The sequence below is a fragment of the Rutidosis leptorrhynchoides genome, unplaced genomic scaffold (assembly GCF_046630445.1).
Source record: "Rutidosis leptorrhynchoides isolate AG116_Rl617_1_P2 unplaced genomic scaffold, CSIRO_AGI_Rlap_v1 contig83, whole genome shotgun sequence".
NCBI classification, from domain to species: Eukaryota; Viridiplantae; Streptophyta; class Magnoliopsida; order Asterales; family Asteraceae; genus Rutidosis; species Rutidosis leptorrhynchoides.
Window position 1 is genome coordinate 1 of NW_027266875.1, and position 103,419 is coordinate 103,419.

Genomic DNA, 103,419 nt, shown 5'->3' on the forward strand with positions numbered 1-103,419 from the left:
ATTATCTGTTAGTTTCAAACTCAAATATTCGCAAGAATTGTCTCCAATTTATAGTGAGTCACAATTCCAGCTATTTTTTTATTTTATTTTATGATATTTTGTTTTTGTTTTTTGTAAGAACCAAAATGAGGAATCCAATGGATTGGATATTTCCCGCAATTCCCGCCCACTACAATATCCAAGCTATTTTTTTCAAGTAAATATGAAAATATTACCCATTAACCGTTTCAAATAGACTCGTTTTGATTTTTTAGATTAATTTATTTTTTAGATTAATTTATTTTTGAATGTAACTAAACAATAATAATGTTTAGATATATTTATTTTTAATATATTTTATCTATCTCAAAATAATTACACATAAAATAAAAATAAAAATATCTTATATTTTGAGACGAAAATTATATTTAATAAGATGGAGGCAATACCTTCTTAAGTACGTAAGAATGTGTCCTAGGCTCCTTGCTCGACGCATTAACTTAGAAGTAAATTTGCAACTCAGTATTTATTTATCATGTGTGGTGGCTAGTGATTTAGTATCTGACTTTTGTTTTTTGATCGAAATACATAAACGACAATTTTTAAATATAAATTTTAAGAAATCGAATTTCTCAATTACAAATATTATTTTCGTCTCAAAATATATGATATTAAATATCATGTATTTTGAGATGGAGAGAGTATTCAAATAAACTGTACAATGCTCCATAATGTGAGTTTTAAAATCAAATCAAATAAAAGCTGAATTAATTTAAGGGAAATGCTTGTCTCTGCTTTAGTAGGAGATTCTACGATCGTCACAATTAGTGAAATAGAAATTGAGTGAGTTCCTTTCTCAATGGACGCATGAGTCAATCAAATAGACCAAATGCATTTAATTGTATTTTCTACCCTACCACATTACCAACACAATGGTGGAATTATCTACTCATCCCGTATCACAATTCATGATGTTTTTCATTTTAAATTTATCTAAATTTATATGTATTTAAATCATTAGATATATAGATTTGAATGTTCATACATTATGATACAAAAGTATTACTTGGTAAATTATAAGAAGATAAGACCTCTTGTTTTTTTCGACAGCTTAGATTCTAACAAACCTTTTACGGATACATGCATGCATTCTCGACAGATTTAACAGAATAAACAAATGAAAGCTTCAATCTTGTTGTTAGTTAGGACGTTTTACTCTTTCTCATTTGAGAATTTGCAAACACCGTTAATGGATAAGTTATTTAGTCTTTATTTATTTAAATGACTCTTCATATTTCAAGTATCCGTTTTGTTATATTCATAAAAAAAAAAAAGCATCCGTTTTGTTTTACGGTTCCGTTTTATGATCATTGGGAGAAAATATATTTAACTATGCAGCTCATGTTACTATAAGCGTTAGCAGGGAGTTGAGTCTCAGTTTGGATAAGGCAGGCTTTGGCTTGGTGGACCCACATATTATTTATTTGATTTATTTCCTTACTTGTTACATATAAAATAATAAGATTGTTATATAAAATAGTAAAATTTATTTTGGTTTATGTCTAGTTTTTCTTTTAGTATTGGTTTATGTCAATGCATCTTTTAGAAAATTTTCAATCATATATGCCTGTACTGGAAAATCATTCGGCCGGCCAGAGTCCGGCCGGGCAAACAACTTATTCGAACCATGAGTTTGGTCCACGGCAGTCAGTCGGTCAAGTCTGACTAATCGAGTAAGAGTCCAAAAAAACAATTTTTTCGGTTAATTTTTCGGACTTAGAGATATTCTCCATTAAAAAGACTACCATGTATAGAATATTACAAGGAATAAGATCCCTCAATCAAAAAGACTCCACCCTATATAATTTCTCTTAAGGGATACCCCTAAGTCTAAGTCTCTCATATTCACAAAAAACAACATCAAAGTGACCTTTGCTCACGCGTGCTCATACAAGCTTCTCGCACGAGAGAAGCTTACTACATCTATTCGGCAGCTACGCATCACTAGGCCCCGACGGTGTGGTGAGCCTTGTTGGTCCCGTTTAGACCATAGACACATAAACGTAGCTGTCACCCCAATTGTCCTATTCTATTTGCAGGTTCCGATCATGCCGACGACTCTACAGTGACCCTTTCGTCACGGTGATCTTTTTGGTCACAACATTGGCGCCGACCATGGGGACGCACAGAAAGTCGCTCCCTTTACCTTCTATTCTACCGGTAACATCGGAATCTGACTTTTTTATAATCAGGGTTTGCTCAAGATCTCATGTTTTGATCGGAGAAAATAGAACAAAACATTTTAAATCGCGAGCAAAAACAAATGTGACTTTGGAGATCTCCTCCGGACGCGATACTTGATGAAATCGAGCGTTTTTTAATTCTAAATTGAAGTTCAAGATGTCCTATTTCCAACCCAACAAAAATCGTCTTAATCAGATGAGTAGCGAGCAATTTACAAGCTTTTGAAAATCGGTCGACGGTACAGTCTGATGAGCGACGACGCGCGACAGGAAGCGTCTTTCGACAAGCTTTTTGGGATCGATACGACAATAAAAAAATCAAAATCAGATGTCGAATTAAAACTCTAGATGTCTACTTTCATCTGGTTTTGGAATTGCTCAATTCGGAGCAATAACGAAGGAGAAATCGGACTTTGATTGATGAAAGGTCCGAAACATGTGCATTAAGGAGAAGAGGCGATCCACCATAAAGTGTCCAGCAAGGCTAGTCTTCGGAGCAGCCGAACAAGACACAGCCAGCCCGCTTGAGTATTAAGTAAGTGCCTATGGGCCCTCAATATTCATTTTGTTATTCAAAAAAAATCTTTTCAGATGACTTTTCCCAAAGCGATTTGGACTTCAAAATATTTTCTTTTAAGTAAAAGGCTATTTGGACCCACAATCGGCGAGGGGAGCGAGGGACGCTGACGAGCGCCCCACAACTCCTCCCACCGGGAAAAGAAGAAACCTTAGTTGAGTCTCACATAAGTTTCCTTCGCTCTGGGACAATCGCTCGGTCAATTTATATCTCCGAACGACCCCTACTAAAGGAGGCGGATGCAAAACCTAAGTCATACATAAGCTTTGGTTCGGGTCGATATGTCCGGAAAAATTTTCGGAAAACCTCGACGTAGACGGATGCGCAAATTTTAAGTCGTACATAAGTTTCGATTTGGGTCGATATGTCCAGAAATATTTTTTCCGGAAAATCCCGGCCGATGCGGATGCGCAATCTTTATGTCGCACTGAAGTCTCCGGTTAGGGTCGATATGTCCGGAAAATATTTTTTTCCGGAAAACCTCTGTCGATGCGGATGCGTAAAAATAAAGACCTCTGCAAGGGCGTAGCCACTCAAGGAGACAAACAAAGACTTTTGCATGACCGTAGCCACTTAAGGGAGCAAATAACTAAAGACTTCTGCATGACCGTAGCCACCTAAGGAAGCAATATAAGTAACTAAAAATCTTGGCATCACAAGGCATCCCCTGACCAGGTTTAAAAGGTTGCTAAAGACCTTTCCGAGCAAAGGCAAAACTGGGATTCCTTCCGGCCGGAGACATCTCTAAAACTTTTCCCAAGTGAAAGGTTGTCTAAAGACCCCCTTTGTCGGGGGCACCCTTCTAAAAACTCTTCTCAAGCGAAGAGAAAATTCTAAGACCCCCTTTGTCGGGACACTTATAAAGTCATTCTCAAGTGCAAGGATATCTAAAAGACCCTCCTTTTAGAGGGAACTTATAATGTCTTTCCCAAGTGCAAAGACATCAAAAAATCCTTTTTGCCGGGGGCATCTACAACATCATTCCCAAGTGCAAGGACATCTAAAAACCCTCTTTATCGGGAAAATCTACAGTATCCTTCCCAAGTGCAAGGATCGCTTCCAACTCTTTCCCAAGTGAAAGGTTAAATCTAAAACCCCATTTTCAGGGAGCGTCTACGACATCCTTCCCAAGTGCAAGGATCGCTTCTAAACCCTTTTCCAAGCGAAAGGTTAAACCTAAGATCCCCTTTGTCTGAGTACTTATAAAGTCCTTCCCAAGTGCAAGGACATTTAAAAATCCTCTTTATCGGGGACATCTACAACATCATTCCCAAATGCAAGGATTGCTTCCAAACTCTTTTCCAAGTGAAAGGTTAAATCTAAAACCCTCTTTTCAGGGGGCATCTACAGCATCCTTCCCAAGTAAAAGATCGCTTCTAAGCTCTTCCCAAAACGAAAAACACATTCTACTACCCGATTTTGCGGGGCACTTAAAGTCCTTTCAAGCGTAAGGCTACTTCTTCTAAGAGTATTGTCACATGCCTAAAATATTTGGACAACCCTATTTATTAATGGATGCTCAAATAGGGGACAGTACGGAATAGAGAAGGAAAGAAGATTGAAGCATCAAAATCAAATTTTTATTGAAATTCAAAATTACAGGAAATCTACAAATCCTTTCGGCTTAAGCAGGAAAAACCCTAAAGTTACAAAAAAAGATACTTGCTAATCAGGATCATGTTAAGGTCAAAAAAGATGACATCAGCAAAGGAGTGGGTCAACCAGGACGACTGAGCAAGCAGTTGGAGACGACCGGCTTTCCTCGCAAGATCGGAGGCCTCCTTTTTGGCTTTCTCCAACGCGAGGGCGACGTCGACCATGAGGCGGTTCAGAAGCGCCACCATATCTTCAGCCTTACACTGCGCCTGTTGCATCTTGTTCGCCCGGTCAATGGCACAATGAGAATCCCCCGCAAGAAGATCATGAAAAGCGAAAAGATAGTTTTGGAAGACTTGCCAATTCGAGGGCTTTGGCCAATGTTTAAGACAGAGTTGACCAATCTAGCGGCCGAAGAGAGCTCGATCATATGGGGCAATAATCAGGCCTAATAAATCAAGACAGGCGTGCCATCCCAACTAAAAGGTTCGTCCTCCGCATCGTTAAAATCAACCAGCACCCTTTGCCCGCTTCGGATCTCGCAGGAGACCCACTTCAGCTAGCTCCTCCCAGTCTGAAGAGGATCTGCTAGTTATCGAACATTTCCCCTTCCCAGCAGCCGATGGCCCGCCTTGTGTCCCGGAAGGCCTCAAATTTGGCGAGGCACTTCCTCCTCCCTGAGGAAGGACCTTCTGCCGTTGGTTTTGTTTCATAAATCGACCTTTGTACTTGAACCAAAGAGTTCGGCCCACAGCAAGCCTAAAGGCTTCATTGGCCCACTCATTTAGTTACCCCACCAGAGAGGGGTCAACAATACCTCCGGAACATGGCCCAAACAACAATCTCTAGACGTTAATAACGACCTCTTCAGCCAAAAATTAAGTCCAACAATCCGTGCAGCCAAAACAGACATAAATTCCCCACGAGAAACATCTCAAAATTCAATCAGGTGGCTACGTACTACTTGGCTAAGGCCTTATGGTGAGCCTTGTTGGTCCCGTTTAGACCGTAGATGCTTATATACGTAGTTACCCTATAAAATCTCTAAACTTACGACTGGCCAAAGTGAAAATCCTCCGACCTCGATAAGGAGTTATAGTAGCCAAACGCCGAGTCGGGCGATGGACACGGCCCAAAGTCATCATGTAACGAGGTTTGCAGCCAAAATCAAGTTGGACACGTCCGAAACACACACTTAATCCCGTTAAAACAAACGCCTCGACTTTCCTTTAAAAGTTTACCTTGCTCCCATCAGGTAAAACCATAACGCGAGCAAGGGGGCAAATATAGTGGAAAAGCATTCTGCCAGCCTGAGTCGGCCAAGCCCGACTAACCGGGTAAGAGTCCCAAAAGGAAACAAGCTCCCTCGGCTAATTTCCTGGACTTAGAGATATTCTCCATTAAGAAGACTACCATGTATAGAAGATTACAAGGAATAAGATCCCTCAATCGAAGGGACTTCACCCTATATAATCTCTCTTAAGGGAAACCCCTAAGTCTAAGTCTCTCATATTCACAGAGAAACAACACCAAAGTGACCTTTGCTCATGCGTGTTCATACAAGCTTCTCCATGAGAGAAGCTTACTCACATCTATCCGGCAGCTACGCAGCACTCGGCCCCAACCATGTGGTGAGCCTTGTTGATCCCGTTTAGACCGTAGAGCATAACGTAGCTGTCACCCCCATTGTCCTATTCTATTTGCAGGTTCCGATCGTGCCGACGACTTTACAATGACTCTTCCATCATGATCTTTTTGATCACAACAATGCCATTTAATTTATTGTATTAACATAAAAATTTGTATAATCTCATGAATTCTTTAATTAATAAGGACGTACAAGGTATATGTGACTCACTGATTTAGGTAGACCTACTTATAGGCCCGTTTGGACTCTAAATTGAACCGAAACTGGTCCTGATCGAATCCGAATCGAACCGGTCAATTCTAGCCGGTTCAACGAATCAGCCCGGAACCTGGTGACACCGAGGGTTAGGCTCGGTTTGTTGATAATGAAACCGCCGAACCGACGGTTCATAATCGGGTCAGGCCGGTTCATGAACCGGATTTTCGATTGGTTCATAAAAATAAAAAATCATAAAAAAAATTTATCACTAATTTTATCAAATAATTATAATTTCTCATAAAATTTTCTTAAATTTTATTTAAATAATATTAAAAACGTTTAAACAATATCTTAAATCAAAAAATAATTAAAAAAAGTTAAGTTTGAACCTAACCGGCCATGAATCAATATTGAACCGATCTCAAACCAAACTTGACCGTAAGGGAATGGTTGATACATGGTTGAATTTTTTTACGAATCGGAACCGGCCCATAACCGTCTTAAAATCTTGTTCATCTAACCAACCCGAAACCTTCTAATCGATTCATAGTCGGGTCATCGAAAACGTGACCCTAAACCGCTGGTTCATCGAATCGAAACCTGCCCAAACCGGCCCGTGAGCAGACCTAAGTTTAGGTGTTTCCTCCTTATTCTTTTTTCGACAGCTTAGATTCTAATAAACCTTTTACGGATACATGCATGCATTCTCGACACATTTAACAGAATAAACAAATGAAAGCTTCAATCTTGTTGTTAGTCAGGACATTTTACTCTTTCTCATTTGAGAATTTTGCAAACACCGTTAATGGATAAGTTTATTTCATCTTTATTTGTTAAATGATTTCTTCATATTTCAAGTATCCGTTTTGTTATATTAAAAAAAAAAGTATCCGTTCTGTTTTACGGTTCCGTTTTATGATCATTCGGAGAGCATATATTTAAATTATGCAGCTCATGTTACTATAAGCGCGTTAGCAGGGAGTAGAGTCTCAGTTTGGATAAGGCAGGCTTTGGCTTGGTGGACCCAAATATGATTTATTTGATTTTCTTTCCTTATTTGTCATACTCCAAATAAAATAATAAGATTGTTATATAAAATAAAATAATAAAATTTATTTTGGTACATGTCAGTTTGAATACATATTTTAATTAATTTTTTCAACATACATGTCATTTTTAATTAATTGTATTAACATAAAAAATGTATACTCTCTTAAATCCTATAATTAATAAAGATGTATAAGGTAAATTAAAGTGTGGTTCAATTATTTAGATTTTTTTTTTTTAAAAGATTATAAATTAAGAACGAATTTTGAGTGGATAAATTATTATATTAATTAAGCATATAAAAGAAAAATGAGAAACGGCGTATAAGGACCATAAAAAAAAATAAGGATATAAAAGTAATTATTTCGGTCAATAAATAATTTCCATAATCTTCATAATTTTTATTGTTTTTTATTGCACGACAATGAGCATTATCCACGGACTTTGTTATGAAAACGCCCACCGTTTTCAGTAATTGCATGTGTCATCCTGGATTCATATAGCCATGCACATGCACTGAATGAATCTAATCTTTTTTCTCTTGGTCTGATTTTTCTGTTCTTCTACGTTTTCCTTTTCCAAGCTTTTCTTGGTGTGTATTTTTATTTTATTTGTAATGTCATTGATATTATATGATTCTTGGTGTTCAATTATGGAATAACGTGGATGTATCGATATAATGTTCATGCATGGACCACGTGAAGTGATATTGGTTTGGTGTGATGCATCATGCATGTAATATATATAGGACTAGTCGACTAGATATGAGTCTCTAAATGAATTTTATTAATATTCTTTTTCAGGTCATCTTTTATCCTCCATACAGAGTGAGCCTAAAGAAATTAATATAATGATAATGATCTTAATTTGGAGAAATTTAGACTCATTTGGTTCGCATATTAATTAAAAGAACATGATTTGAATGAATGTATTCACAGGGTTCAGATTCAGTTTAATTAGTCTAATTTTACGTTTGGTTTGGTTTAGACCGGATTGAGCATATGATAATTTTAACTTATTTTCTTCGGCATTTTGATTTTTAACTGAATCGGCATATATATATTATATATATACACATATATATGGGCCTTATTTATGCTAAAAGTTTTAAATAAATCAGAAAAGATGCAGAATTTCATTGAATAATAATGCTCTAGACAGGACTAAGACATTTAAAAAAAAGTTACATGTCCAATATTAGAACTAATTAACATAGACAACGGAAATACGTAGAACTAATCGAACGCATCTGCTCCTCGTTAAGCGAAGGAAATATAGGCACAAGGGGATAGGTTTCAATCACTCTTTTGCTGTTAGACTCAGATGGGAATAATAATTCAATTTAAAGCCTTTCTGTAGCGTCAACTGTCTGATATAACGGTCTAATGTTGATCCGATTATATGTGAACTGCACATCATAAATATTTCGGTCATGGTGTTGCCAATGAAAATCTTCAGCAAACTTCAAGTGGATCTCATCTGCTTCCACTCTGTGAATGTACGTAGCCCTACATGAGAGAACAAAATATTTATATATATAAATTAACCATTATCAATCATCAAAAACTTTAAAGCATGTCTATAAATGAATTAAAACAGACCTGATATTTATATATAAATTAACCGTAATAAATTAGTCATTCAATTCTAACAAGATTAAAAAAAAAAAGTGATGAAAAAGATACTTACGAAATCTGGTAAATCATCAATCCGATTTGAGATCCAATTTGAGAATCACAAGAAGATCTCCTGATTGAACACTCATTTCTTTGTATCTCTGCATCATCACGGGTTTATTTATTTCTAGTTAATTTTAACTCAAATTTGCATTGTTATAAATTGAAAAGAAAAGGCTAGAAGAACAAAATAAATGAAGACTATTCAGAACTCTTGTAAAGAAGTGTATATATTATTGATGAGAAGGGTATTTATATAGCTCAAATATATTTAGGTTTTTCAAAAAGACGGCATTGTAAGAAGCTTTGCAATTTTATACGAGAGCATTTATATTGTTAGATTTTAGGTTTTAAGGATCGGGTTTTAATACGGTGTCGTATTAACAATATGTAATTATCAAACTCAAATTAATGACAATTAAACCCATTTATTTTAAACAAAACTAATTAGTTCTTTGAACACCTACTGTCTAAGGAAGTGAATCAATGAAATACTTACGACGAAACTCTTCTTCTGGAAAGATACTTACAAAATCATCAATATGATTTTTAGCCTAGTTTGAGAATAACAAAACATTTGAAGAGCTCCTCTTTTTGATTGAACACTCATTTCTTTGCATCATTGCATCATCACGATTTTTTATTTATTTTCATTTAATTCTAACTCAAATTTTAATTCTAGCTCAAATTTGAGTTGTTATAAATCGGAGAGAAAAGTTAGAAGAACTAAATAAACGAAGACTATTCACAACTCTTGTAAAGAAGTGCTATATATCTCATTGACGAGAAGTTATATTACGTAGCTCAAATAAATTTAGGATTATTTTCAAAGAGCTAGGGGACGTCGTAAAGAATCTTTGCAACATTATACAAGATCATTTATATTGTTAGATTTTAGGGTTTGATCAGGATCGTGTTTTTGATACGAAGTCGCATTAACATCAGATAGTAATCAAACTCGAATTAATGACGATGAAACCAAATTATTTTAATCATAACTAATTAGTTCTTCTAACACATACTGTCTTAGGAAGTGGACCAATGAAATATCTCCAACAAATCGTGATGATACTCACAACTCGGGATCAAGTTAAGATCTAAACAATATTACAACTCGCCATTTTTATAAACAAAACTATAATTCGGGATGATACAAACATCACTAAAACTCGGGTACAACTCGGTATATGCTCTTAAAAACGCTACAACTCGGTAATTTCTTCAAGTCTACAACAAGTCTACAAGTCAGTAAATCTGCTTGTTTCTCCATTCATTCGGATTCCTCCCCCCACCCCCCACCCACAAATTGTAATTGCAATAGCATTGGAGTTAATTGGTTACCTAGTTTTATAATGCCTTAATTTGAGCAATTATTGTGCTGTCTATTCTTTCTTTTTTTACTCTATCCTAGCTTGCAAAGCTATATAATAAATTAAACTCGTTTCATCTTCTCATCGGTCAATTTATACCCGCCTTTCGGATTCAATATTAATCTTACATGCATTTCCCCATCAAGGACCTTGTTCGCGAATAAGCAAAATTGTCTTTTTTTTCTCGAAACTACAGATCCGAATCAATACAATAACTAGATTCTAGACCACTCTTGCTATAGATCGCTAAATGTATGTAAATCCTTACTAATTTTATGGATCCGGGATTTTTTAAAATTTCTCCAGAAAATAAATTAAATGCAAATTATTAGGTAAGCACATGTAAGCCGAACTCAAATCTGCCAATGTATTTAAAGAATATAGGCATAATATGCAACAATCAATCAAATCACAAAAATGTTTGCGTGCAACTAGCAAAAGCAATGTGAAAATTCTTCAAGGCAACTTAATAAATGAAACAAAAATGTGTGGTAAAATAAATGTCATGCACTACGATTTTCTTGCTAGAATCATAATTTGTGCTATTGCAACGTCGGTGAATTAAGTCAAACTAAATATTACTGTGCACATAATATAAAGTAAGATCAGATTATCAGTAATTATGAACAATTTGTAAGACCCAACTTCTCCCTTGCAGGTAGCCAGGAAGATCCCTTATAGTCTTCTCTACACAACACAAAGTACATTTTAGGTTTCTTCAACTAATTTCTTGATCGTTGAAGTTGAACCTATTAAAAACTAAGGGATCCATAATTTGACAACACAGTAAAAAAAAAAAAAAAGCACGCAAGGCGTACACGAGTATCCATAGAACAAAAATACATCATATATACCTGAAACAAATTCGTTGGGATTTTCATTGTTTATGTTACATTACATAGAAAAGTACACATGAATTTGGCTCAAACCCTCCATTTCAAATATATCAACTACTGGATTAAAATGCAAATTAATTACTAGCAAGACACAGATCGTTTTGACACACTGTTACGAAATTGTTACACATTATGCCACATGCGACCACGGATATTTCGTATAATATCTCTGATAATTCAATGCCCTCGAGCGTTGATATGTATAATATCTCATATGTTGCTTTGCTTTCTTCCTTCCTTGATTTTACTCTGATACACTGTGATAACTACTTAATGGAGTGTATATTTTTGCATTCAAATCACACTGCTTGAATAACTTATGAGCTTTCACAATTTCATGACGATAAACAATCAAGAAGCATTGATCTAAACATTTTTCTTTTTGATTGAAACAGTTGTGGATACACAATTTATATATATATATATATATATCACCCGTCTGTGTGGATTCCGGTATATGCCAAGTCAACAACAACGGTCTTTGACCCTTCAGCAGCAGCTTTTGAACGATGATGCTTCTTTATTTGTAGCTTTGGAAACACACATGCGTTCAGAAAAAGGCATGCAGTCTCAATTGCATCGGAGATCCCAAAGAAAAACACTGGAATAAGAAAGAATGCAAATTATAAGATTATTCTACCAAGAATGCAAAAGCAAAAATCCATGGTAGAGCAAATATTTTTCTATCAGCTGTTATTAATAATTATAATTAGTAAACTCAACCTAATCCAATATATTGTATCTAGCTCACTTGTTGAATTAATGTTGTTGTAATTGCCAGCTTTGTCAGATCCAAGTGTTATTAGATGCACTGGATTTCTTGTCGGGTGAGAGCTTCAACCTTAGTCACACCATGCCTCTCGATCGGTCTCCCCTCTCCTCCGCGCTGTTACAGATAATTAGGCGAAGGCTCGCGAAAAAGTCGCGAGCGTGTGTAATGTGTTGTGATTCAAATTGTCGATTATCATAACGTGTGTAATAGGTGCTCGAGCAATTATGAATAAAAAATATAAAGGTACACAATTTTTTTGGAAGAGAATATAATATTTGCATGGGATTGAAAAAATCTAAAACGGCTTTCATATTCCTACAATTGTACGCTGTATACACATGATATTCGTGATAAATGAGATGAACGTCGTGTTATTGTCGGATTTTTCAAATTTCGAACCGTTTGATCTAAGCTTAAAATAAACTTTGAAGACTGTTCAATACTTTAGGATAAATTTGCAGGAATGGTAGTGCCGCCGTCGATAGTCGCCGGATTCCGTTTTTTTATATGGACGAACTCGTTTCGACGAGATGAACGTCATGTCGTTGTTGGAAAACAAACTTTGAGGACCGTTCAGAATTTTAGGGAGATAGTTATGGGAATGGTAGTGTTGCCGTCGGTGGTAGCCGGATTTTGGGTTTTTTTACATGGCCAGAGTCTTCTCGATGTGATGAACATCGTGTCGTCGTCGAATTTTTCAAATTTCAAACCGTTTGGCGTAGATCTAAATTTAAAGGTGTGGTCTGATTAGAAGACAAAATTTGATGGCCGTTCGGAACTTTAGGAGAAAGTTGAGGGAAAATCTGATTTTAATTAAAAATCCGTTCAATTTAAAAAAAAAAAATCATAAAATATTCATATGAAGTCGGAAAAATATGAAACGACTCTCATGTGATCGTAAAAATGCGTATCTACATTTTTGTATTAGATATCGATATCGTAAATCGGCTTCAATCTGTAGATACGGGGCTTCAAAGTTTCGAATTTTTTTGGAGGAGAGAGTGAGTGATTGCCACGTGACAGCCTCTGATTCGGTTGGGCTGAGATGTAATGGTGTGGGTGAGAGAGGGTAAAAGATAATTTCGTATTTATTTTACGTTTTTGTCCCTAAACCATTCTCTCAGATATTGAAGGGCAAGGGTAAAAAGTTAATTTTGCATGTGCTTTTGGTTTTTTCGGCTGAAAATGGACGGTTTGATTCCTTTTTCGGTCAAATTCGGCCAAATCTAACAGACGAAATCATTGAATAGTGAGAGGAATAATCATATGAGTATGTTTGGATCATTTTTTTTGGCCATTTTTGTTGGTCTCCTACATTAATATATACTAATATATAAATAATTATTAGGTTAAGGCCCGCGATCGAGGTCGTGGGCTTGGACCAAGTAATTATACATTTTTAATTTTTAAATAACTTGAACTTTTATTGATGTTAAATGTTTGTATCTTTTTTTTTCGTTCTTATTTAAATGTTTGTATATTTAGAGCATTTTAAGTTGCTTACTGTTGAATTCCAAGTTTAAGAATTATTTTATACGTAATTATGTGGCAACCGTGAACTCAGTATGTTAACAATACTTACTTATTGATCAATTCTCCATTCATATATTTGTAATATATAGTGTTTTCAAGAAATGCTATCTCACCAAGTCCATAACAAATGAACACATAAGCGTCCAACAATTGTAGGAGGATGCGGATTCTGAGAACTTTTGACCGAAATGACATATTATATACATTTGGAGATCTCTATATATTCAGAATAAATTTTGTGATTACAACGGAAGATCAAAGTTCGTGAGACCTAAAGAAACAATAACCAACAACCAAAAAGAAATTGAAAGCATAATCTGAGGCATTAATTGAAGCCAATTTATTACCGTCTCTCTTAACCAACTTAAAATGACAAATTTTAAATTGGGTGTCGGCCTTATGCTTTATTGCTGCAAGCCTGCAATGATATTTCCCCATGGTGAAAAGCTTCCATGTGAGGAACAAAGATATTAATGATAGTTTGGCAATCTCCCTCAATTTCCACGCATTTGAGGCCCAAAGTAATAGCCATTTCAATACTTTTAAATGCTGCAATAGCTTCAGCCATGGCTGCATTTTCTGTTCTTCCAATGAGTCCCAAAGCTACGCCAATGCATATCGATTAGAATCCATACTAGAAAAATAACTTGCAATCATAATTTATCTTTAGAAAACCATTAGCTGGTGGACGCGATGACTGCGAGATCTCAGGTCTAATAGGGGTAATAATGTTAGAGCTAACCTGATCCATTTCTTCAAAACTCAGAAGCCACATCCAAAATCCTACAACAGCCTGTGTCGGAATCCCACATTTTACACGAAATACGTCGTCGCTCCCATTGTTCCAAATCCATCAAGCTGCAGCTACAATCAGTTTTAACTCAGGCATCGATAAATTTTGAAAAAAACATTGAGCCTCTGACTTGGTGCAGAATTATGAAACTGTAGAATGCTAGAATTTCCTAATCCCTTCCAGAATGTATTCGCCCATACACTCCCAAAAAAGGTGCATCAATGACTCACCATAAATCAAAACAAACTTCACAACGCATCGGTATTTGTATCCCCTGTCGGCCAAGCGGAAAATTTGAGTTTTGGAATCAAATCTAAGGACCAAAGTTTTTGTCAATGCTGAAATGAATTCGAGACAGTAGAAAAAGATACATAATTAGCATATGTAAACTGTCTTTTGCAACAACATAGTTAGTTTTAACAATATAAGCTCCATTAGATGACTTATCCCACAACCATTGATCTCTACAAAGAATTGACACGAGAAGAATTGAGAGAATATCCATAAACACGGACTCAGGAAATGCAGCGCGCAACAAATTAGCATTCCACAGTGAAGCATATGATCGATAAGTGAAGAAACAATAGCTTTAGGCCAAATAGGATGATTATTAAAGGATATTCTATTACCTGGCATCGATGGGGCCATTTATCCTCAAAAATCTTTATCTCGAGTCCATCTCCTATCCTCCATCTTCCTCCCACAATAAGGATGTCCCTTGCTTCATTGATGCCTTTCCACACAGCCAAAAGTTTGCAAATATAGCTGTAAAAAACAACCATATCAAAAGCACATTAAGTAAAAAGGAAAGAAAAATCTTTTTTTATCTACGATGAAGGAAGAAATTCTTCCCTAAAGCTCTAGATGATAAACTACAGTATAAGTGACTGATCTGTATCCAACCAATCAATTCGATTTTTAAGCAGCATAACAGGAAAAGAAGTTCCAAACTAAGCTCCGGCAAAAATAGAGATTTTGATTTTTTTGACCAAACTGTACAGGAACTCCAAATTAATTTAATTATTTAACCTACAAAACTAAAAAAAAAAAATCCGATTTCTAAATGATGAAATAACCATTTACACAATTTTGTATTAAATTGGATGAAATTCTTTCATTATCCATTTTCATCCTGGCCAATCCGTCAAAATGATAGTGAAAATAAACATCATTGTCGTATTGATTTTACTAATTCCTTTTTGAATCTCTGAAAGTTCATGAATTCGCCATATAATGCACAATTAAACAGACACAAATATTTATGTTTCAACACAAGAACAAAACACTTCATAGCCAAACAGTTAAAACAAAACAGATGGATGTTATACACAAGGAAGTTCATAGTGCATTTTGAAATCAAAATTCACAGCTCAACAAATACTAATTTGTTACTCTCCTCATTGTAAGCAACTACTACCCGACCTTTTTGGTCCGCGGACGTAAGTGTTGTTTACAACATTGAACCGCGATATATTATTTTTAATAAATAAAACAACATATTTAGTTTTGCACTGAATCTCTCCCATTATTCTCTATTATTCTAGTTTTTGTTTAATCTATCTCGTGCCAACAATCAACAACGTTTATATGCTCCAACAGTTCGATCTAATCTAAGTGAGAACTGTTCTATCCACCTTATCGCGTTTCTACAAGTCTGTGCAAAAATCTATTTGTTTCAGGATTGTTTAACGCATCCGTCAAATTGTAACAATTGGTCGAGTTTTCTACTCGTTGAGGTGTTACATCCCGTAGATCAAACCAGCACGCTTAACTAATTATTATTTGTTTGATATATCTATAAGTCTCCAAACCTCGACACCAGACTCGAGAGACTTATTCGTTACGTTAGTAGATCAGGTCAGTTTAACTCTAATAGTTAAGACTGATTCAATCATCCAAAGTCTCTAGCACAAACATACTTAACTTAGAGAGACTTCCATCACAAACAGTTCATAGCACGAACAATCCATTAGATCTCTAGATCATCAGATCTACAAGATCACATCATTCAACTGTTACTGACGTATTTGATTCAATAATCATATAATTGAGTCAGATTTGTAGATTCTGGTTCAGTAGCAACTCAACCGAATCAGATCAGGGAGGCACTAACTCAGTATCCAAATTGACTAGGTTGGTTCGACTTGAAGGACACTAACTCAGGATCTGATAGATCGAGTTAGTACGACACTTAGAGCGCTAAGTCACGATCATCATCGTCATTCGGAAGAAGGACTTAGGCATCATCAACTTACTCAACTAAAGTACATCAGCAGGAGCTTAGGAGTCCACTGTAAGTCTAGGTTCAGGTCCAGCAGAACTAACACTACACTATCAACCGCACTTAGTTTATCAGTAGGAAATAAGTTGTTTGTTAGTACTGGTCTAGTTGTTTCTGACCAAGTACTTGTTTATTTTTCACGGTTTATTGTACTCTGATTTGTTAATTGATTATTAATCATAAATTGTGTTAGGTTTCATAGTACTATTGTTTTTACAGTTATAATACTTGGATTGTTTCTCTAGTAGTTTAACTGTTTTAATTGTAATGTTTGTTTATCCGCTGCTGTTAGTATCTAGTTTAAGAATAGAATTTATATTAGTTTTAAGTTTATTTTTAGGTAGATCATTTGTACATCTGATTGAATCACTTTGATAAAACCGAGATATATACAAGTGATTGTTAGATTAGGTTTGAGTTGTAACTAATTAAGTTACTTCTTGAGTAACTTAATTGAAAAAATTTAGGGCTATTAAATTTCATAATATAAAATAATTAATTAGGAAATTGAGTTTTCAATCCAATCGAAAAAGATAAATTAAGAGAAATGAAAAAAGTTCTTACAAAATCTGGTAAATCATCAATTGATTTGAGATCCTAGTTTGAAAAATACAGAAGATTGTTGATTGAACGCTCATTTATCTGCATTTGTATGCATTATCACGATTTTTTATTTGTTTTCATTCAATTCTAACTCAAACTAAACTGAAAATAAAAAGCTAGAAGAACTTAAAAAATGTAAAAAAGTACTATATATCATCAACGAAGAGCGTACTTAAATATCTTAAATAAATTTAAGATTTTCAAAAAGACGGTATTGTAAAAAAACTTTGCAATTTTTTACACGAACATTTATATTGTTAGATTTTAGGGTTTCAAGGATTGTAAACTAATGCGGCGTCGCATTAACAATATATAGTTATCAAACTCAACTAATGACAATTAAACCCATTTACTTCAAATTTAAACGGAAAGCTCCGCATAGTCGACCATCCCTGAAACACAATTGAGCTCTTACTCTACAGTTTGGCATGAAATTTACCATTTAGTTCCCAAGAAAATTACATTATAAAATAGACCAATTCCATCCTTTCCCATTCATTATATTTAGAGGTTCCGAGAATTGTAGTGGCAACTTCTCCCACAAGAAGCTATGAAACAACCTTAGTTTCATTGTCCGGCCATTAGCATTATACATGGTTGAGTTACGCGATGTCGGGTGTTTAAACGGGTGAAAGTATTTTGTCATCATGTTTTTTGTTCTGTAATACTATGATATTTTACTACCCAACCAAGCACTGTTTTCTTTTTAATAAAAGTAAATAACAATTATGCAAAGTACGTGAATTTGTCAATCTCTGCTGCTTTATTCAGTCATTTGGTCAAACACTTTAAATTCTACTCTGAAAGAACTTTCATTTAAACATTCAATCAAATACTTAAAATTTCTTATCTGATTCGGTCTTCTAGTAGGCATTTTAACAAATAATTCTGGTAATCTCATATTTGCTATTATGCGGTTTCATTCCAAAAGGAAATCTTTGTTTTAATGTAGCAAGTCCTTCATCCATAACTATTATCAAGCTATATCTAGATTTTCTTATCAGCAATTATATATTGTAGAAAAACAATTCTTGATTAGATGAAGGAGGGGGATCGGTAAATCTATTTTTTTGATAAATGATAAAATTTAATAGCCTGGTGGAATACAATTAATTTGTGGAGGAGTTTGCAAAAGTCAGCTAACTCCGATCCGCCGGATAGAACAAGACAATCGTCGAGATTCTATATGATTGGAAACTCAAATTACCTGATTGCGTCTACTAAGGAACTTCAGATTGGGACATGTAAAGCTTTACTTGAATTGCGATGAGTAACAAATGTGAAGCTTTAAACTAGCCAACAACTCGGGAAGGAAGATTTAAACAACACTACAACTCGTGAAGGAAGCTTTAAACAATCCAATTCTCGGGAAACCTACAACTCGGGATTGAAGATCTAAACAAGACTACATTTCGAGATTGTATAAACAAAACTACAACTCGAGATGATACAAACAGATTACAACTCGGTTAGAACTCGGTAAATGCTCTTAACAAGACTACAACTCGGTAAGCTCTTCAAGCCTACAACAAATCTACAAGTCGGTAACTCTGCTTTTTTCTTCATTCATTTGCTCTCTCTCTCTCTCTCAACAACTCTGCTTTCTATCTCAGATTTTCGTTAACTTCGTTACGGCTTTGTTGTGGTCTTCTTATCCAAAGTTTTATCTATTTGAAGCCATTGTCATCAATACCATCACATTCTCACGCGGGTTCATTGGATATGCTTCCAATGGTTTTCAGATCGATAAACTTGTCGTATGTTGGTATAATGACAAGGACATGTCTATTTTCTAGGTGTGACGAAAATTTTATAAAAGAGCTGAGTATACAAGTCTCAGCTGTGTAATTTGATTGGTCTAGCTTATTAACTTTAAATCAAAATCTTTCAGATCACAGATATATGGCCACTTATTCCTTTCCACAGAAAAAATGGTACGTAAAACATTCGACAACAATAAAAGCAATATCTCCTCAGACAAAACTAGGGCGACGTAGAAATCGGAGATTGGCTCCGGTGAGCATGCAAATTTAGCAGAATGGAGATGTCTAACACTTGTGTTATATAAAATAATTGATATTTGTCGTCTCTTCCTTTATATTTTTAGAGTACGTTATTACACCAATAATCTTGTTAATGACTTCCAAAAAAATTTAAAGATCTTTCAAGTTATTACATAATTTGATAGAAGAAAAAAAAAATACATAAACGAATTACATTTGTTGAGTTAGCAGCTTGTCACGACACAAAGACACATGATTAATACGCAACCACTCGTTTATACACCCTTCATGGAACATATGACCACAAGGCATTCTTTTGGCGAAATCTTCAATCGAGTAATCTCTATGGCAAATAGAACATTTTCTCATTAGATCATGATGATCCTCAATTTCCACTTTCTCTTATTTCTGGATGAACGATACTTTTGCCATTTTAGTCCCAATTGAATCCTTCACTCAGTTTCTTCATATGCTTCTTTCATAAAATCCCCAAATGATTCATGATTTGTAGTAATGTTATCTTTCCTTAACTCATGGCTGATGTTCATGGCCCATTCAGAGTGCGCCAAGCTCTTTCTCCTCTCTCATTTTAACTAGTGATTCGAATTCTGTCTTTGGATATGCCACCACCTCTTCGATATTCATGTGCATTGCTCGGCGGCCACTTTCCTTCTTTTACAAGTTACAAGCTATATGTCTAGTATCTTCTTCACCAAGTCATCTTTGTTTTGCAATTCCGTCCGAGGTTTCTGTTGCAATGGTACATCTTGAACCCTCTAATTAAGCTTTTGATGATTAGGAAAGAATGGAAGGTTCATTTCGATGATCATCCCCGACACGAGATCAAAGAAGTGGGATTTCCTGATTAAAGTTTGTCACCATCAAGTTTAAAATTCATGTGTGTCTGATGAATGTCACTTATTTTTGTTTGTTTTGACAGATAATTGGTTAACGATTTAATTACATAGCAACTATCATAAAAATTTACAGAAAGTCGATTGTTAAACTTATGCAACAAGTTTAACTCGTACTCTCATGTAAAATATTTAGGATCTAATGAACTGTTATTTGTAAAAACATGGCAAGCTCAGAGTAACACGAAAAAAAAATCTGAGTTTATGACCATCGTGTGCTTGAAATAGAAGAAAACAGTCGAAATAGGTGACAGAAAAACTTTTACTAATTTGTTTGTTTCCCCAAAAAAACACCTTTCGCCTTGCTAATGAAGTGTACATGACTAGTAGATGTTACTAGATTAATAAGTAGTACAACCAAGGTTGTTAAAGTTGTGAATTGGGAGAGAAACGGAAGTTTCTAAGTCTCCACCAAAGCATTTCTTGTCAATCTTCGGAAAAAACGAATCTGGCTTAAAACGTTTTAAAGTCTTAAGACATAGAAACGGTAAAAACGGCGCTTCAAAACGTTTTTTTTTTTGAAAAAATAAATTTAAAAAGATGTTTTTTTTAAAAGAAAAATTGCACCAACCCATTAATTAGAGAACCAATAGGTACTAATTCTACATCAAAACACTATTAGTTTGTTGTGATCTAATTAAAGGTAAGATTTAATTAAATTATTGATGCTTAAATCGAATCAATTGAGTTTATGCCTTCGTGAAAAAGTAAAAAAAAAATCTTATCAAAGTATGATCTGACAAACAGAATTGTTTGCAGTGTTGTTAGTTTGTAATTTCTATTAATTTATCAAAACAAATTCTATAATTGGTTGTATTTTTCTTTCTTTATGAAAGTATTATAATATATTCCGTCATTATTTTCCGTATTACGTTTCGTATTTACGTTTTGAAAAAATACAAATCGTCTCGAGTCTGTTTTACGTCTTTAACAACCTTGAGTACATGTATAACATATATATATATATATATATATATATTATACTCAAAAAAAACATCAAGGTGTTGAGATAAAAATAAAAAATTGTACATGTTCTTACTTATCTATTTTTTGCAAGGATAGCTTCGGTTAGAATACTGTAGGAATCCTCTTCGATCAATACCCACCCATCTTCAATATAAACCTTGAATAATAAACAAACAACCACAAAATCCATGATTTTATTAGTCAAGGAAAGGGGAAAAAGTTAGCTATTATTATTAGGCTTTCTAGAATAAATTAAAAGACAAGAGACTATTGAATATAAAATATGTAATTAATTGTAACACCCGTACTCCATATTGGATGTGAATAGTATAATACGATAGCGAGTAGATAAAGTGAGTAGTATGATTTGGTAAAATAGGTTATAAATATTTGAGTCAATGAAAACATCTCATCAATTCACTCTCTTACGACTACAGGTATAACACACAAGTGTAAAACTATAAAGTTGTCAAAAGAAATATTTATGATTTCCTACAAATAACTACTCCTTTAAGTCAATTATACAGTCCTCTATCAGCAAATGGTTTTCACTTTGCAAGACACACCACATTTTCCTACAAAATTGTGAAAACTTACAATCAATAGCCAACAATTTCAAAGACTACGTAGACAATCACCAAACCCCTATCCTATCCTACATCTCTTAAATGAGATTCAATAATTCACGGAGGAGAGACTCATTATATACACAACCACAATATATCCTCCGTAACCCAAAAACCATTTCGAGTACTCAACCATTTTCCATTCAATCTATACTTAGCAGTTCATACAGCTCAATTCACAGTCCCAATTACAATAAATTTCAGTCCAAAGTTTGTCCGTAACAAGCCTACGGAAGATTTTAACTGTCAAAAATTTATAAATTGTAAACAACTTACTGTCTAAAATTTCGAGTTGCCCAGAATAGACCCAAATCGGGATATGTTGTAGAAGGAGAGACGAGGAGTTTAGAACCGGTTCAATTTCTTCAATCCGACGACGATAACCCACTGAGTCACGACCGAGTCACCGTCGACCCGTGACTCAGTCGACCGATTCTTGGCCGAGTTGAACTCCCATGTGCTTCCTTGTTCGAAGGAGAACACAGCTGAGCATAGGCCGCCGTGAGAATCGGTGACCGGGAACTTTCGAGGTAAAAATTCGACCCTTTAAACCTGTTAAATCATAGGGATTTTCATATCAAAACCATCCTTAGGAGGAGTAGAATAACTTACTAAAAGATGGAGGAGAAATAACGACTTTGATTTTTTTTTTGAACGAACCTTAAAATCGAAATTAAAGACAAACCGTTACGAATTAGACAAAACTAATCTGATTTTTGGAATCCCCACGTCAAGAGCTTTGATTTGAATAGTGGATTGTTGAGTTTGGTGTCGTCGTCACCGGCGACCGCCGTCGTAGAGAGAGAGGGAGAGAGGAAGTTAATCGTAGAAATGAAGAAGAAGAAGAAGAAGAAGAAGTAATGATGGTTTTAAATATCAAATGACCATTTTTCTCTCAAGTCTTTAACATAATTACAAAAATATCTTCTATCTCTGAAATAGTTAAAGGGTAATATTGTCTTTTCCATATACCAAACCTGTTTAAAGATAGTCCGAACCTAGTTTTATCTTCCGAACCTAATAAAATCATTTTTACTGATCCCAAACCTACCAAATTTTTACAGTAGGTTAAAAATCTTGTTTTGAACATAATAAATGAAAATTGAAATTTAAAGATAACAAATCTAATTTATTTTGATTTTTTTGATAAATTAGAGTTAAATGATATATTGTTAATGTAATTAATTGTTTTAAAAATTATTTGGAGTAGTAAATCAATTTAAAATAAATTATGGAAAAATTAAAGTATATCATTTTAAATGATTAGGAATATTGTGCAAATTTGTTAAATATTTTTATGGTATAAAAGTATTTAATTCAATAATTAGATTAAGAAAAAATTGATTTTATAATATAATTAAAGAAATGTTTTAAAAGTAATTTAGAGTTATTGCAACGAGAGTGACGTGTATGGTTTAATTCGTAGTAAACACTAATATGAGTTAAAGATCAAGTCAAATTAAAGTAGAACAACAAGACATTTCAATTATCCTAAAATTAGAAAATAATGCTTTTTATATATCGTCTAGTAGGTAACGAAACTATGGGCGACATTGAAGAAGTAGCTAATATCAATTAGCAAGTATCGGTCTTCATTACTGTGAGTAGACTTTTAATTATAGAAGGCGCTTATATTTTTATTATGTACTTCATTCATATTATTTGCATATAATATATATAATAGCTATCTAGGATTGGTTGTATTATATAAATATATATATATATATATATACGAATTGGGTAATAAATTGATATTTATATATATATGTATATATTTTGGGAAAAATATTATGAACTATATGATAAATAATCATATATATAATTTGGGAGAAAAATATCCGAAAATAATTCTAAATAAATTAAGCGGATAAATATCCGTAAATATTTATAATAAATTACTATTACATGTAACCACATGTGGGAAACTCGGATAAATACATAAATCGATTCTTGAGTTCGACGTAACTCACGATAGGAATCCACGTTGGTTCTACGGAATGCCTAGAAGGGTTGTCAGGACACGGCACTGGGCTACGGAAGGTCTAGGGGCCGTAGTTCAGAAGCTCAACCAGAGCCTGGTTGAGGAGTAGTAAGGTAGTTGTTCTAGCTAAGGACACTAGACTTTATCGGTAACCGATAAAGGTTCGATGAGTGGGATAAAGTAGTTACCATATAATAGAAATTTATGATTGTTTGAATTGAATGAAAGTTGATTTTGACTTTTAAATACATAAAAATTATTTGAGAATAAAATCATCGACTCGCCTAGTCGACCAGGTAAGATTTTGGTAAATGCATTACATGATAATATTTTCAAATATTACCGTGGGTAGAATCTAGAAGACATATATAAGGGAGGGAAAAACCCTCCTATAATTAACGGCCTACTCACGGGATTTTATATCTCATAAATGTTGAATAAAATTTTTACAGGTAACGAAAAGTTGGGAAATTCCAGTGAGGACCGGTAGCATAAGATCTCATTCGGAGACCGAGGTAGAATACTCCACAACCTCGAGCAGAGCATGATAATCATCTTTATTAAATAACTCATCTGGGCGGCACTTGTGCCGAAGTGTGTCTTAAACTTAACCTGTCTTTTATTATTGTTATAAACTTATATGTAACTAAAATACTTATTATGTTTTAATATTTTATGGAGGATATAAAACTCGAATAAAGATTTAATTGCTAAATTGATAAGTATTAATAAGGAAATCCCTGACGCCCCTCGAGTGATCTCCCGTCCTTAGAGGGAAATCACGAGGGGGGTGTCACACTAATTAAGAGATTGATTAGACATTGTATCGCGATAAAAAAAAAAGAAAAAAAATTAGTTACAAAATCTAGTAAATCATCGATCCGATTTGAGATCCTAGTTTGAGAATCACCAGACGATTTGCAAACCTTTTCTTCTTGATTGAACACTCATTTTTGTGCATATCTGCATCATCACGGAACATCAAGGATTTATTTGTTTCCAGTTAATTTTATTTCAAATTTGCATTGTTATCAACTGAAAGGAAAAAGCTAGAATAACTAAACAAATTAATGGAGACTATTCAGAACTCTTCTAAAGAAGTGTATATATCATTGACGAGAAACGTACTTATATAGCTCAAATAAATTTAAGATTTTTAAAGAGACGGTATCGTAAAGAAGCTTTGCAATTTTATACGAGAGCATTTATATTGTTAGATTTTAGGTTTTAAGGATCGGGTTTAATACGGCGTTGGTTAATATGTAGTTATCAAACTCAAATTAATGACAATAAACCTATTTATTTTGACCAAAACTAATTAGTTCTTTTTAACACCTACTGTCTTAAGAAGTGAATCAATGAAATATCCACAACAAAAACAAATATAAAGAGAAAGCTCAACGTAATCATTCCATGAAATACGATTGAGCTTCAGATTGTACCATGTAAAGTTTTATTTGAATTACGATGAGTTAGAAACATGAAGTTCTAAACAAGCCTACAACTCGAGAAGGAAGTTGTTAACAAGCCTACAACACGAAAAGATCTTAACAAGCCTACAATTCGGGAGGACAGATCTAAACAAGACTAAAACTCGGATCTAAACATGACTACAACTCGGGATATACTCTTAATAATACTACAACTCGGTAAGCTCTTCAAGTCTACAACTCATAAAATCTGATTACTTCTTCACAAACGGTAAGAAAGTCGTTTGAAAGTCCCATGAAAGAGACGAGCAAACATCCTCCCTCCTTGACCAGCGTATTTTCCAGCCAGCAAAATAGAATGCATGGACCAATAAGAAACGAGACAATATTGGAACTCCGAGGCCCGTCAGTTTTCTATCTTAAAGCAGTCTATCAGAGGAACGTATCTCCCTATCAGATCAAAGACGTTGTATAACACAATCATAAGTCCAACCTCTTATGCTCTGCAAATAAAATACAGTATGTTGGATGTGAGAGTGAAAGAATAACAATTTATTTTATATATATACTCACCCCTATGTGTGGATTCCGGTATATGCCAAGTCCGCTGCAACAGTCTTTGACCCTTCTGCAGCAGCCTTTGAACGATAATGTTTCACTATTTGTAGCTTTGTCAACAGTCTTTCTCAGTCAGTTGAAGTGCTCCATCAGTATTAGATATGTGGGATATACCCATATATCTAATAATCACATATCTAATAATCAGAGTATCACCACCTTCCCATACAAAACTGAATATAAACCTATATATATCAATTGAATCTCATTATCAGTTCATAATAAAAAACTAATCACTATTTTTTTAAAAAAAAATCTATTACATGTAATTAATTTTATTTCTCTTATGAAATATTATGAAAAGATATTTGCATATACCTCAAACACACCTCTATGCTTTGGTATTCGATTTTCCGTCAAACAACTTCTTTTCAATTTTCAATAAATGGGTCTCCACTGCAAAATATCATGTAGTGACTCATCCTAATCATTTATTGAAAGTTCATATTCAAAGTCATTTGAAGGTTTAAACTTTAGATTAATTATTTTTAATGATCTCAAAATATGTTAATAGATATGTTAATGATTCATGAATAAAGATTTTTCTATCAACTGTTAGTAATAACTAGTTAGTGTAAAATGAGAAGGGTTTGACTATTGGAAGCTCGTTGGATGCAAGTTACAGGAGAAATCTCCATTATAATGAATGTAACAGTTTTTGTAATTCTGGGCTATAATTTTTATTTTTAATTCATGTTTTACCTTAACATCTGAAAAATAATATGTACTTTTACATTAATTAAACAGATAAAAGTTGAAATTACTTGTAATTGCCAGCTTTGTCTGATCCAAGTGTAATTAGATGCACTGTATTTCTTGTTTGGTGGGAGCTTCAACCTCAGTCGCGCCATGCCTCTCGATCTAGCTAGCTTTGTCTCCCCTCTCCTCGGTTGTTCATATATCTGCCTCTGGAACTGGATTTACATATATATAATATATAATGATCATAGACTCAATCAATCTTCACCTAACTATTACCTAACTAGAGTACATAGTGTCTAACTTGTGAGAACTGCGAATTACTGTTTTATGAAATCGTAATGTCCAATAACTTGAAAGAACATGTACAGTAACTTTCTGAAATTATTACCATCTGTAATAATCAAACAAAAGTTGAAGAACACTACGTACTATTTTGTGAACCTGAGTGGGGTAAGATATCAATTATTGAAGTAGGAGATGTCAAATTAATAAAAAGGTGATGTAAGCCCATATAGAATACATCTCATCATTTTAGTCAGAGGTAAATTTTGAAACTTCAAAGATTAAAACTTGGGAATGAAGTTATTGTAACGTAAAAATAAATAAATAAATTATTAGGAAACATATATAGGCCAAACAATCTAAATACACCATATTGGAACATCTCCTTGTGCGGTGAGGCTAGTAGATATTTCGGGGAGGTTGGTGAGACTAATAGATACTACTCCGTTTCTAGTTAAGTGTCGTTTTTCCTATACAAATTGCATAGAAAAACGACACTTAATTAAAGACGGAAGGAGTATTTGTTTGAAAGTGGTAAAAAAGTTTGTGTTAATTTATTATAACTATGGAGAATTTATATAATGTACAATTTCTATATTTTTCGTTTTATTGTCCTTGTTGAAAATATTCCATTGAATTCAATAATCTTATACTCTCTCGGAGTTTCACCTCATGTGTCACGTAATAAAATTTGATTTGGTTCCACGTCAAGTATCGGTTTATGAAATCGGGACATATATAAGCTATTTTTTCTAGTCTTATCCTTATATAAATTTCAATAATTTATTTTTGAATTATAAATAATTGGTAGACACAATTTTTCCAATCATTTATTTTTTATAAAGATTCGCAGCTTTCATTACCGACACTTGATATGGACCGGAGAGAGTATATACGAAGAACAAGATTCAAGTGTTATATACTTATATAGATTTTATTGAGGAATCACATGTAATTATTATTTGTAAATATTTTTTGTATCCAGATAGTGTTTCGATTGCAATGAATCAACCTTTCCTAATCTCTTCCATGGAACTTTTAGCATTTTTGGAAAAAGAAGTTATTAGACTATGGTTTCTAAAAGGTTGAATGTCACACTCAAATAGTCACATTTAACAGAAATTGCATCACCGTGCTCTGTTTCTGGAAAAATTGGATTCGCCTTTTTCAGATGGTCCTAAGCCATATGTAATATGTATGTTTTCTTATACTTGTATCATTTAAAAAAAAAAAAAAAATCCTCCTGGAAATCACATATTTACGGTTCCGTTTTACGATCATACGGAGTGAAAACTTAGAGGGGAAACATGAAAACGCCGACCGTTTTGTGTCATCCTGGATTCATATATAGCCATGCATCTAATCCGTGATGCAGTCGCACCTATTTATAACTAAGTGCTCGATAATTTGACAACACGGTATAATTAAGATGAAAGCAAGCAAGACACAACATATACACGAGTGTCCATAAAACAAAACATACTTGAAACAAATTCCTTAGAATTTTTCATTTTTGATGTTACATTACATAGAAAAGTACACATGAATTTGGCTCAAGCCCCCCACTCCAACTATATGAACTACTAGCAGGACAGGAATCGTTTCGAGACACTGTTACAAAATTGTTACACATTACGCCACCATACGACCACAAAAATTTTGTATAATATCTCTCATAATTCAATGCCCTCATCGATATGTATAACATCTCATCTCATCTGTTGGTTTTGCTTCCTCCTTTGATTTTACTTCTTCCGATGCCTACCGCGATTGACTTTAACAACTCTCCGGGTGGATTTGTCACCGCCACCGGTTGAGCCCAATGAAAAGCTCCCAGTTCCACCCGCATTGAAATCGAGACTACTAGAAGCCTGCAATGGAGATGGGTTTGGGTTCTGATTTTGCTGGCTCCCAAACTGAAACGGATTCGCAAACGGAGCAGCCGGATTTGTGCCTGGAGAGCCGAAGATGAAGTTTGGTGATGGAGTGGAGACTGGCTGTTGACCGAATTCAGGCGGCGGCATTCTGGATGTGGGATTACCCTGGACTGTATCCTCGGCCATGCTATCCTCCATTTGATTATTATTATTATTCGCCGTGGGGGCTGAAGAAGAGAACAGGAACGGAGAGCTATTATTACCGAACACAGGATGTGACGACGAAGAAGCTGCGAAAGTGAACCCAGTGGACGGCGATGGAGAACTGAAAGGGGATGGTTTAGGTGCTTGCAAGCTGGAACTCATGGGACTTGGAACTGTCGAAGGAGCACTAGAAGAGTTTAATCCAAATGCAGTATTGAAACCGAACAAGTTGGTCGAACTGAAAGGATTGGACGATGATAAACCAAACGATGGAGCTGATGTACATGATCCAAGGCCAACACCATTTGCATTTTGAATAGTATCACTCGGAGCAGATTTAGCAGCAAATGGGAAAATACTTGCTGTGCTTGAGATTATAGCTGAAGATGTACTATCACTAGTATTGTCTGAAATTGCTGCCGGCGCAGATCTATTCCAGAAAGTACTTCCTGTAGTTGGCTTAGACAAGAATGTAGCATCAAAAGGACTACTGCTAGTGCTTGTAATTGCTGAAGAAGTAGCACCAAGAAGCTACTTCCTGTACCAGCAGCAGAGCCAAAAGGACTGCCGACTAAAGGATTGCTCATTAGATTGCCAAAGCTTGTCGGCTCCTTGGGCATGGTTTCTGTTGAAACTGTAGCACTACTGAAAGCTAATGGAGCTGAGGGCTTGGTTTCTGTTAAAATTGTGGCACTACTGAAAGCTGATGGAGCTGAGGGCTTGGTTTCTGTTAAAACTGAAGCACTACTGAATGCTAATGGAGTCGAGGGAACCACAGAGGGCCCAAACTTGAAAAGTGGGGAACCACTAACAGAAGGGAATGCAGTTGAGCTAGAAGAAAAGCTGCCATTTACGACATCAGTGCTGACTGGAGGTTGACCAGCAGAAAATGGAGGAATTGAAGAAATGGACCCATTATTTATGCTAGAATTGTTGGAAAATATCCCAGCAGCTGTAAATGATGGAGAAACACCAGAGAGAGGAAGTGTGCTTTCTGATGTCCTAAACAAGAGTGCTTCTTTTGGAATGTTCTTATTCTCCATCTTATCAGATTCAGTTGCTCCGGGTATAGAATCAGTTGCTCCAGTAGAAACAGAAGCAAAGCTGTCAAAAGAAAGTAGATCAGAATAACAGCTTAGGGTTCCTAGCAACACGACGATAAATACGTCTACATTCACTTCAAAAAAAATAAAAATAAAGATCACGCTATCATTCATGTGCTAAAAAAGATTACATACCCGCTTGAGCTGTCAGGTCTCGAGGATGTAACAGCCAATTGAGGAACTACATCAGGAGCTTTAGAGCTGGGGGTAAAAGAAAGAATGGCAGAACTTTGTTCTTTTGGTACGGTATCTTTGTCCCCATTGGCAAAGTTATCAGGAGGCGCATTTGGCTCTTTCACTGAAATGAACCCATCAGAATTCGGAGCCGACTCAGTGACAACCGAGGTAGGATGGATTGTGGCACTAGAGATTGGTTCAGCTGAGAAGGCAAAGCTGACACGCTTTCCAGCAGTAGCAGTCTCCTCTGCAGGATTGTGAACAGCTTTTTGCTTCAAAACAGTAATCGGCATGGTCTCTACTGGTGGGGGAACAAGAGGCTTCTCCGTCAATATGGCTTCACTGGTAATTGCCTTCTTCTCCATTCCCGCAGTTGTGACCCCATTGGAGTGATCATCATCATCCAAAACTAGACGACCCTAAAAAGATCATAAAATCTAAACAGAATAAGAACATATATGTTTGAATAAACTTCAGAACTACAGAGAGATAAAACATGAATATACCTCTTGTGCATTCATCTTGAAAGCATTCTTTTGTGGATGATCACGAGAAACCGGTTTTACGACCCCAGACTCTGCATTTCTGGCAGCAGGCAGAATATCCTTATTTATATCTGTAGTATTCACACCATTAGCAAGGGAGATTGTCTTGCCATGAAGATCTTGATAATTTCTTGGGCCATTATCATCCAAGTTGCTCTTTTCCAAGATGACATCTCGAGTGTCAGACAATGAATTGCTAAGCACACCATCCTTCTTGCCATCATTGAAGGCATTCTTCATAGCATATGCAGAATCTATGTTCTCCAGACTTTTAAGAGGAGGTCCACGAAGCATGGAGGAAGACAACTTATGAGGTGACTTCTCCTTTGGTGAAACCAACTTATCCAGCTGCTCCAATATTCTTGTGGCCATTTCACTGCTTTGTGAGGGAACACGGTTGAAGCTTGTACCAGAACTGTACACACAATTTTCTATATTCGATCTAGAAAGACTATGCTTGGACTCATCCAACGAAACTGGCTTCAGCACAGAAGAAGAGGGGCCAATTTTTCTAGGTAGAGGAAATCCAGAATCTGGTGCACATAAGTTTTTGGCTGGTAGAAGATTAGATTTTTGACGAATTCGGCGCATAGGTCCAGCCGATCCAATATCATTTTCTAAAAATGAATTTCGACGTTTTAAAGCCTGCAATAGAGAGAACAAGGTACAATAAGCAAATATCTTTTCATAGACTACAAAACATGAAGTATAAGATTATTTCGAGCTGGTGTACCCCTCGTTGAGACCCAGAAAGTATCTTCTGCTCCCATACACTTTGAGATGATGATGACGATGGTATGTCTGAACGATCAGCAACATGCCTTGCACTCTGCAAAGTTAACATGAGACAGAAAATTGCTTACAATAAAGCAAACACCATTAACATTGGATAAAGAAACGTCAAAGCAGCAAATAAAATATTTGCGAGTTACTAAACCTTGACGGAAGCAGTTGACTGAACTCTTGCATATGGTGTCCGTGACATACTATAGATTGCCGATCTTCCTCGAGATCTCGGAGTCACAAAACCATTTTCAGCAGTAGCAGGATATCCAGAGGACCTAGGGACAAGCGCCATTATGGGGGATTTTGAAACACTAGGCTGACTACTTAAAAACACAGGTGAATCTTCCCTTGATGCTTGGGAACGTAAACCAAGCATTGATGGAGAAACCTTAGTGCCCATGTAAGCTTTTGCGAGCTCTGCAGGTGACGCAATATCCTCATCAAGAACCTGGAAGCACATAGCCACTAGGAGTGAGAAAAAGGGCATGTATAATAGATTGAGTAAGCATACCAAAAGTGTAGGAAGTATGCAAAACAGAGTATGAAAAATACGAGTATGCCTACTTGCATGTTTGTTGCAGGGTGCGAAGCAAAGCCACTTCCAGCACTATTATTTCTGGCAGCAGTTTTTGGGATTTCCTCCATTCGATCAGAAGGAATAGGGATAAGTTCTGGTCTCTTCTCTTCATTCCCCATTGGTAAATCAACAGTTTTTGAATGCAATAGGGAAGTCAGGCGTTCAATCTCAGATCTGAGGATAAAAAGTATTATATTCACTGTCATTACTTTGAAGGGAACAAAAAACCACCAAATTCAGAAGTCCTGCTTCTATAGCTCTGACATGTCAAGACAAATAGAAATGTTACAGTTTCTGCAGGAACACACCATAAAAATTCTACAAAATTACGATAGTTCATAACCTATGTGAACTTCTACCATGGGAAAAGTCTAAAGAAGTAGCTGTTTTGGACTAACGCCAGTCACGAAAAAATAATAAATAAATAAATACCACGCAAACAAGAACAGCTGGAAGAATTAGTCCAATAACAAGACAGTGAAAGGGCCCCCATGAATTTTCTTTTTTTACGTGCATGAATCTTGCAACTGCAATACTTGCCTGGTAAATGTCTTCTGCCGTAAAATTTTCTCAAGATCGGTAAGTTCTCCATGGTGAGAGCTGGTGGTTGGTCTGTCAGGTCCACTGGTCGGTCCTCCATGCAAGTCACTAGGATCCTTCTTTCCCATAGTTACATAACACAAAATACCAGTCAAGCTTTCAACAGAGGGAAAAGGAAAAGATAATGGATGGTACAATAACAGAGCATTGATGACATGATAATCAATACAACATAGATTCAAGAAGCAAGGAAAAAGAAAAAAATGACACGGAGCCTTGGAGGACTTCTTAAGACAGAAATGATGCATAAGCACTAAACTTACCGAGTGAAGAACAGGTTGATGTACATCATCTCTTGCATCATGGTCCCGCTCTGGTCAAAACAAGAAATCAATTACAATTATGAAGGCAGTGACAATAATATATCTCATAGATAGTGAAATTAAAAAAAAAAAAAAAAACTATCTGTGTAACAATTGATGCCACAAATCATTTAGTAGCAGTACATCATTCACATAAGAAGCTTCATATTATAAGCATCATCCAACTAAAACTATCTGGTACCATGCTTTCCTAAGACCAATGGCTAACTTAAAGCAAATAGTTGATAGCAAATTATCGATCAATACAACCAAATTATCTTCAAACGGTGACTATTCATTTAATTCATACAGAAGTTGCAACGAAGCGCCACAAATTTCTCCCAATTACTGATCAATTATTAAGTAGAGGCGTTACAGGGGGCTTAAACCCCTAACAAGTATTTGACAAAAAAACAACGGCTGCAAACAAACACGAGCAATTCTCCATGAAGAAAACGAACAAATACAAGGAAAAGAAGAACGAAGATGAATCCTAACCTGGCTCAACCAACGGCGTAATGGGAGCGGGGAGACGTTTTCGAACCGAATCGAAGAACCAGTGAGCACTGGAAGTAATGAGCCTCTGAGTCGGATCGACGATTCTGGAGAACCAACTACGACTTACGTTATTGGGTAGAGAGTTTCTTATCGCCGTCGGAGGCCGATCATAAGGTGTCGATTGGTGAGACCTTCGATTCGTTTTCTTCCTAAACTTCCCGAAACCTCCACTTTCAGATTCGTATGCATTTCCGCGGCTACTCGATGGCTGTTCACGCGCCGTCGCCATTCAAGAATTGGGTTTTTTTTTCAGGTTGAGTAGAGGGAGACGATGAAAAGAGGAACAAAATTAGGGTTTTTTTTTCTATTGATACACAGAAATTAAATGAGGAATTTTTTTATTTTGAAAAAAAAAAATATATATATATATATATAAATCGCAACTCGAGATAGATCAGCGCCGTTATTTGATTGAAAATGACGCAGCCGTCAATTGGATTGACTTTATGTTGACTTCAAAACATATGAGTCCTTGTACTTTTTTTTACGTCATTTAAGTCCCTGTTTGTTTAGTTTAGGAAACATTGGGTCCCTATGGAAACGAAAAGCAAAACAATGTCAGCAATAACAAACAGCAATTAGAAGGGCCGTTCATGGAACTGAAGTGGCTCTTCGTCTCACTAGATTCTCCCTCCAAGCACCCAAGTGTGTAAGTGTTCCCAAAATGGATTGTATGATCGTATTAATTGATCAAAATGGATTGATCAGTATTCCCTCCCTCCGTCTCTCAACGTCTGAAAAATTTAACATATTTTGATCTAGATAAAATCGTCTATTTTGAAACAAAATGAGAAGTATAAAAAAACATGTATTGCAAGACGGAGGGAGTAATTTGTATTACCTCATAATCTGATCTTAAGAATCGTCCTCCTGCAAACTTTCAGTAAAGCAACAAATGTGTCAGACCTAATTGAGGTCACATTGTTTTGTTTTTGTAAGTTTCAGAAAGTTTTTGTAACACCATCAATCCATCATCATGCATGCTGGTGGAAAAATCCGGTCATTTTGGTTGTTCAGGTTAGTTTTTGAAGATTTGCATAAAACTGGAATATATCCATGGGATTACTTTTTATCAGCTAGGTAACAACAAGTTCAACCTTATGAAGGAATACGTCAAGACACTTCAAAAAAACAACTCAGTCGAGATCCAGCTCGAAGAAAATGGATCCAAAGCAGGAATGAAGAAACTTCTTCCCTAAGTTACCGTTTCTTTCACAAACAGATTAAAGAGACTTAACTCAGACAAGTCAGAGTTTTGAGTTTCCCGAAGGTATTTGATAGTTTCACTATTACTTGTTACTCAAGTCAGTGTAGAATGATGGTTGTCTGTAATGGACCTGAGAACTTGCTTACAAATGTAAACTTATTTGGGCAGTAGTTTTTATAGTTTTACCATGTGGGCAGAATAAGTGAATTCTAGTTTCTCATTCGATTTCTCGTCATCAAGAATCTATATTGGTTCCCAGAACAAGTAATTCGATTATAGTTTACAGGGATATGAACGAGGCTGTAATTTTCAAGAGATTAAGATTTGAATGAATTCAACAAAAAAATTCAACTGCTGCTGTTTCTTTTACTATTCATTCATTCATCTATACAAAGTTATATAAGTAAATAATTTCCGAAACGTTGAGATTCACTCGCTCACTCACCACAGCTAAGGGGGCGAATTAATTAAAGTTTCAATGCTTCTCTAAAGCTCATGCTGAAACTATGTTCTAACCCTTTGATAGCAGCACCACCAACTATAGTTCCTTTCTGCATCATCGCCACAAACTCGTTGTAGTCTATTCGCCCATCCTGCCAAATTCACATATAGTAGCACGCAATTTAGTATATAAAACACAGCAATTCTTCTTCTAATAACTAAATCTCTGAGTGTGAGTGAAAGTTATAACTTACATTATCTTGATCAACTTCTTGAATCATCTCTTCAAGACGGATGTCTTCAATGCCAAACTCTTCACAAGCTTGTTGAAGCTCGTCGGGTGTAATATATCCACTTCCGTCCTTATCAAAGTAGGAAAATGCTGCAAACAGATGGTCTTCCCTCTCGATTTTGTTTAAATGCAGTGTTGCAGCTACAAACTCACCATAATCAATTGTTCCACTATTATCTACATCAGCCTGCAATTTCACAGTAATACTATGAATAACCATATATAAGCATCCACATGCATATATATATCATCGACGGATCCAACTTCATTACTTACAGCTTGCATTAGATCATAAATTTCAGACTCTTTCAGATTAGCTCCAACTCTTTTCAAACCAGCCTTAAGTTCTTCAAAAGTTATTTGACCACTGTTATCAGCATCGATCATCTTGAACATCTCTTTCAGGCCAGCTATTTCTTCTTCAGATAAACTCTCTGCAATCACCTGAAATAGAAAATAAAATTATTTACGGCAAAAATAATGTATGTTTATTTAGAGATCTGTCTTTTGATTTCAGGGACTTACTCTAATAGCCATTTTCTTTAGCTTGTTCATGGCTGAAAATTGCTTCAATCGACTCAATACTGCAGAATCAAGAGGCTTGTCAGGAGCGACACCATCTTCTTGTACCCATGGGTGGCCTAACAGGAATTTGAAGCACAAGTTAATTTACAGATGGGAAAAAATTTAATAATCACAAATCAAATATGAAAAAATCAAAATAATTGAAGTTTGCAAAGACTCACATAAGACTTCATGAGCTGTCGGCCTTCTTCTGGGATCCCGAACAAGCATCTTCCTCACCAGATCTTTTGCACTTCCGGAGATATTGGGCCAGGGATCTGATGAAAAGTCAAGATCACCATGGAGAACCTGTTCAAATATGCCTTGCTCCGATTCTTGATGATCATGGCAAAGGAAAAGGTGGTATTAAATATCTTTACATTGTGAATATCTGCAAGTGTTGAACCTTAGCAATTAGGGAACAAAATACTGACCAGCCCAAAAAGGAGGCACTCCACTTAAAAGAATGTAAAGGATGACTCCTGCACTCCACACATCTGCCTCCGGACCATAATGCTTTCGGAGAATTTCTGGAGCAACATAGTAAGGGCTGCCGACAACATCAGTAAATTTTTCACCTGGAAGAGGAAAGGATAAATCAAACACAAATAATCCATAGTTTCAGAAGCATCTTCAAGTCATACAAATATTGAGATTGCCAAATTGTGAAAGTCGTAAGAAGAACTAAGATTCTCTTTTCATACTACTTATGGATGATCAGCACTATGGAAGAATCTCCCAAATCCTAATACTTTTAAGTAAGAAACTTAAGAATTTTAGCTCATTTATTATCATGATAATTTCAGGAGAATAAACCCAGGACTTTCTTATTTCTAGAGGCTGGAAAGCGAAGCCATCAGTAGCATACTGGAAAATGGATAACAACCAGTTTTTCTAATGAAAGATATCACAATGTAATACAAATGCAGATGCTGAATCGACAAACAAACAAAAAGTTTACTAAGGTCATGATTGGTCCATGCAAAATATGACTTGATTGTGCTAATGAGAATGCACATTTATGTTCCAAAAAGATATAACAACAAGCAATCATATACCTGGTTTAAAGAATACTGATAATCCAAAGTCAATTGTCTTAAGAAGAGAATCCTCTCGCTCATCAACAAAAAGAAAATTTTCTGGTTTAAGGTCTCGATGCATCACTCCTAGAGAATGGCAAGCTTCCACAACACCAACTATAGTCCTTGTAAGCTCAGCCGCCTTTCTTTCAGTAAAATGCCCTCGTTGAATAATCCTATCGAAAAGCTCTCCACCAGCACACAACTCCATAACTACATGGACTGCCATTGGATCCTCATAAGCACCTTTGATCGAAATAACATTCGGATGCCCAGCCAAGTGGTGCATAATCTGAATCTCTCTCCTCACATCCTCAACATCATCATCAGTGAGCAATTTCCTCTTGGCAATAGATTTGCAAGCGTATTTGTTTCCAGTCGCCTTCTCGATGCATAGAAATGTTGTCCCGAATTGCCCTTGTCCTAATTTCTTACCCAAAACGTAAAATTCCTTGAAATTCTCAGTTTTTCTTTGTAAGACATCAGCTTTAAGCCCTGCACTAGGTACCCTCTTCATGTAAATATGCTTCTTGGCTTTATCTGAAGGCCTTTCCGGTTTAACTTCCGGTTTAGTCTCCGGTTTAGCTTCTTCTGCTCTAGTTTCCAGCTTAGGCATTGTTATCTGTTCCGGTGGTTTGTTCTGAACAACCGGAACCGGAGATTCGGGCTCATTATTAGATGCTACCTCACTTGCATTATCCCCATTGCCATTGGAAACTGAGCCCTCATCGGGTAATCTAGACCTCCACACAACAGCAGAAACAGATTGAAAGATTCCATTTTTAGCAATGCTTGGTCCTACACAAGTATTCCCCATATCGAAACTGAATCACTCGAAACCAAATTCCTTCAACATCAAACTCTAAACCCCAATAATTGGTGTAGTCAACAGATCTAATCTTCAGGACTTTGACAAAAAAAAAGTATACTAAAACCACAATAGTTCACTTAATAGCTATCGCATATCTACACAACAAGCATCAAAAACCATCTATTACCCCGCACAAACTACAACTAACACTAAGATGTACTAATAAGTAAACAATCAAGTAACAATGAAATCAAAGCAACCAATTCAGAGTTGAACACTTACAGGTGTCAACTAGTGTAAAGTGGAAGATAAAAAACTCAAATTTATGAAGACCCAATTGAAAAGAGAAGATCTTGGCAAAAACCAGAGATGGGTATTGGTGAAGTAGGTCGGCTGAGAGTTGAATATTGTGCGAGAGAGAGAGAGATAGAAAGGGAAGTGGTGAAAGTATGGGAATTTTATACTACAAATTTAATAATGAGACAAAGGTACCTTTGTGTTGTCCTGTGTTTTTGGACAATGGTCCTTTTTAGGATACACAGAGAGATGTGAGAAAGGAAACTGGAAAACGCGTTTGTTTGGTGAGAATGGATTTGGCCGGAGTTAATCTCGGTTTGATTGATTGGTCTTGTTTTTAGTAAGCTTTGGTCCACTCTTTTTCTTTTTAACTTCACCAACAAGGTCCAAACCCCATAAGTGTTAGTATTAGGTTGGGAATTCGGATTAGTTTTCGATCCAATCGATGTTTGGTAGTCTGTGAAAGGTAAAAAGTGTGTGATAGAAATTGATTAGGTCAACCGAATGAGTCTATTTTGATTCAGTTTAACCGGTTTTTATTGATTATTGTATGTTTTTGAATTTTTTTTGACCAAAAATCACGGTCCGATTGAAACCTCCAAAACAAATAAGGAAAATAGGAGACGTAGCTATTTAAATTCTCTCTTGGAGAGGGGGTTTTAAGAGTGTCTCTAAAAAATATGTTGTATATATACCCAGTGAACAAAGAAATATATGTAGGAGAGATAATTAGGATTTTTAGATATGATAATTGCATCGGAATAATTAAGGATTCTTTATGCATCAATCTTTTAAGGTATAATTCTAATTACTAATCTTATTTTGGAGGTCCATGAAGTCCATCTATAAGCATCATTTATTTTCGAGATTATGTTGCTGCCTTTGGCTCGTCCGGACGAGCTTGTCCGGCCTGCTTCGGTCAGCGGATTTTTCCGACTACAGTTTCCTTCTAAAAAATAAGTTCAGTTATAAACGAACCGATCATTGATCAAAAAAATTTAGTTTGATTTCGATCCATCTGATTCAAATGTGAGCTTGTAAAACGAAGTCGGCTTGGTCAAAAGATTTTGATTTTCTTTGTCGGAGATTAAACATCACTCTAAACTTATGTGGTCAGCTTAAAAAAAATACAAGGCCTATAATCTGAAGGCCCAAAATGTTTAAAAGCCAACACAAACTGAGGCCCATTTACCTTTATTTGAGGCCCATATTTGAATACCAGATTAAGCGTAGATATTCATGAGGGTCCAAGTTGTAATCCGTTTCGACTTTCAGGAATCAACAACAAAAACAGCCTTAAAATCCCTTCCTTCAGGAACTTGGATTCAGCGTTCTTATGTTCTAGAATGGTTTTTATCTCTAGCAACATCCGGATAAGTGCTGACAGAACTTGATCCCAGAGCGTAAGATCGGTGGGAACTTTGCTCCGACGTTCTCGCTTTTGGTTATTGATAAATTTATATAAACAATTTGATCCTTATTAAAATATGTTTATTGTGTTATGCAGTCCTCCATGTTTTATTATTTTTTACTTCAAAGTTTTATAATGTTGTTTTAATCTAATAATAGGAACTTTCGTTCTTTTACGTTTTTATCATTCTACGTTTCATCTACATCTCTCGTCCGTTTGTAGATAGGAATTTGATGTAGATAGGAATTTGATTTTGACTAGTTCGAAAACAATCCTCTTTATGTTTAAAAACAAGAAAGAATTACCTAAAAAATTCCTACAAACCTAGTGATAGTAAGCTTGTGGTCAACAATGTTAATCCTTCTAGAGAAGGTATGTGATTTTTGGATACAGAGTAGTGACCTGAGAATTTCTCAGGTTCTAAACTCGATTAAACATTATATTTCATTTCCACGGAGATTAAAATACATACTCTTTCCGTTCCTAATTAATCGTGAGTTTTTCTATGTAAATTGTATAGGAAAATCGACAATTAGTTAGAGACAGAGGTAGTAGTAAACATTAAAGTATAATCTTGGAGTTAGATGATTGGCTCATAATTCCCAGCAAATCAACAAAGAAATCTGAACAGGCTTGCATTAATTATTAGTAAATGATACAGTATGAGAACAAAGGGGGAAAAAAAAAAAAGGAATTTTCATTATTTATTAGATATAACCCACATGTTTCTTTCTGTTTACAAATTTATCCTTATTTTTTTTATTGAGTGGGAGGGAATCCCCCCACTTGTAGAAGTGACACAGACATCTCTTTCTTTCTCCTCCACTGTTTGTTCTAATATGACCACAAAAAAATTAATACTCCCACCAACCAGAAATTGACAGCTCATCTCCACCCAAATTCATACACACATACATAGTTACTAGTAAAAGATCTTCAATGGCTTCCTATATTACAATATTAATGGCATCACACAGATTTTTTTTTAATTCACTAAAAATTCCCATCTTCTTCCCAGCAAGCAAGAAAGGGAATAATGAATTTAAAAAGAAAAGAAAACAAATCACAGTTCATAAAAAGGGCTTTTGTACAATGCTGACCTGCATCAATGAAAGAATGAGGATTAAATTGTTAACTCTGTGAAAGGATGAGGATGAATTGTGAACTAAGTATATAATCTATCTCAAGTGTGAGAATATATTCTTCACTTGAAAGCAAAGCTAAATAAAAACTAAAACAAAAGATGAGTTTTCTTTTCTTTTTCGTGTTCATGAAAGCAACATTACCCAATTCATAGCTTTTTTTGTGTGTATGTGTGATCATATTGTAGGAAAGCTTTAGTGAGCTTATTCAAGTAATCAGACCCATTACGATAACAGCTAGTGTTCAATAATCATGCATATAACTGTTTTTAATACCTTTAAAGCAAATCTGTAATTGAAAAAAAGAAGTTGGAATCATACCTTTCTTCTTGTTTGAAGTTTTGTTTTTAATAAGCACGAGACAAATTTCAATGGCATGTTGTGAAAAGAGAATCTCGTCCAAATGTACTAAGCATCCTACATGCCACTTCAAGCAATTTACCTGTCATACACATTTTAATTATTGAATTATTAGCCTTAAATTACCATTTTTAACAAAACAGAGAAAAAAAACATCAAGTACACTACACACATTTAAATCTATGAAACTAATCAGTAAGCCTCAAGTCAAAACTTATTGCACTATTACAGATGCTATACAAAGATGACATGGCTCAATTGGTAAAAAAAAAACAGAAATTTGCATGTTATAGAAGGCAGTCCATCTATGTATTAGAAGGTCCCATATGTATATATAAAAACTATGTTAAACAAAGCGTGACAGAAAACAACAAGAAGATCAATTATGTAATGTTGATCAATAATGAAGACAAGACGTAGTAGTAGGAGAGAGCTAGTCAAGATTCCACAACACCATTTTATTCTCATTAATTATACAAATCTGCTACTAACTAATTCGTATCTAATTCTTCCTCTCCGGACACAACATAACAACAGCCATTTGGTAGCTATACAATACAATTCCTCCTTGCCGACAATTTATCAGCCTGGGAATATCCAAGAAAGTTCCTTTCTTTACACTATTCTCTGGAATCTCATCACACCTTAAAAACCATTGCATTCAAGCACTACACTCTTTAGTTTCCTTCATCATCTATACGATTAATTTCACGTCTAGTTTACAACCTTAAAGAATAAATTAAGCATTGTTTCCCAGTAATTCAAACAGTTTGTGTACATATTGGCAAACAAGAACATGCTTTATCAATGGGCCGTTATACTGATATAGGTTTACGAAAATTATGGTAAAGTGCTAGTTGAAAAAAAATCAAATACATATGCACAGAGGGTTGTTGGATGAGTAGTTCAAAATTCGTTTTAGTTTCAGAATCACCTAACACAAAACAGTATCTTTCACAGTTTCTTCTTAACTTGCCTAAACAGCTACCCTGATAATCATAAAACTCAAATAATCAGTAATATGACTTAAAATAGATAATCATATGATAAGATGTAAGTAAGGTATTATGTCATATCATAATCATATACAGACCCTGATAATTCTTACTAGAGGAAAGCATGCGTGGATTGTGAATATAATTAGCCTTTGACCAACTGAATGGATGGGAAGTTAAAATCAACTACTATTGACAATGTAGCAATCAAAAAATAATAAATATTCCCTTAGCTTTGAAATGATCTAAAGTTGGTACGATCTCCAATCATAAGTTAGAATGGAGCATCCAACAACAACCATATATAAGGTTTTAGTTCGGTAAAGTTGTGATTGGCAGAAGAAATTACGGCATTATGGCTCAAAAAAACAAGTTATCGTCGTGTTAGAGTTTTGCAATTATCTAAAGCATTTCCTTAAACCATGCTGTTAAGCTATAAGGAATACTCTTCCTACTCGTAAAACCAAAATGCTCATGCTACATTGTCAAAAATACAATAGTAAAGAAGAGAGGATTGGTGAAAATCACTGGTAAGGAGAGCAAATGCAATTAAATAACCGTCATTGAACCAAACTTGTTCTTAAAATCAACCGTTTTTTGGACTAAACAGTGGGGCTGAAAGATGGAAAAGGGTTTGCAAATTCAAAACTTATATCCCAAGGCATCAACTTTAAAGCTTTGATCAGCATAATCTCCTCACTTAAGAGATAAAAAGTAAGCAAAGTTTGATTGGTCAAGGTAGAAACCCTACCCTACATGAAATCATCCCAACCAAACAATCAAAGAAAAGCAAACATACTAAAAGACAATTTTACCCTATAATCCCCACCGACACTTTTGTCCCTCTCACGTTCCCCTCCCGAACCCCACCACCGTGCCAGTTCACCGGTAGCGCATTCATTTCCGATTAGACCAAATTAGCAATCATCAGACCGAAAGGTCACATTTTTTAACCCGGAATATTAATGAATTGAAGACTAATCATTGTAATTAAAACTTACCTCGTCTGGGTTTGACGGCGGCAACTTTAATCGCTTTCTTCTCCGTCGTAGTTTCCGATTTCTGGGTCTCTTCTGCCGGGAACAAGACTCCATCAATCCCCTGAACCGAAATTCGTCCATCGGTGTAAATATCGGGATCGAACAGATAAGCCGACCCGTCTCCTTGGCCGAATTTAACCGACCCATCAGCCTCCTCCGCCACCACCTTGTGCGGCACGCGGAGAGTATCGTATCGGAGTTTTCCGAACCGTCGAACGGAATTATACATACTCTCCTCTGTCTGATACTCTGGTATTATATGATAATACATTATCTGCTCTGGTGCGCCAGGTTCACTCAACTGATCGGTCGTCAATTTCGCCATAGCTTCATCATTTGGCGCCAAAACCGTCAAAACGTAACCTTCCGATACGAGCCTCCCCATTTCGGTGGCTAACGAAGTTAGATTCACTAAAATATCGGCCATTTCGTTGTACCCTCCGTAATGTAGCAGAGTGTGAATGAAATCCTTCACCTGACTGTGCCCGTCGAAATGGTGGCGGGGCCCACCGGGTCCCGGCGCCGGAGCTGGAGCTAGGTCTGGACCTGGAGCCATAGCGTAGTATATCGGTAAAGCCGGCGGCGAGCCGGGTTTTGCTGCCGGAGCTGGTTTCTTCAATCTATTCGTTCTCGGGTCAACCTCAGGAGCTCCCTCCGGTTTAATTGCAGATATCGCTCTCAAACTCCGGCGATTGTTAAAATCTTGCTGTACGGATCGAGGGATCAACAGCCGTTCGATCCCATGAATGACTCCATCTGGACGGTCGATAGCGTTCAAGTTCACGACTTTAGCCATACCCACCAGTTTCCCATCTTGACCCGACGCCGACAACTCGACCTTGTCGCGACTCAGAGTGTGATGATGAGTCGACTCAGTCGGCAACTCAGGCCACTCGTTGAATCCGATTCGTTTCGGCACAATGTGGTGGAGGAGAAGAGTTTGTAGACTCTTCAAATTACCTGGTTCGAGCAGGAATCGCTTGAATTCCGGGTCGAGATCGCGTTCGAGAGCTTCATTTTTGGGAGCGAATATTGTGATGTTATGCTCACCAACTGCTTGTTCAAGTGTCTGTAAGAGAAGCGCCTTCTCTACAAGCTCAGCTAGTTCCGTGTAATGAGAGTCGAGTAAAGCAACCAGGACCGAATTGGAATTGATTTGACCTGAACCCGAATGAGAGTTAACTTTACTCTGTTGTTGTTTTCGTGAGGCACCGACATTCAATACAAACAGAACATTACAAAGGAAGAAGAAGAAGAATTTGGCTATAGAAGCCATTGAAGAGAGAAATTAACTCAATTGTGGATCCGAATCGGGTTGCTTGTAATGTATATAGAGAGAGAGAGATAAAGAGTGAAGCTTTATTAGCTTCAAAGCTCAGATTATATTCTCTTTCTCTCCAAATTTGTATACGTATATGAAGTTGTTGTAAATGGAAAGTACTACGATGCAAGGACTGCTCTGAAAGAGAGAGAGAGAGAGAGAGAGAGAGAGAGAGATTGTTTGTCTGTCTGTGTGGTTGTGTTTTTGGTGGGAGAATAAAAATGGCGTCGGTTGTGGTGAAAAAGAAAGGTCAACGGTCAACCACATGAGGAGATTGCCAGCATTCTCTTGTTAAAATTATCGTTTACTTGTTTGGAAAGTAATACGATTTCATTAATTCAAAACAGTAATAACGAATTCATTTAAATGGATGGATAGTAGATTTTTCATAATCGTAAAAATTCAAATCGAAATTAATGTATTGTATCGGATTGAAATATAAAAATTTTGACAGAAGATTAACAAAAGATTGTATTGTTTACGTTTTGGTTGAGTAAGTTTCATTTTAGCTAAAGTTTAGGTGTTACATATTACACGCATATTCGTTTTGTGTCTAAAACACGTTTTATGATTTCCGTCTTGCTCTACACATCAATAAAAAATGTGACTATTATTAAAATGACAAATAATTAGAGATGGTAAATGAACAAACACGAACAAATACGAACCGAATAAAAATAAACTGTACGAATGTTCATTTATGTTCATATTTTAGTTCTATTTTTCGTTCATGTTCATTTATATTCGCATTAAATAATATTTTGAATTAATTGAGTTATGTTACAATTTTCTTAACTTACCTATCATAAATAAAGTTTATTTAAAAATAAACCACTCATATTTGACAAAATAAATAAAAAATTAACTTAAAAAATCATCACAAACTTGTGATCAAATGAATTTAAAAATTTGAGCTAAAATGAATTATCATGTTCGTTTATGTTTGTTCATTCGTTCGCTTATGATTGTGTTTAAAAGTGAACGCATACGAACAAACTTTTTTGCGAACGAACACGAGTGTTCAAATGAACATGAACAAATTACCACCCTTACAAATAACACATTTATTTTAGATATCTAAAATAAGACGGAATATAATTCAGATACACTACTAACATACCAAAAATTCTTGTCAATGATAGATGGCTTATTTGCTTTTGCACCTTTATCTCAATTTCAGTATAAGAGAAAAATTACTGTACTTCACAAAAAGAGTATAAGAGAAAATTACCCTTAAAAATATATTTACAATCATAATGTTAAGCAACATATTTACTTATTTAATTTCATCTACTATAGTACTTTACAAAGTTATTCTAATTATGCTTCAAAAAACATTTCCATATATGGATCATCAATTGTATAATTTTACTTAATTCCTCATTCACTAATTAGCCAATTCTCTGACGCTTTATTTATTCCGCATAACGTAACATTAAAGTTGTTAAACCACACGATAAGGATTAAAAATGTGACAAAATTAATTATCTTTTGCCAGATGAGAATATGTTTGGTTTCAATTGGTCAGCTCTAGGTAGATGTGTAAGAAGCAGATTTATGTCATAATTGGTACTCAGAATGAGCAGATTTCTGTCAGATATGTTCTTGGTTCCACCTGGTAAATGTATGTTCTGCCAAACAAGATATCTGACTCCAACAGCAATTAACAAGTGGTGGAACAAACAAAGAGACTGAAATCAAAATAATTCGCCAAATGATTGGATTTCAACAAAATTTACAGACTACAATGGGATCAATGAATGTAAGGTGATTTTCCAATTAAGTATTAACTCAAAACTGATCACTGATGAAGCATTTTTCAATAATCAACAATGGAATGCATCTTGAACAAATATAAAAGAGGTCAGGAAAAGCTCCAAGTCTACATCGATTCCCCATCTTTGTTCGTAGTAATTTCTCCAAATAAAATGATACCAACACTGATGGTTGATCCACCTGACACGAGAAGGCAGAGGAAAGTAAAGCAAAATTTGACAAATCGATCTTCTCTAAATCCCATATCATCAAAAACTCTACGAATTCTTCTTCTTTTCAGCTCATTATGTGAAAACACTTTCGAAAAATCTTCATTTGGGTGAATTTAGTAGAAGTTTGATGATAACAACCTAGTAAATCTTCATTCTCTCCTAAAATATTTATTTCAATTATAACTACAACGAAATCACGGAAACAGCCTTTTGCAATTGTAAGAGGAAGGATGCGTACTAAGACATCCTCCCCCATACCCCCCCAAAGCGGGGAGCCTTAGCGCACCGGGGTTTGCCCTTATAACTACAGCAAAATGAAGAAAATAATGTCTGTACGGGCATACCATTTCTGAGAACTTTCTGGTGGTAACCTGTGTCCAGTATCATTTAATCTCGCAACCAGGCCAATCTCTCACACATTGTCTTCTAAGTTCTAAAAAGATGAAAACTGAATTATTGTTATCTACCTGCAAAGCCATTTAAAAGACTCGTAACTACAACAAAACCTCAGGAACATATAAAATTTAGAGCATAAGAAAATCTATTGCCGTTTAAGAGAACTAGAGGGAATACCAGACAAGCCTTTATGTTGCTGCAAACGATTTATAACCTTCATTCTCAAGAAGTTTGGCAAGAGAGATATCTCCAGTCTTCACAATTCTCCCACCATCCTGAATCATCACAAATATAAGAAGCAGCTCCCAGCTCAAAATAAAAGGAAAAGCATTGCAATCCTTTCATAACAAAAGACCACTCACCATGATATGGATATACATTGGTTGAATAGTATCAAAAATCCGCTGATAATGAGTTATCATCAAAACAGATTTCTTCGGAGTCAAAAGTCCAGTGACGGCCTTCCCAACATCTCTGAGTGCATCAACATCTAAACCAGAATCTATTTCGTCCAGTATAGCCAAGTCAGCTCCAAGAACCTACCATGCACAATGGACACAGCATGTTTAAAGCGGTAACATAGGAAACAGCGATAAATCCACATGAAGAAATAATGAAATATTTATGAGCTTTGCCATTTTAATAAGAAAGAATAAAGTTAACTAAAATAGTACAAGGTCCCAGTTCAAATGTAAAAATGTCGGCAATCAAACTACTTGACTGCCTTTCACATCTTCAGGTTATATTAGATAGATGGAAACATCTATTGAACAGAAAAGTTCAACAATTTACCGCAAGCTGTAGAATCTCATTGCGCTTCCTTTCACCACCACTGAATCCTTCATTAACATTTCTACCAAGAAAATCAGACTTCATGTTCACGAGATCAAGTTTGGAAGACAGGAACTGAATGAACTGCAAGAACAATACATTTAGAGTTATATAGTGCAGAGTCATAAGGCATGTGGATGAAGCAAAAACAATAGACTATTCCGTCAGATTGTCTGTAAATTCATTCAGCAAGCTACAAGGGTCGAATAAGAACCCCACAGCAAAAGGATTATGAATATTATGTTAAACCAGGTAAAGTATGCTAAAAAGGCAGAGCATTATAGTTAAAATACCTCAAGGGGACCAAGTTCTGGCTCGCCAAGTTTTTTCCTACGTTCATTGTAAGCCATGAGCAGGAAGTCGACAATGTTTACACCGGGGATCTCAACTGGGATTGGAAACTCATAAAAATACCAGCAAGTGATCTTTCCTCTGGCTCCATTTCTAGCAGGTTCTCCCCTTTGAATGTAATACTACCTCCGGTTACTTCGTAGTCTGGGTGGCCAGTGATAACCTGCCACGTATAAAACTTTGTGGTCAGATTCAGAGGAGGAATGGCGCTAGACACCTACCGTTACACTTGTAGAATAGTTTTTGATGTAAAAATCACAACCGCAGCAAAAAAGCTATGGCAGACGGAAAAAACATTACAACTATGAAATAGCTCTTCACAGAATTGGTAAAAAAAGGGAATAGAAGAGAAAGAACAATGAAATTACTCCTCAATTTAAGAGATTAAACTCATGGCTGAAACATATATTTCACTACATTCTCTATCACAGGAGCCTAAATATCTAAGCAAGTGAAAAGGAAGGCTAAAGTAGTTCGTTATTCATGAGAAGAAGCATAATGATACAATTGGAACATTGCCGTGGAATTGACTATTGAATGAAATTTCCATGGAACTTACAAAACAAAATGAGAGTATGACTAGGAACCAACCTTAGACAGAGTACTTTTCCCCGAACCATTCTTTCCCATAATAGCATGTACCTAAACCCAAAACAAAGAATTCAAAGCATTATTTGCATGCATAAATGATCAAATACGGAACATTAAAGAAGAAATTAGCAAATTGAATGGTTTACAGACAACTTGGTCACGGATACATTAGAATCTCATCATTGATTCTCAGTGAAAAGCTAACTCAATATTTTGCTCAACTAAAATTCAAAATACAAAAAGCTGCTTCTTTTAATATAACAGATACCAAAATCTAATAAGCTGCACAAAGTAAGCGAGTCAACGGGTAGTCAAAATTGAAAGAATGAAAAAAACATTATTGTGACCTCTCCTTCATTGATGACGAGGTTAACGCCTTTAAGAATCTCCTGATTGTTCTCTACAATCACAGCCTTCAACTCCTTGATTTCCAGTAGAGGCTGCTTGGGCTTTGACTCGCCGGAGCTTTCAGTTACCGTTGATTGACTACTTAAACCGATGGAAGCTGATACAGTGGTGCCTAATGGACGGCGGAGGCCTGAACGGAGACAAAGAGGAGGACGGGATACGAATCGGGCAGCTGATGAAGTAAAAGCAACTGAATTTGATGACGAGATGGTAAAATTGAGAGGAGCGTAGGGTGCTGGCGGAGGTGGTGACAGCAAAGAAGGATGAGCGCCACCGCCAGCGGAGGTGATGAAGTGGAGATGTCCGGGTCCGGCCATTGGAGATGACTGGATTTTCTGAGTCGATTGAAAAATAAAAATGAAAAATGTGATTTATGAACTTTGGTTATCTAAAAGCCTCATTTCCTCGATCAGGGTGTGGCCGGATGATAAGGTGTCGTATTAGGAATTTATAAAGGAAAAAAAAAAGCCTCTTTTCATTTTTAATTACATATTTAGTCCTCAATGTTTCCTCTCTTTTACATGTTAGCGCCAATCCTATTTTTTTGGGACTATGAAGTCCTTATGATTCCTTTTAGCAAAATTTAATTGAGGAAACAAAACTTGCATCATGTAACAAGCATTCTATAAAGAATCAACATAGTACATTGAGCTTGCGCCGGTAACTATATTGATCCCACATCATTCCGTAGCTTTACATTTTGTTAAACGCAACATGTAACAAAAGAATTGAACACCAATTATATAGCATCGTTCATTCTATATGCGAATTGGATGGGAGAGAGTAATCAGTTGAGATTGCTTGAAATCGTGGTGTTTCGTATGTGATATGCTTTTGTTCTTGAGGCAGACAATAGTGGCCACTCTGTGGCAGCAATCTTCCAAGTCTTTGTTCTTGAGGCAGACAATAGTGGCCACTCTGTGGCCGCAATCTTCCAAGTCTTCTTCGAACGCCTGCATAACGAAACATGCATTGTTTATTGAAGAACGCTAAAAAATTGGTTGATCCTAAACTAATTCTTAGAATCTCATTGTAATTCATGTGTGAGCTCCAGAAAAATCTACAATGGAGATTAATTCTGCATTCTAAGCTAAGAAAAACAAAACCCTAATCCTAATGGCATCAAAAGCAGCCTAATGTACTCGAAGAAAATAAAATTATCACATAAATCCACTTTTTTTGGCAGAGTTCCACTAAGAACTTGACTTAGAAAGCCACATTTCGTTAATATGACAGAACGGATTCATACCTGTGAAAAAAATAGCAATGACGACAGCAACCAAAAGAATGAGTATGAAGTACGGTCTTCTATCAACACTGTCTGAGGTTGACCTGTTCAAGAAGTGACCAATTCAAAGAGTATGAATCAAAATCAAATCGACCTATATGTTAGGAACTTAGGAGTATTTTTGTAATTTTACCTAGCCACCACAGTGGTTGCCGATGAATAAGTTTGAAGTCCAAATCCAAAGGGGAAGAGTGGATCATAATTAGGATCACCAACATTCATAGGAAGTTGGTCAACTCTTCTAAACCACGTCCTAGAAAGCTTCCCACTGAATCCATAATCCCCGAAAAGGACATCAGTCACACCCTTCCCTTCCGTACCAGGCAACCACGCCGCCACAAGAGCGTCGATAGACGACATGTACGGTTCGATTACCAGCGGTCTTCCAGAAATGACAACAACCACACACTTCAAATCCTTACATACATTTCTTATTGTGGCCGGGCCTGGATCCATTATGGTAAGGTTTGTACTGTCACCTTCAGTTTCTGCATAAGCAGGCTCGCCAACGACGACAATGGCGTAGTCGAAGTTATTGGACTTCACAAAAGCTGCATCAGGGTTATCGTGGAAAATGACCTCTGTGCTAGGATCGACTGTAGAATGTATGGCCGAAAGGATGGTAGTTCCTGAAAATGAAACAAAGAATATCATCAAGCTTATACATATTTTGTCGAGGAAATACTTACTTGACACGCAAGCTAGCAAAATATTATGTATATGTAGACGGATCTAGTATAGAGCTAATGGGGGCATATGCCTCCATTGAAAAAATATTTATAGATAATTTTTCTATAGAGATTCAAGGGGATGCGCTCGGTGTAGTGGCAACATTTGTTGTTTGTAATACTAGATGTTATGGTTTCAACCCCCAAATGCTGTATTTGGAACTACTTTTTTCATTTATTTGAGTTTAGGTACCCAAACTTGCACTAACTTTTAAAAAAGCCCCCACTAAAATTTTATTCTGCATCCGTCCCTGCGTATATGATCATACCTCTGGTAGAATTGTTGCCACTAAATCCTTGCCAATTAATTGTCCACCCACCACATTGATAACCCAAATTATCAGCATGACTACCTGCTACCAGGATCTTGCCAGCTTTCTTCGGAAGGGGCAATATTGGAACACTTTCATCCTTTCCATTTTTCAGCAACACGAGTGATTTTCTCACAGCTTCCCTTGCCAAATCCCTGTGTGCCTGTAAGTAGCAATAATTTAGATTCCAGTTTTGAAATTGGTAAGAACGCCTGGCTAAGGAATTTAAAACTAAGAAACAAAACGAAATATACTAGGAACCACCCTACCTGGCTTCCAAGTTCATTCACTAGGCTGAGATCAGCTATAGGATTCTCAAAAATACCCATGGTAAACTTTACGAGCAGGATCCTCTGAACAGCATCATCAATACGATCCATTGGAATAAATTTATTCTTGACAAGGTACGAGAGATCATTGATGAACTCATTATAGTGAAATGGAACCATAACCTGAAATAAAACAAGAAATAAAGACATAGAATAAGAATATGAGAAAATCATTACATAATTCGTCCAGAGTTGTCCTAGATACCATATCATCACAATTCACAATTCATAAAGCAAGAACCTAACCATATCTATACCAGCTCGAATTGCAGCTTCAACAGAGTACGTGTAGTTTGAATGTGGTGGTGAGGTAATTCTATCAAGCCCTTCCCAATCTGTAATGACAAAACCCTGAAATGAAACCAAAAGTCCTCGATATAGTTAGCATTTAAGAAGCTTTCGTATATGAAAGGGCTAAAAAAACACTCCAAAATTACAGAAACCAGGTAGCAATTTAAACCTTGAATTTAAGGGTCTTCTTGAGGTAACCAGTGATGAGCTCACGGTTTGCATGCATTTTTACCCCATTCCAGCTCGAGTATGAAATCATGACTGTTGAAACGCCTTTGAGGATAGAATCGTTGTAGGCAGGCATATGAATGTTAAGTAATCCATTCATGTTGATTACAGTGTTGTTCTCATTAATACCATTTGTTGTCCCGCCATCTCCAACAAAGTGTTTTGAACAAGCTGCAACCTTCTCCCTACCAGAAATTCAGAACATAAACAATGAAACAATGAAATGCAATAGTGAATAAAATCAAGCCAAAAAGCAGAAACAGGACCCATTTTGGATGTTATAAAACGATTTTGGGCTTTTGGTAAAGCACGGACAAATTTATAGAATACCGTATATAAGTATCCTAGGATTTCTCAGGAGCTGGATTTTACAAAAGCCTCTCTTTTACATAATATCATGGTCCTTGGAATTAATTTTAGTAGGAAGCTAGTTTCTTGAATAGACAATGTGAGCAGATTATGACATAAACTATCTACAAATTTTTTAAGAAGTTTGATGATTACTCACTTTCCTCCGACATAAGGAACTCCTTTCTGATAACCAGGAGGAAGATCTCCTTGTAAACCAAATATAATATCCGTCATTTCTTGCACAATCCTGTGATCTTCACTGTAGCTTTCATAACATCGTCCCCATCTCGGATCTCGACAAACCTATTAAAAAGAAATTATATATAATTTCTGAGTGACATCATATCTGAGACATAAAACATAATAAAAGAGACGATGCAGCATATGATTTACCGCTATGCATGGAGCAAAGGTATAAGGAATTCCTGTAGCTCTAACTTCAAGTGCAGTTGCAACCCCTATCCTCTTCACTAGATCAGGATCTCTGTATAAAACAATTTAAATCAATGAACTGACGAGTGAAATATGGACGAAAAAGTAATCCCTTGAAATTCTAGAGAAACTTGCCTAGTGGCTCCAAGCCCAATATTATGGGGGAAAATGGTAGCATTAACAACATTGTTGTGTCCATGAACAGCATCAATGCCATAGATCATGGGAATTCCCAAACGAGTAGATAGGGATGCATTCTGCATAATGTTGATCATATTAATCCAATCTTGAGCACTAGCTTGTGGAAGTGGTTTGCTATCTCCACCACTGAGTACACTCCCTGCTCAAAAGACAACATCTCCGACCAACTGAGTATTTTTTACAGTTCATACTATTGGTTTCACCGTCAAGACTCGAAATGGTCATTGCAATTTTTTTCTTTTTCACACTGATGAAAAAACAATTCTTTCTTAAATCCTATAATTAAATATTGCATTGGGTGTTAATAATTGAGATTACTGCTCCTTGGCTTCTGTCATGAAACTACAGTCTACAGTAATTATTAATTAAATCTCTTGCTCGTCTGTCCACGGACAGAGTTCTGGGAAAGAAGCTGAAAAACACCCTTTGAGTTAGTTTCTAAATTCTAATCTACCTATCTACCTCATTAAAGAAAAACAATTTAGCTACAACAAAGAAGAACAATTCAATCAACACATAAAAAAGTTCATAAGAATCTGACATAATACATACCAATGAAATAATTCTTCATTGTATCAAAAGTAGCAACTTCACGATCAATCTGAACCATTTGACCAATCTTCTCTTCCAATGTCATTCTACTCATCAAATCTTTGATTCGAACCGAAATCGGTTGTTTTGGGTCTTTGTATTTCATATCTACTGCTTTTACAATGTACATAGCAGCAAATAAAACCAACAAAATCCCAGCTAAACCCTTACCCATCTTCACTCTCCTGTAAAAAACAAAACATATTTCAATCAATTAGTACACATTTGAGTTTTAGTCAACGCCAACAAAATAAAAAAAGGAAGCTTTCATTATTTTCTTCCATTTGTGTTGATGTTGGGACAGAAAAGGAAAGAACCCAAGATTAGAAAAGACACCATGAAATGAAAGCTTCCCATCAACCAAAAATGACAAATTTACCATAAACAAAGCATTACGAGCTTACATTGTAGAAAAGGAGAGAACTTTGTTATGAATAAATGAAAAAGATTGTTTTTTTATAGAGAGTGAGATTTACTGAGACTGATACGAAAATGGTGATGTCATGGATTTTCTTGGGAAGAGAGAGAGAGACTAGTTGGTTAATTTATATTCATACTTGGTAGCGTGGCGTGTGTCTCGATCTGTCAGCTGTTTTCTTTAATATCGAGAAGGTGGATCGTAATACAATACGACAGATCGACAATACCAACTCAGAAATACGTATAAAATTAAAAAAATTGATTTTTTTTATACGTTAGTAATTTAGGGTGCGTTTTTTCCGTCTTCCTTCGATTCCATCGTATTTCATTGTGATTTTAAATGATTAAATATAATTTTATTGATTGGATGAATTAATGGATAGTTGAGATATGAATAAATATATTAATAGATAATAAATGATTGATATGTATAATTAAATATAAAATATAATATATTTAATTATGATTAATTGATATAAATTAAATTATATTTTAAATCAAAAAGAGTTAAAGTGAATCGAGACAAGACGGATTAAGATGAAACGAAAAATAAACCAAATCTTAATTCTTTTAAAAAACAAATATGTTTTCAGAAATGAGCAGGCAGGGTAGTGGCAATTTAAAATTTGATTTAGCACATAAATTAAATTATTATCTTCATTTAGATTCGGCCATCATAAAACTAGTCAGAAAGAAATAGGATTGGAGGAGTCAGACTCCCCAAAAGGCAAAAAGTACTGAAAAGGGTTCACCTAGATATGGCCACGGTCCCAGTTCCAATTTCTGAACTTTAGAATCGAGTCGGGTCAAACCAGTTAATGCATTTCAGTTTTAAAATTGAATTGGAATTGAAAATTTTATGGTTCCATTTCAGTTCTCGTTTTTTCAAAAGGTCGAATTGAAACAAAATTGAATCGGAATCATCTAAAACCTAATCGAAACCGTTCACTTTAAAGGAAAATTACAGTTCCAATTTAGTTCCATATATTGAAGGATCGTAAATCGCCCATTCTGAATCGGGCCAAACCGGACCGTGATCATGTCAGTCTTCAAGCAGTACTATACTAGGAAATAGAGCTACTCGGCTCAAAAAACCACGACCGAGCCGAATGTTCGGCATTTTTGAAGAACCGGAATTGTAGGCGAGCTTTTGGGTTTTCCAAGCAAATACCAAACCCAAGAATAGTGGACGGCATGTGGCCCATTTAAATTGAGAAAATTCAACTTTTGGTCCCTCACATTTCAACATAACATTTTTGTAGTCCTTCACGTTTTTTCATTAGTCTAATAAATCTTCACGTTTTTATATATCCGCCAAAATGGTCCATCTACCGTTAACTTCTCCCATATGGCACCGCGTGGCGCCAACTCATGCATAGTAAGCTAAAAGAGTCATAGAATTTCGACATGTGGCAGCTGACGCATCAAAAAATTGGCAAGTCAACCACATTTAATCTATGTCACAAAATCAAACCGGTTCGGTCCGAATCAATGTCAAACCGATTAGATCTGTTTCAAGCCAATCAGATTTTTTTAAAAAAATAAAAAAATTATAGTCATTTTTTATAAATTATAAATATTTATTAAATTTATCTTTTAAATTATCATTATTAAATTAATTTAGCATATTTTATAAATTTAGTCCCGTTCAATTTTGTTTTAATTTTTTTATAAATTATAAATCTTATTAAATTTATTTTTTAAATTTTTATTATTATAAATTAATTAACTATACTTTATAAATAATTGTTTATGAATTTTTTATAAATTAATTAAAATTTTAAAAATAATTAAAAAATAATGAACATTTTTTAAAATTATTAATATAAAGAGTGCAATTTTCAAAATAATCATTTTTATAATTTTAATTTTAATTACTTTAAAAATATTTTTTATTAAAATTTAAAACGTTTGGATTTATTTACGTTTTTATTGTAAATTTAGACTAATTGGTCATGTAAAAACAGACTTTTTCACCTATCAAGTTACGTCTTTGACAATTTTGCTCGTGAAGTATAAAAAAGGAGCTCAAGACCTGATGGAGAGTCAAAAGGTAAAATAGTAAATGTATATTTCGTTTCCAATAAAAACGCGTCAGATGGAATAATATTTCTCTCATTTAAGAGAATAATTTTAAAATAATATTTTTTATATTTTTAATTACTTGAAAATTAAATTTTATTAAAATTTAAATTATGAATATAAAGATTGTAAAACTAATTAATTTAAAATTAATTTTAATTAAAATTTAAAACTGTAAAATTAATTTTATGTAATAATGTTTAAATAAACATGAATTATTTTTAAAAAAATTATTATTTAATAAATTTTTATAAAACATTAAAAAATTATAAAATATTAAAATGGATTGGACCGGTTCGATCTTAAATCGGTCCGACCCTGTCTGATTTTGTGATCTGGATTAAGTGTGGTTGTGTCAATTTTTTTATCCGTCAGCTGTCACATGTCGATATTCTATGGCTCTATTAGCTGATTAGGCATGAGTTGGCACCACGCAATGCCACGTAGGTGCCACATGGGAAAAGTTGACGGTAGAGAGACCATTTTGGAGGATATATAAAAATATGAAGGTTTATTAGACTAACGAAAAAACGTGAGAGACTAAAAAATATTATGGTTGAAACGTGAGGATCAAAAATTGGATTTTCTTCATTTAATTTTGGGCCGGACCAAGACCCAATGGATTAGAATTAGATAGCATCCCAAATTTGGTCGTTGTGCATATTGATTCTTACTTAATTTTTGAAATTAGGAAATTGACTTTTTTTTTTCTTTTAGCTTTCACCGTTATCTCACAATGACCCACTATTCATCATTTCAACTGTCACCGTATGCAGAAAAAATAGGGAATTAGAAAATTAATTCTTGTTTTAAATGTTGTTTTGTTGGGTTTTCTGATCATTATTTATTCTGTACACACAGAAGAACTCCAATGTGACAGCTTTGAGGAAAACTCAAGCTTTTTCCAAAAGAATTTGCGGCAAAAACAAAGATGTCAATTAAGTTATACCTTATTCATTTCTATTGGAAACACGATTTCTTCATCATCAAATTAACTAAAAATAAATATAATTATTGCAAAATATACAATCCAAAATGTATATATATAAGTGCCACTATCCCTATAACCTTCATTATCAGATTAAGATATTAATTAATAATTTGTTCATAAAAATAAGAATGGGTTTGAACACTGAATCTACAGGTTCGGTTCAATATGAAGATTTCCGGCCGAATTCTGAATATAAAGAAGAATCCGATGCTAATATTCTGTTTGTTCATCTCCCCGGTAAGTCTAGATAACATATGCTTAATTTTCCTATCCAATTAAGATGGTTTGATTGGTCGTTAAACTGTCGATTGGAAGAAAATTAGGCCGGATTAATTCAAAATTCGATCAATTCTAATTTAATATCGATCTTTTGGCAGGTTTTCAGAAAGAGCAAATCAAAGTTACATACGTGCACGCTACGCGCACCGTCAACGTTCATGCCGAGCAAGCAATTGTCGGCACCGGAAAATGGAGACGCTGTAACGAAGCGTTTCCAGTTCCACAAAATTGCAAAGTGTTAGAAATCCGTGGCAAGTTTCAGAGTGGAATCCTAACGATTACAATGCCAAAAGAGATTGTGACACAAGTGGTTAGTCCTCCGTTTCCTAAGGAGCCTGCCAAACTAATTCCTCCACCACAACAACAAGCTGCTTTTCCACCAAAAGAAGATATGAGACTGCCTTCTCGACAAAAAGACGAAAAAACCGAGCCAAAAGCACAATTGGTTCAAGAAATTGCTTCTCCAAAAGCCAATCCTAGCTTTCCTAACAAGCCTACGAATCCTTTGAGCTCCCCTGGAGAAAAAGAAAAGTTCAAAAGTGAAAATAGTACTATTCCAAAGGTTACTTCACCTGCAAGCAAGTTCAATCAATTTGAAGAAACAGCTGAAAAATTACGTGCTTCTGAAGTAAGTGCTTTTGAAAAAGCTAAAACAGAGGGAAAGCCTAAATTTGACCAGGAAAAGATCAATTATAAGCCTGAAGAAGGAAATCTCGGAAGGAGAGATACGAAAAAAGCCGAGACGAGTTCAGATGCATACAGGGCAAGAATTGACAAGGATGGTGGATCGGAAATCAAGCAAAAGCGAGTTGATAAGGAAGAGGAAGAGAAGAAAATGAAAGGAAAAAGCATTGTTTCAATGGTAGATGCTGCTAAGAAAGCTATTCAAGACTTTGCATTGGATATGAATGAAGAGAAAAAAGCTATGGTTAATATGGGTGTGGCTGTTCTTGTGCTTGCAGCTTTTGGAGCTTACCTTGCTTTTAGCTTTGGATCCTCCTCTAATGGAAAAGCCAAGGAGTAAATTTATTTACTTATTTGAACTATATTTTTCATGAATAACTCGATACATAATGTATATATACGTGATCTTACTTAGAATCAAAACATACGTATCATGTAATTAAATTCGATAAAAATGTAATTCTGACTTAAATAACAAGAAATTATATACTTTAATTATTTCAGAATACTATAGTATTAGAATTTAGAAGATCGTTGTCCGCGGAACTCGGAAAATCAGATTAAAATTGTCATCGATCTGAAAAATGCGAGTTTTCTCATCACGAAATGCTGTTGAGTGTTGAGTATTGATCAACAAGTAAAGTCTGTTTTGAGAATAAGCTTGAGAATGATTAGAAGGAAAGAGCATATATAAAAATTTAACGAGAAGGTAGAAAATAAGTGATGTTTGGCGTCTCTTAATAGATTGTTGATGTTGGACAAAACTAAGAAGTTTGTCACTCACGTTTTACAAGACACAATTTATATCCTTCGCGATTTTTCGTTTGCCTCATATATAAAAACCTAACGTTTATCCGATTGTAGCCATATATATATGTCGCTCTGCTAGTCACACTTTCTAGCCACTCACATATAGTGATATGTGTCATCTGACTCGTCAAAATCTTTCACGTCAATAACCCTTTTAGACTAAATCGAAAAGCCTTAAAAAAATTTGGTTTTTTTTTCCTCTTAATCAATTGGAGTGCTTGGTCGCTAACCTCTGACTCCAATGTAATTCAAGTCACTTCAAGGATATACTGAAATCTTGACTTGTGTAATAAGGTGCTTGTAAAATGCCTTGTGTAGGGTACAAGGCAAGCGAGATCACCTTCTATTCGCTCATTAATAATTTTGAAGAAAGAATTCTTAGTAGGACACACTTTGATAAAACTAAACAAAACCATAACCTGCAAATTAGAATAGCCTCTTTCTCAAGACATTCAATCTAGAAATTAAAATTGTTAAATGCATATGTGGATATCTAGCTAGCTAGCTACATATATATAAGCAAATTATACATATTAACATTTTGTTCTGTCAACCTAATAATATCAAATTAGTTAAATTTATACACTATGGCCACGTTTTCTCGTCGGCTTCCTTTTGGTGTGGAGAGCTTCAAACCCAAATCGGATTGGACGAGGCAGCCTGAAGCTGATATTCTAACCCTATATATTCCTGGTATATGTGTTAATTACAATATTATTAATTAGTAGATTTTCCATGTATCAATTTAGGGTAACATTAATTTGTTCTGATTTTGCATTGTATGTAGGGTTCGAAGAAAACCAAGTAAAATGGAGCATCGAGAAGCCTCGTATCATCCGTGTCTCCGGCGACCGGCCTCCGTTTCGTATGAACATAAGGAGGCAATTCAATGAGGCCTATGTCCTTCCCGAGAATGTAAGAACAGATGGAATTGTAGCTGATTTTGATGATGGAATTCTCAAATTTATGTTGCCAAAAGAGAATATCGTTACCAAAAAAATTATTGCTTCAACATCAAATGAGGATAGTACTACTAATTATAAGAAGGAAGCTACATTAAGTGAGTTGACAAAGCTCATCTCCGAATTGAAAGAAACAACACCAAAGCCGAATTCTGAATCTATCAAAGACGATGATCATGATCATCGTCATGAACAAGTTAAGCAAGAAGAGAAAATCGAAGAAAATACGAAAAAAATTAATCAAGAGATCATTGAGAAATTTGAAATGAAGGAATCAAAAAAGGATGATCATGATTATGGACAAGTTAAGCAAGAAGATGAAATCGAAGAAAATACGATCAATGAAGAGATCATTGAGAGAGTTGAAATGAAGGAATCAAAGAAGGAAAAAGAAGAAGAAAAGAGAGATGAAAAAGATAATGAAGCGCCCAATAGTAACGATGAAGCTGCGCCTGAGAGCCGAGGAAATGTGGTTAAAAAAGCAGGCCTAGGATTTGTAATTATAGCTGTTGGAGCTTATATTTCCTACAGAGTGGTTTCTGGTAAACGGTCAAAATCCCGTCCTAATGTAAATTGATTAGTACATGATTAATTAATCGAATCTGGAGAATGTCTTGAATGCCGATATTTTTTCACGGAATTATATATACTTTATCATTGAATAATTGTAAATAATCCGGTAAATATTTATTAGTCGGCCTTGCTATAGCAGTGCCAGAGCTCGATAAAAGCCAGACTAGTTCAAATGGACACGGAGCAAGAATTGACAAGGATGGTGGATCGGAAATCAAGCAAACGCGAGCCGATAAGGAAGAGGAAGAGAAGAAAAGGAAAGGAAAAACAGTAGTTCTTTGGTAGATTCTGCTAAGAAAGCTATTCAAGAATTTGCATTGGATATGCATGAAGAGAAGAAAGCAATGGCTAATTTGGGTGTGGCTGTTCTTGTGCTTGCAGCTTTTGGAGCTTACCTTGCTTTTAGCTTTGGATCCTCCTCCAATGGAAAATCCAAGGAGTAATTAAATTTATTAACTAATTTCAACTATATTTTTCATTAATAACTCGATACATAATCTATATACGTGATCTTACTTTGAATCAAACCATACGTATCATGTAATTTAATTTAGTTAAGAATGTTCTGACTTATTAATAAGAATTTATATATATAACTTAATTATTTCAGAAACTCACTATTAGTATTAGAATTTAGAAGATCATGCAATGATAGTACGCGGAACTAAGAAAATCAGATTAAAGCGAGTTTTCTCCTCATGAAATGCTGTAGACTGATCAACAAGTAAAGTCTGCGGAAATCATGTTGAGAGTGCCGTGCCGATCATCTTATCTTCCTCTGGTACCAACCTTGGGCTGTTTGGGCGAAACTGTTAAAATGGCGGGGTATAGCTTTCAGTGTTCTATGTAATTATGCAGACTTTATCAGTCAATGGGCATCTATTGGTTCTGGTAAATTTCAAAAGATGTTCCTATGTATTCTTTTTGGTGTGGCTGCCTGGACCATTTGGTTGGAAAGGAACCATTAATCGGTACATAATGAGAAAAATCCGAGGTAGAGCGACTTCCATATCTTTATTATTCATCGAGCTGTTTCCTGGTTTAAAACTGTTGAGCAATCCTTCAGTTATTCTGCAAGCGACGACGACATTCAAAGCGACTCTGTGGGCATTCGCTTTTGGTCATCCCATATCCATTAGAGGGCTCTATTATTCAGAAGCATATTTGTTCTCTTATAACCTCTTGCTTGGTACGTCTTCTTTGTGCTGGGTAAATTTGATGCTGGTCTCTTCCTTTTCATCATAAAAGTTTTTCTATGGATTTTGGATTGTTGTATGCTTAGCTTTATGGGTGATTTGGTGTTTTGCCGATTACTACACACTCTGAATTTTGATCGTCGGGGTGGATGGACTTGAGCTGATGGATGCCGATTAATTGCAAAGTTTATCATGAATCGAATAACCAGGCCGTTTATCTCTCCTAGCTGGTTGATTCTTCCGTTGTTTAGTCGGCTGTTTCCTCTTCAAGCTCTAGGATTCTTTTTCTTTGCAAGGTAAGCCTGGATTGCATATACTAGCTGATTTTAAAAGCGGATATTGTAATAGCTAGCTGCTTATTTCTTTTCTTTTGACATTGAACGCTATTTGTAATAGAGGCTTGCCTCAATCGGTAGAATGCTTTAAGAGGATGCTTTCCCTTCTCACACACGGTTCATGGTTCATCATTCCAACTTTCATCCGACGGATCAGGGTTAGCCGACTTTAGCACTCTCGACCACCTAATGAAAGATTTTCTACTTAATTTTAATAAAAGATAACCTTTTATCACACACACACACAAAAAAAAAAGGTCTGTTTTGAGAATAAGTTTGAGAAAGATTAGAAGGAAAAAGTAGTGATAGATCGAGAGAGCATATACACTAATTTAAAGGGAAGGTAGAAATTTAAGTGTTTAACGTCACTAATGAATGTCCTTTAAAATTTTACACTATAGATGTCAATGTCAACATTTTAAATCACATAAGGTCCAAGAGATAACAGCAAACATGATTAACAAGAAGTCTCTCTGGTCATTTCGGTAGTGATTTGATGTCACTGGATCATAAAATCCACAAGTATGTGGCTCACGACAAAGAATCCGACACCAAAGGGACCAAGAATGTTGATAGTGCATGAGAATATGATCAAAAAATTCCTCAACAATATCACAGAAAGGACAGTTAATCATATATGAGGATAAAATATTGAGCTGTACTAACCTGTCACGAGTTGAGAGCCGTACGTTTTTTTACTGCTTGCCAAAGAAAAATGTGGACTTTCGGAGGCACTTCAGCGTTCCATACTAACCCAATAACCTGAATTGGGTTTGACAGATTTTCTACCGCTAAAAAGTTAGATCCTTGCCTTAGTTGAGTACTGGCCATTATTACCTCGCCATTTAAATTGATCCGGAGCAATGGGAGATAAATGTGCTTCATCAAGTAAATTAATCAACTCCACATAAGAAGAAATTCCATTGCCTTCAAGATGACGTGACAATTGCAAGTCGATCCCAATTTCATACATATTCATGTCATATCCCATATCCATCACATAGGCTTGCGGTTTATGAGACAATATAAATAGATTATCAAACCGATTCCGCAAACAACAGTTTCCAATCCCCAGGTGTCATGCCAAAATAATGTTTTATCACCCTTTGCCATAACAATGTCAAGATGAATAAACAACAATGCATTATCCTCAGTTAAGGATGAGAAAATACCTCAGCATAAAGACGAGAATTTTCACAAGTCTTCTTCAAGTAGATTCAGATATCCTATAATTCAGCACCTTTTTCCATGCCGCTATTATTAAATTCCCTAGCTATTTACCAAATGCTAAACAAATAATAATCTAGAAAACAATATTGATAAAAAGAAAACCCAAAATAAAATAAACATGCACTTGTAATTTAGGCGATAGTGTTCTTTTGGGTCTCATTAGGAATACATTTTCCTAACGCACTCTCATTAGAAAAGGGTAGTATTCTTGCGAAATTGATTTTTAGTTGGATCAACAATTTACCAGAAATCATTAGACACAATTTATGTTCTTATTATTTTTTAGTAAATTGTCAACCGATCAAAAATCATTTCAATACCATAAAAGAATTGATCATTGAATCAAAATCTTATTAAACAAAAGAAGAAGCGATTAGTTCTCGCAATTTAACAATGAAGAACAATTATATTTAGTAGTGTAGAAAAAATGGTTTGTAGTGAAAATGTTCTGGCGCATACTCTTTCTTATATAGAATTTGGATAGTGCATATGTATGTTTGTACCTAACGGCTAACCCTAATTTTACACGGGAGAAAAGAAAAAGAATTGTACCCTCTTATTTAAGTAAAATTCAATTTAAGGTATTAGTATTAATAGCTAATGTCGAAAACTATAATTATTAGCTATCAATATAACGTATATAATCAATTTTATCGGCTATAGGTCAATAGATCCTTATAATTCTAATTTCCAATTGAATATGTGCCTTCCAAAACATGTACGCTCTCATTAGAAAATAATTTTCCGTCCTTTTCTTCGTTAAGAATATTATGCTCCTTGTAAATTTAATTTTTCCCCATAAAAATACATACGTTTTAAAAATATAAGCTCCAACGCAAACCAAGCTTAAACGTACGTGTAAAGAATAGTTAGTCAAAAAATAAACCATCGATTCGAAAATCGAAATTATTTACATTAAAAAATTTAAGAAAATAATATCATTTTATTCTTTTGGTTAATTCTTTACTAATTTTTTGGCTCTTTAGAAAAGCATATTCTTACAGAAGGCTAAACTTGATATATGCTTTTGATGTACATCAAAAGAAATTAAGCAATGCATCCAAAATAGGATATAATGCCTAAAAAAAAGGATATATAAATATACTGCCAAGCCCTAAATTAACAAATATATACATATAGATTTAGTAAATCAATCTTTTATGTATACATCTCCATGAATATGAATAATATTATTTCAGAAAGTAAATCCTGTAGTGAATTCAACCCCAAACCTATAACAAAGACAGTCAATGGTGCAACCACCTATAGAGATCCATCTTCCTGGTTTGTCACTATCCCTCCTTTCAATATTAATTAGGAGCTTTTATGACCTACAGATTGGTTTCTTCTACAAGGCCTAGAAATACAACTATGCAAATAACATGATTCGAATATTTAGTGGAAGCAGTTTATTTAATTTGAGTCATTGTTCATAACTCAAATAGACGGCTTCCACTAAACTATCGAAGCGCCCAATAGTATCCATGAAGCTGCTGAGAGCCGATGGAATTTTGTTAAAAAACCAGGCCTAGGATTTGTAATTATAGCTGTTGGAGCTTATATTTCCTACAGAGTGGTTTCAGGTAAACGATTAAAGCACATACGTCCTAACCAAGCTTCACGTACCTGCAAAGAATAGTTCGTCAGTAGAGAAACCATCTATTGGAAAGTCGAAACTATGTACTATCTCCGTCCCTAATTTATTTTCACGTTTCCTATGCATTTTATATAATAAAAGTGAAACTTAAATAGGAACGGAGATAGGACATTTAAAAATTAAGAAAAGTATATGATTTTATATATTCTTTTTATTCTTTTCTTTTCCCTCTGATAGAAGTCAATGGTAAATAAAGATAAAAACTTAGAGAAAAAGCTTAACTATTACAATGATTTAGGATTAGAGCAGGAACATTGTTTCACAAGATTGTGATATCTGAATTCGCCAGAGCAGGAGTGATCATTAGACAGCACGCAGTTGGTCAGTGTCTCAATGGTTGCCTAGGATTACCATGAGAAGCCAACAAGAGCACCACAAACAAATTTGATATCAGTAGTAAGAACACTAAGGACAACCGACCTTGGAAGACATTAGCATCAGGGATAAAGAACAGAGAACGAACATCAAATATCACCACCATATCGACTTCAGGGACTTAAAGCAGAGCGACATTTAGCAATCAGCAAACTCAAGATTTCCAGACCCAAAATAACAGCAAAAGTAGAGACAACAAACCGTGCACTAATGTGAAAAAGGAAAAACGCAGTACTACATCTTGATGTTTTAAATTCCAAGTTAATCGCAGTCGTAGTAGGGGCCGTGGAGACTAGAAGCTGCTTGATATTTTCCAGCTGTTTTTCAGGGTTCGAAATTACCATCTTTTCTCAGGAAAGAGCAGCGCAGGCTTCAGCTTCAAACATTCCAGCCAATCCGTCAAGCAGGTTTTATGCACTGATTTTGCTTGTGCACCAAGATAAATTTTTTGAGCACAGACCTTTTCCTCTTTGAAATTATAATGCAGACTTATCAAAATTCATGACAACATAACACGTCCAGCAACATGTCAAAACCATTGGATGATCCGTCAATTGCTTTGTATTTGTTAAAAGTTTTAACGTTTCTGTCATAAACTTTAACAAACCATCAATTGCATTTTTTTCAAACTCTGGCTCCAATGTTTCCGATGGAGACAAAGATTTCCGTCAATTGCGTTATATATTCCATTAACCTCGTCGTTTTCGACTAGGCAATGGATGACTCCGTCAATTGCATTGATTTATATTTTGAGTTCAACGTTTCCATCAAGGTCAGAATGATTCCATCGATTATTTTTCGACAATTTCCATTTGATCAAAAATTTCACAGGAGTGCCAAGAGTTCACAGAAAACAAGCACAATCATAATACCACAAACATCTATATTGCCACCAAAAAACTTCGGCTATCGCCTCAAACGCACTTACATAAGACATCGAACATCCTATACTGACCACAAGCACCAAATCTAACAAGAGCCCATCACTGAGTATTCATTCAATCAGACTAACCTTTCCCTAGTTATATTAGGTGTCAAACAGCCTACACTATTCCCAATTACGAATACCATCAAGATCCTATCGTATTTCCCATTTCCACAGACAAACCTATCCCGAAAATATATCGCAGATTCTACCCATCAACCCATCAAGCTCTTGCCATATAAACCAGAGAAAAACACAAATGATAAACATGCTAGACAATACTCAAAATGTTCTTATGAAATTGATTTTTAGGCAATTCAATAATTTACCAGAAAATCATTAAACACAATTTATGTTATTATGATTTTCTAGTATATCATCAACCAAACAAAAATCATCTTCAACGATGATAAAATCTTATAACAAAAAGAAAAAGTGATTCGTTCTCGCAACTTAACAATGAAGAACAACTAGTAGTAGTGTAGAAAAAAATGCTTTGCGGTGAAAATGTTATGGCTCGTACACTTTCGTATATAGTACTTGTATAAAAAACGCATATATTTGTTTGTACCTAACGGCTAGCCCTATTTTTACACGTGAGAAAAGGAAAGAGTTGTACTCTTTTATTTAAGTAAAATTCAATTTAAGATTATCCAATTGAATATGCTCCATCAAAAACATGTACACTCTCATTAGAATATGATTTTCCCTCCTTTTCTTCTTTAGGAATATTATGCTCCTTGTAAAATTTATAAAACTACATACATTTTATAAATATAAGCTCCACCAAGGTAAGGCAACAAATTTATTTTGGTAAATGAACGCAAATGAAGCTTAACGTACGTGTAAAGAATAGTTGGTCAAAAAAGAAACCATTGTTCGAAAGTCGAAACTATTTACATTAAAAAATATAAGAAAAGAATATCATTTTATTCTTTTGATTCTTTACTAATTTTTTGGTTCTTTAGAAAAGTATATTCTTACAGAAGGCTAAACTTGATATGGTTTTGATGTACATCAAAAGAAATTAAAGCAAGGCATCCAAAATAGGATATATAAATATATTGGCAAGCCCTAAATTAATAAATATATAGATTTAGTAAATCCATTTTTTTATTTTTTTTGATAAAAGTAAATCCATTTTTTATGTATACATCTCCATGACTATGAATAATATTATCCCAGAAAGTAAATCCTGCAGTGAATTCAACCCCAAACCTGTAACAAAGACAGTCAATGGTGTAACCACCATAGAGATCCGTCTTCCTGGTTTGTCACTATCCCTCCTTTCAATATAATGAGGAGTAATTAAATTAAACAGAAGATGTGATTAACCTAAAGAACAATATTAATTCGTTTCGTTTACTTCTTTTTAGGGTTCAAAGAAGGTGAAGTAGTGAGCATTTACGACGAAACCCACAAGTGTATCCGAGTTTTGGGCAGGAAATGTTTCAGCCAAACAATTCCTCTTGAAAAAGATGACTACGAAGCCAGATTTGACGACGAAACTTTGACAATCACTATTCCCAAGAAGAAGAACATTGCATCTTCTATCCTTCATAAAGCTAAGGACGTCAAGGCAGGCGGACTACTTCTAGTTACCGTGGTTGCGGGCGCAATCGTGGCTGCCGGAGCTTTCATGACCTACAGATTGATTTCTTCCACAAGGCCTAGAAATACAACTATGCAAATAACATGATTTACATAGTTTAGTCGAAACAGTCTATTTCAGTCCTTGTTCATACTGGGTGGAAAAATGTATATATGGTCGATTAATTATTATAGTATATGATTTCAAACCTGTAGTTTAAAACTGTCGACAAGTTATTAATATGAATTTTTACCAAAATCCTAAGTTGAGTCAATTCATGAAAAAATTAAGTGCATGGAGATTGTAAAAGCCAATTTCTATTCTAAAGTCTGCAAATTGTAAAAGCTTTAGCTAAAGGGATTTCAAGTTCTGTAGTTTACAACATCGATTTCTAGTTTACAGTCTGGAAATTGTAAAACATTCAGTCTGAAGATTGATTTCTTCTACAAGGCTTCCTTTTCCTTTTCGCCTGGGTGCTTCAAGTAGTAGCCCTTGCAACAAAGTTTACCATTAATGAGTCCATTTATTAACATGAAATTAACGCTAAACATAACCATTAGGAAAAGAAAGAAAGACAAAACACAGCTAGTCCTGTAATTTAGGAAAAAATTGAATAAGGACAATTTTGAAATTTCGTTAAAGATCAAACAACTAAAAACCACGGGAGCAACTCAAGCATGAATCAGGCAACGGTGTTACCTTCAGCGAAACTTTTGGAACGGGGCTGTGGTTCACCATATACGGGGATCCTCATTGGAAACAGGCGACGCAGAGTAGTACAATTGTATCGGATATAGGTCATTTGGTCCATATAATTCTAATTTCCAATTGAATATGTGCCTACCTAAACATGTATACTCCCATTAGAATATAATTTTCCGTCCTTTTCTTCATTAAGAATATTATGCTCCTTATAAAATTAATTTTGTGCTATAAAACTACATTCATTTTAAAAATATAAGCTCCAGAAAGGCGAACCAACAAATTAATTTATTTGGCACATGAACGCAAACCAAGCTTCACGTACCTGTAAAGAATAGTTCGTCAACAGAGAAACCATCTATTCGGAAGTCGAAACTATATATTATCTCCGTCTCTAATTAATTGTCACATTTCCTATCCATTTTACATAATATATAAAAGTGACATTTAAATATGAACGGAGGTAGTACATTTAAAAAATAAGAAAGCATATGATTTTATTCTTTTTGTTCTTTACTTTTCCCTCTGTCTCTTTTTGATAGCAGTCGATGGAAAATAATGATAAAAACTTAGAGAAAAAGCTTAACTATTAAAATAATTTAGTATTAGAGCAGGAACATTGTTTTGCAAGATTGGGATATCTGAGTTCGCCAGAGCAGGAGTGATAATTAGACAGCGCGCAATTCGTCAATGTCTCAATGGTTGTCTAGGATTACCATGAGAAGCCAACAAGAGCGCCACAAACAAATTTTACTCTATAGATGTCAATGTCAACATTTTACATCACATAAGGTCCAAGAGTTAACACCAAACATGATTAACAAGAAGTCTCTCTGTGTGCATTTTCGGTAGTGATTTGATGTCACTGGATCATAAAATTAATCCGCAAAAGTATGTGGCACACGACAAAGAATCCGACACCAAAGGGACCAAGAGTGTCGATAGTGCTTGAGAATATGATCAAAAGATTCCTCGACAATATCACAGAAAGGACAGTTAATCATATATGAGGATAAAATATTGAGCTGTACTAACCTGTCAGAGTTGAGAGCCGTACGTTTTTTTACTGCTTGCCAAAGAAAAACGTGGACTTTCGGAGGCACTTTAGCGTTCCATACTAACCCAATAACCTGAATTGGGTTTGACAGATTTTCTACCGCTAAAAAGTTAGATCCTTGCCTTAGTTGATTACTGGCCATTATTACCTCGCCATTTAAATTGATCCGGAGCAATGGGAGATAAATGTGCTTCATCAAGTAAATTAATCAACTCCACATAAGAAGAAATTCCATTGCCTTCAAGATGACGTGACAATTGCAAGTCGATCCCAATTTCATACATATTCATGTCATGTCCCATATCCATCACATAGGCTTGCGGTTTATGAGACAATATAAATAGATTCTCAAACCGATTCCGCAAACAACAGTTTCCAATCCCCAGGTGTCATGCCAAAATAATGTTTTATCGCCCTTTGCCATAACAATGTCAAGATGAATAAACAACAATGCATAATCCTCACTTAAGGATGAGAAGATACCTGTGCATAAACACGAGAATTTTCACAAGTCTTCAAGTAGATTCAGATATCCTATAATTCAGCACCTTATTCCATGCCGCTATTATTAAATTCCCTAGCTATTTGCCAAATGCTAAACAATTAATAATCTAGAAAACAATATTGATAAAAAGAAAACCCAAAATAAAATAAACATGCGCTTGTAATTTAGGTGATAGTGTTCTTTTGGGTCTCAGTAGGAATACATTATCCTAACGCACTCTCATTAGAAAAGGGTAGTATTTTTGTGAAAGTGATTTTTAATCGGATCAACAATTTACCAAAAAATCATTAGACACAATTTATATTTTTATTATTTTTTAGTAAATTGTCAACCGATCAAAAATCATTTCAATACCATAAAAAAATTGATCACTGGATCAAAATCTTATAAACAAAAGAAGAAGCAATTAGTTCTCGCAATTTAACAATGAAGAACAATTATATTTAGTAGTGTAGAAAAAATGGTTTGTAGTGAAAATATTATGGCTCATACCCTTTCTTATATAGAATTTGAATAGTGCATATGTATGTTTGTATCTAACGACTAATCCTAATTTTACACGTGAAAAAAGGATAAAAATTGTACTCAAGTGCATATATATGTTTGTATCTAACTGCTAAACCTAATTTTACACGTGAGAAAAAGAAAAGAATAGTACCCTACATTAGTTCTCGCAATTTAACAATGAAGAACAATTATATTTAGTAGTGTATCCAAAATAGGATATATTGCCTAAAAAATGGATATATAAATATACTGCCAAGCCCTACATTAACAAAAAAATAGATAGATTTAGTAAATCAATCTTTTATGTATACATCTCCATGAATATGGATAATATTATTTCAGAAATTAAATCCTGCAGTGAATTCAACCCCACCTATAACAAAGACTGTCAATGGTGCAACCACCATAGAGATCCATCATCCTGGTTTGTCACTATCCCTCCTATCAATATTAATTAGGAGTAATTAAATTAAACAAAAGATGTAACCTAAGGAAGAATATTAATTCGTTTCGTTTACATTTTTAGGTTCAAAGAAGGTGAAGTAGTGAGCATTTACGAAACCCACAAATGTATCCGAGTTTTGGGTAGGAAATATTGTTTCTGCCAAACAATTCCTCATGAAAAAGATGACTAGGAAGCCAGATTGGACGACGAAACTTTGACAACACTATTCCCAAGAAGAAGAACAATATTGCATTTTCTATCCTTCATAAAGCTAAGGACGTCAAGGGCAGCGGACTACTTCTGTTACACCCCAACTTTGATAGATCGATCGTTTAATGATGCATTTGCATCACAGACGTTCATACTTCTTACATATGATATGGGAAATTTTGTTTGAAAGCTACATTGGAAAATTTGTGGTCAATCACATATATAATATATTTCCTGCATATGGACGTATTTGACTATTAAAATAACTATAGGTTGAATATAATTAATCAAAACTTTGAGGGTTCAATTAGGTAAAGTGGATAAAGGTTAGGGAGTATTCTACAAAGTGTATAAAATGTGTACCAATGCATGTCTAATGTTTGTATGTTCTGACATCTGGAATTAAAAAAAAGTAATTAATTAATTTTTTTTGTTTGCTTTTTGGTCGACGGAAAGAAAACAAGGGGTGTAAAACAGAGAGAGGAAACAAATTAAGTCTCTGAAAATCAAAGATGAGAAAAGCTGTCTATTATATTATTTGGGATTAAATGGACCATCAAACACGTTTGTTTTTTTTTTGAGGAGAGTCAAAGAATATTAACAAGAAAAAATATTTTATAAGTTGAACATATATTTTTAATCTTTAATTTAGAATTAAATTATTGTTTAATCAATTTTCTGACTTAATTTTCTGACATTATTTTGATCTCAATTAATTTTTATTAAGCTGTGAATGGAAATGGCGGTAGTTTTCCAGTTAATAGATGTTGATTACCATCTTGATTTAGATTGAGATTATACTCACTGTTGATTGTGAATGTGGTGTATTGATGTTTGAAATAACATAATTATGTAAGTAATTTTGAAGGATTCCACAATAATAAGTTAAAATTGACAATATGATATAAAACTTTGAAAATGGAAAATGTGATTTGGTCAAATAATGCTCACGCCTGATCTCTTTAATTTTAAGAATTAAATGTTTAAAAATATTTTAATAAAAATATAATTTGAGATTGTTTTAAGATTGTCCTGGTTTGTCTTAATTTTAGAATTGAAGATCCTTTAGTAATTTGGAATTTACTGGGAAATAAAGAGTAAATTGAGTGTTTTGAGTTATGGATTTTTAGACCCGAGTATCTTCAAATTTTAGCTTATAATGATGACCGACATGCTCATATATATATGCATGGTATATATAGGAAAAATATTCATCACGTTAGTGGTTTATGAAAATTGATAAATTTTAATTATCGAGTAGCTTACGAAATTGTGTAGGAGCATGCTATCATCATTATGTCTTGAAATATGAATTGCATCGTAAATGAGGTAAGTATCCGATACACGATATATTAATATAATGATTTTTTAATAAATCGTGGTTGATATATATATATTAAATATATTTGATAAATATGTTGAGAAATTTGATTATAGAAATTAATCATTGCGTATTGATTTAATTGTCGAAACAATTTAAATTAATTAATGAAAATCGATTTTTAAAAAGTTTGAAAAATGACCAAGAATTAATTCGTGAAAATAAATTCCAGTTTATTGATTTAAATGATATTCATATAAATTTTTGAAAATTGATTTTGATTATGATTTTGAGTTCGGATTTTGAGACGATTTATTGAACGGAAATAGAAATACTTCATACTGGCACACGTGTAGGTTACGGCCGTAGACCGAGATTATAAAAAAACTATCTAGTTTTGGGTTCTTGTCAATTCTAGAGTGACATTGGAAACGAGGGCGGCCCACGGTGAGGCCGAGGTTGGCTTTGTGCTAACCAAAGCCAAAAGACGTGGAGACGGGTCGTTACCGTTTTCGTTATGATGACGAGCCCGCGGTGAGGCCAATGGTTACGCACCTAAGCCAAAAGACGCAGTGGCGTATCGTTACTTGTATCTAAAAATGATCTAGGTACCACGTGTCAACCGACCGACTGGGTGTCGGAACTTCAGTGGATTAATAAACCACTTCAATTTTTACTCAATCTTGATTTGATAAAATCACTTCATCACTTTAGCCGATTTGGATTTTAAATCGATAAAGACTTTGTTTTAAAGCGGATTTGGATTTGTGAATTTTAACCCATGATGAGATTTGATCAAGAATATAAATATATTCAATTTGTGTTCCGAATAAATAAAGTTTTCAAAATATTTTAATGCGTTTTGAAACTTCTATGGGTATATTAATTATTAGCCTACTATTGCATTATTTATTTTGTATTTGGTATATATTGAGTGCGTTGTCACTCATCCAAATACTATATTATTTTTCTTTGTAGTTCATAGATTAAGCGGTTTAAGGAAGCACGTGAGGATTCCAAGATTGTCTTTCTTAAAGTGATGTATGTTCTTTTTATTCTTCTTCAATTAGCATTTATTCCGATAGAATTACATATAAATGTAAATTATTGATAATAATTTAATACTTATTAATTGAGATACCGTATTAGATTGGTCTTAATTTTGGATCGAAAAGATTAAAACGCCGATCATGATTAGGGTGGTTTTCGCATCGTGACAATTTCTAGTTACGGTGGTTGCTGGCGCAATCGTGGCTGCTGGAGCTTTTATGACCTACAAATTGGTTTCTTAAGCCTAGAAATATAACATGCAAATTAATGATTTCGTAAAAACAGCTTATTTAATTTGAGTCATTGTTCATAACTCAAATATACTGCTTCCACTAAACTATCGAAGCACTCAATAGTATCGATGAAGCTGCTGAAATCTGATAGAATTTTTTTAAAAAAGCAGGTCTAAGATTTCTAATTATAGCTATTGGAGCTTATATTTCTTACAGAGTGGTTTAGGTAAACTATCAAAGCACACACGTCCTAATGTAAATTGATTAGTACATTCAAAGTACGTAATTGAAAGAGATTTATCCGGATAATGTCTTGAATGTGATATTTCACGGAATTATATACTTTATCATTGAATAATTGTAAATAATCCGGTAAATATTTGACTTGTTAATCGGCCTTTGCTACCAGTGCCAGAGCTCATCCATGAATTTTTGTAAAAGAATGATCATGTCTCTCAAAAAACGGGAAGGTTATGCAAATAATTTTTTATCGCATACGAAACATAAAAAGGTAAAAGACAAACTCCGGTGCGTTAAAACTTTTCGTTTTAGGGGATATGGAGAGGATACCTGTAATGCCCGTAATTCGATAGAGATACGAATCGTAGAATGCGTGTAGTATTTGGATACGTTTCGTAATATTAGATAATTCACGTAACGTGTTAGAATAAATTAATTCAATAAACCGATGTCGCTGAAAGCTAAAATACACAATAACACAAATAAATTTCATATACATATATAAAGATAAATTAATGTGATTAGAATTTAGATTTCATATAAGATCTTTCATAATTTAAATTAATTTATGGATTAACCCACCATTTTCATTGACCAAAATTGTCGGCAGCTATTTCATTCCACCACCCTCAAACATTTCATCTCAGCCAATCATTCCACCACCTTGTCACATTCACACAGTTTTCAACCCTACCCCTCATCTTTATTGACAGTTTCCTACAATGTCAAAATACATATCTCTCACACAATACCAAATTCAACCGTGAACATGAAAACGTAAAATCAAAAATCACAATCGTCAAAAAGCCTATTGAGACAAGAGTTGAAGCCTCCTCATAGACCTCTTAAATATGTCAACAATTCAGTTGAGAAAAATCACTATAAATGGTTAACTATTATTCAGATTTCAGAAACACAAATATCAGTAATACAATTCGTTACCTAGTCCAGTTCAATACATATCACTAGATCAAATCATACAAATCAGAGTACAAAAGTTTAAACAAAAAATAATACATCTAATGCCTCACCGGAAAATTCCTTCTATCACCATATAACCCAATATGGCGAATTCCTAAACCAATCGAACCAACCTCTGGCGAGCCCGATTTGACAATATCAACGAGGAGAAGAGGAGAAAGTTGACGAAAGCCAACCACTGCGAGACCCAAATTCTGGCAACCCTCTGCCTCTGTAAAACTCAGACACCGACGAGCTGTTCTAAGCCGACCCAAACCATGACAACGCACGAGAGGAGGAGTGGAGCCTTGTTCGACGTTTTTGGAACCGAAAGCCACCATCGCCGCCACTGACTGAAACTTCAAGGTGAGTTTCCCGCCGACCTACCTATCCAATCCAATCGATTGTAACGTCAAAACACGTAGAATTAACCCATGAACAACATACTAAAAAATCAAAACGAAAGAACGGTTTTTAAATGTTTGAAATCGAACCCTAAATTTGAAATTAAGAGAAAACGACAGAGATTCAGGAGAAACTAACCTTAGATTCATGATCTACGCGTTGAGACCTTTCGAACAAGGTCGAAATCATCGAAGAGATTATGGTTGAACCGAACCGGTTCAGCCTATTTATATGTGGTTTTCTATTAAATGACTATTTTATCCTTGACACAATTTAAAATTTACGAAATAACAGTCTCACCGACTGAGCCGAGTAGCTCGGCCCACTGCTTGTGTTTTGGGCCTTTTAAGCCCAATGGACTCTGACTAATGTTCACTCAGCCCAGTAGAATCTGCCAACCCTAAAGTCGAACCTGATCTTCACCCAAACCTAAATCGAACCAAGTTAAACCAAACCCCTAAATAATTTGACCCGAACTAATATTATATTATATTATACCAAACCAAATTATTTAAAATTAGATTAGTTTAAGATATAATTTATTTTTAATAAATAGACAACCATAAGAAATCATACATGTTATTTATAGGCGATATACGTAATTATGTATGTTATTAATATTCGTCATTTCGATCAAGTTGATAGTTTTGCAGCAATATTAGAACAAGGAAGAATCGGAGACTTCTTGAAGTGAGTTATTTTCTCACTATCAAAATACTTTAATATTTATGAAGAGTACTATGCCATACAAACCCCTATCAATTATTTCAATATTTAAGAACTATAAATAGTATGGCATAATTATATATGTAAATAGAAAAATATATAGAATTTTGAAAACTGGAGAGAACCTTCAAAAATCCCTCAAAGCAAAGTTTTTGCTTTTATAATAGTATAATAATAATGAACCCAATAGCAATCGTTTTATGAATAGTAATAGAGTACCAGGTCCTAATGACCCGATTGTTGAAAGTCTGATCAGATGATATGACTTCTCTAGTAGTCGCTTACCTATTAGTGGAGTTCCGCGCATGGTATGACTTTTCACAGAAAGGATTTGATAGCTTAAAGTAAAAGTTTAACGGATATTTTTTTATTTCTAAAATACTCATAATAGTACAAGTTATAGAAAAATTTCTCAAGGATTTCTGTTTACTTTCAGAAATATCTTAAAACCTCAAAAACCTCACTAAGCATTATAACTTACAGTTTTCCCAAAACATATTTCTTTCTCTCCAAGTTGAAGTGGTGATCTCGACAAGAGGGACTTAGCGGTACTACTTCCATTGTACGATATCGAATAAGGTAGGATTCGCGATATTTAGGACTCCTTCTTGTCATTCTATAATTATTATGATGTATTTGAACTCAGATAATATTTTCTCTAAGACTTACAATATATATAATTATGTGTGTTCAACTTGGTTTGAATAAATATTGATATTATGTTAATAATGTCGCTTAAATGAATAAGATAAAGTTAAAGACATAGAAGTTGGCACCATCCTCGATCCACAAAAGGAGGATCGAGCGCGAACGCCCCAATAATTTAGTACGCAGCCATCCCCTTATTATTGCAAAGAGGATGTCGTAATACGAAAATTTGGCTATATACCAAATGCTAAAATAAATAACAATGTAGAAACAAATATCTATAAGAAACCAAATAAAATAAACACGCACTTGCAATTTAAATGCTCCTTTTATCCCCTTCAAGGAACCAGATAGTCAACCTGGAGATACAATTTCCTAACGCACACTCATTAGAATATGATAGTATTTGTCGAATCTGACCTTTTTTTCCAACAAGATTAATCTAGATTCCGTGAATTCTTACTCTCAATATGGTTAAAGATTTATCAGAAAATAAGAACATATGATACAAAATATTTTACTCGTGTTAGTTTTCAGAAGCAGTGAATCAATTAAAACTCGTCTTTATCGATCTCGATCATCAAATGTAAGAGATTTTTTCGATATCTGTTTTATGATGTCTAAATTTTCTATGAAATTGAATTTTGATGATCTATTAAATTGACGATTTATCAAAAAAGTAAAAAAAAATATATATAAAGTCTCTTACTCTTAGTTGGATCAATTCATCTCACTTCATCATTGGAGAAGGATTTTGAGTAGGCAGTAGCATCTTATAAAAGATACTAATATATATGTATTTATGAACTTGATTTTTAATCGAATTAAATCGTTAACCGATCAAAACTCATCTCCAAATAAAATGATATAGAAACAAAAATATTTTGTAGTGAAAATGTTATGGCTCATACCTTCTCTTATATAGAACTTAAATAATACATATATTTATTTGTATACTTAATGGCTAACCCTAATTTTAGGCGTGAGAAAAGGAAAAGAATTTTACTCTCTTATTTAAGCAAAATTCAATTTGAGGTAATCCAATCATTAGGATATGATTTCCGTCCTTTTCTTCATTAGGAATATTATACTCCGTTGAATAAATAAAAAAAGAATATTATACTCCTTGTAAAATTAATTTTGGGCTATAAAACTGCATCATTTTAAAAATATAAGCTCCACAAAGGTAACTTCAAAAAAAAAAGCTCCACGAAGGTAAGCCAACAAGTTTATTTTGGTACATGAACCCAAAAACAAGCATAATTACGTACGTGTAAAGAATAATTCGTCAACAAAGAAACCCAAATACACTAAAATTTAAGAAAAGCATATCATTTTGTTCTTTACAGAAATACTAGACTTTAGAAAAGCATAATCTTACAGAAAGGCTAAACTTGATATTATTTTGATGTACATCAAAAGAAATTAAAGCAAGGCATCCAAAATAGGATATATATATATATATATACCTAAATTAATAATAAAAAAATGATTTAATAAATCAATCTTTTATGTATACATCGCCATGAATATGAATAATATTATTCCATGAAGTAAATCATATTGTAGTGAATTCAACCCCAAATTAAAAAAGTCAGTCAATGGTGTACAACCACCATAGAGATCCATCTCCCCGGTATGTCACCATCCATCCTTGCAATATTAATTAGGAGTAATTAAATTAAAAGAAAAAGATGTAATTAACCTAAAGAACAATATTAATTCGTTTCGTTTACTTTTTTTTAGGGTTCTAAGAAGGTGAAGTAGTGAGCATTTACGACGAAACCTACAAAGTGTATCCGAGTTTTGGGTAGATGTTTCAGCCAAACAATTCCTCTTGAAAAAGATGACTACGAAGCCAGATTTGACGACGAAACTTTGACAATCATTATTCCCAAGAAGAAGAACATTGCATCTTCTATCCTTCATAAAGCTAAGGACGTCAAGTGCGGCGGACTACTTTTAGTTACGGTGGTTGCCGGCGCAATCGTGACTGCCGGAGCTTTTATGACCTACAGATTGATTTCTTCCACAAGGCCTAGAAATACAACTATGCAAATAGCATGATTCAAATAGTTTATTTGAAACAGTCTATTTCAGTCATTGTTCATAATGGGTGGAAAAATGTATGCTCGATTAATTATTCTAATACTCCTCTCTATTTCAAAATACATGAAAAACTGTTTTTCATATGTATTTTCATAGAAAAAACGTCATGAATTTTGAGAGCGGAACGAATATACGATTTCAATCCTGTAGTTTAAAACTGTCGACTAGTTATTAATATGGATTTTTACCAAAATCCCAAGTCGAATCAATTCATGAGAAAATTAAGTGCATGGAGATTGTAAAAGCCAAATTCTATTCTACAGTCTGCAAATTGTAAAAGCTTTAGCTTAAGAGATTTCAAGTTCTGTAGTTTACAACATCAATTTCTAGTTTACAGTCTGGAAATGGTAAAGCAATCAGTCTGAAGATTGATTTCTTCTACATGGCTTCCTTTTCCTTTTCGCCCGGGTGCTTCCAGTAGTACCCCCTGCAACAAAGTTTACCATCAATGAGTCCATTTATCGAACAAGAAATTAACGCTAAACATATCCATTAACGAATAGGAAAAGAAAGAAAGAAAGACAGAACTAGTGATGGACACCGGTCGGTCGGTTGGTTTTTTACCAAAAAAACCGAACCGGACCTTTTCCGGTTTTAAAAAAACAAACCGAACCGGAAACCGGTCGGTGAAAATACAAACCGAAAACCGGCAGAAATTTTCCGGTCGATTTCCGGTTCGGTAGTTCGGTGTGTTTTTTTTTCCTTTTAAATTATAAAAAAAACAGTTTATTTATAAGTAAAAAGAAATTATATATATAAAAAAAGTTTACTGCTTATTTAAAAAAAAAAAAGACTATTTATAACCCAAAAAAAATTACTGTTTTTTTCGGTCGGTTTTTGACCGGCCATTTACCGGTCAAATACCGACCGAAAAACTCCAAAAAATGCAAACCGGACCAGAAACCGACAAACCGACCGTTTCATCCGGTTTTTTGGTTTCGGTTCGGTCGGCCGGTTTTTGCCCAACCCTAGACAGAACACAGTTAGTCCTGTAATTTAGGAAAGAATAGAATAAGGACCATTTTTGGAATTTCGCTAAAGAACAGGGACTAGTTAATGTTATCCCAACCAGAAAATAGAAAGATCAAACAACTAACCATGGAAGCAACTCAAGCATGAATCAGACAATGGGTTTACCTTCAGCGGGACTTTTGGAACGGGGTTGTGGTTCACCATTTATGGGATCCTCATCGGAAAGAGGCGACGCAGAGTAGTTCCGGTTCATCATCCTGGAATAGCTTCCAAGATGCTTGTCTGGCTGCTCAGGAGGATCAGGAATAGGGCTGACTGGCAGGTAGATTAGTTCTTCCTGCGACATGTCTGAGTCGCTAAAAGTGTCTTTGTCCACTGTCAATATGTCGACAAAATCGTCTTCATTGATGGATGAGTCTTTCCCCTGCAAACAAAGAAATTTCTCAAAATAAGAAAAAACATCCATATGAAATCATGCCCATCATAACTGAAATAAAAAAGACACAGAAATGCTAAATACCAGGGAAAATCACATTATCTAACAGACTCATGTGATGTATATGAGAACTTTTACCCAAATAAGGTCAATATAGATGAATGATAAAGACTTAAAACTGAGAAATTTCTCAAAATAAGAAAATCATCCATATATAAAAATGCTACATCCCATGGAAGAGCACATTTATTTTAGATATAATAACTTTTACCGAAATAAGGTCATAAAGATGAATGATATCTGATATATGACTAGTATGAGGCATCGTAAATATGAAAATGTGAGAGAATATTCAGCAAAGTCTGATACTTTTACCATTTCATTATCAGGCACAAGATCAAATTCATCCTCCCGTTCAACATACTCCTCATTCTCTTCAAGCTCTTTGAAATCAGGAGCGAACGCACTCCAATTTTCAGTATAATCTTTGGCCCAGATATAAACAAGACCAGTAAGAGAGACAGAGACAACAACAGGACGAATCGGATGCCAAGCCAAATCAATCAAGGCTTCCTTTGGACCTTCTAGAATCTTAACAAGATGTCCGAACCGATCCCATACATATACCTTGTGCTCTCCTTTGCTGGCCGAACCAGCAATCACCCACTCGCCATCTCCACTAAAGCAAGGAGCTTTCCAGTGCATCTTGGTGATGGAATCTTGAAACTCACGGCAAAGTGTTAAACACTTTGATCCAATAGTCTTCAACTTTTCTGCGCCAGCTAATGCGTCATCCATGCTCTTGCTTATGTCATCAAGGCCTTTGACTGCTTCTTTGCGAGGTAGGAGATTTTCGTATACCCTGATCACTCTGTCATTTGAGTTTGTGAGAAGATACTGTCCATTCCTACTGAATACAATGTTCTTTATCACTGCGCCTCCGGAGATCGGAACCAAAGCACGTATTTCGATGCTCTTGTGATCGATTACGAGAATCTCCCCTTTAGAGTTCCCGGCATACACCAAGTCACCGTACTTGTTAAAGCATGCTGCCGTCGGAGTGAAAGAAGTATTCTTTTGATCTGATGACTTGTTCCGAGATGGAGGAGGAGCTGCACCATTTCCATTGGCAGTATCGGGAACGGTGAGCGGTAGGAACGAAGAGGTTCCGGTGTTCAAGTCGATGACCATGGGAGGGGACGAGAGAGGGCAGGCAAGACAGACAGATGGGGTAGAGGGACCGGGATTTAGACGAGCTTGTAGTGGGGTTTGCTGAAGAGGTATGCTTGTGATCTTTGTACCACTGAGGACGTCCCAAAGAATTAAGGACTTGTTTGCAGCAGAGACGAGAATCCGGAGACCATTCTTTGACCAGCAGATGCTTGTTATAGCAGCAACACAGTCTTTATCTCGAAGCTCTTTGGCGATTCCTCTTACTTCAAAGTCCCAGATAACGCAACTTCCGTCAGAGCATCCGGCTGACAAAAAAAGCAAAGTAGAATCAAATAAACATGGACTTAGGCACAAAAATTAAAAAAGATTCATGATTGCTAATAATTCACACAGAAGGAACAAATGAAAATAATTCAACTTCATTTTAGGGCTCAGAGAAATCTGTTGCAAACTGCAGATGAAACACAGAAAACATTTAACGATGCAGGTACTTTCCAATAGAAGTATCATTGAATTAAGCACATCTAATTGAAGAATATTACAGTTCTAAGAAGAGAAATATAAAGTATTCCACGTGTCATATACTGCATGAAAAGAAATCAGTTATCATTCTTCGTGTCTAGTTGTGTCTCTTCAAAATAATGACTGACGATGCCATGCTAGTTTAATAGTTTAGCATTAGTTCATTAACATTTCACAAACTAAACTAGCCTTTCATCACTTTTTCGGGATACGCAAAACTTAACCCTACACTGTAGAAAGCGAAATTAAATTTCACCAGTATAATTGACAACCCAATTTGGTGTAGCACACTTAGCAAAACATGCACCGAAAAGCCGAAACAACTATTCACAAAAGAAAACAGGTCAAAGTGCCATCAAGCAAAGTTTGCCACTATAATACCTTACATTACGCATCAAATCTGAAAGCAAACATGCACACTGCAACTTTTGCTAACATAGTTTTGGTTAGCCTAAACCCAAGCAATAATAAAAACTGCTCATAGCATATATCTGCAGCAAAATATAGATCGATGGGCAACATTCACTCGATGCTGATCTAATACCACTAGACGATCATTAGACAAGAATGAATTGAAAAAAAAAGGCTGCCCTTTTTCTGTGACAAGCCAGAAAAGTCTCCGAATTCACAAAAACGAATAGTCTCCGTAGCACTCATTAGACCATAAAATCCACACACAGTCAAGCACAGACGGATACATAGCCAAAAATCCAACGTAAGGGGGAAAAGAACTCTAAAACTTTCACGAAAGCGCATTTCAAAGTCATATACATATAACTATCACAACCAAGGAATTTGAATTTCGTAATGAAAGGGAAAAAATCATAAATTTTGAAAACAGGGCGGAGGGAAGTGAAAAAATTACCGGCGAGAAGGGTACCACGGCGATTGAAAGCGACACATTTCATAATCCCATGTTCCAAATACTCCTCTATCACTTCTGGGAAGTCTCCTTGCAATGGATCTTTTCATGATTTTTCAAAGAAAAAAGTCAGTACTTAAAACAACCCAGAACCAAATTTTGTACAAGGAGAGAGAGAGAGAGACGGACCGATGATGTTGATTGGGGCGTCCATGGCGATGAGAGCGCTAAGCTTTTCTGTCGTCAGGCGAATTTTGGTTTGTTCTGAGCGGGAGGCGGGAGCGGCAAAAACTCAAAGAGACAGCCGACAAGAACACTATCAAGTGAGTTTTCACATAAAACAATGTTTAGTACACTTTTACAATAGATATATACTCCCTTCATCTTAAAATAAATACAAAATTTTATATATAAATTGTATTGAAAATTTAGACTACTTTTTTTTTTTTTTTAAATTATATTTTTTTATATTCCCGTTCTAAAATTATTTATACCTATATTATCCTTCCCTAATACTACCTCCATTTTATAATGGTGGTTCATTTTCTTTTTCTTTTTTTTCATTTAAAATGCAATATATCCAAACATAAATATATTTTATGTATAAATTCATCATAAAATGAAAATACACAACTACTCAATTATGGAAAAGAAGGAGTAAAACGACAATACACTTTTATGAGTAAAAATGCCTATGCATTGCTTAAAAAAAACGAGTGTATATGTATTTTTCGACGTTTGGATTTGCTTTAAAGATATCCAAATATCGCGTTAATAATTTGTTTGAAGACATGTTGTCGATCAATTGTCATGTTCCACATTACAAAATAAAATTAGATTCAAATTGAAAAGGATAGTCTCTGTCATGACTATAATGTTACCCTAAAAAATGACTATAATGTTAAGTTTTAAATCATAAACCATTTTAACATTTTTTTTTTCTTTATAAAAATGAAGTTTCCATGAATACATAAAAATTGTAGTCAGCCAGTTTATTTTTTATTTTTGAAGAAAATAATCAGCTAATATGACTCGTTAACTTAAGATTAATAAGATTATCAAAAACAAGTAACAAAACAAAAAAGATTATCAAAAAAAAAGATAATTATAAAAACTTGACTCAAATAACTTTGTTTTTATTCTATGTGAAATTCCACGTGTCGTTCAGTTTCGTGTGTTTTTTAAGTACTATACACTAATCTGGTCTATCCTTGCGACTTAGCTAAGCTTTATCAATGGCTGCTAATGCAATTCACGTAGCAGCAGCTACTTCCTTCTTCAACATCCCTTCTTCTTCTTCTTCATCATCATCATCATCATCATCATCGTCTGCTACTTTTCTTTCAACCATACCCACAAACCCTAGAAAAAATATCTTATTAACCCATTATTCCAATCAATTCCAGCTAATTTCCTTCTCTAAGCAACATCAAACAGTTCCCTTTACTAATAATTACACAAGAAGAAAGAGAAGAACACCACATTCAAATGCTGTCAAGGTTTTCTCAAATCTAAAGACAGAGCCTCCTTACAATGTATTGATCACTGGGTCTACCAAAGGTTTCATCTTTTCTATCCACTCATTTGCTATTTTGTTGAAGTTTGCAATTTTAGGTTCATTTAAAAGCTGGAAAATTGTTGTTAGGTACAATAGATTAGGTAAGATTTTCCTAGCTCGAACTCAAGTTTTGGGAACAAATTTAGCAACCTAAATGTGATACGCAATGATAGAATAGAAATCGTTATTATACTTTACTTCCTCGTTCTGATTGTTAGTCTGGAGAATCAAATTGCCCCGTGCTACATATACTCAAATAGTGCTTTGGATGAACCGGAACTTTTCTTGTTAAATAATTTAATCACTGTTTTGTTCAATTCAGGAATAGGGTATGCACTTGCTCGAGAATTTCTAAAGGCTGGAGACAACGTGTTAATCTGTTCAAGATCAGGTAATGCCTTGTGTATTCTTTTTTGGCATGAAACTAGAGCATCCTATATCAAACCTTCCTTCTTTATCGTGTCCAGTTTCTACTTTGTGTAAAATAATTGAACTTTCTTTAATTGTTTTTCAGTTTTCCCTGTATGTAACTATATGCTATCCTGAATTGATTGACTTTTGACAGCTGAAAGGGTTCAATTAACGGTTCAAGATCTTAGGAAAGAATTTGGGGAGCAGCATGTGTGGGTACCACCTTCCCAACTCTTTTCCCCTCTAAATAAGTTTCTTTCTTCTTCCATGTGATGTCTTTCCGGGTTCTAGCTTTTGTTTCAGTCTCTAACTGCCTGAATTTGAACTATCTCTTCCGCCACAGGGGACCAAATGTGATGTTAGAGAGAGTCAAGATGTGAAGGATTTAGTTTCCTTTGCACAGAATAACCTCAAACACATTGACATATGGGTACTTACATTAATCCTTTCCTTTATGTCGTATAACTATGCATTTTGTGTACAGTTGTGAAAGTTTCTGTTTTTCTGCTACTATCTTACATTATTTTAAAAAATTATGCAGATTAATAATGCAGGGTCAAATGCATATAGCTATAAACCTTTAGCCGAAGCTTCAGATGACGATCTAATGTAAGTTTGCATTAATGATGTACACTATACGTTGTAGCTAGATTTTATTTCTATCTATTATAATATTTACCCTCTGGTCTGTTTTATGCAGTGAAGTCGTCACCACTAACACCCTTGGTTTAATGATTTGTTGCCGAGAGGTAAAATTGTTTTCACTATTTGTTAATTACTTACTGCAGTTGCAACATTTTTCCTTATGCATTCTTGTGGTTTAGGTTAGGCAATAAAGATGATGCAAAGTCAGGCTCGAGGTGGTCATATTTTCAACATTGATGGAGCTGGTTCAGATGGTAGACCCACTCCCAGGTATGCCATTAACATTTACTCTGTTTACTTATTTAATCCACGATATGATTTGAAAAATAGCTTTACTGTTGTTTGGAGAAAGTTGACATTTTTATTTTGTGTGTGTTTCTATTTGTCATAGATTTGCTGCTTATGGAGCGACTAAACGCAGTGTGGTTCATCTAACAAAATCACTTCAGGTTTATGGTCATTTTCTTTTCTTCCTTTACACAATGTTATGGTAGAAAATTACTTTTAAGGAATATATGATTTTGTATGATCTGCTGGTGTTATATTTCATAAACGCTTTTGACCTTTTTCACAGGCTGAGTTGCAAATGCAAGATGTCAAGAATGTTGTGGTTCATAATCTGTCGGTACGCTTCACTATGCCAAATCCAACGATTTTTTGCTTGCCTAGACAAGAATTGCATATTTGAGTCTTTTTTGTCTGATGTTTCAATTTCACTTTGGTGGTTTTGCAGCCAGGAATGGTAACGACTGATCTCCTCATGTCAGGAGCCAACACAAAGCAGGTTAACTATATTCCTGTGTGATAGGGACACAAATGTGTCATTTTGTTATTTTAGACAAAAATCTCCACGAATGACCACATTGAGATTTTTGCAGGCCAAGTTTTTCATCAATGTTTTAGCAGAACCAGCTGCAGTGGTAAATATTTTCATCTTCCTCTTTGGCATATTGGAATGCTAAGCGGATCTTAACTAGACATAACTGATGTTTCATTTCTGTGAATTAAATAGGTTGCTGAGTACCTTGTCCCAAATATCAGATCTATACCTGCCAATGGCTCGACGAGGCCTACTTACATTCGGTTCCTCACAGGGTTGAAAGCCTATTCCCAAATATTTTCAGTTAAGTCGTAAGATAAGAATACTTTGTTCATTCTGAACATGTCATGTCTGCATCTTAGATTTTTTTTACAGCATGCTAACTAATTATTTGATTGACAACACAGAGAATAGCTTTTGGTGCTAGGAGAAACAGACACGTGACAGAAGAATGAGCAAACTTTTGTTCATTTTCCTTTACTCATCTTCGTGGAAGCTTCTAACTTTTTGTAGTTGTAATAATAATCTTGTTCATCAAGATTGATATGTTTTCTCTTATACAGCAAGGCACGTTACTAGAATCTATAGTTGGACTTTTTATGAATCTAATTAACTCTTCCAGATGACTGCATTTTCTCTGTTTTACATTAAAAAAAGGCAAATGGATATGGCATTATTTAAAGCATGACACATTATAAGGTGAAAATAAAGATTAGATTGATTCATTGATTGCATGATCTCTAAGATTGCATAACACGTCTATGTATTACGTATTTGACCAACTCCTTCATATCTCTTTTCTCTTTCCCTACCAAATAATTTTGTTTATTTTACTTGGAAACGTGTATAAACATAAAGAATATTACCTCTTTTTCATGTATATTTCAATAGAAAATGCATCATGTATTTTGAGACGGAGGGAACAATAAAGAATATCTGCAGGCTGCAGATAAGATTATGTTTTATACCATGGCTATCAAAGCTCAACTTAAAAATGGCTATGAAGAAAAGTGAAACAATATAATTCATTGAGCCAAACTGTGTATTTGAGTTTTGTCTGTTGTCTGGTTAAGTGCTGAAGCAAAAGAAAAATGATGCTAATTTACATTGAACTTTATATATGAAAGAATAAATACAACAAATGCAAACATACAATCCTTCTACATATGTGTACAACTCTATCCTTCGGATAGCTAAAAAGAATCGGCAACCTAAGAAATCTAAACGTTACTATCAACAAAAATCTTCCAGTTCATTATCTCTGCATATGCTCCATGTTGTTCATTTCTAATTCTTCCCCGCTTGTTCCGTTCCCAAACTTCTCGACTTCTCGACATATTTGAACGTCGCTAGGACAATACAATTGACTCAGAACTTTTACGACAAGACGGGGAACAAGGGACCCTACAATGATGGCAAGCAAACACAACCAAAATGATACCTTCTTTACCACCATGAAGAAAGCCCTGCAAAAGTTCCAGTTTGACAGTTAATTTTCAGAACATCAGGGAAAAAATATATAGAATATGGAAATTTTGAAGTAAGAGGACTGACATACCAGTAACCGGTTAATGAAGGAATAGCATCTATGACCATGACACAAATCCAAGTAGCAAAAATGGATCCCCAGATAGCAGCATGAGTAATCCAGTTCCACTCGACAACATCCATGGCCAAATGTAGGTTAACCACAATACAACAGGCAATCGTCCAGAGATCGCCGAGACCGGGCCCGTCGATGTCGGTCTTCCAATACGCAAGTAGAGGGATAAAGAAGATTACAGCGCTTTGCCATAAAGTGTCCAGCATTGTAAGCCAAAACAATGTCTTGTTGTAGCACTCTTCTCTATGTCCAGCTCCGTATAATTGAGGATGTCTTAGGAGAGTCCTTCGACCGAGGTCCTTGTCCATAATAGCAACGACAATTGTAGGGACCGCTGTGTAGATTATGGAATACAACATGCTACTCCATTCATTGATCGCAGTGGTCAAAGTAAAACAAGTATATAGTGTATACCTGAACAGTAACAACAAAACAAACACCTTAATGAATGATTTTCACATTACATTGTAATACTTTTAACATTAAGGACTATAACGTAAGATATTATACACTTCAGGACTTTTCTGAAATTTACTCACCAGAAAAGCACCAAAACAAAGATTGCGTTCCTGTAAAAGTTGTATAATATCATGTAGCCCATTCGTTGGTAATTCCAGTGACCATGGGCTAATAGAAGAGGAACTATGAATCTGAATTGTCCCATTGCAAAGTCTGATGCCATTACAGCTTGTCGTCCTTCTTGGCCACTAATGCCAACTCCCACGTCAGCCATTTGGATCATCGAAACATCATTAGCACCTGTCAAAAGGGAAAAAAAGGAATGACATTCAAATTCGTCCTTGTATTTTATCGAAATACGGTAACCGATTCCTTTTCTTTTAAGGTAATTAAGAAAACAGTAATTACCATCTCCTATGGCAAGGGTCATGTCAGAAGTCCAGTTCTTCACAAGGGCAACAATTCCTGCTTTTTGAAATGGAGCTACACGGCAACACAACACCACAGAACATTGGCTGGCCAATTTAAAGAGCTGCAAATTTCAAACTACATCAGCATACAATAATACACTGCTAATAAGTACAAAATTTAAGATTTAACGATGTGACATGTTCATAAGTACCTCTTCCTCAAGTTCCGAGTCGAGAATATAAACAAGGCTGGTACCATCAACAATCAAGGCTGCTGATGTTACACCATCTTCTGGATTATGATGAGCAGCATTGTTTAGCTTCTTCGACAAGGCAAATGCATCCTTTAAACAACTTTTACACGAATCTTTAGAGTTGCTGTTAATTATAATCTGTTTCATCTTGTTAGTAAGAAGCTTGGAAGAGTATCCAATCGATATAGCAGTTTCTTGCTTGTCACCGGTTAAAACCCATACTTTGATCCCAGCTATTCTTAAAGACTCAATAGCTTCCGGCACCCCTTTTTGCAGTTTATCCTCTATAGCAGAAGCACCAAGGATACAAATGTAATTTTCCACTTTGTTGGCCACCTTACGAAGTTTAGAGGCCCTTCCTAGTAAAGCGGTGCTAGCTTCCTCAAAAGAAGAATGCCATTGTTCGAATTCCGAAGCACTCAGGTCTCGCATCCCAATGACCAGAGTTCTCAGACCAAGTGAAGAGTAAGCATGGAGGTGTCTCTCGGTTTCACGGATTATGTTTGTGTTTAAGGATTTATCAATCACATTAAACATGGTCGTATCAGCACCTTTTACGAAAACTCTCACGCTCTTGTCAGGGAATCCCAAAATAACTGACAACCGCTTTCTGTCACTGTCAAACTCATGTAGGCCCAAAACATTTAACCTATATGAACGAAGCAAAAACAATAATAAGATACATATTTTAAACCATTTTGTCACAGATCCAGACAGCTCCAAATAGTTCAAAAGCCAACTCTTAGTTGACAAAATATGTGAATAAACCTTGTTTTCTCAAATACCATGGATATTTCTTTAAGAATAATCATGCTCCCTGTAGAAACAGAAACAACTACCATTCAATTATCCATAAATCGCTTACCTTTGCCTTTCTCCTTGTACATTAATGACAATGTGGCCAGAAGTTCGTTCCATGAGCATGTAACCATACGCAGCAGCAGCGTACACAAGTGCTTGCTCATCTGGAGACTCTCCTTGGTAATCTATCAGCTTCTCATTGGGATTAGATGTATCTAGAACAAGAGGCACAATTGTATTACAAGCTGACAGTGCTGTGAAGAAATCATGAACACGTCTGCCTTCCTCTGTGTCCTTCCCACTCTTTAGAAGTTGCAAAAGTTCAGGATCAGTTTCCACTTTCATCTTTGGCCTAAAGACTACGCCATATTCTAATACAAAGAATGGAAAATTAGTTTCGAAAAGAAGAGCAAAAACAAAAGACGATTATTAGTAGTATATTTTAAGAAAAATGAAGTTTTTAACTGTACCTTCAACAAAGTGTCCAGCTTGCTCATTCGATGAGTCGGCTTTCTGATTGCTGTAATCTACTCCCCAAATGCTTGCATTCCTAAATTCCATCTTGTTCTCAGTAAGAGTGCCAGTTTTGTCAGAGAACACATATTTAACTTGCCCTAAATCTTCGTTTATATTCAATGCCCTGCACTGGAAGGTGGCATCTGAGGCTTCATCATACATTTGTATATCTCGAATCATAAAGGAAGCCTGACCAACCCGGACCAGCTCCATTGAAATGTATAAAGAAATGGGAATCATGATTTGGAAAACGATAACCGCCATGAGGAATGAGAAAAATATCTCCAATCCTAATCCATAAAAGTTATAGTTATCCACTTTTGGCTCGGAGTAGTCCTTTTTATGATAGAAAACTATAGAATCCAATTTATCATCATACTGCTTCAACCAGACACCAGCACAAGTAGCGACAATTGTACACAAAATGGCGAGAAAAGAGGAGAGGATAAGAATCTCGAAATTCATTAGAGTTTCGAGCCGGCTTCTCTTAGACGGGGCCCCCGAGTTGTTAAGCATGGCTTTGGTCTCGCGGCCAGCATAGACAACAACACCAATTGCCCAAGAAGTATTCTTAAGCTCACAGCCTCGAAGAATAATATTTGAAGGTCCAAGCGAGAGCCTTTTTCCTTCAATTTCCATGGTTGCTTGAAATCCATATATATTCCTGTTTGGTTGCTCACATTTCACCAAACCGCTAATTTTCTCTTTGTTTAATAAAGTTTCCTGCTTTGCATATCGAGTCTTCAAATTGGACTCTCCATCCAGATTTATCGTTTGCACGTATACAACTCCAGTTGGGTCACTAGTTGAGAGAAGCACGATATCACAAGGAAGAGTTTCGTTGGCATGAACTTTGATGACTTCACCAACTTTGATATCCTTCCATTTCTTTTGTTGAAACTGATTATCAACCAAAACAGACGCAAACCGATTATTCTCGATTTTATCAGCTTTGTGACGTCTCCAATCCTCATACGCATCCTTAACTGCTGTAACGGCTAGAACAAAGGCTAAAGGCAAAACAGAAGCTGTCCGACCAAAGACAGCAAGCTGAGGGAGCTGATTAAGAATACATATGATAAGAAAATATATGTACGCAACTCTATGAAACTGCTCAAATAGATTCTTGGGCAAGAATGTAATGAACGAATACTTAGCAGTTCGAATTGAATTCCCAGCAAATTCAAACCTTTCATTTGACCTGGCAACATCATTTATATAAACGAAACGAGCTTCTTCATCGCCGATCTCTTTCTGACTCTGGGACGTACTAAAATACTCAGAGTCATTTCCCCTTGAACCATACCGAACCGGTTTCGATCCAAAATCACCAAAACTAACTTCCCTGATAGAATTCCCACCAGAACCTCTCGATTGTATGCTGCGTCGAGATGATGAATTCAAGGATGGTTCAATACTGAATGGGTTTTCAACTTGGGTTCTAGAACCCATTCTACCAAAACTGAGTGGATCGGACAAAACAGGAATCGTAGCAAAATCGAAATCTTGAGCAGGACGACCAGGAGTTGTAGGTGATTCAAGCAACAGAGGGCGTGGGGAGTTCATAATCTAAAACAGATCAACCCCTTCTTTCTCAAAATCCTAAAGTCAACTTTCAACAAACACATGGAAAACACACCCAGATGGCAAATGTTTTTTCAATCAAAGAACAGACAAATCCCAACTTCAAAATACAGACTTTAACTAATTTACATACACAATGGACCACAACAACAACAGCTAAACAGCTAACAGAACTAGCTTATAATTTTCAGACAGATGTGAGAGAGGAGACAATAATAAGACTTACTTGTTGTTGTAATCAAGCTGTGACCTTGTTGTTAAAAATAGAGAAATACTACTACTATACAGTAACTGAAAATAATAATAAATTGTAATTTGGGTTTGAGATCGTGGAAATGGTGGTGGTTGACTAAGCGTGTTAGGATGTAATAAAGTCAAAGACATTGTTGAATGCTCTTAGAGAGAGAAAGATGAGAGAGAGGGCGGCTTTAACAAGGAATTAGGAACAAAGGGTTGAAGGACGAGTCGTAATGGGATGGCGAGGACACAATCAAATCAATAATTAACATATGGTAATTGAAAATTTTATGTAATAAAAATCAATTTTTTTTGTATTTTTCATTGAATGAAAGTCTTTTCCAGTTCGTAGCTTTCATTTCAGACAAGAAAGTCTTTTTTTATATATATATTTCTTCTAGAAGCACCTGCTTGACTGCCGCTTCAAAAATATTTATTTTCTGGAAACTTTTTCTTAAAACAAATTGCTAAAATTGCCCTCAAGTTCTGGGAATTGTTTTCTTTCCACCCTAATCTTAATTTTTTTTTTCTGTATTTGTATTTTCTATAAACTACGAATCTTAATCAAAAATAAATTTCTTTCTTGTCTTGCAGTATTAAAATTTTAAACATCCAAAAAAAAAGACTCATATCAAAATGTTATCTCAATTCCAAATTAATTTTTTTATTAACATAATATTACAAATTATCTTTTAAAAATTCATTCTCCAATAATTAAACTCACGTATTCATAAAATAAAAATTACTTAATTATTAGACCTGATTATTCATTCCACGTGAATTTTATCTCCTAAGATATGACCAAATAGTTATGATATATCTTTCTCTTACATGGTATATCTTATGAGAGGTTGATGCATTAAAAAAAAGTTATCTCCAAAGTTTTATACTAACGAACTCTTAAAATTTAATCTATTTATCTCTTTATATATATATATATCGATCATTGTAAATGGGAAAAATTTGTGGCCAATTTTTTATCGTTTCGTATACTGACGATTGAAACGAGAGATTAGACTCACTGTTATCGAGGATGAGGATTCACGTGGAGGCCTAAATATATATATCAAGCATTAGCAAAAATTATGATTAAAAAAATGTATATGGAGAGAGAGGGGAGATAGATAAAAATTAAATGCAGGGACTAGAAGCAATAAATATTATGTATAATAATGGCCAATGGAATCCATTATTAAAGCTCAACTACTCCCCCAAACACATCATATAACTGCTATTACTGCATACATCATCAATGATCACATCGTTTCCATTTCCCATACAATTGTATGTATATACATAATCCATCAATTTATTACTTGAAGTAATTAAACTAAAAAAAAATACATAAATTTATTTTTGAGTTCTTCTAGAAATGAATCAAGACTCAAGAGGTGCATTTTTTTCAGCTCATTTGAATTAGTTAATGTGAAGTTATTGTCAATACTGTAGTTAGTTCAAGCATTTTTATTTTTTATTTAGAAATTTTAAATTGAAAGTGTTTTATAGAGGATTTAATTTTATTTATTTATGTAAGTCGATTCAAGTATAAAAAGTATGATTTTTAAAATTGATGACTGAAAAAGAAAAGTATGGAAGATTAATTCTTCTGTAAATTTTAAAAACTACGTTATTTAAAACAAATTTTCTCAACAAAATGAGTTTATGTTTTTTAATCTGTAGTTTTAATTTTTACTTTTTTTGAGAATCTGTATTTTTAATTTAGCACGTGAAATTTAGCTACCTCATCTTTTGAAACTTTTGTTTATTTACTCACAGGCACAATTTTATTTAGATAGATCATAGATTCAATGTAGAGCAAAAATTTTTTAAATTAATATTCGATAAATTAATAAATTTTTTAAAATAATAATTTTTTTCGGTTTCGATTTGGGCCGATATAAAAAATTAAAAAATTCGATAAAATAATAAGATAATAATTTTTCGGGAGATCTTTTTATAATTTTTAATCCCAAAAATTTATAAATTAATAATTTATAAAAACTGAAAAAAAAATATTGCATTCTATTAAAATATGATTCAATAGTTGTCTGTTTTTCTTTAAAATTCAAGTCTATTTGGAGCTCATCTCTAACTTTTCTTATTGTATTTAATAGTTCAGGTATTGTATTTTTATATTGTATCATAAAGTTGTGAAGAGTATTCAACGTCATATGAATTACATTGAATCAATTAAAAACTCTTTAAATTAATAATTATTAATTTATCGATAAATTAATAATTTTCTAAATTAATAAATTTTTTCGATCCTAACATTATTAATTTATAAAATTTTAACTGTAGTGTCTTAGTGTACGTCAAATATCCAGGTAAAAAGTAATTAGAGACGGAAGAGTACTTTCTTAACTTAAAATTTGAAAAATATGGATTTAAAATTCGTGGAGACATATGACATATCCAACTAAAATCTACGTTGACGTAATTAGTTGTCCTTCCTTGGTAATTAAATTTCTCTTGACAAAAGAAAATTTTAATTAGAGGGAAGGGAATCCTTTTGTGTGGGTCCTATATATTTTAATTACTTTGAATTGGTGGTCCTAAATTTAGTTTGCAATAATATTGATTCTTCTATGCTAAGAAATGATCAAAGCATTCTTGGCATTAGCAGATTGAAAAACGATTTTATTAAAAATATAGGCCAGGTCATGTTTAATTATCTACACAAGCTAGCGTATGTTAACTTGCTTAAGAAAATTATTTTTTGAAGGCTGCTTAAGAAATTTATGATTAGTCGATATTGAGCTAATACAACTTGTAGCAATCGAAATTTTCTTTGAAGATAAATAAAATAGGAACTACTTTCATTAGCATAAAAAATATCTTAATTTCTACATCAAATCTAAACAATAATGATAATAAAAAAATATATAATAATAATAAATCAAAAGAATAGTGTAAAATACTAAAATGCAAAAGACATAAAAAAAAAATAAATAAAATAAATAAAAAAAACATATATTCGTAGACGGAGGAGGAAGTATACGGAACCAAGCTACAAGGTCCATTAATTTAAACAGAGGTCCATTTAAAGCCTCGTCCACTTGTTAGTTAGCTGTTAAGATCCAATTAAGCTAGCATACCTTCTTTTAATTTGGCCTAACAAACAACCTTAATCTTCTACTTAATTTGGACCAAACTCAATGATTCTCATCTAATCACCCTGAGTAAGTATGAACAAAAATGTGCTTGGTAACGGCCGGGAGTAATAGAGAAGCCCATCGCAGCGCATTGTCGCAGTTAATGGCACATATGGGAGCGTTTGTTTCGGTCTCGGAGCATGCTTTGCTCCAGACATCTCCAAAACGCATCTTAACTCAAACAAATATCCTAAATATTTCATGGTTAACTTTATCATTAAATGTATCGTAATCTATTGTTTTAGAATTCATGCCTCAATTACACTTCTTCCACTGTATACTTGCACTGTAATCCGTATATATAGAGAACCCTCATGACTCAATAATACACATGATCAAAATCCCAAAACATCTATTTCTATCATATGGTACCAGAGAAATGAAAGACTACGTATAGCTTTCTACTCGATCCAACCTCGAAATCTTGTATTTTTTTTTTTCCTCTGTTCTCATCACCCGTCGTGTCAGTAATAATATCCAGTGTCATCGATTCCACCAATTCCACCACCAAAACCTGTCATATCACTCAATGTCTGTCATATCACTCAATGTCGTTGCTCAACCTCCCCTCAAACTCACGGCCTCTAATTTCATTACAGGAAAACATAAGTTTCAAAGCCTTTTCGTCGGATATGAGTTACATCCTGCATTTGTATCTACATATGATTAAAAGTAAAATAAATTGAAGCCATTGCTGGGTTGGAGGAAGGACTCATACCACATATATTGAATTGTCTATTAATATATTATATTCAGAAACGGCGATATTTACATTCTGATCCGCCGCTATTTTTCACGTTACATTAATCATTAGTTTACATATATCATGGGCTAGCTTAAAACGGCTAGATCCGTCGATGTACGAATGCGTACAACTCTATCCTTAGGATAGCTAAAAAGAATTGGAATCCTAAAAGAAACTAAACGTTACTATCAACAAAAACGAAAAAATCGTCTTTGTTTACATCTCTGTGAATGGTCCATGTTGTTCATTTCTAATTCTTCCCCACTTGTTCTGTTCCCAAACTTCTCCACTTCTCTTGATATTTGAACGTCACTAGGATAATACAATTGACACAGTACTTTTACGACAAGACGGGGAACAAGGGAAGCTACAATGATGGCAAGCAAACACAACCAAAATGATACCTTCTTTATCACCATGAAGAAAGCCCTGCAAAAATACAATTTCACAGTTAATTTTCAGAGCGTCAGGGAGTCGATGTAAAATATGGAATTTTTGAAGTAAGAGGACGACAGACTTACCAGTAACCGGCTAATGACGGAACAGCATCCATGACCATCACACAAATCCACGTGGCAAATATGGATCCCCAGATAGCAGCATGAGTAATCCAGTTCCACTGGACAACATCCATGGCCAAATGCAAGTTAACCACAATACAACAGGCAATCGTCCAGAGATCGCCAAGACCAGGCCCGTCGATGTCGGTCTTCCAGTACGTAAGGAGAGGGATAAAGAAGATAACTATGCTTTGCCATAAAGTGTCCATCATTGTAAACCAAAACAATGTCTTGTTGTAGCACTCTTCTCTATGTCCAGCTCCGTATAACTGAGGATGTCTTAGAAGAGTTCTTCGACAGAGGTCCTTGTCCATAATAGCAACAACAGTTGTAGGGACCGCCGTGTAGATTATGGAATACAACATGCTACTCCATTCATTTATCGCAGTTGACAAGGTAAAACATGTATACAGCGTATACCTGAAACAGTAAAAATAAAACAAGGCACCTTAAGCTTTACCATAATGCAGGAGTTTCGTAATGTAGGGGGAAATTTGTAAGATTTGAAACATGAAGGACTAAAGTGTAGGACATTACAAACCCCAAGGCCTTTAATGAAATTTACTCACCAGAAGAGCACCAAAACAAAGACTGCATTCCTGTAAAAATTGTATAATATCATGTATCCCATTCGTTGGTAATTCCAGTGGCCATGGGCTAATAGAAGAGGAACTATGAATCTGAATTGCCCCATTGCAAAGTCTGAGGCCATTACAGCTTGACGACCTTCCTGGCCACTAATGCCAACTCCCACATCAGCCATTTGGATCATCGAAACATCATTAGCACCTGTCAAAACGAAAAAAAAAAAGAAAAAGGGAAGACGTTCAAATTCAATCCTTGTATTTTATCGAAATACAGAAATTGGTTCATTTTCTTTTAAGGTAATCAAGAAAACAGTAATTACCATCTCCTATGGCAAGGGTCATGTCAGAAGTCATGTTCTTCACAAGGGCAACAATTCCAGCTTTTTGAAATGGAGCTACACGGCAACACAGCACGACAGAACATTGGCTGGCCAATTCAAAGAGCTGCGAATTTCGAACTACATTAGCATACAATAAAATACACTACTAATAATAAATACAAAACTTAAGATTTAACAATGTGACGTGTTCATAAGTACCTCTTCCTCGAGTTCCGAGTCGAGAATATAAACAAGGCTGGAACCATCAATGATCAAGGCCGCTGAAGTTACACCATCTTCTTGATCATGATGAGCTGTATTATTTCGTTTCTTCAACAAGGTAATTGCATCTTTTAAGCATTTCTTACACGAATCTTTAGAGTTGCTGTTAATTATAATATGTGTCATCTTGTTAGTAAGAAGCTTGGAAGAGTATCCAATCGATATAGCAGTTTCTTGCTTATCACCAGTTAAAACCCACACTCTGATCCCAGCTACCCTTAAAGACTCGATAGCTTCTGGCACGCCTTTTTGCAGTTTATCCTCTATAGCAGAAGCACCAAGGATACAAACGTAATTTTCCACATTGTTGGCCACCTTACGAAGTTTAGCAGCCCTTCCTAGTAAAGCAGTGCTAGCTGCCTCGAAAGAAGGATGCCATTGTTCGAATTCCGAAGCACTCAGGTCTCGCACCCCGATGACAAGTGTTCTCAGGCCAAGTGAAGAGTAAGCATGGAGATGTCTCTCGGTTTCACGGATTATGTTTGTGTTCAAGGATTTGTCAATCACATTTAACATGGAAGTATCGGCACCTTTTACAAATACTCTTACGCTCTTGTCAGGGAATCTCAAAATAACTGACATCCGCTTTCGGTCACTGTCAAACTCATGTAGACCCAAAACATTTAACCTACATGAATGAAGCAACAACAACAATAAGATACATCATTTAAGCCAACTTTTCGTAAATAGAAACCAGACTTCTCCAAATAGGTCCAGAGCAAACTTAAGCGAATCTTTGAGAAATTATACGAATAAACCTTATTTGTTTTTTCTCAAATGCAACCTATATTTTTGTATTCCTACAAAGACCACAATTATGCTCTAAGAATAATCATGTTCCCTTTTGTGACAGAAAACTATTACCAGGCAATTCCGTAAATCGCTTACCTTTGCCTTTCTCCCTGTACATTAATGACAATGTGGCCAGAAGTTCGTTCCATGAGCATGTAGCCATAGGCAGCAGCTGCGTAAACAAGTGCTTGTTCATCTGGAGACTCTCCTTGGTAATCTATTAGCTTCTCATTGGGATTAGATGTATCTAGAACAAGAGGCACAATTGTATTACAAGCTGACAGTGCTGTGAAGAAATCATGAACACGTCTGCCTTCCTCTGTGTCCTTTCCACTTTTCAGGAGTCGCAAAAGTTCAGGATCAGTTGCCACTTTCATCTTTGGCCTAAAGACTACTCCATATTCTGATACAAAGTATGGAAATAATAATTAGTTTCTAAAAGAATAGCAAAAAATGATTTCTTTTTTTTTAGAAAAAAAGAAAAAGAAAAATGAAGTTTTTAACTGTACCTTCAACAAAGTGTCCAGCTTGCTTATTCGATGAGTCGGCTTTCTGATTGCTGTAATCTACTCCCCAAATGCTTGCATTTCTGAATTCCATCTTGTTCTCAGTAAGAGTCCCAGTTTTGTCAGAGAACACATATTTTATTTGCCCTAAATCTTCGTTTATATTCAATGCCCTGCACTGGAAGGCAGCATTCGAGGCCTCATCATACATCTGCGTATCATGAACCATAAAGGAAGCCTGACCAACCCGGACCAGCTCCATTGAAATATATAAAGAAATGGGAATCATGATTTGGAAAACGATAATCGCCATGAGGAATGTGAAAAATATCTCCAACCCCAATCCATAAAACTTATAGTTATCCACTCTTGGCTTGGAGTAGTTCTTTTTGTGATAGAAAACAATAGAATCCAACTTATCATTGTTCAGCCTTAACCAGACACCAGCACAAGTAGCGACAATTGTACACAAAATGGCAAGAAAAGATGAGAGGATAAGTATCTCAAAATTCATTCGAGTCTCGAGTCGGCTTCTCTTAGATGGGGCCCCTGAGTTGTTAAGCATGGCTTTGGTCTCACAGCCAGCATAGACAACAACACCAATTGCCCAAGAAGTATTCTTAAGCTCACAGCCTCGAAGAATAATATTGGAAGGTCCAAGCGAGAGCCTTTTTCCTTCAATTTCCATGGTTGCTTGAAATCCATATATATTCCTGTTTGGTTGCTCACATTTCACCAACCCGATAAATTGCTCTTTGTTCGATAAAGTTTCCTGCTTGGCATATCGGGTCTTCAAGTTTGACTCTCCATCCAAATTTATAGTTTGCACGTATACAACTCCAGTTGGGTCACTAGTTGAGAGAAGCACGATATCACAAGGAAGAGTTTCATTTGCATGAACTTTGATGACTTCACCAACTTTAATATCCTTCCACTTCTTTTGTTGAAACTGATTATCAACCCAAACAGAAGCAAACCGATTATTCTCGATTTTATCAGCTTTGTGTCGTCTCCAATCCTCATACGCATCCTTAATGGCTGTAACTGCTAGAACAAAAGCCAATGGCAAAACAGAAGCTCCCCGACCAAAGACAGCAAGCTGAGGGAGCTGATTGAGAATACATATGATGAGAAAATATATGTACGCAACTCTATGAAACTGTTCAAATATATTCTTGGGCAAGAAGGTGATGAACGAATACTTAGCAGTTCGAATGGAATTCCCAGCAAATTCAAACCTTTCATTTGACCTGGCAACATCATTTATATAAACGAAACGAGCATCTTCATCTTCAATCTCTTTCTGAGCCTGTGACGCACTAAAAATCTCAGAGTCATTTCCCCTCGAAGCGTGCCGAACCTGCTTCGATCCCAAATCACCAAAACTCACTTCCCTGATATGATTTCCACCAGAACCTCTAGATTGTATGCTGCGTCGAGATGGTGCATTGACGGAAGGTTCAATACTGAATGAATTATCAACTTGCATTGTACTAAAACTGAGTGGATCGGAGATAACCGGAATCGTAGCAAAATCGAAATCTTGAGCAGGACGGCCTGGAGTTGTGGGTGATTCATCTAACAGAGGACGTGGGGAGTTCATAATCTATAACAGATCAATCCCCTCTTTTTTCAGAATCCTACATTCAACTTTCAACAAACATATGGAAAACACACACCCAGATGGCAGATGATATTCGATCAAATTCAGAAGAACAATCAAACAAACCCCAAGCTCAAAATACAGACTTAAACTAAAATGTCATTGAAGACAACCCAGATCTATGCCGCCATCGCCGACGAGAATCGATCACACCACAGACCATAGCCATAGAAGTATCCATCATCGATTTTGATTAAAACGGGATTCAAAATTGAAATTGGGATCTTCTGATTTCAATTGAAATTGGGATTGCTTGATGAACACCACGAAATTCAAAGTGTTCTTCGATATGCCGACACAATAGATAATAGACAAAATCTGGAAATTAATCGAAGAGAACTCTCAAACAAAACAAAAAAAAAAAGTTTTATCGGAAGAGATGGAAGTGGCTAACGAACGGAGGAGATGTTTGTTTTACAGAACTAAGTTTGAGGATAATTTTGGCAATTAGTTTCTCAGTGACTGAGTTGGATTATTAAAGTGACACGTGTAAATTTTTAATTGAGGGAATTGTTGGTGATGTATTTAAGGAAATGTTGGTAAGTTTTGTCCATAATAAAGTCAAAGACTGTTGAAATCTCGCTCCTAGAGAAAGAAAGCGGCTTTAACAAGGAAATTCAACATCATCTTCTTAAGTAACCAATGATCGTGGGTTCAAATGGATTAGTCGTATTCCGATAAATACATATATACGTAAACCTGAAATACTTGGCTAAAAAAAGTTGAAAAATATGGATTGTAAAATTTCTCGAGACATGTGACATGATATCCAATTAAAATCTAGCTACGTTTATGTAATTAGCTGTCCTTTGGTCATTAAATTTATCTTCATAGATGAAGATATGTTGGTCAAATAATTATCAGATGAGATTTCATCATGAAAGTCGTAAGGTTGATTTTTCATGAATTCGAGGATTTGTTGGTTATTTGGATGGATGGAATTTCATCATGAAAATCGTGAGATCGATTTTCTATGGATATGAAGTCTTGCCGATCAAATGATTATCTGGATGAAATTTCATCATGAAAATCGTAAAATCGATTTTTCATCAATATGGAGAGGATGACCTATCTTATATCATGTAGTCTCAAATCAATAAAAAATATCTACAATCCATTTAACAGAAATTATTCATTAATTTCCATAAAAATAGGAGTAATAAACTAAACTTATTCGTTCGAAAGGTCAAAATCCAAACAATACTGTAAAATACTAAAATGTACTGTAGTATATATAGAAGGTCCATTAATTTAAACAGAGGTCCATTCAAAGCCTCGCCCCAACTTGTTAGTTGGCTGTTAAGATCCAAATGTAAATATTTAGAAAGTTTACATACCAAAACATAAATCTGGAATCTCTTGTCGTCATTCTCTAGTGGGTATCCAGATTCCAGGCAACCCATTAACTATTTTGACTTTCGTTTCTCTTTTATAATTCATTCATATTGGGTTGTTTGACTTGTTTCCTTATTAACTTAATTAAACTTATAAACTTTACTTTGTACCGTACATGAAAACCTCAAGCTATTACCGAGCTAAGACAACCCAACTGCAAAAATCGACAGATTCGAACAAGGTAAAAATCCATGCCTCCAATCGACATAAAAACGACGGCCCAGATTAAATTGAGATGACAATTGAAACACCCAACTTAGAGACCATCTCTCTCCGTCTATTACTCGCACACGATCTTTGAGGCCTTCACAAGCTTGAGGGATTCGAACAAACAACAGTCTACAAAGGCAAAAGTGTTGGATTGAACACCATATTGTGAAAACTTGTTTGGGTGAAATTCGAGGACGGCGTTTTGAACGGCGGTGACGGGTTGAGGGAGGAGAAGGCGGAGGGATGACGATCGGAGAGAGAGAGAGAGCGTAGAGAGGCAAGAAGATTGGAAGAGTACAGATGGTGTGCCGTGGAAGGGAGATTAAAATGACATGTCATTTGACGTTTTGGTATATCAAGTTTCTAAAATATTTACACTTGACTTCCATATTAAATTTATTGACCACGTGTACAAAATTAATCCACATGTTATCAACATGTGGCATGTCGTTATTGAACTTAACGGCACTTTAAGTGACACGTCGGATTTTCCTGACGCCGGGTAGCAACAGTTATGACGGAAGTAAAGTTCAGGTAGGAAAGTGGACCAAATGAAAGTTCAGGTAGGACTGTGGGAAATTTCATAAAGTTCAGGTAGGATTTAAGTACTTATCCCGAATTGGGACGCTGCGGAGGCGGTTCGGAAGAAGAAAAAGGGTGGAGTGAGAAGAAAGTGAAACCTTATGATATTTGGATAGTTTGACAAAATTGTTGACAGTTAACGAGGAGTTTATCAGCGAGATGTTGGTTGAGTTGGAGAGGGAGCTCAATCTTTTAAATAAGGTCAAAAGTTCGAGACGGCACTAACTCTCGACGTTTCTTAATTGTTGAGAATTCGAGTTTGGATCTCTCAACTCATGTTTTGTGAATGAGGCAAACACTTTTAGAAGAACACCTCCTAACGAACTCGTTAGATACTCGGAATGCATGAGCATTAGCCCACCATTTTACAATAGGTGCATAAAAGAAAAAAAA

At 35.1% G+C, this 103,419-nt stretch overlaps 9 protein-coding genes and 1 pseudogene across 10 annotated transcripts; 2 read left to right on the top strand and 8 right to left on the bottom strand.

Moving 5' to 3' along the window:
* Window positions 1–28,479: 28,479 nt before the first annotated feature.
* Window positions 28,480–33,692, bottom strand: LOC139885146 (nuclear pore complex protein NUP1-like). The gene is made up of 9 exons (XM_071869091.1): window positions 33,404–33,692; window positions 32,544–32,916; window positions 31,991–32,177; window positions 31,578–31,874; window positions 31,374–31,469; window positions 30,602–31,285; window positions 30,054–30,514; window positions 29,360–29,919; window positions 28,480–29,264 (listed from the first exon to the last, which is right to left on the bottom strand). Exons 1-9 carry the CDS (start codon window positions 33,690–33,692, stop codon window positions 28,480–28,482), a joined length of 3,732 nt encoding a protein of 1,243 aa, XP_071725192.1.
* A 1,445-nt stretch (window positions 33,693–35,137) lies between these two features.
* Window positions 35,138–37,863, bottom strand: LOC139885155 (calcium-dependent protein kinase 1-like). Of its 2 annotated transcripts, XM_071869100.1 has the most exons (8): window positions 37,609–37,863; window positions 37,026–37,575; window positions 36,402–36,545; window positions 36,150–36,302; window positions 35,929–36,044; window positions 35,680–35,847; window positions 35,366–35,590; window positions 35,138–35,263 (listed from the first exon to the last, which is right to left on the bottom strand). In XM_071869100.1, exons 1-8 carry the CDS (start codon window positions 37,861–37,863, stop codon window positions 35,138–35,140), a joined length of 1,737 nt encoding a protein of 578 aa, XP_071725201.1. The 2 variants fall into 2 exon arrangements, with proteins under 2 accessions (XP_071725201.1, XP_071725200.1); XM_071869099.1 differs by having other exon boundaries at window positions 37,026–37,863.
* A 3,212-nt stretch (window positions 37,864–41,075) lies between these two features.
* On the bottom strand, window positions 41,076–44,378 carry LOC139885147 (fasciclin-like arabinogalactan protein 17). The gene is made up of 2 exons (XM_071869092.1): window positions 43,064–44,378; window positions 41,076–41,149 (listed from the first exon to the last, which is right to left on the bottom strand). The coding sequence occupies exons 1-2, from the start codon at window positions 44,376–44,378 to the stop codon at window positions 41,076–41,078; spliced, it is 1,389 nt and encodes a 462-aa protein (XP_071725193.1).
* Window positions 44,379–46,995: 2,617 nt separating this feature from the next.
* Window positions 46,996–49,305, bottom strand: LOC139885148 (ABC transporter I family member 6, chloroplastic-like; annotated as a pseudogene).
* Window positions 49,306–49,741: 436 nt separating this feature from the next.
* LOC139885149 (uncharacterized) lies at window positions 49,742–53,913 on the bottom strand. Its single transcript, XM_071869093.1, has 11 exons — window positions 53,700–53,913; window positions 53,082–53,286; window positions 52,908–52,998; window positions 52,672–52,817; window positions 52,105–52,348; window positions 51,891–51,995; window positions 51,585–51,767; window positions 51,274–51,478; window positions 50,410–50,905; window positions 50,238–50,320; window positions 49,742–49,941 (listed from the first exon to the last, which is right to left on the bottom strand). Exons 1-11 carry the CDS (start codon window positions 53,911–53,913, stop codon window positions 49,742–49,744), a joined length of 2,172 nt encoding a protein of 723 aa, XP_071725194.1.
* A 3,446-nt stretch (window positions 53,914–57,359) lies between these two features.
* Window positions 57,360–58,534, top strand: LOC139885150 (uncharacterized). Its single transcript, XM_071869094.1, has 2 exons — window positions 57,360–57,468; window positions 57,609–58,534. Exons 1-2 carry the CDS (start codon window positions 57,360–57,362, stop codon window positions 58,532–58,534), a joined length of 1,035 nt encoding a protein of 344 aa, XP_071725195.1.
* A 20,788-nt stretch (window positions 58,535–79,322) lies between these two features.
* On the bottom strand, window positions 79,323–83,145 carry LOC139885151 (protein RBL-like). Its single transcript, XM_071869095.1, has 5 exons — window positions 83,121–83,145; window positions 82,935–83,033; window positions 80,750–81,852; window positions 80,104–80,362; window positions 79,323–79,393 (listed from the first exon to the last, which is right to left on the bottom strand). Exons 1-5 carry the CDS (start codon window positions 83,143–83,145, stop codon window positions 79,323–79,325), a joined length of 1,557 nt encoding a protein of 518 aa, XP_071725196.1.
* Window positions 83,144–86,820, top strand: LOC139885152 (chlorophyll(ide) b reductase NOL, chloroplastic-like). The gene is made up of 14 exons (XM_071869096.1): window positions 83,144–83,254; window positions 84,338–84,491; window positions 84,812–84,880; window positions 85,055–85,116; window positions 85,244–85,330; window positions 85,442–85,509; window positions 85,601–85,649; window positions 85,730–85,815; window positions 85,937–85,994; window positions 86,120–86,170; window positions 86,279–86,329; window positions 86,424–86,465; window positions 86,558–86,668; window positions 86,773–86,820. Exons 1-14 carry the CDS (start codon window positions 83,144–83,146, stop codon window positions 86,818–86,820), a joined length of 1,047 nt encoding a protein of 348 aa, XP_071725197.1.
* Window positions 86,821–87,620: 800 nt separating this feature from the next.
* LOC139885153 (phospholipid-transporting ATPase 1-like) lies at window positions 87,621–91,860 on the bottom strand. Its single transcript, XM_071869097.1, has 7 exons — window positions 90,363–91,860; window positions 89,957–90,263; window positions 89,050–89,740; window positions 88,836–88,959; window positions 88,508–88,727; window positions 87,924–88,382; window positions 87,621–87,831 (listed from the first exon to the last, which is right to left on the bottom strand). Exons 1-7 carry the CDS (start codon window positions 91,858–91,860, stop codon window positions 87,621–87,623), a joined length of 3,510 nt encoding a protein of 1,169 aa, XP_071725198.1.
* Window positions 91,861–95,848: 3,988 nt separating this feature from the next.
* On the bottom strand, window positions 95,849–100,779 carry LOC139885154 (phospholipid-transporting ATPase 1-like). The gene is made up of 8 exons (XM_071869098.1): window positions 99,180–100,779; window positions 98,767–99,073; window positions 97,816–98,506; window positions 97,597–97,720; window positions 97,259–97,478; window positions 96,651–97,109; window positions 96,350–96,558; window positions 95,849–95,898 (listed from the first exon to the last, which is right to left on the bottom strand). Exons 1-8 carry the CDS (start codon window positions 100,777–100,779, stop codon window positions 95,849–95,851), a joined length of 3,660 nt encoding a protein of 1,219 aa, XP_071725199.1.
* Window positions 100,780–103,419: the final 2,640 nt, after the last annotated feature.

Bases quoted from the DNA above. Each gene is read 5' to 3' on its own strand.
- LOC139885146 (XM_071869091.1), bottom strand. From the start codon at position 33,692: ATGGCGACGGCGCGTGAACAGCCATCGAGTAGCCGCGGAAATGCATAC. The intron at 32,917-33,403 runs GTTAGGATTCAT...TGTTTTGACCAG, and splicing joins TACGCCGTTGGTTGAGCCAG to AGCGGGACCATGATGCAAGA. The intron at 29,265-29,359 runs GTACAGGAAGTA...AGCCAACTACAG, and splicing joins TCCTTTTGGCTCTGCTGCTG to GAAGTACTTTCTGGAATAGA.
- LOC139885155 (XM_071869099.1), bottom strand. From the start codon at position 37,863: ATGGGGAATACTTGTGTAGGACCAAGCATTGCTAAAAATGGAATCTTT. The intron at 36,045-36,149 runs GTGAGTCTTTGC...AATTCCTGTTAG, and splicing joins GACAGCTCATGAAGTCTTAT to GCCACCCATGGGTACAAGAA. The intron at 35,848-35,928 runs GTAAGTCCCTGA...TTTCTATTTCAG, and splicing joins TAAAGAAAATGGCTATTAGA to GTGATTGCAGAGAGTTTATC.
- LOC139885147 (XM_071869092.1), bottom strand. From the start codon at position 44,378: ATGGCTTCTATAGCCAAATTCTTCTTCTTCTTCCTTTGTAATGTTCTG. The intron at 41,150-43,063 runs GTAAGTTTTAAT...TGTGTATGACAG, and splicing joins CGCCGTCAAACCCAGACGAG to GTAAATTGCTTGAAGTGGCA.
- LOC139885149 (XM_071869093.1), bottom strand. From the start codon at position 53,913: ATGGGTAAGGGTTTAGCTGGGATTTTGTTGGTTTTATTTGCTGCTATG. The intron at 53,287-53,699 runs GTATGTATTATG...TCTTTTGAGCAG, and splicing joins AATGAAGAATTATTTCATTG to GGAGTGTACTCAGTGGTGGA. The intron at 50,321-50,409 runs GTAAAATTACAA...CTTCTTGAACAG, and splicing joins GCAACCACTGTGGTGGCTAG to GTCAACCTCAGACAGTGTTG.
- LOC139885150 (XM_071869094.1), top strand. From the start codon at position 57,360: ATGGGTTTGAACACTGAATCTACAGGTTCGGTTCAATATGAAGATTTC. The intron at 57,469-57,608 runs GTAAGTCTAGAT...ATCTTTTGGCAG, and splicing joins TCTGTTTGTTCATCTCCCCG to GTTTTCAGAAAGAGCAAATC.
- LOC139885152 (XM_071869096.1), top strand. From the start codon at position 83,144: ATGGCGATGAGAGCGCTAAGCTTTTCTGTCGTCAGGCGAATTTTGGTT. The intron at 85,117-85,243 runs GTACCACCTTCC...CTTCCGCCACAG, and splicing joins TTGGGGAGCAGCATGTGTGG to GGGACCAAATGTGATGTTAG. The intron at 85,650-85,729 runs GTAAAATTGTTT...GGTTTAGGTTAG, and splicing joins TAATGATTTGTTGCCGAGAG to GCAATAAAGATGATGCAAAG.
- LOC139885151 (XM_071869095.1), bottom strand. From the start codon at position 83,145: ATGGACGCCCCAATCAACATCATCG. The intron at 83,034-83,120 runs GTCCGTCTCTCT...AATCATGAAAAG, and splicing joins CGCCCCAATCAACATCATCG to ATCCATTGCAAGGAGACTTC. The intron at 80,363-80,749 runs GTAAAAGTATCA...CTTTGTTTGCAG, and splicing joins TTGTGCCTGATAATGAAATG to GGGAAAGACTCATCCATCAA.
- LOC139885153 (XM_071869097.1), bottom strand. From the start codon at position 91,860: ATGGGTTCTAGAACCCAAGTTGAAAACCCATTCAGTATTGAACCATCC. The intron at 90,264-90,362 runs GTACAGTTAAAA...TCTTTGTATTAG, and splicing joins AGCTGGACACTTTGTTGAAG to AATATGGCGTAGTCTTTAGG. The intron at 89,741-89,956 runs GTAAGCGATTTA...TCGTTCATATAG, and splicing joins GTACAAGGAGAAAGGCAAAG to GTTAAATGTTTTGGGCCTAC.
- LOC139885154 (XM_071869098.1), bottom strand. From the start codon at position 100,779: ATGAACTCCCCACGTCCTCTGTTAGATGAATCACCCACAACTCCAGGC. The intron at 99,074-99,179 runs GTACAGTTAAAA...ACTTTGTATCAG, and splicing joins AGCTGGACACTTTGTTGAAG to AATATGGAGTAGTCTTTAGG. The intron at 95,899-96,349 runs GTAAACAAAGAC...GTGATATGACAG, and splicing joins CATGGACCATTCACAGAGAT to GTTTTGGTGGTGGAATTGGT.